At 41.0% G+C, this 144,179-nt stretch overlaps 3 protein-coding genes across 10 annotated transcripts in view; all 3 read left to right on the top strand.

The window, feature by feature from the left end:
* The first annotated feature begins 450 nt into the window (after positions 1–450).
* On the top strand, positions 451–55,696 carry ZNF143 (zinc finger protein 143). Of its 5 annotated transcripts, none has more exons than XM_007083202.3 (17): positions 460–537; positions 13,458–13,634; positions 16,826–16,944; positions 17,259–17,351; positions 18,219–18,302; positions 19,056–19,139; positions 20,641–20,837; positions 21,406–21,480; positions 32,227–32,346; positions 34,131–34,206; positions 34,879–35,004; positions 37,716–37,895; positions 41,011–41,238; positions 44,687–44,835; positions 47,947–48,108; positions 53,367–53,513; positions 54,698–55,696. In XM_007083202.3, exons 3-17 carry the CDS (start codon positions 16,833–16,835, stop codon positions 54,779–54,781), a joined length of 1,917 nt encoding a protein of 638 aa, XP_007083264.1. In that variant the 5' UTR covers positions 460–537; positions 13,458–13,634; positions 16,826–16,832; the 3' UTR covers positions 54,782–55,696. The 5 variants fall into 5 exon arrangements, with proteins under 5 accessions (XP_007083263.1, XP_015393447.1, XP_015393448.1 ...); XM_042957793.1 differs by having other exon boundaries at positions 16,830–16,944; XM_007083201.3 differs by lacking the exon at positions 13,458–13,634 and having other exon boundaries at positions 451–537.
* Positions 55,697–78,011: 22,315 nt separating this feature from the next.
* Positions 78,012–95,890, top strand: WEE1 (WEE1 G2 checkpoint kinase). Of its 3 annotated transcripts, none has more exons than XM_042958605.1 (12): positions 78,012–79,035; positions 80,496–80,701; positions 81,199–81,262; positions 81,450–81,622; positions 82,115–82,236; positions 85,856–86,002; positions 89,146–89,241; positions 89,329–89,414; positions 90,256–90,426; positions 90,526–90,671; positions 91,783–91,871; positions 95,744–95,890. In XM_042958605.1, exons 1-12 carry the CDS (start codon positions 78,460–78,462, stop codon positions 95,818–95,820), a joined length of 1,953 nt encoding a protein of 650 aa, XP_042814539.1. In that variant the 5' UTR covers positions 78,012–78,459; the 3' UTR covers positions 95,821–95,890. The 3 variants fall into 3 exon arrangements, with proteins under 3 accessions (XP_042814539.1, XP_042814538.1, XP_042814540.1); XM_042958604.1 differs by lacking the exon at positions 95,744–95,890 and adding an exon at positions 95,466–95,697 and having other exon boundaries at positions 78,014–79,035; XM_042958606.1 differs by lacking the exon at positions 95,744–95,890 and having other exon boundaries at positions 78,015–79,035; positions 91,783–93,125.
* A 44,489-nt stretch (positions 95,891–140,379) lies between these two features.
* SWAP70 (switching B cell complex subunit SWAP70) overlaps positions 140,380–144,179 on the top strand; it is a 77,410-nt gene continuing 73,610 nt past the window's right edge. For both annotated transcript variants that reach the window (XM_042957621.1, XM_042957622.1), the window contains exon 1: positions 140,380–140,567. In XM_042957621.1, coding sequence (XP_042813555.1) covers positions 140,469–140,567 — 99 coding nt within the window. In that variant the 5' untranslated portion in view covers positions 140,380–140,468. The remainder of the gene's footprint in view (positions 140,568–144,179) is intronic.

The raw sequence follows: 144,179 nt of genomic DNA on the forward strand, positions 1-144,179 counted from the left end.
AAAGCCCAACCAGTCTCCAGAACGCACTCCAGCAAGCCCACCGGGAGAGCCAAGGCCACCTCCTAGCCCCTGTGGGGAAAATGGCGCCTGTCACCCCTTCTCCCTCCCGGCTAGTCACAAGGACCATCCTCCCTCCCTCGCTACAAAATGGCGCCTCCCGCTGAGGCCCCAGAATCGGCATAAATCACTTGTCAACGAGGCGGTGTCGGTCTAGGATGAGCGGTTCTGCCAACCAGTCAGACACAGGAACTTTGATTCCGCACTTTGCACAAGCCACTCAGGCGCTAGCTGCAAGGCCAGACGAAACTGACGTCAAGAAAAGGAGGCGTGAATAAGGCGGTCTTCTTTCGCGTCGCCTTAATTTGAGCCAATGGCAAGCAGCAAGCGTCTTGTGAGCGACGTAATGCCAGCCCAATGGAGGCTGGGGGCGGGCCTCAGACTGGCTATGCGGGTTACGGGGCCTGGGGGCCGGGCGGCTGTTTCCTGTCCTGGTGCATGGTGGTCGGACGAAGGAATTGTTGGAAAATTTTCTCGGAGGTTCGTATATAAATGTGTTTTTACCCAGTGTGCATTATTCTCCGCCCGGCCGCCGCCCTCAGCGCGGCGGCGCGGGCCCGCTCGGGCCCGGGCTCTGACTCCGGCTGCTCAGCCTTCGCCGCAGGCCCTGCCGATCCTACGGCCGGCCTCGGTAGCGGCGCCTGGGCAGAAGCGGAGTTTATTAATAACCCGCGGCCGCCACTCTAGGGCGGCGGAGCTTTTCTCGCTGAGAACGCAACCTCCCCCCCCCCCCCAACCTAGTGTCTGCGCGGTGCGCCCCGCCTGTTCCCCTCAGGGGACCGCCGAGGGGGAGGGAGTGAAGGAGGGGAGGGTGGAGCCCTCGGGAGCCTGGAGGCGCTTCTCGGCTTGACCTCCGCGCGGGGCGAGTCCCCAGACGCCGCCTAGGCGAAGCTCCTCCGGCTGGGACGCCGAGGCACGGTCAGCTCCAGGCCCCAGCCCAGCCTGGCGCCGGCGGCAGGACTGGCCAAGGGCCCTCTCGGGATCCTGCCTGCGGATCGCACCCAGAATTTTGTCCCGCCCAGATCGTGCACAGATTTCTTGTTTTCTCACTTTTTTTTTTTTTTCTTCCACTTTTAGATTACTGAGGCCTAACATGGAATATTGGAAATTGTCAGTTTTCCTTGCCCTTTTTTCTCGGTTTTGGCCAGAGTTAACGAATCTTTCAGTTGCTTTGTACTATGTTACCGTGGAACGGGAACCAATTTTTATTCCCTCCGCTTTTGCTATTTTGAACATTTTAAGTGTTTTAACCGCATTAACGAAGTTAAGCAAAAAATAGGAAAGAATACCATTGCTAACCCCATTATATTTGTTTAAAATCGACTTCAGCCGTTGCTTTTAGAAGTGTCTAATCAGCTGGTATAATAATGAAGTGGGGATGTGGTGAAAAATTGTAGGTTCAAAGTTGTCCTTTGGGTGATACGTGTTTGCTGAACTAAGAAAAATCTGCAGTTAACAGAAATCTGCAGTATTTAATACTTGCTCTTAGTGCCTAGTTTAAGTTCATTGTTAAAGTGTCTAGTAAGAATAGATGATCAGATCACTAAATACGATGCATAACTAATTTCTCCAGGCGTATTTTGACTACTTAGGAAATTAATTATTTGGCCATCTACAAATACTTGGTCGGCTGTTTTTTCTATAGCCCCCTTTTATTTTTTTTAAATAATATCTTTATTGATATAACTTACATATCTTACACTTCACCCATTTGAAGTATGTAATTAGGTAGGTTTAATAAATTTACAGTTGTGCTACCATCACCACAATCCATTTTAAAACACGTTCATCACTTCAAAATGAAACTGTACCGGTTAAGTTACTCCTCATTTACCCATAAACCTTCCCCAACCACTAATCTACAGATTTGCTTACTCTGAACATTTTATATAAATGGAATCACATAGTATGTGGGCTGTTGTGACTTTTTTTCACAGCATAATGTTTGCAAAGTTCATTGATGTTTTAACTTGTGTCAGTACTTCATTGCTCTTTATTGCCAAGTATTATTTCATTGCATGGACATAAGTTTTATTCATCCATTCATCTGTTGGTGGACATTTGGGTTTTCACTTTTTGTGATGCATAATGCTGCTGTGAACATTTGTGTACAAGTGTTTGCGTGAACATGTGTTTTCTATTCTCTGGTATAAGTACCAAGGAGTAGAATTTCTTGGTTGTATGGTAACTCTGCTCAACCTTTTGAGGAACTGTCAAACTCTTCCAAATTGTCTGCACCATTTTATATTCCTCTCAGCAGTGTTTGAGTGTTCCCATTATTCCATATCTTGCCAACCCTTGCTATTCTCAGTCTTTCTGATGGTAGCCTGGGTATGAAGTGGTATCTCTTATTGACTTGCATTTCCCAGTGGCTAATGGTGTTAAGCATTTTTTCATGTGTTGATTGGCCATTGTGTATTTTCTTTGGAAAAATGTCTATTTGGATCTTTTGTCCATTTTTAAATTGGATTGTTTATTATTGAGTTGTAAGACTTCTTTACATAAAAGTCTTTATCAAATAGATGGTTTGCAAACTGTCCATAGCCCTTTGCTATAAGTTGGGATATTGTTGTGAAGTGAACATTCATCACATTCTTCATGGAAAGATGACCTAGCTGGATTGCAGAATTATGCCTCCAGTATTACTTTAGCTTATATTTATAAAACGTATGCAGTTTATGATCATGTAAGGAGAACTTTCTGAGGCCTGAGGTCTTCATTACTTAATTTTGAAATTTTTATATAGGTTTTTTTATGTTTATTTTTGTTTTTTAAAGTTTTTATTTGTTTTGAGAGAGCAAACAAGAGTGGAGGAAGGGCAGAGAGAGAGGTTGAGAGAGAGAATTCCTAGCAGGCTCTGCACTGTCAGCATAGAGCCTGATGTGGTGCTCAAACTCACCATGAGATCACGACCTGAGCCGAAATCAAGAGTCAGATGCTTGACTGACTGAGCCACCCAGGTGCCCCAAGTTGTTTTTTTTTTTTTTTTTTTAAATCTGAGGTTTTACTTAGTTCTGAGTCTTTTTGCTCCTGCTTGGTTTCAGGACATAATGATTTCTTAAAGACTTGGGTTGTGTTCTGTCCTTGCTCCTTCCTATGCTTAATTTGCATTTATTTTATTTTATTATTTTTAAAAATTTATTTACTTAGAGAGAGAGTGCAAGCAGCATAGGGGCAGAGAGACAGTGAGAGAGAGAATCCGAAGCAGGCTCTGCACTGCAAGCACAGAGCCCAACACGGAATTGGATCTCAGAAATGTGAGATCATGACCTGAGCTGAAATCAAGAGTCAGACGCTGAACCAACTGAGCCACCCAGGTGCCCCTAGGATAGTGTTTTAAACTTTATTGTACTACCAAAATGATTTTGCTTTTAAGATGGATTTAGACTGAGAAAGCTCCCTCTCCCTCATAAAAAAAAAAAAAACAAAAAACAGAAAACGATAAAACACTTTTATCCACAGTTTTCCATAAATCTAATCCCAATTTAAAACTATGCTGCAGTGGGAACTCTGTAGCCTGTGGGAATAACTTGTCCATTAATGTGTAGACATAGGCATTTAACTCCAAACTACTTTTGTGTGGGTGTGTACCTAAAATTCCACTTTACTTAGCACTTAATTTCAGCTAGGCACTGAGTTAAATGGTTTGTTGAGTGGCTTACATATATACATAAAACTATTCATTATGAACCTAAGGCAAATACTAGAGTTCTCCCTGTTTTGCAGGTGAGTCAACTGAAGTTTGGAGTAACTTGTCCAATTATTACACAACAAAGTTAGGACTTGAATCAATGATTGGCTCAAGCCTAGTCTCTCAGCTGAGTTATTCAGTAACATACCAAGTACCTACCTCTTTAACTTCTTTACATTTTAAAATATAAGATGTCTGGGGGAAAAAATAAGGTGTCTGTAGCTCTAGAAGGATAAAATATTTTGAGTGCTGTACATAACCTGGCATAGCAGGGATATTATTGTGTTATTTATGCACATCTTTATTTTTTAAAAATTGTTTAATGTTTATCTTTAAGAGAGAGAGTGTGAATGGGTGAGAGGCAGAGAGAGAGGGAGACACAGAATCTGAAGCAGACTCTAGGCTCTGAGCTGTCAGCACAGAGCCTGATGGAGGACTCCCAACTCATGAACTGTGAGATCATGACCTGAGCCGAAGTCAGACACTCAACCGACTGAGCCACCCAGGTGTCCCGATTTTTGCACAACTTTAACGATGGATGCCTTTGCCCATGTATTGAAAAATAGAGATCTTATATATAGTGTGGATGTAATGGTCACAAGAAGTCGGAATTATTAAAATTAATTGCAGTTTACATATGCTATATACACACCCAATACAGTAGCATATGATAAAAAGTGTGGCACCATGAAAAGAGCATTGGAATAAAAGACGATGTAGTCTTTAGTCCTGTCTCAGTTAACTAGCCATGTCCTTATACAAATTGTATTCATTTGGTCAACAAATATTTAGTAAGTGTATACTATGTGCCAGGCATTCTTATAGGCACTGAGAGTTCAGAGGTGAACAACATAGATGGAGGCCCAGCCATGATGGAACTTAGAGTTCACTTAGAAATTCTGTTAAGTACTATTGAAGGAGCTAGAGTTCTGTGGTAAAGAATAAGGGGATGGTGGTAGAATGGATATTTTAGATAGGTGACACAGTATGTGCTAAAGCAGGAAGGTCAGCATGGCTGGATGTATACAATGGAGGACGTTTGTAAAGCACTGTGCAACATGAATTATGTTAAACTCATTAGATATGTATTGAATATGTAACTTTTTTTTTAAGTAGGCTTCATGCTCAGCCCAGAACCCAGTGCAGATCCTGAACTCACCACCCTGAGATCAAGACCTGACCTAAGATTGAGTTCAATTCTTAACAGACTGAGCCACCCAGGTGCCCTGAACATATAATCTTAGGTGTCAAGATTTTAAAGACCCATAGGACACAGTACCTACCTTAGAAGGCTTGTAGTCTAATTGGGCAGACTGGATGTGGAGATTAAAGTTTTGGACTTTAAAAACTTTAAAGTTTTTAAACTTTAAAGGAGGGGTGACTCTGCGGCTCAGTCGGTTTAAGCATCCAATTCTTGGTTTCGGCTCTGGTCATGATCTCAGGGTTTGTGAGTTTGAGCCCCTCTGAGCTGACAGTGCAGAGCCTGCTTCGGATTCTCTTTCTCACTCTCTTTCTGCCCCTCCCTTGCTCACTGTCTCTGTCTCTCTCAAAAAAAAAAAAAAAAAAAAAAAAAAGAAGGAAAATAAAGACTGTAAGAGGAGAGAGGAGCAGTAGATAACGAAACAAGCCTTACAGTCACAAACAAGGTTCATAGACCTCACTTTCCTCACCTGTAGAAAGAAAACTGGCATGTTTTGGGGTGCCTGGGTGGCTCAGTTGGTTAAGCATCCAGCTTCAGCTCAGGTCATGACCTTGTGGCTTGTGAGTTGAAGTCCTGCATCAGGCTCTGTGTCGACAGTCAGAACCCGGAGCCTGCTTCGGATTCTGTGTCTCCTCTGCCCCGCCCCTGCTTGTGCTCTGTCTCTCTCAAAAATAAAACGTTAAAGGGGCGCCTGGGTGGCTCAGTCGGTTAAGCGGCCGACTTCGGCTCAGGTCATGATCTAGCGGTCCGTGAGTTCCAGCCCCGCGTCGGGCTCTGTGCTGACAGCCTGGAGCCTGTTTCAGATTCTGTGTCTCCCTCTCTCTGACCCTCCCCAGTTCATGCTCTGTCTCTCCCTGTCTCAAAAATAAATAAACGTTAAAAAATAAATAAATAAAAAATAAATAAAAAATAAAACGTTAAAAAAAAAAACCACACACACACACACAAACTGGCATATTTTGAGTACATCTGAAGTGCTAAGGGCTTTATATACATTGTTTCACTTTTTTTTTTAACATTATTTTACTTCTGACAACAGTCCTATCAGACGGGTATTCTCCCATTTTTTCAAAAGAGAAAATGGGAATTCAGCAGCAGGTTAATTGCCTAGGAGCTGAGCAAGGAGTCAGATGTTAGAATACCAGCAAATTATTAAGCCATATACAGTTGGAATCTATGATAATAAAAATGTGACTAGTATCCATAGTGACCTGGGCTCCAAGCCAAATAACAGCAAATACTATAGGATTCAAATGATGACTGAGATCTGGCTAGTTGGGTACAGAGGCACCATGGAAGAGCTGGTGACAATTAAAAGCTCTTCCCTGTGCCTAGACTGCTCTTTCTACTCTTCCTATTCCTAGGAAATGTTTACTTATCTTTTTATGCCCAAATTTCCATGTCATCATCTTTGCATCCCTGAGGAAAAGTTAGGTGCTCCTTACTCTGTTAATGCCTCTGTTTATAATAACTTTTTTAAAAGTAGTTTTATTTTTTAAAGCCATGAGAGTCATACATGGTAAATATTTTTTTTAACTTATAGAATGTGTACAGTAAAAATTAAAAGTCCCTTACCCACTCCACCATATCTCCTAATCCCATTTCTGGGAGGTAACCACTTGAATTTTCAAATGTATATACAAGCATATGCAGATGTTTATATACATTTAAAAAAATTTTTTTTAACATTTATTCATTTTTGAGAGAGAGGGAGAGCGTGAGCAGAGGAGGGGCAGAGAGAGAGGGCGACACAGAATCCGAAGCAGGCTCCAGGCTCCGAGCTGTCAGCACAGAGCCCGACACAGGGCTCGAACTCACAATCTGTGAGATCATGACCTGAGCTGAAGCCGGACGCTCAACTGACTGAGCCAGCCAGGCGCCCCTACATACATTCTTAAAAACCTGAACGCAGTCATACCATACATAAATACCTTCTGCAATTTGCTTCCCCCCCCCCCACTTACAATATATCTTGGACATATTTCTTATTATTTCATATCCCATTCTTTTTCATGTCTGCATGTTTCATTTGTGAATGTCCTATAGTTTATTTAATTTGTCCTTTGGGTGCACTTTTAGATTGTTGACTAATTTTTGCTATTATAAATAATACTACAATGAACTTTGCACACTTAAGAGAGTGTCTATCTAATAAGTCCCAAGAAGAATTACTTTGTTGAAAATTGCATTTAAAATATTGATAAGTAGGGATGCCTGGCTGGCTCAGTCAGGAGCTCGTGACTTTTGATCTCGAGGTCATGAGTTGAACACCACATTGGGTATAGAGATTACTTAAATAAACTTAAAAAATAAAAAATAAAATATTGGTAAGTGGTACCAAGTTGTTCTAATTATTGTGGTCCCTCCCCTAACATTGTGTTTAATTACCTGTTTTCACTTGTCTCCTACCATGGAATGAGTTTCTTAAAGACAAGAACTTCTTTTTTACTTCTCTGTGTCTCTAAAGGGTTGTGTGCACACACACACGTATACACATATATGTGTGCATACACACACACACATGTACATGTATACATATACTACTCAAAATATCAGTCCTGGGTATTTATCCAACAAATGTATATATATTTTTAGTAGTTGATCATGGTAAAGGTAAAGACCTATAGGAGAATAATAGGAGATGAAATTTGAAAAATGGATAGAACCCAGACTGGAGAGTAGCCTGAATGTCAGACTAAGGAACTGGAGTTTAGTTCTATAAGTAGTACAACTATAAAAGATCATGGGGGAGGGGCGCCAGGGTGGTTTAGCCTCCAACTGGTGATTTCACAGTTCATGGGATGGAGCCCCACATCGGGCTCTGTGCTGACAGCATGGAGCCTGCTTGAGATTCTCTCTCTCCCTCTCTGCCCCTACCCCACTTGCACTTGCTCTTTCTCTCAAAATAAGAAATAAACATTAAAAAAAATTTATTTAATTAAAAAAATAAAGTAACCCAAATTGGAATTCATCATGCTAGTGATTTTTGTAAAAAAGTTGATGCTGAATAGAGAAATCCATACACGCAATTTTCAGAGACAAAGGCCTTGCTTGGCCTTCTATCAAGACTTGGTGAATAAATATATGTTTATATATTTTAAAAGTACATATAAAGCCTTGGGCTTTTCTGAGAGTGTCAAATAATCCAGTAGCTCATGTAAGAGTTGCTGGGCCAAATGGTTAGAAGATTGACTTTGCTACTTATGTTGTGAAGTTAAGGATACTGTTTATTTTTATTTTTTTAAGTTTATTTATTTTTGAGAGAGAGTGAGCAGCGGAGGGGCAGAGAGAGCAGAGGAGAGAAGAGAGAATTGGAGCCGGATGCAGGGCTTGGATTCATGAACTATGAGATCATGACCTGAGCTTTGGCTCAGGGGTCAGATGCTTAACCAACTGAGCCACCCAGGCACCTCTAAGGATACCATTTAACTTTTCTTGAGTTTCATTTTCTTCATCTGCAAAACTGGGATAAAATGGTTCTTTATTCATAGGATTGCTAGAAGAATTAAATGAATTAGTAATGTCTGGCATATAGTAAGTTTTATGGAAGGGTTATTATCTTTATCATTTGATATTTAATATATTAGTATTATTAATACTTATTAATCTATTATTAAATAATATTAGTATCATTAAATACTAGAATTTTCGTCAATATTGGTGGGACATCATAAGGGTGCCTGGATGCCTCAGTCTGGTTAAGTGGCCAACTTCAGCTCAGATAATGATCTCAAGGTTTGTGGGTTCGAGCCCTGCATTGGGCTCTGTGCTGAAAACTCAGAGCCTGGAGCCTGCTTTGGATTCTGTCTCTCTCTCGTGCTCTGTCTTTCAAAAATAAGTAAACATTAAAAAATTAAAAAAAATATATTGGTGGGATGTAGAATGTGAGGAGGTTATGGCTAGAACAAGACCAGAGGATAGAAAGACCAACTTGTCTTGATTTGCTCAAGACTATTCCAGTTTTAAAACCAAGTCCCCCACTTAAAGCGGAAAGTCCCATATTCGGGGAAACTCCTCAGTCTTGGGCCAGTTGGAATGGCTGTCCAACCTGCTGGAGAAGTTACTAGAGTCTAGATTGTGATGTTTGCACTCTGTGGCAATGGGAGAGTACTAAAGGTTTTGAGACAGAGAACTGCTATGATTGGATTTAAAAGCACTTGGACTGCTATGGAGATTACACTGAAGGAAGGTAGGAGTGGACTTTAGGAGGCTGATGTAATAATCCAAGTGGGTAATGGTAGCCTCAATTAAGACAGCCTAATAGAAGTGAATGAATTTGACAGGTATTTAGGAAACAGAGTGATAGTTCTTAGTGATTGGCTGGAGAATAAGGGAGATTTCAGCTACTGGGTTGGTGACTGCATTTGTTAGAGGTAGAAATGCAACAGGAAAATTTCATGGGAAAACCTGTTGGGATGGAGGTGACTATGGACCACGGAGGTCATTGAGGCCAGTAAGCAATGAGACATATAGATAGATCAACAGCTCTTTAAGAGAAAGGACTAGATAGATTTTAGAGAGCTTGCAAGTTTCAGAGATCTTTGAAGCCATGCGAATGGATGCGATTGTTCAAGAGGAAAAGTGCATAAAATGAAAAAACAAACTAGGACAGAAACTTGAGGATCCTACATATTTAGGACCCCATAGGAGAATCTGGAAAGGGTTAGCTTAGGAAGTTGGAGAAAACCAGAAGCATGTGGATGCCACAGAAGCCAAAGCAAGAGAATGTTCCAAGGAGATAAAGGTCAGTGGTGTTGAATCAAGTATGATACAACTGAAAAATAGCCATTACATTTTTTTAATGTTTAACTGTTGTCATATTAGGTCCTTTTTTAAACTTCTTAAAAATCTGAGGTATAATCTTCAGTATGCATTTGATGAGTTTTAGCAGTTGTATTCACCCAGATGGTCATCACTCAAAAGAAAATCCCCCAATCTTCCAACCACAGTTTGGTTTCTATCACTGTAGATTAATTTTGTCTGTTCTTGGATATTATATTAATAGAATAATACAATATGTATTGTATCTGGCTTTTTTCCCTCAACACAATACTTTTGAGATTTATCAGTGTTATTGTATGTATAGTAATTTGTTCCTCTTTATTGCTAAGTAATATTCCACTGTATAAATTTATCACAACTTCTTTATCCATTCTTTAGTTGATGGACACTTAGGTTCTTTTTAGTTTGGAACTGTTATGAATAAAACTGCCACAGACAATTCTTGTACAAGTTTTTCTGCAAGATACACATACATTTTCATTGGGTGAAAGCCTAGGAAATGGCCAGTGAACTTTATGTTAAATTGGAGATTCATGACAGCCAGGGCAATTTCCTTAGAGTTAGGGACAGAAACCAGATAGATGATAATGAGAAATCAGGAGGTATTCTTAGTAACGACTGTTAAGGAAATCTAGCTAAAGTAATCTAGTCTAGATAAGAAGGAAAGAGACTGGTAGCTAAGTCAGATGTGAGATTGTTTATTTGATTTTATTTTTGTGCTTTTTAAGTTCTTGATGGGAAGGAATTAGAAGAGAGAGGGATTGTTTTCAGAAGAGGTCCCTGTGATCCCTAAGGAGGAAAGACAAATGAAATGTAGGTTGGAGGGATTAGTTTTACCTTGTAGGAAGGTAATCTGGCAGGAGAGAAGGAGGAAGCATGTGGAAATGCAGTCAAGTGATAGATTTGTTGGCAAAGAATTCCTCTATGATGATGTCTATATTTTCTGTGAAGTTGGGGACTGATTAATTTGTTGAAAATGAGGTGTCAGGGATAAGGAATGGGGGATAACAGGAAAGGGAGTGAGGGATAGAGAGGTTTGAGGCAAATGGAAAATATTTTAGAGGGACCTGGTTGGCTCAGTCAGAACATGTGACTCTTGATCTCAGGGTTGTGAGTTCGAGCCCCATCTTGAGTATAGAGATGACTTAAAAAATCTTTGGGGCACATGGGTGGCCTAGTCTGCTAAGTATTCGACTTCAGCTCAGGTCATGATCTTGTGGTTTGTGAGTGTGAGCCCCATGTCGGGGATGACAGCTCAGAGCCTGGAGCCTGCTTCGGATTCTGTGTCTCCCTCACTCTCTGCACCTCTGCCCTCCCTCTCTTTCTCTCTCAAAAATATATAAAAACTTAAAACATTTTTTTAAACCTTAAAACGTATTTTAAATAGTTACCATGAAGAAACAAACAGTTTGCTGGACAACTTTGGAAGTTCAGAGAAGGTTGGAAGAGCTCAAGAACTCTTATGGCGCTGAAGGACTGTTTCATTTATTTTTATTTTTATTTTTTTTAAGATTTATTAATCTCTACACCCAGTGTGGAGCTCAAACCTACAACCCTGAGATCAAGAGTCGTATGCTCCCCCGACTGAACCAGCCAGGCGCCCCAGGACTGTTCCATTTAACTATCAATAAGTTATTAGATCTGAAAAGTGCTTTGTAAATGTGATGCCTACAGAAATAGTTATTTCTAGTTATTTCTGTCTAGAGGTGTGTGTTTAAACTATCCACATTTAGTGTCCTATTCAACGCCTTTTTGGACAGAGGATCTATTTTGTTTAGGAGTTGTGTGTCAGGAATGCCCTTTGTAATTTTCATAATTGTCTAACAATTATGCTTTGCTTCCCTTACCCATGTAAAAATAGCAATTTGAATAATAAAATATTAACATATACAATGTTTATCTTAGAGAAGTAAAGTGCAATTTAGCATAGTAGTTTTCAAATGACTTTCTTATGCCTTTTTTTAATGGAGCAGTGCCAGAAGTGGCTTCTGAATATGCCAGAATCTTTCTCCTGCTGCTTCTATTCCTCAAACTCCCTAGTCTCAGTAAAAGCAAACCGGGGCATGCTTAGCAACCTGCTGCCTGCAGGTGTGCCCTTACCAACCCATGTTGTCGGTGCTACTCTATTGAGGTTTAAGAGACATATTTTTTAAAGCTCTTTTTTATATCAATGGTTCAGTTAAGATCAAACCATCACCAAAATTGGCATTCCTGATGATTAGACCTAGCTGTTCATTTCTAAATTCTTATCTCTGCTCTCACCTCTTTTTCTCATAAGTATTTTTAGCTTTAGGCCTGGTAGACCTTATCTCAGCTACCTGCCAGTCAGTATCAAACACTCAGTTTCTGAATGGTCCTGGACTTTGGCAAAGCCTTCAAGTTTCAGCATTTCACCCATCCACTAGAATATTCTTCCCAGTTAAAATTGGTAGTATAAGGAGGGAGGGGAGGGTGGGTGATGGGTATTGAGGAGGGCACCTTTTGGGATGAGCATTGGGTGTTGTATGGAAACCAGTTTGACAATAAACTTCATATATTGAAAAAAATCAAAAAAATAAAATTGGTAGTATAAATTCTATCACTATATTTTACCCTCCTATGGAGCCTGTGAAAACTCGACCTCATTTGCCAGCACATTCTAACTGCCCTGTATTTAACTGAATTACATTTCATCAGTGGAACGTACTTAGTCCCTGTGTATATTTAAATAAAACTGAAGAGACTTGAAAGACAGTTTTCTACAAATGCTAACCAAAGCAGTATAACTAATTCTGTAAACATCAAATGTACAGGATAGCCCACTATTTTCATGTTGCTGTATACTAAGGAACTTCCTCATTCCAGGTTAGGAGATGTCCTACAATGTAGCACAAATGACCAGCGTTAAATGAAATAGCACTTCCTTTTTTTAAAGTTTATTTATTTTGAGAGAAAGAGAGATAGTGTGAATAGAGGAGGGACAGAGAGAGAGAGAGAGAGAGAGAGAGAGAGAGGGAATCCCAAGCAGGCTCCTAGCTGTCAGCTCAGAGCCCCATGAGAGGCTCTGTCCCACGAACCATGAGATCACCATCTGAGGTGAAATTAAGAGTCAGATGTTTAACCAACTGGGCCACCCAAGTGGCCCGCAGAGCACTTTTTATAGTAGGAAATTTTGGAATTGAGAGCAGGTAATAGAAAGACCTAGCTTCTCTGTTATGGTTAGGTGAAATTGACCTGAAGTTAGGGCCTGAGTTTGACAATTTCTGAAGGCCTGGTTTGTGTGGCTCCATGCAAAGAAACATCTAAGATTTGTTAATCTAGATTTCTTTTTGTATCATTTTTTATTGTGATAAGATTACTTTCAGTTAGAGTTCTTGCTTTTATACCTGGACCATTAGATTTATGTCTTCATAATAATTTGTGGTAATAATGGTCTCTAACAAATTAAGCTAACCTTGAAATATATAAGGGCTTCACATTTTATTTTATTTTTTAAGATTTTATTTTATTTTAACTTTATTTTGAGAGAGAGAGAGAAGGGGAGGGGCAGAGAGAGAGAATCCCAAGCAGGTTCTGCGGTGTCAGCACAGAACCTGATGTGGGGCTCAAACACACGAACCTTGGGATCATGACCTGAGCTGAAGTCAGACCGTTAACTGCTTGAGCCACCCAGCTGCCCCTAAAATTTCTTTATATATTCTGTATATAACATTTGCTACATTTCTATAGTATGTTTGTTTTTCTTAGGCTGACATGCATCATCATCATCTTCCAGAAAGGCAGAAAGTTTATATATTACACACTGTCTTCATGGAGATTCCTGTAGTGCTTCAGGACAGCCTCCTCTGTGTCTGATTTTGGCCCATGATTCATGACTAAAGCACATGAAATTGACTACCTTTCATAAGGTGGCCCTTTCTAAAGGTATCGTGTCTGTCTTACATGTTCATTTCCACACAACCTGAAAATGTCAATGACAGAAATGATCAAGACATGATGATGGATATGTGAGCAACTATGGGGTGTTTGATCTCTGGCTTGTTTACTTCTTTTCTTCACTATCATTTTTCCCCCATGTGATCTTTTTCTAACAAAGGGCTTTGTATCCCAGAGTCTTTCTGAGAACTTTAAAAATAAGAGGGACCTGCCATCACTTATTATCTCTGGTAATTGTAGTGCCATTTGAACTCCCCTGAATGTTTTTTCCCATCACTACTTCATGTATTTGCCAGCAGTTCATGTCCAGGGAATAGTTGTCTATTCATCTTTCTATTAATGTCGTTTTTTTCTTTTTTTTCCATTAGGAATGAAACTGTAGGTGTTGAAATCTTCCTAAAGAAATTTAACAGTTGAGGCGCCTGGGTGGCTCAGTCGGTTAAGCGTCTGACTTCGGCTCGGGTCATGATCTCACAGTTCTTGAGTTCGAGCCCCGCATCGGGCTCTGTGCTGACAGCTCGGAGCCTGGAGCCTGCTTCACATTCTGTGTCTCCCTCTCTCTCTGCCCCTTCCCTGCTCATGCTCTGTCTCTCTCTGTCTCAAAAATAAGTAAACATTAAAAAAAAAAAAAGAAATTTAACAGTTGACCAGCTTTCAGACAAGAAATAACTTTTTTTTATTACAGATATTGTCAGTTACCTTTTGATGTTATATATGGTAGTTATTTGGAGATTATATATAATTGAGTGAAAATGACAACTTTAGACATTTCTTAACATCACGACCCAAAGTACCTTGTAATCTGCCTTTTAAAAATTCATTTCCTAGGTGAATACTATAAAAATCACAATGCTTACTACATCTTTATAGGTGTTTTTCTTTCCATTTCCTTATCTAAATTTGTTTCTGTTATATAGTGACAGAAGTTTTTTTAAAAATTTATCTGTCCCAGTCCTATTCTCATCAGGGGTCTTTTTTTTTTTTTTTTAATATCTATTTATTTTTGAGACAGAAAGCACGCACAAGCAGAGGAGGGGCAGAGAACAAGGGAGAGAAAGAATTCCAAGCAGGCTTCTCGCTGTCAGCACATAACCTGACACGGGGCTCAATCCCACGACCCTGGGATTGTGACCTGAGCCGAAATCAGGAGTTGGAAGCTTAACCGACTCATCACCCAGGTGCCCCCTCATCAGGGGTCTTAACAGCAGTATACCAGCATACACTTTGAGGCTTCTCTGATAGTTCTTAGAGGTAGCAAGGAAGTGTTGAAGTTTCAGCCTGCTCTATGAACAGTTATAGATAGGACTCTTTCAGGACTCCCTAAAAAGTCAGCCTTTGATTGACTTTCACCATAGCTGTGATGCTTTTCTATGAGCCTAAACCACAGTTCCCGGCTCTAATTCAAAGAAGATACAGTTGGGGCATCTGGGTGGCTCAGTCAGTTTAGCGTCTGACTTTGGCTCAGGTCACAATCTCGTGGTTTGTGAGTTCGAGCTCCATATCAGGCTGTGTGCTGACAACTCAGAGCCTGGAGCCTGCTTCAGATTCTGTGTCTCCCTCTCTCTCTGTCCCTCCCCCACTCATGCTCTGTCTCTCTCTCAAAAATAAATAAACATTAAAAAAAATTATTTTTAATAAAAGGATACAGTTTATAGGGGTTTTTTTTTGTTTTGGTTTATTTTGAGAGAGAGAGATTTAGAGTGCAAGCTGGGGGAGGGGCAAAGAGAGAAGGAGAGAGAATTTTAAGCAGGTTCTGTACTGTCAGCACAGAGCCAAATGCGGGGCTCAACCTCATGAACTGTGAGATCATGACCTGAGCCAAAAGAGTTGGACACTTAACTGACTGAGCCACCCAGCTGCCCCAGTTCATAGTGTTTCTAAAACAAAAATGCTTTAAGTAGTCATAAACATAAATATAATTGCAAATTATTACAATCTGCACATTTTTCTTTTAAATATTGACACTGAAATAAAATCTTTAGACTTGGAAAGTCCTTGAGAGATCCTCTGGTCCAGTTCCTTGGCTCAATGCAGCTAAGTTATCCCAGCTCCTATTTGAGACAACCCAAGGCACACAGAGATGATGGGACCAGGAAGTGAGAGAAGGGAAGAAGGGGGTTGTGGTGGTAATTGGTAAAAGAGCTATCATTCATCCATTTATTCAGCACCAATTGTGTGTCTACTGTGTGTCAAGTACTTTTTAGACCTGTGAGTCAGCAGTGAGCAAGCAGATAAAAATCCTGGTGTATTGTAGGTGGGTGGGTGGGGTGGGGAGGATAGATAAGAAACAAACAAAATAAGTAAATACATGTAATATGTTATAGTGCTATGCAGAAATATGAAAGAGGGAAGAGGGTTAGGGTGTATCATGGTTTGGAGGTGGGAGGTGCAGTTTGAGATGAGGTGAACAAGGAAGCTCCCATTGGGGTGACTTAAGCAAAGACTTGAAGAAGATCAGGGAATACCAATGAAGATACGGAGAAGTATGTTTCAGGCAGAAGGACCATCAAATGTAAAGGTCCTGAGGCAACACAACACCCACTATTGGGCAAAGCAAGGACACCAATGTGGCTGAAATGCAATGAATGAGGTAGAGAGTAGTAGGAAATGAGGGACAAGATTATTGGCCTCATAGGGCAGCATAAGGACTTTTGGTTTTACTCTAAGTTACTAGAAGGTTTTGACCAGAAAAGGGCACTCTGACTGTTGTGTTGAGAGGAGACTGGAGAGGTCACAATGGAGGCAGGAAGACCAGTTAGGATGCTGTTGCAGTAACATGGGCAAGAGGTGGTAGTAGCTGGAATCAGGGAAGTAATGGCAAACTGAGAAGTGGCCAGATTCAGGATAGATTTCTGAAGACTGACCCAACAGGACTGTGGGAATAAGTGGGGATCTTCAACTATGTTAAACCCAAAGAACTCTGATTATGGAAACTTTAGATATGTTACAAAACTGATAGGCAAGACTTGTCAGTGTGCTCAGTAGTTTACTGATGAATATGAAAGGCGTGCTCTGGACTTTGGGTTAATACTCTTAACCCTGCATATTAAGTGAAATTTCAGCCAATTTTGAATTCTGTTTACTTCTGTAGCAAATTTTTGTGGTTGATAAATATTCTTTGTAGCTTTTATTTCATATGCATTGTTCTTTGTTCTCAAGTGCCTATATTTTTCTTCAAGGTAGAAAATGTTGTTAGCCCAAATAAATCGAGATTCTCAGGGAATGACAGAGTTTCCTGGAGGAGGAATGGAGGCTCAACATGTTACCCTGTGCTTGACAGAGGCAGTAACGGTGGCAGGTGAGCAGTTTTGTGTGAAGGGATCACGTGGGTTTGGAAATATCATTTATCTTAAGGGAGAATGAAAACTCACAACACTGTGTTTACTTCCCTCTTCCTTGTTTAGCAAACGTGACCAAAACTAAGCCTTTCTTTTCTTGCTGTGGATACTGGGTGCAATAGGGCAGGGAAATCTTTTTTATAAATGCTAGAATAAATCCCATTTGAGTCTTAAGCAATCTGCCTTATGCCTAATTTTCATTAAAAATTTTTTAACTTAAACAGCACATACATGTGATAGTTATCTAAAGAAAATAACTATTTTTTTATAATAGATGGTGACAATTTAGAAAATATGGAAGGTGTAAGCTTGCAAGCAGTAACACTTGCAGATGGTTCTACCGCTTATATACAACACAATTCTAAAGGTATGTGCCTCATATACAGCCCGTGGGTTAATACCAGCAATTCATAACCTCAGAGTTCGAACACCTGGCAGCTTACCCCCCTTCCCAGTCCATCCTAAAGATGCCTCGTTGCATATTACCATTGCATATGGTAATTTTTAAATAGTTTCAGGTTAACTTAAATTTGTTTTGATAATTTGGGGACTCCCTTTGAGATTTTTGGAATACACTCTGGGGTGTGAAAATTAAAGGGAGAGTGGGGGAGTGTCCCCAACCTATTTCTAGTAAGACCTTTCTTGCTTTTTTACTTGAGGTTATTATTTATTTAATGTTTTTACAAAACATGCATAGAAGTATAGACGTTTGGTTTTGTTTATTTAACATCAACTGTAAATCAGTGTCTCCTTCGCTCCAAGAAATAGCCCAATTCTCAAACTCCTTGTTTTTATGGACACCTACTGAGCACATGCATACATAGTCAAGGGACTTACAGCACCCAGGAATGAGAATGACAACTGGCCTCACATACACTGACATATCTGCCAGTATTCCCAGGTTCAGCTTCTCTGTAGTCAGGGTCACTGTTCCTAAGTGGCTCCAAAAGGTAAATAGAGATTCAGCTCACGTAGCTTGCTGTGATGAGCCACTCTTCCTCTTGAACTTATTTAACTGAAAGTTGGAGGGGAGGAAGAATGGCTGAGGGAGGATTTTCTGCTTTCTATAGGATCACTGGATGTGTTTTTGAATTGCTTCAGAACATTGAGGGAAGAATCAAGATGAACATGATCTTAAGTAGTGTATGTTTTTATAGTTGATATCATTTTGAAATTGTATAAAGTTAAAAGTTTTTGCTTGTGCTAATTTATTGGCTTAAATCTTTTGTTCCAGATGGAAAACTCATAGATGGCCAGGTCATTCAGTTGGAGGATGGTTCTGCTGCCTATGTTCAACATGTACCCATACCTAAAAGTAGTAAGTATTTGATACTTACTTACCGTCTTGATTCTCATGCTTCACGATTTGTTACCTCCAGCTGCCTCTTACTGCCTAAACTTGGTTCAGGTCTCTAGTCTTCCTTTTGAAAGGGGAGATCCGCATGTGTCAAAGAGAGGATCTAAAGACCATTTTGACTTCATTGAGACATTCTCTCAAAAATGATACGAAAGACTGGGACCCCTGGCTCAGTCGGTTGAGCGGCCAACTTCAGCTCAGGTCATGATCTCACAGCTTGTGGGTTCGAGCCCCGCGTCGGGCTCTGTGCTGACAGCTCAGAGCCTGGAGCCTGGTTTGGATTCTGTGTCTCCTTCTCTGTCTGCCCCTAACCCACTCATATTCTGTCTCTGTCTCTCTCAGAAATAAATAAACGTTAAAAAAAAAAAATGATACGAAAGAAGTTACTGGACTACGCTCCAGAGATAAATGGACAACAGTCCTAAGTGAATCTTTCTGTCACTTGAACTAATTCCTACATGTCTCTCATTTTCTTCTTTTTTTCCCTTCTTTCAACTCTCCTAATTCTCTAGTATATTTTCCAAAACAAGTGTTCTAATATCTTTTTACTAAGCACTTACTTAGAGCAGCTTTACTGAAAATACTAAACGTTCAAGGACTCATAAAGCACGTATAGGTCTTTATAATGTGTTTAATGGTTTATTGACTCTTGCTGCTGAGTTATCAGAATGTACTTAGAAGACATGAGATCTAAATGTAAGCATTGTTCTTGAGCAGGGGACAGTTTGCGTTTAGAGGATGGTCAAGCAGTGCAGCTAGAAGATGGAACTACAGCATTTATTCACCACACCTCCAAAGGTAAAATAACTTTGGAAATAGGAAGAGAGAAATGGGAGTGTGGGAAAAATAAGACCTGCCTTTACATGCTGAAGTGCTTTCATGTAAAAGAAGATTTGTGTTTGTTCTCTGAAATATGGCAGATTTTGGCACAGTCCAAGGAAAAACTTTCTAGCAATTTGAACTGTCAAGTAACAGGTTGGAATAGAAAACTTTAAATAGAGGCTGCTTTTTGAATATGAAATTAAGCATTTGAAAGTTATTGATTTTTTTCCTCTTAAATGTTTTTTTTTTTTTTTTAAAGCAAAGTCCTTTGCCTGTCGTGTTGGTCTTTAAAACTAAAGAGCACCATTTGTGTGCACCTGGGTGGCTCAGTCGGTTGAGCATTCCAACTCTTGATTTTGGTGCAGGAGGTCATGATCCCAGCGTCATGGGATTGAGCCCTCGTTGGGCTCTGTGCTGAGCATGGAGCCTCCTTAAGGTTCTCTTTCTCCCTCTCTGCCCCTCTCCCATGCTTGCATGCTCTTTCTCTAAAAATAAATAAATAAATAAATAAATAAATAAATAAATAAATAAATCTAAATAAAATCTTAAACTTTATTTGAAGCAAATAGGACAGAAGTGTTCATGCTTTATATTAATTTCGTGTAGGGAGGACCAGGGTTTTGAGGTGGAATGCATAGGAGTAATGAACACCGCTCTGCAACCAGACTATCCGGGTTCAAATCTGGGTCAGCCGTCTTTTAGCTATGTGACCTTGTTCAGATTATTTAACCTCCCTGTGCTTTAATTTCATCATCTGTAGAATGAGTATTATTATAAGTATCCACATCATAGGGTAGTTGTGAGGACAAAATGTGTGCAAGCATTTGTAAAGCACATAGAACAATATTTGTCACATAGTAAATGCTCAATAAATGTTAGCTGTTATTACCTTATAAAATATTTTATAGAATGATATAACATGTTTTAGAAAGACTGTAGTTGTGAAACCAAAGGGAGAAATTTTTTAAAATTTAGGATACTTAAACTTATAAGTAAATTTGTTTAATTAAAGTTGAGAACAAGTAAACCCTGAATTTTTTTCTTTAGCAGTGGGACTTAATCACAGGTTCATTGTAATTGTCTAGATTCATTATTTCACAATGCTGTATATATCTTGGTGTGACTATTTAGAAGGAAAAAAAGCTCATGGATCTTGGAGTCATACTGACATGAGTTTAAATCCTGGTTCCTCTACATACTGATTTTGACTGTTAATTGTTAGTTTTTGAAATTTTCTGGTTCCTAAGAAAAGTGGCTTTACTTCCCCAAACCTCCAGTTTCCCTTTTATGGAATGAGAGTGGTGAATATACCCACCTCTCACAGAACTGTTGTGAGGATTAAACGAAGTCACACATGTTAGGCACGTGGACCGGTGCTCATAGAACTACTCAGTGAAAGTTCATTCCCTTCTTCCTTTAAACATATAACTCTGTCAGACTTCCTTTAATTTAATGCCATTCTCTTCCACTCCCCCAGATAGTTATGACCAGAGCGCATTACAGGCAGTTCAGCTGGAAGACGGCACCACAGCATACATCCACCACGCAGTGCAAGTCCCGCAGTCTGATACCATCTTGGCAATTCAGGCTGACGGCACAGTAGCAGGTCTGCACACCGGGGATGCCACCATTGACCCCGACACCATCAGTGCTTTGGAACAGTATGCAGCAAAGGTACAGCATTTTACAATGTCAAGAACATCCCAGATATGGCTTCTTTATTTTTCATTAAAATAAAATTAAAAAGCATACTTGATCAAATAAGAAACTAGCAATTCAAAGTCAAAATCAGATAAGCCTCTAGGAGAAGATCAGCATTTATCTTAAAAGAAGTGAAGTGTAGAAAAAACTATTTGAATAAAGATAAAAGGAATGAAATAAGAATTTCTAGAAAAGAAATGGTGAGAGATAACTCACAAAAAGATGTATATTCAAGGATGAGTGCCGCGAAAGAAAAAATAAGGTATAGATGGAACAGCTTATGAATTAAGAAACAGAAATTAGAGATTGGAAAACATGAAGGAAAGTCTCAATTACATTTTACATCAGAAGGGCTGGGTTTTTTTCCCTATATTGAACATATATCTTTCATATGACTAAAAGGGTTTCCCCCCCACTTTTTATAGTAGAAAATTTCAAGCATACACAAAAATAAATGATAATGAATCCCTGTGTACTTGTCACCCAACCTAAAGAAATACCAAAATGTAAAACTTTGTTAAGCTTTATTTTATTCCTACAGGTGTCCATTGATGGAAGTGAAAGTGTAGCAGGTACTGGAATAATTGGAGAGAATGAGCAAGAGAAGAAAATGCAGGTGTGGAAAGCTACTTTTTTATATAAGAATCTCTTTCCCTTAGCATTTCCAGGCCCTTCTGTGGATGAAAGCAATAGCTAAATCATTGCCTCTCTAGGAAAATCTTTCCGGAGAAAGAGTGTATGTATTAGGCAGTAGCTTTCTTGAACTACCCCAGGTTTCAGGATTCATTATGTGTGGTTGCAGAGTGGCACTAAAGCAATAGAAATATCACAGAAATCCAAATGAAGTTTATGCTCTGGAATCCAAGGCAGTTTTGGAGACCAGATGGTCTTCTGACTGCCCCCACCCATGGTTGTTTGTGGATTCTTTTTCTAGGGCTCCACCTTTTTGGGGACTCACTCACCCTCACTACTTTCTTCTTTGTGTCTTTTTGTTTCTTCCGCTCCCATCTGATTCCCTGCATACCCTATTTTTCAACTTCTGAAGAGAAGGTCCAGCCTAGCTAGTCATCATTGTTCCTACTGAGTAAAACTGTTTATGGTTTTTGTACCAGACTGCTTCCTGGGCCACGGGTTGGCTGACTTTGCTTTAGATGCTCACCCTGGGTCCAGTCATTGGTCATCTCTTATCCAGACAACAGCCCAGAGCAGCAGTGTCTCTAAAAGTTTTGTGGAAAGGTTTTTGTAGGAAGTACAAAGCAGTCACAGATGCTTCCTGGGACATCTACAAGTCAAAAATCCAAAACTTAGATTAATTAAAGCTTCTGTTTTGAATTTTGTGTTTGTGGGGGACATGTTTGGGTGGGTGTCTTGGAGCTTGTATATAATTAGTGTAGCACATTCTTGCTTTAATTCTGCTCCTTGAGAAAATATCAGCAGTTATCTCTAATATTTTGCTGATTCCTCCCCTATGGTAGTTGTTTGCATTCTTTGAGAGTTTTATCATACTTAACTCCTATTCTAAAATTATTGCTTCAGGGCCACGATTTTAACTTGAGCATTAGCATCACACTTAATAACATGGAGTGATACTTTTAGGGGTTATCAAGAAGATTTTACATTTATAATAATAGTAAATGGTAAAATAACTGAAATCACTGGTAGAAATTTCATGCTTCTAAACATTGCTGAATAGCTAGTATTTCTGTTTATTCTCTGAGATGGTATCATGAAGCGGCAGTAGTATAAATACAGTTTGCAATTCACCAAGCCCATCAGCTTTGCAACTGTGTGATTCTTGGCAAATTTTTCAAGTGTTTGAATTCATAAAATGAGAACTATTTTTTGAACTGCAGGATGTCAAATCCACCTAAGACATACTCTACTAAAATGCAAGCGTAGTGTAAATACATTCAAGAGATGTAGGTCAGTGCCTTAGAGTCTATCTCCTATTAGTGACTAACAATTAAGTTTTTAAATAATGGAACATTTTTTTTTTCAACGTTTTTTATTTATTTTTGGGACAGAGAGAGACAGAGCATGAACGGGGGAGGGGCAGAGAGAGAGGGAGACACAGAATCGGAAACAGGCTCCAGGCTCCGAGCCATCAGCCCAGAGCCTGACGCGGGGCTCGAACTCACGGACCGCGAGATCGTGACCTGGCTGAAGTCGGACACTTAACTGACTGTGCCACCCAGGCGCCCCAAATAATGGAACATTTTTAAGGAGAGACAGAGTTACACTTGTAGTAAACTAATACAGAATGGGTCTTGTAAAAAATGAGTGAATTTACCACTGGGTTGTGTAACATTATAATATACTATTATCATTAAAGTCTATCTGTTGCCAGCAGTAATTAATTTCTGGATCCAAAAACATAACTAGGAATTCAGTATTGCTAAAGCAAAATGTCATAAAAAGCCCTGTTACCGCAGACATATAACCGTTTGGTGTTGGTGGTAATAGACAAAGAAACAGAAGCAAGTTGACTAGGATTTTTTGCAACTGTAGCCTTTTCTCCTTTGCTCTTTGTACCCCTCCTTTACCGACTAGATGTAGGCTGTCCAATATGGTAACCACATGTGGCTGTTGAGCACTTGAAATATGGCCACTCAGAATTAAGATGTGCTGTGAGTGTAAAATACATATACAGCACTTGAAAACTTATTATGAAAAAAAGAATATAAAATATCTCAATAATTTCTCATATTGATTACACGTTGAAATGATAATATTTTAGACATACTGGGTTAAATAAAAGAATTGCTAAAATTAATTTCCCCTGTTTCTTGTTACTTTTTAAAAAATGTTTGTTTATTCATTTTGAGAGAGCAAGAGAGAGTGAGCAAGGGAGGTGCAGAGAGGGAGAGAAAGAAAGTATCCTATGCAGGCTCTGCACTGCCAGCACAGAGCCTGATGCGGGGCTCAAACTCATGTATTGTGAGGTCGTGACCTGAGCCAAAATCAGGGGTCAGACACTTAGCCGGCTGAGCCACCCAGGTGCCCCTCTTTTTGTTTTTTAAATGTGGCTGCTAGAAAAAAAAATTAAAAAAAAAAAAAGTGTTTAATTTTGAGAAAGAGAGACAGAGCGTAGTGGGGAAGGGGCAGAGAGAGTGGGAGACACAGAATCCAAAGCAGGCTCTAGGTCCCGAGCTGGCAGTACAGAGCCTGACGTGGGGCTTGAACCCACAAACTATGAGATCATGACCCGAGCCAAAGCCAGAAGCTCAACTGGCTGGGCCACCCAGATGCCCCAAGAACATTTTTAATTATATATGTGGTTTGCACTTGTGATTCATAATTTCTTTTCATCATTTTAGTGCTGGACCAGAAATTCACGAATCCTTCATCCTTTATTTTTTTTAACGTTTATTTATTTTTGAGAGAGAGTGCACAAGCAAGAGGAGAGGCAGAGAAAGGGGGGTAGAGGATCTGAAGTGGGCTCCATGCTGACAGCAGTGAGTCCAGTGTGGGGCTTGAACTCATGAACCTTGAGATCATGACTTGAGCTGAAGTCAGACACTCAACGGACTGAGCCACCCAAGTGCCCCAAACCTCCCTCCTTTGATATAGTTTAGTATCATATTTGAGGTTGAGAGCCCAGTACATAGTATTAAAGGGTCAAAATATCCCAAAAGAACCCCTGCAAATAAACAGCACCTGTAACTTCTTGGCTTATCTCTTGGTACTCCTACTTGTGCTAGAATGCTTAAGAACTGTAACTCTGTGCCTGGCTGAACTTTAAAATAAATAATGAACAATAAAAAGTCTGTAGCTAAAGCAGATTTTTTGTAAATAGTCTTGTTTCAAAGCTCTAGACTTTTTTCATTTTGATGCTTATAGTTGAGAACTTTTTCTTCCATCTGTAATATAAACATACTAGTTGTGCTGCTGAGCTGATCTCTTACATGAAACCAAATTTCTTGTCATAAGAAAGACCTAGAGTTTGAGGTGCTGGGTGGCTCAGTCAGTTATACTTCTGACTCTTGATTTCAGCTCAGGTCATGATCTCATGGTTCACGGGATTGAGCCCCAGGTTGGGGCTGTCAGCAGAGAGCTCACTCGAGATTCTCTGTCTCTGCCCCTTTCCTTATCAGGCTCTCTCTCAACATAAATAAACTTTAAAAAAAAAAAAAAAAAAAAAAAAAAGACCTAGAGTATGTAAAGCAGCTGTGCTCATATGGAGGTAGTTTTGCCGCCCCCACCAGGAGACATTTGGCAATGTCTGGAGACAATTTGGGTTGTCACAATTGGGGGAGTATTTTTTTTTTTAATTTTTTTTTTAACGTTTATTTATTTTTGAGACAGAGAGAGACAGAGCATGAACAGGGGAGGAGCAGAGAGAGAGGGAGACACAGAATCTGAAACAGGCTCCAGGCTCTGAGCTGTCAGCACAGAGCCCGATGCGGGGCTCGAACTCATGGACCATGAGATCATGACCTGAGCCGAAGTTGGACGCTTAACCAACCAAGCCACCCAGGCGCCCCCACAATTGGGGGAGTATTACTGGCATCTAGTGGGTATATGTCCTGCAAGACATAAAGACAGCCCCCCCAGAAAGAATTACCCTGTTCAAAATATCAGTGGTGCCCAATTTGAAAACGTTGATCCAAAGTACTCTACTTAAGAATGCCAATGTGTTCATTTGTGAGAACTGTAAGGCTGATGGGGTTCAAGTAGCACACATGTATAATAAAAAATTCAAGTAGAGTTTCTATTTTGCCATGTAGTAGGTGTGTGACTGAGCAAATTACATGACTTCTCTAGATCTGAGGTTTTTGGGGTTTTTTTGGATCTGAGATTTCTTATCCGCTAAATGAAAATAACAATAATCTTGCCTTACCCATTTTATGAGATTATGAAGACCAAATAAGATTTTCATTTGATTAAGATTCTAGCTAATATATGAGAACATAATTTGTCAGCGTTATATAGCATTGTTGATGCTTTATGTATTAGAATACTAAGACTTTTTTCATGAGTGCCATTAGTTTTGACTTCATTTGAAACTAATTTTATTTATATTGGAGATCAAAGTTCTTTGGCTTGGTACTTTTAATCAGAGCTCTAATAGTTGGAAAACACAGAAAGCCAGTCAAGCCAGTTTAGGAAAAAAGAGATATATTATGAGGATACAGCAGAGCTTGTAAGAAGCAGAGAACAGGAACTGCTGAACAACTGTGGGGCTTCACAGGAACCAGAATTGCAAAGAAGTCAGGACCGGAGGTTAATCCCACTCCTTTCTCTTCCTCCTCGCCTCCTCCGTGGCATCTCTGCTCCCTTCTTTTCTCTGCAGACAGGCTTCCTTTTTGTATCATTGAGTTTACATGTAGCTCATCACAGCCTTGTTGTCTCAGGCTTCCCACCCAAAGCCAACTCAAGATTTTCCCTTATTTCCTAGGTCATGTTCCAGGGAGGGAAAATTTGTGGGTTTGACTTATCAAAATTAGCTTGACTTTATAAGCTAGGCCACATAGGGCATAGACCACTGGCCAGCCTTACATACACCATCTTTTCTGGTTATCAGGGTCTATGGGTGGGGTGGCAGATTCTCCCAGAAAGTAGGCTGGAGAATTACCCCCAAACCTGCCTGTGGATATAGGCAGTTTGAATGTGGATCATATTTCATATGTATTTTCTATGCTTTTATCTAACTATGTGATCTTGAGGAAATGAACCTTGCTTTTCTGAGCCTCTTCATCTCTAAAAGAAAGGTATTTAATCAGTAGTTATTAATCAGGGACAAAAATGAGATTGAGCTACAGAACTTTTAAAAAATAACTCATTACTGGGGCGCCTGGGTGGCTCAGTCCGTTGAGCATCCAGCTTCAGCTCAGGTCATGGTCTCGTGGTCCGTGGGTTCAAGCCCCACATTAGGCTCTGTGCTAATGGCTCAGAGCCTGGAGCCTGCTTCGGATTCTGTGTCTCCCTCTCTCTCTGCCCCTCCTGAACTCACGCTCTGTCTCTGTCTCTCTCTCAAAAATAAATAAACATTAAAAAAAATTTTTTTTTTCTTAAATTTTTTTTACGTTTATTTATTTTTGAGACAGAGAGAGACAGAGCATGAATGGGGGTAGGGTCAGAGAGAGGGAGACACAGAATCTGACATAGGCTCCAGGCTCTGAGCTGTCAGCACAGAGCCCGACGTGGGGCTCGAACTCACAGACCGCGAGATCATGACCTGAGCCGAAGTCGGCCGCTTAACCGACTGAGCCACCCAGGTGCCCCCCAAAAAATTTTTTTAATAATAAAATAATAACTCATGGCTGAGATCAGTTTCCAGAGATTTGATCAGTAGGTCTGAGATAGAACCTAGGAATTTTTTTTTTTAATAATATTTTTAGAGGTTGTTTTTTTTTTTTTAATTCAGAAAAATACAAAGAAAAACCCCAAAATGACCAATGAACTTACTATATAGATAGCTGCTGTATACTTGGTTTTTTAAAAAAAGGTAATCATGTTTGCTTTTAGAAAATCCATTTGTGTATTGTCTTCAGTTTATTTCATCAGCGTTCTATAGTTTTCAGAGTATCGGTCTTTTACCTCCTTGGTTAGGTTTATTCCAGTATTTTATTCTTTTTGGTGCAATTCTAAATGTACCTGTTTTCTTAATTTCTCTTTGTGCTTCTTTGTTATTAATGTATATAGAAACACAACCAATCTGCATATTCATTTTGTATCCTGCTACTTTACTGAATTCACTTATTCTAATAGTTTATTGTGGAATCTTTAGGGTTTTCTGTGTATGGTATCATGTCATCTGCAAAAAGTGAAAGTTTAACTTCTTTCTAATATGGATGCCTTTTATTTCTTTGCTTGTCTGTTACCATACACAAAAGTAAACTCAAAGTGGATTAAAGACTTAAATGTGAGGCCTAAAACCATAAAATTCCTAGAAGAGAACATAGGCAGTGATTTCCTTGACTTTGGCCACAGCAACATTTTTTGTAGACGTGTCTCCTAAGGCCAGGGAAACAAAATAAAAAATAAACTGTTGGGACTACATTAAAATGAAAAGCTTGTGCACAGCAAAGGAAGCCATCAATAAAACAAAAAAGCAACTTACTGAATGGGAGAAGAATATGCAAATGATATATCCAATCAAGGGTTAATATCCAAAATATATAAAAAACTTACACAACTCAACACCAGAAAAACAAATAATCTGATTAAAAATGGTCAGAGGGAGGCGCCTGGGTGGCTCAGTCGGTTAAGCGTCCGGCTTCGGCTCAGGTCATGATCTCGTGGTCTGTGGGTTCGAGCCCCACGTCAGGCTCTGTGCTGACAGCTCAGAGCCTGGAGCCTGTTTCAGATTCTATGTGTCCCTCTTCCTCTGACCCTCCCCTGTTCATGCTCTCTCTCTCTCTCTCTCTCTGTCTCAAAAATAAATAAATGTTAAAAAAAAAATTAAAAAAAAAATGGTCAGAGGACTTGAAAACACTAATTTGAAAACATATATGCACCCCTGCGTTTATTACAGCATTATTTACAGTAGCCAAGATATGGAAGCAGCCCAAGTGTCCATTGATAGATGAATAAGGAAATTGTGAGATACATAAAATGGAATATTTTGCAGCCATAAAATAATGATTTCTTGCCACTTGTGACCACATGGATGGACCTAGAGGGGATTATGCCAAGTGGAATAAGTCAGAGAAAGACAAATACCATATGGTTTCACTTATATGTGGAATCTAAAAAACAAAACAAATAAATTAACAAACCAAAAGGAGAATCAGACTTATAAATGCAGAGAATAAACAGATGGTTGCCAGAGGAGAAAGGTGTGTGGAGGGATGGGCAAAATGGGTGGAAGAGAGGGGAAGATACAGGCTTCTAGTTATGGAAATGAATACATTGAGGGAATAAAAGGCATAGCACGGGGAATATAGTCAGTGGTATTATCATAGTGTTACATGGTGACAGATGGTAGCTACGCTGTGGTAAGCATGGCATAACATATAGAGATGTTCAGTCACTGTGATGTACACCTAAAACTAATGTAACATTGTGTGTCAACTATACTCAAGTAAAAAAAATATTACATTAAAAAAACGAGTCAAATTGTATGTATACTTGAAAAAAAAATCCAAATGGTGTAGAGGTAAAAATAAAAAGTGAAGGGACCACTACCCAATAGTAATCATTGGTAGAAATCTCTGGAGGTTTTTTGTTTGTGTTTTAAATCTTCCTGGCAATTCTGAGGTGTCTCATGGTTCCCTAAAGATCCCTCTGTTGCCATACTTTTTTGATTAATTCCTTTCTTGAAAGAGAACATACTTTAAAAAATTCTTCAAGTTGCTTTCATTTTATCCTTCCTCAAGAGTATAAATTATTTACATCCTAAGAGAGAAATTTACCCACATCAAATAACAAAAGTTCTGTCTGCTGTGTGCATCAGGACTTTATAATAAATGGAATTTTAAGTCCTGAACTAGGCAGTAAAATGACCAGTTATTCTCAAACCTGCCAGGTCTCTCCCTCTCTGACTACAGAGCTCTGCCAGTTCGTTACTGCTGGGTTACTGCATCCTGAACACTGGGGGATTAGTAGAGTGAACTCTAGAGCTAATCTGCTTCAAGTCCTATTTCCCAGCCTTGGACCTTGGGCAAGTTACATTACTTAACTACCCTGAGCCTCATTTTTCTTATTTGTAAATCACAGGAAATATTTAATTCATTGGATAGTCTTGGAGGACCAGTAAGACAGCTCATGCAAAACACCCACCACAGCGCATCACATAAAGCACCTCCTCAATAAATGGTAGTTAACCTCTTGTATTATCGAAGTCACTTTGGAATTCAGTCTCAGATCCAGCCCTTTATTTACCAGTGGGATTTGCACCTTCTCAGAACTCTAAGATGCTAAAGCTAGAAGGGACTTAGCACTGTCTTCTTGTACAGCAGTTTTCAAGCTCTGATTTTTGCAGGGGTGGGATCCTAGGGTTTCTTTGAGGTCCCTCAGGGACTAGCAGAGCTACCCATGCCTGCCTGGGCCAGCAGAAGCAGGAATGTCTTTATCTTTTTGCACAGTAGACTGCTGTGTAAGATTTCATCTGGTAAAGGAATTTTTAAAATGTTTAAAAAAAAAAATCACTGATTTAGTACAATGTGTTCTCTATACAGACAGGCAAACAAGCCATACATGACTTGCTCCAGGTCACACAGTGAATTTATGGCAGAGCTAAGGTTATCTCTTAATTCTCAGAACGTACATTAAGCAAGATAGTAATAAAGTCATTTTCTGTAGATGGTTTTAGAAGATGGTTAGTATTTCACTGGTGTTAGCTTCTCTGTTGCCTTTGAGACATTTCCCTCATGGTAATATATCAGGTTTGTTTTTTTTTTCACAAAGACTATATACATCCTTTACTGAAATAACCAATAGAGCCCTGAAATACCTGTTATAGCATTAGCCTATTAATTTAGCTTTTGAAATTTGGATTCTGTCCGTCTTCACCGTTAAAATAGCTGCAGAATCATCTATTGCTTTGAATTCCATGGTCATTGTCCTAGGCTGGTTTTCATCACTTTTTCCTTCCATATTCATGATCATACAAGCTTCTTTTACTCTCCTTGCCTCTTTTGTCTTTCACTGTTTCACACCATTACCAGAGTTCTCTTTCTAAAACACAGAGCTGATCTTGGTCAATCCTTTACTTTAAAAATGTTAATGCCTGGGGCAACTGGCTGGCTCAGTCAGAGAAATGCGTCGCTCCTGATCTCTGGGTCATGGGTTTTGGGTTCAGGCCCTGCACTGGGTGTGAGAGTACTTAAATAAGTAAACTTAAAGAAAACTTTTTGTTTTTCTTTTTTTTTTAACTTGTTTTATTTTTTATTTTTTTAAATTTATATCCAAATTAGTTAGCATATAGTGCAACAATGATTTCAGGAGTAGATTCCTTAATGCTCCTTACCCATTTAACCCATCCCCCCTCCCACAACCCCTCCTGTAACCCTCAGTTTGTTCTCCATATTTATGAGTCTCTTCTGTTTTTCCCCTCCCTGTTTTTATATTATTTTTGTTTCCCTTCCCTTATGTTCATCTGTTTTGTCTCTTAAAGTCCTCATATGAGTGAAGTCATATGATTTTGTCTTTCTCTGACTGCCTAATTTCACTTAGCATAATACCCTCCAGTTCCATGCACGTAGTTGCAAATGGCAAGGTTTCATTCTTTTTGATTGCCAAGGAGTACTCCATTGTATATATATACCACATCTTCTTTATCCATTCATCCATCGATGGACATTTGGGCTCTTTCCATACTTTGGCTATTGTTGATAGTTCTGCTATAAACATGGGGGTGCATGTGTCCCTTCGAAACAGCACACCTGTATCCCTTGCATAAATGCCTAGTAGTGCAATTGCTGGGTTGTATGGTAGTTCTATTTTTAGTTTTTTGAGGAACCTCCATACTGTTTTCCAGAATGGCTGCACCAGCTTGCATTCCCATTAAAGAAAACTCTTAATGCCTGCCTTTGCTTTCATTATCGAGGTTTACTCTTCAGAATGGCATCTAAAGCTCTTCCCAAATGTGGTCCTAATCTTCCCTTTTTCCTGTTATTCATTCTGTCATATAGACATGACAGTCTCATAGTAAGTTTCCGCTTCCTCCAGGCACCCTTCCATACTTTTGGTCATACTCTCCCTTCTGTCTGGACTGCTCACCTCCACCCCTTGTTTTCACTTCGAGACAGCTCGCCCTAACCTACAGCTCTGTCACCCCAGGGCCTGCAGAGTAGAAAGTCAGTCTTCCATTTTTATGGTATCTTAATTTCTAAAATAGGTGGCTGTCTTTAAAAAGCTTCTAAAATCAGTACAATTGTTTGAAGTCTCGTGGTGTTGAGTCCCAGAAAAATGATCTTCTACTGAATAAAGGTTACGGAGTAGGATCATATGGATTGTAATGTCTCCCGCAGGGGACCCCAATGTCATAAGCCTCTCTTTTTCATTGCTTTGAAATGCTTTTGAAATTGAAAGTGCTCTTTACATTGTTTTTAGGGCACATGTCCTAAATAATATATAATATATCTATCTAGATAGATAGATAGATCCCTTGAGCACATCATGGAATACCTGCATACAATGGAGATGCTACTTGGGTTGATTTTTCTAGAATGGGAATAGATCTGTGAGCTCTAGCTATGCCCCCTTGTGGATCTCCTTTTGATTTCTTCCACAGCCGCTGACTTCAGTCACAGAACAGAATTAACCTATCTGGCTCAACATGATAGAATCTTTGTAAAATGATGATCTGAATCTGGAAACGCACATTGCAGTTTTATCTTTTTTATTCTGAAAATAATAATTTCATCTATTTTATTTCCATGTAAATAATTTCAGTCGTACTTTTTGTTTCATCTAGATTGTCTTACAAGGACATGCAACAAGAGTAACTGCTAAGTCTCAGCAGAGTGGAGAGAAGGCATTTCGATGTGAATATGATGGATGTGGGAAATTATATACAACGGCTCATCATCTTAAGGTATATATAAAGGAAATGCTGTATTTAGTTATGACAGTACCTAGGACATTAAATGCCAACATGATATAGTTGTAGTATTCAAATGCCATTGTTTTCCCTCACTTACCAAGATATAGACACACACTCATGCTCTTACACAGATCACGTGAAGCCATACGCAGATTTCAGAAACTCTCAACTCTGAGCGCTTGGATTATGTGTTCTTCATCTCTGTCTCCCTAATGTCCAAAATACCACCAGGCACATGGTAGATACTCTATATATTTGAATATATTTTTGTCAAATGGGAAATTTATATAATTTTATGAGAGATGTATGTGTAATCATTCTGTTAACAGTGATTTGCTGAAATCTAGCAGAAGTTGGTGTTAATGTGTTTCATGTTTCAAATATATAGGCCAGGTATTTTGCTTGCAGCTAAACACAACATACCACAACTCCATAGCTAACATTTATTGAATAACTTAGTGTGTCAGGAAGCAGAAGTCTTGCTTTTAGCAAGGCTAAAAACATTTAGCATATTTGGAGTCGCAGCCCTAGAGCCCATCTCCATTACTTATTGCTGTGTCACCATGACATGTTACTTAGCATCTGAGTACCTTTTTCCTTATGGTAAAAGTACCTTCCTCACACAGTGCTTGTGAGAAATAAATAAGTAGATACTGTATACGTACCAGTACTGAAAAGAATGACCTGGTGCATGGTAAAGATTCAGTAGATGTTGGCCATTGTCATGATCATTCGTCACAGCAGCCCTCTACACTAGATATAGTTATGTCTTGGCTTTACAGAAAGGACTTTGAGGCTTAGAGAAGGCAAACACCTCATGGTGAAGCCTTGCCTCCTGGCAAGGCCCCTGTAGCAGCAGCCGCCACACTCTTAACCTTACATTGCGTGGCCTCTGTCTATGCTCTGATCCTAGCTCTCGCTATGTATATGTTCCATACAGACACCTTTGACCACTGTAGGAAAACTCAGACCTCTAATGCTCCTGTTCCTTATTTAAAATGAGTACTTCTTGGGGTGCCTGAGTGGCTCAGTCGGTTACGTGTCCGACTTCAGCTCAGGTCATGATCTCATGGTTCGTGGGTTCGGGTCCCACGTTGGACTTTGTGCTGACAGCTCAGAGCCTGGAGCCTGCTTTGGATTCTGTGTCTCCCTCTGTCTCTGCTCCTCCCCGGCTCATGCTTGCTTGCTCGCTCTCTCTCTCTCTCTCTCTCTCTCAAAAATAAACATTAAAAAAAAATTACAATGCATCCTTCATAACATATAGCATTTAGCATATTGAGAACTGTTGGGCTACAGTTCTTGAGAAAGGTTGTCTTTTGTTTTTCCAAAAAAACCCATACAAACAACAAAATACAGTTCACCCTTGAACAACACAGTTTTGAACTGTGCATATCCACTTATATGTGAATTTTTTTAATAAATACAGTACAGCACTGTAAATGTATTTTCTTTTATTATCTTAACGTTTTCTGTAGTTTACTATATTGTAAGAATATAACATACGAAATAATGTGTTAATCGACTTTCTGTTATCAGCTTCTGCTCAATAGTAGGCTGTTGGTAGTTAAGTTTTTTTTGGGGGGGTCAGGAGTTCTATGCTGGTTTTTCACTGCACAGGAGGTCAGCGGTGGGGGGTGGTCAGCATCCCTAACCCCTGCATGTTCAAAGGTCAGCTGTAATTCAACAGAGGGAAAAAAAAACCGGGTCTATGTTGAGACCATCTACCTGAGGAATTGCCTAAAGGAAGTAGAATCATGCCTGTATTTTCATGACAGGTCCATGAGAGGTCACACACAGGAGACCGGCCTTATCAGTGTGAGCACCTAGGCTGTGGGAAAGCATTTGCAACAGGTAAAAACATGAATTTTCTTTGTTTCCTGGTCTTTCTTAGGGGGCAAACAGAGACAGGCCAGCTGTAGGAACTGATCCCTTGCCTTTGTCTGAATCTGTGGATGCACAGTGACCAGTTTTTCAGTCTCTCCCTTAACTTCCTCTTCTCCTGCTTGTTCTATTCTCTCTCTCTGTTCTCACTTTTCTCCTCAGGCCTATTTCTGCCTACTGCATTTGGTGTTTCACTCCACACTCAGCTTTCTTTTAGCAAAAAAGTAAAAGCTGAGCATTAGAAGCTGACACAGACTTTAACGTTAGGATAGACCTGAGGGAACCATGGGCAACTAGGACTTAGCAGGGGTTGGGGCCTGGCCTCCTGACTTCTACCTTAGTCCTCATTTAATGTCTTGATTCCATTTCAAGCTTTTGGGGTATGAGTTGTGAACGTCTAATAAGATTGGAGCCGTTTAAAAAAAGAAACATATAGAACCTCTTCTAGACAGAGATGAAAGTATTGCATTTCCAGCAGGACAGTCCTTAGCTGTTACACTCTTACACGTTGTTAATGGTTGTTCTGTTGTGTTTGCCTAGTATTATATCCTTGGTGTTTACTATATTTTTCAATAGTTTAATCTCAGTGGGCATGCTTAGAGGGGTCTCATATAATTAAATTTCTTTACGTTTTTCTTAAAGGTTATGGATTAAAAAGTCATGTCAGAACTCATACAGGAGAAAAGCCATATCGGTGTTCAGAAGATAATTGTACTAAGTCCTTCAAAACTTCAGGAGATCTACAGAAACATATAAGAACTCATACAGGTACTGGTATAAACAAATAACTGTATGTAGGCCAGGACTTTTTTTTTTTTTTTTTTTTTTTTTTCAGGTCAGGAATTAATCTGCAGGGAGGGGACTTGGGGAAGGAGTCTCTGGACATTTCAGAGTTAGCTTCAAGGACTTCTCTTAAACTCCAGAAATTCTTTCCAGGAAGAGGGCTCATATTTTTTTTTAGAATCTCAAAGGGGTCCATATCCCTAAAAAAGGTGAACAATGGTCATAGACAACCAGCCCATTCAGTTTGCAGGTATTATCTGAGCAGCAGGCTTATTTACCTAGGATTGCATGTCTGTGTACTAGCCCAACTGAGACCAGAACCTAAGGCACCCAGTTCCTTCTCAATTCAGCGTTGTTTCTCCTATATTAAGCTATTGCTTAAGAAAATGAACTCCTAACAGCCCCACAGAAAGAAAGGCTTGTTACTTCCTTGTGATCATATCTCGTTCCCTTTAAACTTCCTTCTCTCCTTTTCCTAAAGGGTACTTTGTTTATATTTCCCCTTCCCTCCCTTTCTTGTACTTGATTATTTGTAGAATTGGAAAACCAATTATAAAGGTAATTATTTGCTTTGGATGAGAGCTGGAAAGATTCCAGAAACTGTTGATAAGAGGTACTGTTACAAGCTATTGATTAAGCATATTATATATAGCTTAATAATTTAGTTTGAAATTTTACTACAGATGGTTTAAACATAGTGTGATAACTTTGTCCCCAGGTGCTACTAAGTATTCTGAAATAGTTTAGCAAATTTCCATGGAGGATTTGTCCATTCATTAAAGTTTAACTTTTAGCTCAAATTTGATCCCAGATACGCTTTGCTTTTTAATGTTCAGGGGGCACCCAGATGGCTCAGTCACTTAAGCATCCAACTCTTGATTTCAGCTCAAGTCATGATCTCACAGTTTGTGAGTTCGAACCCCACATCAGGCTCTGTGCTGACAGTGTGGAGCCTGCTTGGGATTCATATTCTCTCTCTCTCTCTCTCTCTCTCTCTCTCTGCTCTTTCCCTGCTCACAGGCTTGCTTGTGCTCTCTCTCTCTCTCAAAATAAATAAATAAACTTAAAAAAAAATACATGACTATACAGTGTTTACAAACAAAGCTGTAGGTCTCTGCTTCTATTTCATTCATGTACTTATTTTTATCCATTGTATCAGAAGCATGTTTTTCCAAATTCCTGCAAATTCTATTTGGATTTACCGTATAATGCCAACTTGTTATGTAATAGTTATATAAAACCATAATCTAGTTCTATTAATATTTGGTCAAAACATTGAAATTGTGATTCCTTTGATAGTATGCATTTAGCAAACTACATATTTGTGTATCAGTTTTTAAATCGTAAGTATTTTCATTGGTAAAAAGTTGGGTTGTGTAAGGGGGCTTTAGGGATGACTTTTACAAACAAGTGATTTCAGTGCAAAAATAAAGCAAGGTCCTATAGAGTCAGAGGAGTAGTGTAGTAGTGTATATATCACCATGGGAATTGTTAGAACTCTTGATTCCTTATCATCCCAACACGGCAGAGCCGGGAAAAGGTTAAGGTTGTCTAGATCCAGACAGGAGAAGGGACTTACCCAAGACAAAGTACTTACTTCAAGTTAACATATTGAAAGAAAACTTTCTCTAAAGAAAGGATCAGAGATTCCTGCTCCTTTTTAAATGATTTCATATTTGAGGGCAGAAATCTTTTGGAGTGTTTTTTTTACCAGCAGGAAAATCTTAATTTTACTGACCAAAAGAAAAATAACACACTTTTATATGTGCGGGTAAATATCTATATCTATTTATCTATCTATACACAGAGATTTTTATATATCACAAGAGTTGTTGCTTAATTCGAACTCATTCTAAAAAAGCATCAAAAGCAAAGGCTATTATTTCATGCTTGACAGTTTAGAGGCCCTTTGGGTTCTGAGGTTGTATAAAGCAGGTATGAAGAAAAGAAATATAATTGGCAGGATAGACTTTTTCATAAGCTTAGTTTATGAGAATAGTAATAGTAATATATTCAGCAAGTATATGTGATGCATATTATGTGCTAGACACTGGATTTTTAAAAAACATACATTTTTCTTTGAAGTATTACATAATAAATAAAATAGGAGATAAGCTTTTGGGGATTCTGGTGTTTTTCTAACATAATTCTTATTCCTAACTTTTTTTTTTCTTTAAATTTTTTTTATGTTTATTTGTTTTTGACACGGAGAGAAACAGAGCATGAATGGGGGGAGGGGAAAAGAGAGAGGGAGACCCAGAATCTGAAGGAGGATCCAGGCTCTGAGCTGTCAGCACAGAGCCCGAGACAGGGCTCGAACCCACAAACCGTGAGATCATGACCTGAGCCGAGTCGGACACTTAACCAACTGAGCCACCCAGGCACCCCTAACTCTGTTTTTCTTTTGTATTTCTTTATGATATTTCTTTCTCTGCTTTTCTCAGCTCATTTTTAATATGCCCATCTGGATGATTCCTTCTTGGAAAGTTGTGCAATGATAAGTTTTGAATAATATTCAGATTCTCCTATATAAATTTAAGCTGGGAGTAGAAGACGCTATTCATAGGGGAAAAAAACCTGAAAGGGAAGTGCAGAAGGACTCTATGAGTATGATCCTAGGCAGAATTGAAGGATAAGACATTTCAATTTTCTATGTATTTTTGCACTATTTAATTTATTCCTTTTTGTATTTTCAGGAGAAAGGCCCTTTAAATGTCCCTTTGAAGGCTGCGGTCGGTCTTTTACAACATCAAATATCAGAAAAGTGCATATTAGGACACACACAGGAGAAAGACCTTATTATTGCACAGAACCAGGATGTGGGAGGGCATTTGCCAGTGCAACCAATTATAAAAATCATGTGAGGATACACACAGGTAACAGTTTTTGATTTCTTTGCCTTCCATCTTTCTTCCATAAACCCATTTCCAAGTAATTCCTTCCTTCTCTCCTTCCTACCACTTGGCATGGTGGGGAGGGATTAAGCAACTTAAAAAAACTTCACATTAGCATGTATACTTTCATTTAGTCAGCAGACTGAGCATCTGTTGTGTGTTCCCCTGCCAGGCATCAGAGGTACAGAGACAGATAAGACATAGTCCAGAGCAGTAGAACTGGGGAGAGATGGCAGATAGTTAATTGCTACAGAGTGCAGTTTCTCCCATTGCGTGGACAAGATGTTACGGGAGTAGAGAGGGGGAGCAGCCGTCTCTGTGGGAATGGAGAAGTATTCAAGGAAGGCTTTCCCAGGGGAAATGGACTTTTAGACTGAGTCCATCACCATGTTTCCTACATTATTAAAGTGTTCTCTAAGAAAACGGAAAAGACTGTGAAAACCCAGAGGCCTGGAAAAGAAAACCATAGATTAGAAGAAAAATGATATTTTGCTACTATAATTTGTATTCCTTTTATGTCTTTAAGAGATTTGATTTTTACATGTTTGTGGTGTAGAAGGAAAACAGAATTCCTGTCTGATACTTACTGTATCATTGTGTGTTACACACAGACATATACCCACTACTGAGTTCATTGACTGTTAAATAATTAGATAATTGGGGTTTAAGTTTATTTTTTTATTTTAGAGAGAGAGAGAGAGAGCACGAGTGAGGGAGAGCCAGAGAGAGACAGAGAGAATCCCAAACAAGCTACGCACTGTCAGCAAAGAGCCTGACAAAGGGCCCGAACCCACAAACCATGAGATCATGACCTGAGCCAAAATCAAATCACTTAACCAACTGAGCCACCCAGGCACCCCTAGATAATTGGTATTTTATCTATATTATCTTAATATTATGTAAACATTCCTAGTGGATTATAACACAGGTGCTTAAGGGCCTTTTTATGATATTTGGGGAAATTGGCTGGGATTTTTAGATGGGCTGAGAAAACATTATTTTACCCATTTAAAGCAAATGGAATATAGACTCATTACCTGAAAGTTTGCTGTTCACCTGTTTAATGGGCAAATTAGATTCCAATAAGAGGGATGCTCACATTAAGTTTAGCTATACTGATCTTTGGGACATTTAAGAAGAGCAGTGCTTTTATTTTTAATTAATTTTTTTTTAATGTTTATTTTTGAGAGAGAGAGAGAGCATGCATACAAGAGCAGAGGAAGGGCAGAGAGTGAGGGGGACAGAGAATCTGAAACAGGCTCCATACTGACAGCAGAGAGCCCAGTGTGGGGCTTGAACTCATGAACTGTGCCAAAGTCTAATGCTTAACTGACTGGCTCCCCGAGCAGTGTTCTTAAATGTGGCTGCCTGTTGAATTCGCTTTCTAAAAATAGAATTCTCCATATTCTATCTGCACAGTTCTGACATAATTTTACTGGGATGAGGCCCAGGCATCAGTTTATATTTTTAAAAACCCAGGTCTTTCATATGTGTACATGATTGAGAATTGTTGAAGTAGAGAGGTGCAGTAGGCAGTTAGAAATGTTGGTCTGACCCAAGAGGTAGAAAAGATTGACTAGTGATCATCAGGTAGATGATAATAGTAAATGCCCGCATTATGCAGTAAGTGGAGTACAAAGATTCAGCCATGTAAAATTCAATCCACTCTTGCAAGGTTGGTTAGATGACCCAGTTGAGGCTATGCAGATAACCAGTAGGGAGCTCCAAAGTGCAATTCAAATCATTTACATCTTGACTGTGGTTTGGTGCCACCTAGTGGCGGTTTCTGCTCCAGCCTAAATATCAATGGGACTGGTTTTCTGTTGGAATTGCCTGCCCTTTCCGTGCCTGGGCTTGCCCTCAACACATGTCTCCCATGATCATCTACCAAGATAAGAACTTAACCTTGCCCTAGTTTGAGACTATAGACTGGGCAGAGGACAGGAAGCAATTTCCCATTACTTTATATTCAAGATTTATGTTACAGATTATATTAGTGTGAGATTTTTTTACTATTTATGGGTGGTTTTACTGTGTTTAGAACCATACAAGAAAATGCAGTTATCCAAGGAAGGTATAAAATGAGAATAAAGTAAGACATGCACTTGTATGCACACATGTGTATGCACATTTTAGAAATTATATGAATATGTCCTTTTAGATTTACTGAAGTGTTCAGACTATGTCTAGTAGACTTTCTAGACCTTTTTTATTATCCTTATAAAACCCTTAGGGAAAGCTGCATTTGTTATAGTAATCATTGCATTTATTATTGTCATTTTTAATACAGCATTAATGTTACTGACTTGTCTAGTTATAGGTAACAATAAATTAGTTTTATCAAAGCTTAGAGTTACCCTGGGCAACATCTCTATCCTTACTTTTCTCATCCCTTGAAATGAAGGGAAGAGTGGTATTCGGGCATGAGATACGACTTAGAATGTAGACAGCCTTTTGAACAAAGACAAAATCATAGGGAGTCTTTTTTTGTGTTCTGCCTCGTAGCAGTATAGAAAGAGATTGGACAGTTCATTGGGGCACCTGGGTGCTCATTTGGTTAAGTGTCTGACTCTTGGTTTAGACTCCAGTCATGATCTCACAGTTCGTGGATTCGATCCCCAGGTATGGCTCCATGCTGCTGGTGCAGAGCCTGCTTGGGTTCCCTCTCTCTCTCTCTCTCTCTCTCTCTCTCTCTCTCTCTCTCTCTCTCTCTCTCTCCTCCACTTGGACTCTCCCAAAATAAATAGATAATAAAACTTAAAAGGGGGGGCGCCTGGGTGGCTCAGTCAGTTGAGCGTCCGACTTTGGCTCAGGTTCATGATCTCGTGGTTTGTGAGTTTGAGCCCCGCTTCAGGCTCTGTGCTGGCAGCTCAGAGCCTGGAGCCTGCTTCGGATTCTGTGTCTCCCTCTCTCTCTGCCCCTACCCCACTTGTGCTCTGTCTCTCTCTATCAAAAATAAATTGTAAAAAAAAAAAAGAGATTTGATAGACATCTATTTTTGCCATTAGAGGCTTTTTTTCCCCATGGGAGGAATGGATTGATTATGCCTTCATATATGTAAAAGTTGATTTTTGTGTGTATGTGTGTATGTTCTTAGGTGAAAAGCCATATGTTTGTACAGTCCCTGGATGTGACAAAAGGTTTACAGAATATTCCAGTTTGTACAAACATCATGTTGTTCACACTCATTCCAAACCATACAACTGTAATCACTGTGGGAAGACCTACAAGCAGATCTCCACACTGGCCATGCACAAACGGACGGCCCACAATGACACTGAGCCCATCGAGGAGGAGCAGGAAGCCTTCTTTGAGCCTCCCCCAGGTAAGTGTTCTTTCCAATAAATCTCTCTCTCTGGGAATCAACAGCTACCATAATTTATGATGCATAGCATTTTCTCAGATCATAAAGTTTCATTCAAATAATCACACAAATATATAATTTACAACTGTAATAAGTGGTAGCAAAAAATGGTACTTGGTGCTGTGGGATGTATAAGAAGGGAAGTTAATCTAGCCTGGGAGGTTCTTTTTCTTTTTACCCCTGTTTAGTTCTCCTCTTGTTAAAGAAACAGAAAGATGGGAGTAAAATGGATTTAGGATACCCAGCTTGAATTGCTATTTTTCTTCTGAGAAATGGCCAGGCTGTGGTGCCAGACCTCGGTCATGCTTACATACATGATGAAGGGTTTTTTGCCTCTTGAATGTGGCTTCCGTTTGGCAAGAAAAGCTGTAATTATCCCTAAAGAAGCCCTGGAACCTTCCAACTTTGAGATCACATGTGTTTCAAGTGACAGTGGCCTGAGCTGCAGGAGCAGAGGACCCTGGCACACCTGGAGGCAGAGCAGGGCACGTGTTACCCACTGCCCCCCTGTTGTCTAGAGCAGTCTAGGCTTTGGTTTGAGTTGAAGTTGAGTGATGTGAGTTATTTTGCTGCTTAATAAAGTGACCCCTACATATAATTGGATGTGAATGCAAATAGTTGCAATACATCCCCTGCAAAAGCAGTGTGAGCCTTCTGGTATTTTTAAATTCAGTACAGGTTAGCTAGACACACTTCTTACATAGGTTAAAGTAACAGCTACTACGAGAGATCTAGAGAGTGGATAGGGGTTAATTAGGTGGAGACACAGGGATTTCGCAGGGAGGGGAAATAAGGAGCAAAGGTAAGAGAACATTCTGAATAGAGGGAATGGCAAATACAAAAAGCCCTGAGGTTGGGGAGAGCAAAGTAAATTGGAGAGACTAAAAGAAGCCTGGCCAGTGTGGCACTTCTGCCTGGGAAGGCAGTATGAAATGAGGCTGGAGAGCAAGGTAGGGGCAGCTAGGCTATTCGGGTGCCCTAAGGATGTTGATCTTAAGCATGAGAATGGCAGAGCACTCCCAAATAACTTTTAGTTGATTCATGTGCTATTCAGTATTGTTGTAAGGAGACAAAAACATTCATTTCATAAGAATAAACTCTTGGGGAAAAAATATTTTAGAGGATCACATTCTATGATATCACGTAAGTAACTTAGCATAGGTAAATAGGTAAACTAAGTGAGTAGGTTTTCTTAAAACAACACACACACCCAATAAAACAAAGCCTGGGCCATCCTCCTATTTCACTGAGTACCTCCTAAACAAAGTAGACTTAAAAATTAAAATAAATCATATTTTCTCCTTCTTATATTGAAGTGTTGGAGAGTAAGGGAAAGAACAGATCATTCACTCCCTGCTGAAATGATTCCCTGTAGTTCTAATTTGTTTTTTCAGATATCTGTCATGTGATGGTGAGAAAATAACAATTCCTTCAGTCCTGAATGCTATAGTACTTTCTAGCCAAAACACTGTAAGTGGGCATGGTTAGAAAACCCAACAACTGCTGAATCCTTGCAGTTAGAAAGTAGGCTTTTTTTTTTTTTTTTTAAATAGGCTGGACAAGCTTAGGTTTTGAAATTCTTCCTTTCTAAAGCTTCTTCAGTCTTTTCCTTTAGTGCTGATTTTTCAGATTGTCTGAATTTCTTGTATTTTAGAAAGTAGTCTGTAATATAATGATACAGATTTTATTTCAAAAATAATAAACAAAGATTATTTTTCCAAGAATAGGGATGGATTTGTACTCCTTTTCTCTCATACAATTCTCTAGGTATGGTAGCCCATTGGAATAATGGTATATAAATAGCTGTGAAACAGAACAAAAAGACATGAAATAATGACTGGAGATTTTACCATGATGACCATAGCCATAGGAGTGCATGCATCAGCCACTAACTTTTGAGAAGTAGTGTTAAATTAGCATAAGTCCTTCTTTGAAGGAAGAAAAAAACATATTTACCCTCCTTCTGGCTTCCTGGGAGGTGAAAAGTGATGAAAAAATAGATCAGCAGACTTCCTGGTTGCCAAGTATAGCACTAATGGACTGTTGAAATTGCTGTCTACTTGCTGGTTCTTCATGACCTAAGGAAGTGGATGGGTGCTCCTGTTCTGTCCCTTATTAAATGATTAACCTCTCCCCAGATAATGTGCCATTACATTGTCTTTACACAATGTGGTCATTGTGTACTGATGACTTGTGGTCAATCACTTGTGTTAAAGAGTAAGTAATTTAGTATTAGTAGGTTCTGTTTACACACCGTTCTGGTTTTGCGGCTAATGTTTATGAAGATTGTGTTATCATATTTAAAAGCTTCTTAAGTGACTGCAAGAACTTAGCATACTTGCCATGTTGGAAGGGTATTTGCCAGGCAGTCTTCCTGTTCAGTACTCCCCCTGCCCCCCAGCACACATGCACAGTATCACATAATTACTCCAATTAAGAATAAGAGTGGTCTCCCAAAATTAGAATATTTAAATTTGATGTGGAAAGGTTTGGTTTGGTCTGCTTTGATTTGGCTTGGCTTTACAAAAGTAAAGGTAGAGGAATTCAAAGGAGGTGCTAGAAGCCATATGATTTGGACTATAACATGTATACACTTTAATTTGTATAAATGTCTGTCATATTTACAGTATTCTCTGTTTTTGAAATGCAAATCAAAACTATGATGTGATATCACCTCACACCTGTCAGAATGGCTAAAATCAACAACACAAGAAACAACAGGTGTTGGTGAAGATATGGAGGAAAAGGAATCCTTGTGCACTGTTGGTGGGAATGCAAACTGGTGCAGCCACTCTGAAAACAATATGGAGGTTCCTCAAAAAGTTAAAAATAGAGCTATTTTTAATCCAGCAATGACACTACTGGCTATTTACCTAAAGAATACAAAAACACTAATTCAGAGTGTTATACCAGCACAGTGAAATATTATTCAGCCATAAAAAAGAATGAAATCTTGCCATGTGCAATGACATGGATGGAGCTAGAGAGTATTATGCTAAGTGAAATAAGTCAGAGAAAGAGAAATACCATACGATTTTACTCATATGTGAAATTTAAGAAACAAAACAAGCAAAGAGAAAGAGAGACAAATCAAGAAACAGGATCTTAACTCTGGAGACCAAACTGATGGTTACCAGAGGACAGGTGGATGGGGGATTACATAGGTGATAGAGATTAAGGAGAGCATTTGTCATGATGAGCACCAGATGATGTATGGAATTGTTGAGTCACTGTATTGTACACCTGAAACAAATACAACACTGTGTGTTAACTGGAATTAAAGTAAAAACTTGGGGAAAAAGTAAATATTCAAAGTGATAAAAAAAAAGAAAGAAAGAAAGAAAATATCCTCTGTTTTCTAAACAGCTTGCTTGGTTGGTCAAATAAATGATTCATTTGTTTTAAATAGGTCAAAATGAAGATGTTCTTAAAGGGTCCCAGATCACATATGTTACAGGTGTAGAAGGGGATGATGTTGTGTCTACACAAGTAGCCACAGTAACCCAGTCTGGGTTGAGTCAACAAGTTACACTCATATCCCAGGATGGGACTCAGCATGTAAGTATCCACCAAAAGCCAAACAAGTTAAATATTGTTTCTCTGAACATGGGCATGAAAGGCAGGTTGGGCCTTAATCGAGGAAAGCTTTGAATATCAGCTTGCAAGCAATGCTAGATCTCCCGAAGGCTTTCTGGTAGTCTGCTGAAAGAGGCTACATACAGGAACATTAGGAGAGACAGCATGGTTGTGAGTCCAGCATTCCCATGGTGTTATTGGCATAGCTCAAAGGTGAGGTGGTAGAGGTCAGAACCACAGTGAAATGGAGGGCTTGAAAAGTAAAGGATCTGTGTGAAAATATAATTCAGAGAAAGGATAGGATTTAGTAGCTGATTAGATCCAGGAGGTGAGATTGAGAAACCAACAGAGCCTTGGCTGAGGGGTTGATCATTAAAAGATCCTGGGAAGTCAGTGATGGGCAAAACTTATAAAATTTCCAAAGTGTGTCTGTCTCCCTCCCTGGAGTCATGGAAGTTCACTTATCTCCCAGAATTCATAGAAAGGTATCTTGATTTCCCCAGGAAAAGCAGTATAATGGTTATTCTCTGAACGTTTCTAGATGCCACTAGCCTAAAATAATCCAGACTTGATTTTATTTTTATTTTATTTTTTTTTTTTTTAATTTTTTTTTCAACGTTTTTTTATTTATTTTTGGGACAGAGAGAGACAGAGCATGAACGGGGGAGGGGCAGAGAGAGAGGGAGACACAGAATCGGAAACAGGCTCCAGGCTCCGAGCCATCAGCCCAGAGCCTGACGCGGGGCTCGAACTCACGGACCGCGAGATCGTGACCTGGCTGAAGTCGGACGCTTAACCGACTGCGCCACCCAGGCGCCCCTTGATTTTATTTTTAGGCTCCAACTAAGGTTGTCTTAGTACCTGGTAGAAATGAGCATATGGGGTTCTTTATCCTCCTATAACTGTCTTTTCCATGGAGAACTCTCTCCTTACTTGTCTCTCTCAGAGCTTACCTCCCATGATGAATCTGCCCTTTGTGTTGATAACTGTTACCATGCTGATGCTAACTAGGAAGCAGCACATATTCAGGATTGGAAAATTAAAAGTGCTTGTACCATCCCATTCATTCCCTTTCCCCTCACTTTTGATGGCACTAATTCCTCACCCTCACAGTATTCTTTGTCCACTGATTGCTGTGCAAGATTAAACATATTTACTAACCCGGTTTTAATTTAGCATCAATCCTAAGACTTTTTCTTGAATTAGATCATCACAGACAGAGGCCCTCTGGAAGTAATGTGATGTAACCTCCCTCCCTCCCTCCCTCCCAAGAGAATTCCCCTCTCCAGGAGCCCCCAAACAGATAAGGCAGTTTCAAAAGAAGCAGCCTGTTCCATTGTTGGGTAATTCTAATGTTTATCAGACTGGAACCTCCTGCTATGTCAGCCACTCCTGGTTTCTCTCTGACCACATAAAGTGAGCCTCATCCCCCTTCATGTGTTCCAGAGCAGCTATTTTCCTTATCCTGATGTATTTTCTCCAGATGTAACCTTCCCATTTCCTTCAGGGATTAGATTTCTCTTCCATTCCTTTAGTCAGTTAAATAGCAAACATTTATGGAATGTCTACCCAATGCCAGATACTTTGGTAGGCTGAATGTGGGGAATATAGGAAGGGGGGGTATCATAGTCGAGGAGAGAGATATTTCTAAATGAACAATAACCTCTTATGATGGGTATGTAATTGAGGAATGTGTAAAGTGCAGTGGCAGCCTGGAGGAAGGAGTAAATGATTATTCCTGAAGGAACCTTGGAGACCCTTTTAGAGAATGGCCATTTAGTTGGATCTTTTTTTTTTTTTTTAACATTTATTCATTTTTTCGAGACAGAGAGAGACCGAGCACGAGTGGGGGAGGGGCAGAGAGAGAGGGAGTCACAGAATCTGAAGCAGGCTCCAGGCTCCAAGCTGTGAGCACAGAGCCCAATGCAGGGCTTGAACTCACGGACAGCGAGATCATGACCTGAGCTGTAGTTGGATGCTTAACTGACTGAGCCACCCGGGTGCCCCCCATTTAGTTGGATCTTGAGGAGTTTTCATGTGTTTGGCAGGCAGAGTGAAGGGAAGGGAAAAGCCAGGAAAATAGAAGAGAATATGACACTCTGGGACTGCAAATGATTAGTTGTGGCTGGAATGCCAGATGCTGGTTTAGAAGTAGTGGAAGATGAGTCTACAGATGCTGTTAAAGGCCAGATTGCAAAAGGTCATGAATACCATGTAAAAAGTCTAAACTCTAGTGATGGGGGGCCCTGGGGATTTGAACAGGGAGCATAATGAAATTTGTTCTTTTAAAAAGGTGTCAAGGTAGAGGATGGCTTAAGAAAGGGTTAGACTGGATACCTAAAAAGAAGTTGTATTATTGTGGAAAGTCAGACAAGGAAAAAGTAAGGGTGTAAATTGGCAGTAGAGATGGAGAGGAGGAAGTGCATTTAAGAAATAGCTTGGGGCGCCTGGGTGACTCAATCGGTTAAGCGTCCAACTCTTTTTTTTTTTTTAAGTTTATTTATTTATTTTGAGAGAGATAGCCTGAGCAGGGGAAGAGCAGAGAGAGAAGGAGACAGAGAATCCCAAGCAGGCTCCATGCAAGTAGCACAAAGAGCCCCACACGGGGTTCGAATCCACGAAACCATGAGATCACGACCTGAGCCAAAATCAAGAGTCAGATGCTTAACCAACTGAGCCATCCAGGTGCCCCAGGCATCCAACTCTTGATCTCAGCTAGGTCTTGATCTCAGGGCCATGAGTTCAAGCCCTGTGTTAGGCTCTGAACTGGGCGTGAAGTCTACTTTAAATAAATAAAGAAAGAATCAGTTTGGGGATACCTAACTGGCTCAGTCAGTAGGACATGCAACCCCTGATCTCTTGATCTTGGGGTTATTAGTTGGAACCCCATGTTGGACATAAAGATGACTTAAAAATAAAATCTTTAAAAAATAAAAAGTTTTTCTGACGATCTCTTTCTAAAGAGTTTATTCCATTATAGAATTCTTATTTGCTCCACAGAGTAGACTTATTTAAGGACTAGGCCTAGTCCTTACTAAAAATTGCCAAATAGAACAAGAAACAGACTGATATGTAAAATGCATTGTGTTGCAGGTCAACATATCTCAAGCTGACATGCAAGCCATTGGCAATACCATCACGATGGTAACGCAGGATGGCACACCTATCACGGTCCCAGCTCACGACGCAGTCATCTCCTCGGCAGGAACGCACTCTGTTGCTATGGTTACTGCTGAGGGCACAGAAGGGCAGCAGGTGATTGCTATTTTTTTATATTAATCAATACATATATCATTATCAAAACTATTTCATAGATATACAGGGTGGTGTGGTGGTTAATCTCACACACTTTGGATTGAATTCCAGTTTTACGGCTTATTAGCCACATGACCTTCTGAGTCTGAGGTTTTCCTGCTCTGTAAAACAGGAGTGATTGTAGCATCTACACCATGAGGTTGATATAAGGATTGAATGAGATAATACGTACATAGTACTTAATATAAAGCCTAGGTATATATTAAGGGTTCATTAATGGTTCATAAAGTGTTCACCAGATACTTAGGAAAAATTCATCAGCAAAGTTTATTTAATATTTTGAATAATATAGTCACCTGGTTCAAAAATCAAAAAGTATATACAGGTATGCAGTGAAAAGTCTCCCTCCTACCCCTGCCTCCATCAACCTCGTTCTTGCCTCCATAGAGATAATCCACTGTTATTAGTTTCTTGTGTAGTCTTCCAGCCATTCATTAGGCATATACAAATAAATAGAAACAGTCCTCTTCTCCACTTTTGTTTTTCTTATGGTAGTAAACTATACTGTTCTTCACCTTGGGTTTTTTTTTTTTAACTTAATGATACATCTAGAAAATGTTTCTATTTCATTATGTAGAGAGCTTCCTCATTCTTTTTTAAAGCTGTCTCATATTTTACTCTATGAACACCCTAATCGAAGTCTTGTGCTGTTTCAAACATGTAACTTTGTGTGCTCATGTGATTTTGCATATGGGTGAGTATGTCTGCCAGGTAAATCCTAGAGAGGAGTTGCTGGGTGAAAAGATACATGCATTTGTAATTGGGGTAAGTAGTGCCAAGCTTCCCTTCTAGTGTTGTACAGTCCACAGTACCACCAGCAGCATTCGAGAGCGCCTCTTCCCTTCTGTATAGTCAATACAGAGGTACCAAACTTTTGGATTTTTGCCAATCTCATGTATCTCTCTGTAGTTTTAGTTTTTCATTTCCCTTAAAATCCATGATATTAATACATTTTACATCTTCTTGTACTATGCTGACAGCAATGTTGAGATTCACTGCAGGTACCTTACCATGTTCAATGAAAGAGTCTGTCAAAATTAGTAGCTCTCATTCATTTATAAATTCAATACCATCACAATCAAAATTCCAGAGGCTTTTTTGAAGATATTAAATAATCTCACTTTAAAATATACATGAAAATGGAAAGGACCTATGATAAACAAAACAAGAAAAAAGAACAAGGTTGAAAGAAAGTCTTCTATACCTTGAAATACAAAACTCAGAATCATAAAGATTCTAGAAGAGAAGTGAATACTTTTGCAAACTTGGCTAAAGATTTCCTAAAAATGCACTACCAAGGAAAGAAAAAAACATAAATTGAACTTCGTCAAAATTAACTCTGCTCACCAAAAGACACCATTAAGAAAAGCCTCAAACTGGGAAAAAGGTAAGATAAGCCTCTTAAGAAGAAGATAAGCCTCAAACTGAGAAAAACATTCACGCTATATATATCTAACAGTGGAATTGAGAATAGGTAACAAACTTCTACAAATCAACAATAAAAAGATGAATAATAGGCCATAAAAAATGAGCAAAATTAATTAAAAATGTATGTTTTGAGGCGGGTGGGTGCACAAGTGAGCAAGGGGCAGAGAGAGAATCCCAGGAGGTGCAGAGCGGGAGAGAGAGAGTGTGAGAGAGAGTGAAGTGGGGCTCACCCGAAGCGGGGCATGGGCTCCTGAGCTGTGAGATCATGACCTAAGCTAAAGTCAGATGCTTAATGACTGAGCCACCCAGGCACCCTAAATAAAAAAATTTTTAATGAGCAGATCATTTGACCACTCACTTGAACAGACCTCTCATAAAAGAAGACTCAAGAACGGCCAATGACACAAAAAAGTGCTCAAAATGACTAAAATAAAAAAGACTTGACTAACATTTGGTAAAGATACGAAGCAGCTAAAATATTTGTACATGCTAGTGGGAGTGTAAAATGATACAACCACTTTGGAGAACTGTTTGGTGGTTTCTTATACTCCACGACCCAGCAATTCCACTGGAATACATATTATACGATTTCACTTACATGAAATCCAAGAACAGACCAAACAAATCCATGGTGATAGAAATCAGAAAATGCTGCTTGACTGGGGGAAGGAAATTGATGGAATGGAATATGAAGGAACTGTTCTCTATTTTGTTTTAGGTGGTGGTTCCACAGATGTATCTAACTGTCAAAACTCAACAGAACACCTAAAGATTCATGCATTTTTATTGTTTGCTAATTATACCCGATGCAAAAACAGAAACTAACTCGAAACCCAGCCACTAGCTTTCAGGCTGTCTTATGGAATGGTCCCAGTCATTTCCATGGCTCTAGGATTCCTGGATTGGGTGTATGACACAGCCTGGGTAAATACACCTTGTACCAGTTATAGTTGCAGGTCTGTAAGAATAGTGGCCCTAAACCAAGCATTCTTTTGTAGCTTATCTGTAGCCTGGGGACTAGGAAAATTTTAGGAGAGGCGGTTTTGAGGGCTGGAATGAAGGCAGGCAGCTTTCAGCAAGCAGGGATATCACAACAGGAGCGGGGGTTTCCCTTGAGGACCAGCTGCTGCCACATCTCCTTCTGCTGCAACTGTAGGCCATTGGGCAGCTGATGACTATCCACTTGGGGTGTCCAGACACCACCTTTGAATTATCTGTAACCCTTAAATTACCTATTTCTTTACATGCACAGGAAGAAAGCAGGTGGTCTTTCCCTGCCTTTTTTTTTTTTTTTTTTTTTTAAATTAAGGTCATTGGATTTCTTAGCCTCAGTTTTCCAGGTGCCTTGAAAACCTAGTTCGCAGGTACAGACAGTATCTATTTTTTGTTAATTTTTTTTGTTAATTTCAGATTATAAAAGTAATATATATTCTTAATGTAATAGAATAAAGAGTCTAGAAGTAAACCATCAAATATATAGTCCATTAAATCTCAACAATTAAAATTTGACTAGTGGGAAAGGATGGTCTTTTAAACAAATGGTGCTGGTAAAAAAAAATATCCACGTGAGAAGGAATGATGTTGGACCCTTACCTTATATCATATATAAAGATTAACTTTTTGGAAGAAAACATAGATGAAAATCTTCATGATATTGGATTGGGAAATTATTTCTTATGTATGACAGTTATTTCTTATGTATCACAGCAGAGGCAATGAAAGAAGAATAGATAAATTAAACTTGTTAAAAATGAAAAACTTTGTGCATTAAAGGCTACTACCAGGAGAGTGAAAAGACATCCTACATAATGAGAGAAAATATTTGCAAATTATGTATCTGATAAGGATTAATATTTAGAATAAAGACTTCCTATAACTCAGCAACAAAAAAACAAGCAATCCAATTTAAACATGAGCAAAGGACTTGAATAGACATTTCTCCAAGGAGTTTTACAGATGGCCAATTAGCATATGAAAAGATGCTCAACATCATTAGTTATTAGGGAAACACAAATCAAAACCACAGTGAGATACCACTTCACCCCCATTAGTTTAGGCTGTTATCCAGAAAACAGTACCAAGTGTTGACGAAGATGCAGAGACATCTTGTGGATTGCTCACAGGAATGTAAAACGGTGCCAGTACTGTGGAAAACAGTATAGCAGTTCCTCAAAGAGTTGAACATAGTGAGCATCTGGCTGGCTCAGTTGGTACAGTATGCAACTCTTGATCTTGGGGTCATGAGTTCAAGCCCCACATCGGTCTTAGAGCCAACATAAAAAAAAAAAAAAAAAGTTGACATAGAACTACATATGATCCACTAATACCACTTGCAGATATATTTCCAGAAGAATTAAAAATAGAGATGCAAACTAAAAATCAGCTATAATCTTTTGTTGTAAAATAACTAGTCTCAACATTTAGGACTACTTACTTCGTGTGTGTGTGTGTGTGTATGTATACAGAATTAGGATTATAATTTTGTATGCCTGTCATCCATCTAACACTACATTCTGAGCACTTTCTCATACCAATTAAATGTTCTTGTAAAAGGATTCTTATCATTTGTAAAATAATCTATCAAATGGAACTCATTAACTCATTCCACAAACATAAATTGTTGTATAAGCCTTTGATTATCTTCATAGGAACAAACTCTAGCATGGAATTACTGGATTAATGATATAAAGTATTTTAAGCTGTTTGCTACATACTGCCAATTTTTCTTCCAAAAAGTTTTAACAATTGCACCATGGATCTAAAAGCTTTCTTGGTTCACTGTACTCTTCTTGCTAGCATTGAAGATTTTTAACATACTTGTGTAATTTACAAGCAGAAGTTGAATTCTGTTTTTATTTTCATTTGTCTGATCATTAACGAGGTTGAACATGTTTTTCAGATCGACTCACGATCTATTTTTTCTTAATTGAGGTAAAATTTACAGTGAAATATACAAATTTTAAATTTACAATTCAGTGAGTTGTTACACATACACACGCATATAACACCATCCCCAACATTTTCATCACCCCCAGAAAGTTCCCTTGTCATCCCTTCCAGTCAATCCCTAGTCTTTTCAGTTTTCCTAGTTAAATGGAAATCTAATTTTAAGTCCCAACAGGTAGGGGTGCCTGGGTGGCTGAGTTGGTTAAGCGTCTGACTCCTGATTTCATCTCAGGTCACGATCCCAGGGTTGTGGGATTGACCCCCACCTTAGGCTCTGTGCTGAGCATGGAGCCTGTTTAAGATTCTCTCTCTCCCTCTACCCCTCTCTCCTGCTCATTCTCTCTATATATAAAATTTTTAAAAAGTTTTTTTTTAATAAAAAAAAATGCATCAGGTAAACAAGAGAAAATAGTATATATTATGTTTCACTGATCCCAACTCAGGAATAAATAGACATTTGAGATATGAATTACTCTACATGTGTAACATACCAAGCAGCCACTTAGGGTAGGAGATCCTAAGCATGGTCACGTCTGTCCTGGTTAATGAAGCCTGGTGTAGCAGACCTACCTGCCAAGTGTCCTCTACCCTGTTATGTCATTGGTTCACATAAGCTTAGATAAATGCCTTCTTTTTGAGCCTCAACTTCTTCAAACAAAAAAGAGTCTAAGATAGACAATATAGAAGTTCTCTTCCAACTTTAGGCTTCTACAAGTCTGTGGTCAGAAGGGAGTTTTTCCTTTCAAATTTCAAGACAGTCCCTTGCATTAAATGGAGTTTAATGTATTTAATCATAGCTTTATTTTGTGTATTTTTTGTTTAAGGTTGCAATTGTGGCTCAGGACTTGGCAGCATTCCATACTGCCTCATCAGAAATGGGGCATCAACAGCACAGCCATCATTTAGTAACCACAGAAACCAGACCTCTGACCTTAGTGGCAACATCCAATGGCACCCAGATTGCAGTTCAGGTGAGTTCTGTAGCAGCTGTCCTCAGTCAACAGGAAGGAGAGCTACTTCCTAGCTCTCAACCTTGCACATTGTGCTTTATTCAGAACCTTTAGGGGAGGCTGGGGACAGACTAATCTGTGTCACTTAGCCACTAGAAGGAAATTGCTGTGTTTGAGATGGTTTCAAAGAGGCTGGCACTTTGTTCGCTATTATCTTTACATTTTTTAGGGGGATTTATAGTAAGAAAAACAAAGCTTCTGGTATACATCCCAGTATGTACCCAGCCAGCTATCTTTACTTTCAAAATAAGTCTAATTAGGCAGGATTCTGTAAAGCACTTGGAAATGAACCTAGTATAAACGTAGACCCAAATTAGTCCTCTGAGAATCACTGCACAGCCCTATTTTATGTTGGGGGAACATCAGAAGACAGAAGAAACTATTCTTGGGGAAGTCACTGGATTCAGGCAGACAGTCTAGAATACAGATTACCCTTCCTTGGGAAGAGTTGTTTTTCATGTATTTACTTGGAAAAGAGTTAGAACACACTCAGGAAAATGCCAACCATTGTTTTTAATTTAGTTTATGGTATAGAAGCTAAAGACTCAGGAAGCTCTCTGAATACCTCCATTGGAAAAGATGAGCATCTTTTGTCCATTGCATGAGTGAAGGTTTATCAGAGTCCTAAAGGAAGAGGTGCCTGGTGGCTCAGTTGGTTAAGCATCTGACTCTTGATTTCGGCTCAGGTCATGGTCTCACAGTTTGTGAGTTCGCGCCCACGTCGGGACTCTGGGCCGATGGTACGGAGCTTGTTTGGGATTCTCTCTCTCCCCTCTTCTCTGCCCCTCCCTTGCTGTCTCTCTCTCTCTCTCTCAAAATAAATATATAAGCTTAAAAGAAAATCCTAAAGAAAGATGGAGCGCCTGGCTGACTCAGTAGGTAAAGCATGCAATTCTCAGTCTCAGGGTCATGAGGTTCAAGCTGCAGGTTGGGCACGGAGCCTACTTAAACAAAACAAAACTGCAAAATCCTAAAGTAAGAAACTACATTATTCTCCTGCAAGAATTTTTTGTGTGCTCTTATGATTGGATCAGCAGTCGTATCTTAACGAGTCCAGGTGTCAGAATTACAGAGATTTTACTTCGGGCATATACTGTTTCTTCGGTATTATCTTGCCTGTGGCTTTGTGTCTGTTCCTGTTTCAGCTTGGAGAACAGCCATCTCTGGAAGAAGCCATCAGAATAGCATCTAGGATCCAACAAGGAGAAACACCAGGGTTGGATGATTAATCCTCAGAACAGTGGAGCATCGCAGCAGGAGGAGCCTTTCGTCTTCGGGCAGCAGACACCCAGGAACCCGGGCCCAGGAAAATTAGAATTTTTCCATTCCTGAAATACTGTACACGTTTTTATGCAAGAGTGGAGAACATTTTATTCTTGACACTTTTGTGTATATAACCCTTGGAATAGATTCCCAAACTGATTCATTGTGTACAAGGATGTATGAAATTAGGGCAATACAGTAAATTTTCATGTTACTCTTTTATCAGTTCACAAACTCCTAGAGTCCACATGCAAGATCAGCAAAGTCTTATGGAGTCTTATGATGGATTTTTAACTTACTGTGACAAATAAAATAAAGGCTGTATCTAAAATGTTAAAGGTTCTATACTTCAAACAATCAATTCCAGAAGCCATCATGGATAATAAAGGATGTAAAGCCTTCAAATATTTCCCCAAGTTAATAGAGTGTCTGCAGTTTTTGTTCTACTGTATACGTGTCTGGTTTTTTTTTTGTACCTCACGGTTTGAAAACTATTCATTATAGTTTTCCATCCCTGTTAAAATACCAACTCTTCAAGCTGAAATGCTAATTATATTGAATTGGATCCATTACATTGGATTATGTATAAAATGAGAAAGTTTGGTTATTTAAAATTAAAAAGTTAAATCCAGTGCTTTGGTTTTGTTAAAGATTTTACTTAGCGTTCAGTTTTTTTTGTTACTGTTTTTTAAAAATAATGAACTATCAAAGTTTGACCATAGGCTGGAGCCCGGGATAGTAGTGCTGTAACTGGACATGGCTTTCCTCTGAAAATTAGGTTAGTGGGTCCGTGTAAATTATTTATTTTTGCTTATGTACTTTTGTTTTAAAGCTTATTTACCCTAAAGTTTATTATTAATTTTGAATACAGCAATTTTTAAAATGTTACCTTTATATTTGTTTTATTAACGTGGTATGGGTGTGGGAGAGAGTGTGGTAGAAAAGAGCACAAATGCCATCAGTTATAACCCAACACACATATATTGAGAGTATATTGAGAGTATATTGTTTATCAAGCACAGAATAAGTATTTTTTCATACATTGTTATGCTCTTCTAACAATTTTGTGAGATATACGGGATTTATTATCCCCATTATCCCCATTTATACAAGGAGAAACAGAGGGTCCAAAGAAGTTGTGTCTCCACCCAGGCCCTCTGACTGTGAAGAGGCAAGGCAAAGACTTGAGAACCCAGACTTTTTTTTTTTTTTTTTTTTTTTTTTTTTTGCTTATTTTGAGAGAGAAAGAGTGCCCACAGGCATGAGTGGGGGAGGAGCAGAGAGGGACAAAGAATCCCAAGCAGGCTCCCCACTGTCAGCATGGAGCCCAATGCAGGGCTCCAACTCATGACACTGGGAGATCACGACTTGAGCCAAAAGCAAGAGTCAAGAGTCGGATGTTCAACCAACTGAGCCACCCAGTTACCCCAGAGAACCCAGACAGTCTGACCCCCATGTCCAGTGTGCTTTCACCACACCACAACTGCCTTCTCAGATGATGCTTGCGGCAAAGATTATCAAGATGAGCTCTGGTATTTTCTGATTGCCCAATGACCAGAGCACTCGAAAAACCATGTCTAATGTCAGAAATTTAGCTTAGGGTCCACCAAGTTCCAAAAAAGAAAGGAGGGGGAGGCTTACCCAGCAGTAATCCCTCCTTCACCGTGTTCACTGTGCTTTGTTTGCCAGAGAGCTGAAATGCCGCTCTCATGTTTCATTTCAAGCTTTATGGTAAAAAGGGAAAAAATGTACTGTTGTATTTAATACAAATGTTATCTTTGATGAGGTTCTTTGAAGTCTTGCTAAAAAAGGGTCATGACTTACTTATCTGAAATGGGAAACCCTTCAGGGTTGGGCAGGCGACTGGTTGCTTTCCCTTCAAAGCTCTTCACAGATATTTAACATTAGAAAGGGTCTTAGTCACACACAGATCCGGTCTTCTCTCTTGCCTGAGACCTTAAAGCACACAAAGAACTCACAGCTAAGGCCTGCTAAGGCTCAGAAAGGGGCTGATATGGGGAGGCAGAGGAAGAAGAGGATCTGCAAAGTCAAAGGGTGGTGCTCTGGCCTCCCAGCCCCAGTCCTGGCTGCTGACGGGGCTCCTCTGCCGGGCCCAGCTAGGCCTGCTGTGCTTCCCAGGACCAAGCCCACGCTATCAGCCTCCCTGGGCCCCTTACTGCCTGTGCTCAGATTCCAGGCTTTCTCCCTCACCCCAGCTCCTTTGCCAGCTAGACTGGACAGGGCTGAGCTGGACTCTGCTGGCAGGCCTGTTTATCCCTCAGCTCCAAAGAAAATGCCTTCCTACCGGCACCAGAGAAAAGGGCAGAGGGACGCTGCTGGTTTGTCCCCTACCTGCCTTCCTGGGGATGGGTGGTGGCACATTTCCCCCAAGGGAAGACTCCAGCTGATGTGCAGACAGTTGCTAGTTAAGCTGGTGCAGGGTTTCTTCAGAGTGTAGGATGCATAAAGGAGCCCTCCAAAGTTGGAAAGTCCCCAAAGACCCTTGATGAAACACAAGTACTTTACAAATGAAGCCTGTTGGAGCGTAACTGCAATGGGATCCAGGCAGTTGCTCAAGGCAAAACTGAGTCCAAGAAAACCCCTCACTCTCCCAGATACAACTTGAGGCCACTACAGAGAAAAAGAACATTGCCTACAGTCTGCAGTCATTAAGAATTTAGGAAATAGAGTAAGAGAAGAACTTGGCTTCCTCAACTCTCCAAAGGTGGCAGCTGCCCCAAAGGCCGGACAGCTCTCTGTGCCCCTCCACCTCGGGGTGGTCATTTGGGTGATATCCCATGCTGCCTTTCCTGCACGGCAGCTCCAGGACTAGGTAAGTAATGGGAAACCATGCATTCAGCACTAAAATGGACTGGACTCCGAGGAATTTGTGTTCCAGTGTTTCCTAGCTCACATAAGACTGTAGACCAGTTGGGGTACGTGCGTGGCTCAGTCGGTTACGCATCCAACTTCGGCTCAGGTCATGATCTCACAGTTCATGAGTTCGGGCCCCACATCAGGCTCTGTGCTGACAGCTCAGAACCTGGAGCCTGCTTCGGATTCTGTGTCTCCTTCTCTCTCTGCTCTTCCCCCAGTCACGCTCTCTCTCTCAAAAATAAATAAATATAAAAAGATATATATATATATATATATATATATATATATATAAAAGACTATAGACCAGTCAACTATCAGTAGATCCCAACAGTAAGAAAGCAGAGGGCAAAAAGGAAAGGGGCACAGCTGGAGTCTGTTGCCAAGGAGGGAAAGGGAGCATGTGGGAAGTGCAAAAAGGCTGCCTCAGCCCCTTCCACTTAAGCACTCTCTATACTTAGGTTTCCTCAGAGATCTTACGAAGAATACTCCAGCCAAATACCCTCTTCTCTTTTGACTGAGGAACAAGGCTGCCTCATGGACTTGTGACCAGTACAGTTGACCAGACTCTGCACTTGGGATTTAATGCACTGTGGTTGCAGTCTTGGAATTCTTTTTTTTTTTTTATTTTGTTTTTACCGTTTACTTATTTTTGAGACAGAGAGAGCGTGAATGGGGGAGGGGCAGAGAGAGAGAGGGAGACACAGGATCTGAAGCAGGCTCCAGGCTCTGAGCTGTTAGCACAAAGCCTGACATGGGGCTTGAACCCACACACCATGAGATCATGACCCGAGCCAAAGTCAGACGCTTAATCGACTGAGCCATCCAGGCGCCCCTGCAATCTTGGAATTCTTAATAGTTTTATCTTTGTGCGTTCTTTCTTTTTTAGGTTTATTTATTTTTGAGAGAGAGAGAGAGAGAGAGAGAGAGAATGCAAGCAGGGGAGGGGCAGAGAGGGAGACAGAGGAACGGAACGAAAGAGGGCTCTGGGCTGACAGCAGTGAGCCCATTATGGGGCTTGAACTCACAAACCTCAAGACCATAACCCGAGCTGAAGTCAGTTGCCTAACCTAACCGACTGAGCCACACAGGTGCCCCTGAATGTGTGTTCTGCAGGTGAAGTCTCATGGAGCAATGGGACACAGTCTCACCTGCAGCCTCTGTGGATGGGTTCTCTGTCACTCCCTTACCTGACCTGGTCTCTCCCTCAACTTGCAATTGCCCTCTGCTTTCAACAGGTCAGTGTCAGGCACATGCCCCTGTGGAGTCAGGCGTGGTGGCGGCCATCCTCACTCCAGGCAGGCAGCAGCACAGAGCTGAGGTGGGCAGCTGACGTTAGCCAAGTCCTGACAGGGATGAGGCCTCGTGCACACCCTGTACTGAGTGTGTCCCAGTTCTGAATTTTGAAGATCCCTGGGAGTAGCCTGTTTCTCATGGGCTGGAGGAGTAGGCCGTGGGAAGGGGGACCTGATAGCTGTCAGGCCCAGACCGGCACCACCTCAGGCACCTGTGAAGTCCCATGACCCAGAGGACTCTTTCTATAGGCTCTGCACCTGGGGGTCCTCACTTCCTCCTTCCACCTTTCCTGAGCCTGGCTGGTGTTTGATCCTTCTAGCCAGCTTGAGGTGCCCTCTAGGAAGAGCCACAAAATTTGAATCATGTAATTTCAGTGATTTCAAATACAAGTTCAACACTATGATATTTTTATTTAAAACTGGCATTACAGGGGCATCTGGGTGGTTCAGCCGTTAAGGGTCTGACTTTGGCTCAGGTCATGATCTCATGGTTCGTGAGTTCGAGCCCCACATGGGGCTCTCTGCTATCAGCACAGACTATCTTCCTCTCTCTCTGCCCCTGCCCCGCTCTCTCTCCCTCTCAAAAACAAACAAAATAAAGCAAAACAAAACAAAACAAAACCCTGGCATTGCATAATATAAAGATGAAAGGTAAAATTCATGCTAAAAATTTAAGATTAATTTTTCTTTACCTAGAATGATGCTAGATAGCAAATAAAAAACACCATCACAAGTCAAGAGAGAGAGACCTCAAAATAAGGAAAAAGCTCATGCATTCCTTCAGGGGGGCGGTGGTTGTAAAATACATATAACATAAAATTTACCATTTCAACCATTTTTGAGTGTGCAGTTCAGTGTTATTACGCACATCCACATCATTGTGCAAACATCCCCACCATCCATCACCAGAACTTTCTCATCTTCCCAAACTGAAACAAGAACTCCCACCTCCCCCCCACCCCCAGCCCCCGGCAACCACCCTTCTACTTTCACTTTCTATGAATTTGACTATTCTCAGTATGTCATATAAGTGGCATCACTATTTGTCTTTTTGTGTCTGGCTTTATACATAACTTTAACAGAACTTTTTTCCTGTTTTTTGACCAAGAGGCTCATATTTTCTTTTTGCACTGAGTCCCACAGATTATGTAGCCTGCCCTACTGGGGAAAGCTCTTCCATCAATCCTTCTCTTTTCACTGTCACACAAGAGGTATGACTTGTGTTTTGGAAATATATTATCTGTTTCTCCTTTTAGAGTATGGGCTCCGTTAGTATAACCTGGAACTTCGGCTCCCCCATAACTCCTGGAGGCCTTGCAGAGCAGTGGGTGACCTGTAGCTGCTCCCTCCAGCTCTAAACTCACCTGGCTTGAGAGGCACAGAGAACCCTCCAGTCCCCAAGCAGGGGTTTCATTTTGCTTCATTAGGTACAACCCTGCCTAACAAAGCGTTGTGAAAAACAGCTCTAACCTGGGTTACAGACTCAGTCCCCATGGCAGCCAGACAATTCTATGGAGAAAGCAGGGGTAAAATCTCTGCTGTGGCAAGGAGGTTGTCTTATCTTTTTAAATAGGAAAGTTTTGCTCCAAGCCAGTGGCAGGCTTTAAGCGATAAGCGTCCTGAGAGCAGCTCTTAACATTCACCAGATCTTTTACCCAGATAAACTGATCAAGCAAGCAGCCTCTCAGCTGTTTTAGGGCTTTCCTAACATCCAGAAATTGCTTAATGTTCTTTTCAACAGAAAATCAGGAACAGTAGAAAAGTGGACCATTTTTTTTTTTTATGCAAAAATGATCTTCGCTATTGTGAAGCTGGCTTTGCTATTGTGAAGCTGGCTTTGCTATTGTGGGTATTTCAGAGTCAAAAAGAAAGCAACTAGTTAATGAATTAAAGGCACTATGATAAGCCTTGAAGTCAGTCTCCAGCAGGAGGTGCTATGTAGGTCCAGGGAGCAATCCACAACTATACACTACTTGCTTCACCACCTCCTTCTGACTCAACCAGCTGTGCCTGGGCTGGAGGTAGAGGGCGAGGTGCTCTTTTCTCTACCTGGAAGGAAATTATTTCATGCTGGGAGAAAACAGGGTGAGTGATGGGAAGAGAACGACCCTGACTGCCTCCCTCAGATCGCTGGGATGATACTGAGAAGGACATGCCCACATCAGATCTGGGAGACGAGTTTTATCTCCTTGCCCAATCTGACAGCCACTTTTGGCTTTATAATCATATTGACCAAATAAATTTTTTTTCATTTTTTTAATGTTTATTTTTGAGAGAGAGAGAGACACAGACAGAGGCAGAGACAGAGCATGAGTTGGGGAGGAGCAGAGAAAGAGGGAGACACAGAACCCAAAGCAGGCTCCAGGCTCTGAACTATCAGCACAGAGCCCGACAAGAGGCTCAAACTCACAAACGGCGAAATCATGACCTGAGCTAAGTCATACACTTAACCGACTGAGACATTAAGGTACCCCATATATTAAAAAGTTGATTTATTATTGGTAAGGATATAGGGAAATAGGTTTAAAGTGCACATGTCCTTTGACCCAACAATTCTACTCCTAATAATGTACCCTAAGGATATATTCACGTGTGGAGAAGTGATGTCAAGTGATGTCAAGAATACTTGAAGCAACATTGCTCATAATAGCAAAAGTTTCAAAATAGCTTAATGGAGGACCACTTAGATAAATTATGGGAGAGTCTTGTATCAGGCTCCTCCAAGCCTCAGCACTGAGCGGGAGGCTTCTGAGTGGGGTGCTCTGGGAGTTCCTGGGGTGGACTGGTCGTAAGATTTGGTAGGCTAAATAATGCCCCCCCATGTCCTAATCCCCAGAATCTGTGAGTGTTATTGTTTATGGCTAAAGGGACTTTGCATATGTGATTAAGGATCTTGAGATGGGGAGGCAATCTTGGATTATCTGAGTGAACCCGATGTGGTCCTTATAAGAGGAATATGGGAAGAGACAGAGGAGAAAGTCCTGTGGTGACAGAAGCAGAGATTGGAGTGATGTGACTCAAAGATGGAGAAAGAGGCCATAAGCCATGGAATACAGGTGGCTACTAGAAGCTGAAAAAGGCAAGGAAAATGGATTTTTCCCTCAGAACTTCCAAAAGGAACCAGCCCTGATGTACCCTGACTTTAACCCTGGCAGCTAATTTCTGACTTCTGACCTCCAGAAACATGATAGAATAAATTTGTGTCTTTGTGAGTGTGTGTGTGTGTGTGTGTGTGTGTGTGTGTGTGTGTGATTTTAAACCAGAAGCTTGTGGCAATTTGTTACAGCAGCAACAGGAAACTAATTACACAGGGTATTTTAGCCTTGAGAGTTCAAAGCCACTGGTCCAGCCAAACCCGGCCCAGGGACCAGGAGGGTTTCTAAGAGAAGTGCCCACTAGAGGTGAAACTCCATCCCTGTTCTGGTTCTCCATGTCCCATTCATTCTCATCTATTCATTGGCATTGGCGTTGGAGCTCCTTCAGGAGCAAGGGAGTCAACAGAGAAGTCATACCACAGATGTCCAGGCTGTGAGGAAACAGCAACCAGGATCTTCTACTCAGGATTAGTTCATAAAAAGGCATGGAAAGGCCCCCACCCACACTGGCAGCTCTCACAAGTGCAACACTATCAAATGGCCCACTGGCATTTGTACCTTCTACAGAGATTTCCTCGGACTCCTGTTGTTTCTGGTCACTGAGTTTAGAGTTCTAAAGCACATAGGTGCTCTGGCTTGATGGTCTTCCTCTCTTTGCAAGTTGAGGCACGAGAGTCCTTCCCAGCAAGAGGGAGGCCACCCTCCCAGCTGGGGGACTCTGAGGATGGTCAGGTAGTGACTTCCTCCTGCAGATGTACTTTCTCCCTTGACGGTCCGGGAGTGCTGATGCCCTGGTAGGAGCCAGCACAGTGGAAAAGGCACAAAAGACCTTCCTCTGTCCTCCACTAGTGCTCTATTTTGATCATGTCATATATCTGCTCTTCTCTCTTCCCTGTCAGAGATGAAGAGAACAGGATCTATCTACCCTGTTCTCTATTTTTTGACTGGAAAACTATTGATTTTGAAAATAAAATATAAATGAGACTGTATATTAACAGTAACAGAAAGGTACATAACTCTTAATTTAAAAAAAATGCTTTATTTATTTTTGACAGACAGAGAGAGCGCAGGGGAATGATGAGAGAGGGAGACACAGGATCCGAAGAGGCTCTGTGCCAACAGCAGACAAGCCAGAGTGGTGCTTAAACTCATGACCTGTGAGATCATGACCTGAGCCGAAGTCACACACTCGACCAACTGAGCCACCCAGGCGCCCCGGATTTTTTTTTAAGTTTGTTTATTTTGAGAGAGAGAGCATGTACAAGTGGGGGAGGAGTAGAGAGAGAATTTGAAGCAGGCTCTGCATCAGTGCAGAGCCCAGTGTGGGGCTCGAACCCACAAACCCATGAGATCATAATCTGAGCCAAAATCAAGAGTTGGACACAACCAACTGAACCACCCAGGAGCACCATAACTCTAATTTTAAAACCAAGGAGGAAAAAAAGGCCAGAGAAAAACAAAAAAATGCTCTAATTTTGGAAGAACAGGATCATAAAATAGAAGTTTTATTTGCACCGTGTAGTTCAGTGTGATATTTCCCATTCTGGAGCACTAGCTATGGACAGCCTTATGTCTGAGGCAAGAGAGTAGTGAGTAGAACTGAGGATAGATGCAGAACTACAGCCACAGACCATCTGATGACATTCTCATTTTCTGAACCATGTGATTAACACTGCTACCACTTGTTCTCTTGCAGGTATGTATCCTCCTGCTTCCATCTTTGTATATCTGCTGCCATCTTCCACTGAAGGTATGTATGTTTACCCTGGGTTAGGAGTAGAACAAGACACACACACTCTCTGGTCCGCCCTGGTGACAATCCGCTAAATGAAGGGTGCCTGTCCAGGACAGAGTGTTAGTAAATATGGGGAGGCCATCTGCCTTGAACTGTGCACTTCTCTCGGGGCATTCTGTAGCCATTGTAACTTAGCCGCTGTTTATCACGACCAGCCATCTTCTGTTGGGAGTGAGTAGATGCTTGCCCGTTGCCTCCCACCTATCTATTGTTCTAAGACTACCCATTTTGGGGGCACCTGGGTGGCTCAGTTGGTTAAGCATTCGACTTCGGCTCAGGTCATGTCTTGCAGTTCATGGGTTCAAGCCCCATGTTGGGTTCTGTGCTGACAGCTCAGAGCCTGGAGCCTGCTTGGTATTCTGTGTCTCCCTCTTTCTCTGACCCTCCCCCATTTATACTCTGTCTCTCTCTCTCAAAAATAAATAAACATTAAAAATTAATGTTTAATTAATAAAAACTTTTTTAAAGAAAGAAAAATAAAAAGACTACCCATTTTGGGGACACCTGGCTGGCTCAGCTGGAAGAGCTTATGACTCTTGATCTTGGGGTTGGGAGTTCGAACCTCATGCTGGGTGTAAAAATTACTTAAAAATAAATAATCTTTAAAAAAAGGCGGGGAGGGGTGCCTGGGTGGCTCAGTCAGTTAAGCGGCTGACTTCGGCTCAGGTCATGATCTCGTGGTCCATGAGTTCAAACCCCGCGTCGGGCTCTGTGCTGACAGCTCGGAGCCTGGAGCCTGTTTCAGAGTCTGCGTCTCCTTCTCTCTGACCCTCCCCCCGTTCATGCTTTGTCTCTCTCTGTCTCAAAAATAAATAAACGTTAAAAAAAATTTTTTTTTTAAATAAAAATAAAAAATAAAAAAATAAAAAAAGGGGGGGAAAAACTACTCATTTTGTTGAAGAGAAGAGTGAAAGCAAGCAGCTCACTGGCAAAATGTTCAGGATCTCCTACATCTCACTCTCCAAATTCATGGCAGCCTTGAACGAAAAGGAGAATGGCTACTCTTTAAAAGAGAGAGAGGACCAATACCACATAAGGTTTGAAATGCTCTCCTAACACACCTTCACCATTCCAAATCCTCTCCAGTGTTGTAAAAGATCATGACGCCAGTAAATGTTAAAATGAATTCAGCTAACTTCTTCTTTCTTTCTCACTGTGTATCAGAAGAACATGAGGAGGGAATAAAGCTCACTGTTTCTTATTCATACTATACATTCTATGAGTAAGGAAGGACCCACTCATTCAGAGGAAAAGAGCCTAAAACTAGGAAGTTGGTCCATGGCCTAGTGTGCTCAGAGTAGAAAAGTTTTCAAGTTGTCTTAAACAATTCTTCAGTCAGTGAGAAACCAAAACTGAATTACAAAACTGAATTACATAGTTGTAACCATACACCAATGAGGATGTATAAACTTCAACTACATGTGAAAGTACGGATGATCCTCACAAACATAATACTAGGCAATAGGAGTTAGACACAGAAGACTACAGGCAGAGCTATTCTTGCTATCTGAAGTCAGGCGGGTGGGTACCTTCGGTGGGGAGGTGAGTTAGGGATAGGAACAGAGCCCAGAGGCATGCTGGCAGGGCCAGCTTCATGAGTGTGTACACAGGGCCCTGCACTTAAAAAGATCCCACGGTGGTTGCCTCCTGGGTGGCTCAGTCAGCTAAGCGTCTGACTTCAGCTCAGGTGATGATCTCATGGTTCGTGGATTTGAGCCCCGCATTGGGCTCTGTGCTGACAGCTGAGAGCCTGGAACCTGCTTCAGATTCTGTTGTCTCCCTCTCTCTCTGCCCCTCCCCTGCTCACACTCTGTCTCTCTTTCTCTCCCTCTCAAAAATGAATAAACGTTAAAAAAGTTTTCAAAAACAAAGCAAAATTAATTATTTCAAAATCAGGAAAACAACATAATTGATGAATAAATCTAAGATCTATTCTTTGGGATGGGAGGAAGCAAACAAAACTGATAAGCCACTAGCTAACATAATAAAAAAGAAAGGCAAAACATAAATATAAATATACAAATTAGGAATGAGAAAGGGTTTACAGATGGGTACAGAAGAAATGATGAGAAATACAAAGGAGGGGATTCAATCAACATTTGCCCAATCCTATGCTAATACTATTTAAAATCTGAATGAAATGGACAATACTGAAGGAAATATAAATGGCCAATAGAGACTCAAAGTAAGTAGAAAATCTAAACAGATAAATAATCTTGGACAAAAGTGGTCAAAAGCTATATACCAAAAAAGAAAGAAAGAAAGAAGAAAAAAAAGCAGAACTTAGATATGTTTATGAGCAACTTCTTTCAGATTTTCAGGAAATCAATCATTTTCTTACTATTAAAGCTATCCTAAAGCACAGAGAAAGAAGTAAAACATCCCAATGTTTCACGAAGCCAAAATCTTATAAAGATTGTACAGCAATCTTCATGGACCAGTCCGATTTAAAACTACAGATGCAAAATGTCTAAATGAAATATACTAACATTATTTTGCAGGATTTGAAAACAACTTGACTAAGCACATTTATGTCAGGAAGGATAGAGTGGCATAAGGAAATCCATTAATCTAATTCGCCATATAGATAAATCAAAAGAGGAAAAAGAATAAATAAGAGAAACATTAAAAATATGATATCATTTAATATTCATTCCTCATAAATATTCTGATAAAAGGAAAAGACCTTTTTAACATAACACAGGTGTAAATCCTGTGCGTGTGCACTCACACACACATATACATTCATCAACCAGTATTACTCTTGTCTTTACTTTTTTAAATTTTAATTTTAATTATTTTCAGAGCACGAAAGCGGGGGAGAAGGGCAGAGAGAGAGACAGAAAGAGAAAGAATCTCAAGCAGACTCCACACTTGGTGCAGAGCCTGACACAGGGCTCTATTCCAAAACTGGAGCCAAAATCAAGAGTCTGATGCTCAACTGACTGAGTCACCCAGGTACCCCATGTTTATTTATTTATTTATTTTTGAGTAAGCTCTACACTTAGCATGGGACTTGAACTCACATCCTAAGATCAAGAGTTGCAAGCTCTATCTACTGAGCCAGCCTGACACCTAACCTACTCCGGTATTACTCTTAATATTCCCATTAGAGTCAGGAGCAAGACAAGGCTGCTCACCACCTCTCCTATTACTAGCACCATGCTCTAACCAGCTGAGCTAACTGGCCATTGAACACCTCTCTTATTATTTAATATTGTTCTGAAAGTGCTAGTTAATGCAATTGGACAATAAAAAATAAGTCTAAATACTGGAAGAAAATTATTATAAATTACATGATTATCTACCTAGAAATCCAAGATAATTAACTGAAAAAATATCAGAAACTATGTAAGACCACAGAACACATGCACGTGAGAGTGCACGTGAGAGCAAGGGGCAGAGACAGAGAAAGAGAATCCTGAGCAGGCTTCATACTGCCAGTGCAGAGCCTGAATTAGGACTCGAACCCAGGAACTGATCATGAGTTCATGACCTGAGCTGAGATCATGACCTGAGCTGAAGTTGGACATTTAACTGAGCCACCCAGGCACCCTGACTTCTTGAGTATTTATTTTTTACTGGGCATTTCTCTGTGCTCTTGTGTTGTTTCTAACAACTGATTGACAAGCATACAGATACACAGGGCCCCGAAGTCAGCAGAGTTTGGTAGTGGTGGATGGGAGTAGGGGTGGGCATCAAACACTTACAGCTTAGCTGCTTCAAAAACCTTGATGGTAAGGCAGGTGGTTCGGTCAACACTGGTGGGAGTGTGTGTGAGCAATCCTATCCCCCGACCTGAGCCCCTGGCTCAGTTAATATTCTGAAGCTGGTAACCAAGGATGAAGCCTTTTTATTCTGCACTTAGAAGTGAGCCTATAATAAATCAGAGGGGTTCTGGAAGCCCTCTTCCTTATCAGCACCTCATCAGACTGCAGCCAGAGCATAAAGTTGCTTGTCTGGAAGGGGCAGGAAAACCAGTCCAGATGGAGTACCAGGCTAAGAAAACAGAATCGAAGGCTCCTTTCTCAAAAGCAAAACTAGAGGAGGGGGATAGGGATGTGGGGAAGCAAGGAAAAAGGAGGGTTCAGACATCAGGGACCTGAGAGGAGAGCTCCAAGTACATCAGAAAAAGCAAAGGTATGGGACTTCAGGACTTGTGTCATAATTCTGTCCACCCTATCCTGTTTCAGAGGCTTTCCTCCTGACTCTCTCTTCAGTTGGCACCTAGGCACTTTGATTCGTTCTCTCACTCAATCCATGCAATCACTCGTAACAGGTTTTAAAAAAAAAAAATTTTTTTAATTTTTTTGTTTAATGTTTATTTGTCCTTGAGAGAGACAGTGAGACAGAGCGTGAGAGTGGGAGGGCCAGAGAGAGGGAGACACAGAATCTGAAACAGGCTCCAGGGTCTGAGCTGTCAGCACAGAGCCTGACGCGGGGCTCGAACAAAGAACTGTGAGAACATGACCTGAGCCAAAGTCGGATGCCCAACCGACTGAGCCACCCAGGCTCCCCTAAAAATTTTTTTTAATGTTTATTTATTTTTGACAGAGAGAGAGAGAGAGAGAGAGAGAGAGAGCAAGCAGGGGAGGGGAAGACAGAGAGGGAGACACAGAATCTGAAGCTGGCTCCAGGCTCTGAGCTGTCAGCACAGAGCCTGATGTGGGGATCGAACCGTGAGATCATGACCTGAGCTGAAGTCAGACACTTAACCCACTGAGCCACCCAGGTGTCCCTCAGCAAATTATCATCATCCATCCCCTTCCTTCTCCAGATCCATCTCAGTGTCTGTAAAACAGGGCTAAGCAGGCTCTTTGTTTTGCTCACTCTATATTCCCCCAACTTTTGCAGAGACAACCCTACGTGTCTCGCTCCCAAGGTAATGATGACTGAGATGGACAGGTGCTCTGACCTCACTGTGCTTATTGTTTTATGAGTTTTCCGGAAGAAGGTTGCTAAGGAGCTAATAAGGATGCTTGCTGTCTGGTCTGATGGTTGTCCTGCATAGGTTGTGACCCTGTGACTCCGTGGGGACAAGAGGGAGGTCACAGAAATTGGATGGCATTCCAAAGACAGTGTGGAGTGTGGTTGTGCAGTGTTCCCCCTCCAGTGGTGTGACTCCAGCACCATCTAATCCCACTGGTTCCCTCAGGCCCAAGGCCCGAGGTCCCAGGTTGCCATACCCCCCAGTACACCTCTGCTGGCATCAGCCTGGGAAGATGCATTACACACACACACACACACACACACACACACACCTTCTAGTAGCTTCTATTTTTAAGTTTATTTATTTTCAGAGAGAAAGATCACATGCAAGCTTGGGGGCAGGGGGTGGGACAGAGAAAGAGAGAGAAAGAATCCCAAGCAGGCTCCCCACTGTCAGCACAGAGCCCAATACAGGGCTTGAACTCATGAGGCGAGCCATGAGATCATGACCTGAGCTGAAGTCGGAAGCTTAACTGACTGAGCCATCCAGGCACCCCTCGTAACAGGTTTTTTGGCATTTTGTGTGTTTCTCTAGATGTCTTCCCTCTGATAGATATATTTGCTTAGGCTACTTTCTTAAAAATGGAATTATTATGCAGTTTTTGCGACATTTTCTTCATTATATCTTAAATATCTTTTCATTCTGTACATATAGCTCTCTTATTATTTTTCAGACTGTGATTACTTAGTATTTAACAGACATTTGGATGGCCTCCAATTTTTGTTATTATAAACAATGCTTAGAATACACTTCCTCCAGATCTCCATTTGGCTGATTCCTTCACTTCATTCAGGTTCCTGCTCAAATGTTGCCTCCTCAGAAAGGTCTTCCCAGATGACACTACTTAAAATAGCACTTCCCTCCAACCCTCTACCACTTCATAATCCCTTACCCTCTCCCCTTTTAACAGCACTTATCACTACTTGATATTTTTTTGTACATTTGTTTATTTATATGCCTTGTCTGTCTCCACCAGAGGCCTCAAAAGTTTTCTGAAAGGACTTTGTTTTGTTTCACTGTTTTGTTTCACACAGTGCCCAGAGGAGTGCCAAGCCCATAGAGGACTCTCCCTAAGTATTCACTGAATGAACTGATACAGTGATAAATATTCTTTTACATATTTTTTGCAGATCTATATAAACATTTCAGTAGAACTGCTAGGTCAAAGAGTATAAATACTTAAATTATAACAGAAAACATCAAACTAATCTTTTAAAAATGGTACCAATTTACACCCACCCCCATAGTAGACAAGAATGCATTTCCCCATATCCTCTACAACATACAACAGTATCAATTTTTGTAATATTTCTTCTTGATTTTAGAATTTAAAATACATGTGGGTTTTCTATGTTAAAACAAAAAAGTAAAGGCACAAGTCTAACTCTCTTTGGATCCCACTTCCCTCATTCCCACCAGACAAGATAATGTGCCCTGCTGTCCAGACTCTAGCATCACACTACATAACTGTCTGGCCCATCAGCTGGGTCCAGCAACCTTGCTTCAACAAGTCTTCCAATTAGTTATCACTCTCACCTTACCCCATTCTTGCTGGGGTAGAAAGAGCTAATCTTTAAGCCAGTAGTAATACAGTCTCAGGAATATTAGCCCTATGGCTGTATGTGCAGACATTGAACCTATCTGGGTTTCATTTTGTTCTATAAAATGTGAGTAAAAACACCTCTCTCAAAGGGTTCCTTTAAAGATTAAATAAGTTAGAGGCACCTGGGTGACTCAGTTGGTTAAGCACCCAACTTTGGCTGAGATCTTGGGTGGGTGACTGTGGGTGACTCACAGATCTTGCAGTCTGTGAGTTTGAACTCTGCATCAGGCTCTCTGCTGTCAGCACAGAGCCAGCTTTGGATCCTGTCTCCCCCTCTCTCTGCCCTTCCCCTGCTCACACTTTCTCAAAAATAAATATTTTTTAAAAAGAGTACATAAGATAAATATGTAAAGCATCTGGCTCAGTGCCTACCATATAGCTGGCAGTATCCCTTTCCCAGCTCCTTCAAGTACCCCAGATCTTTGTAGCACTGAAGACATTTATCATATTCTGACCTTTATAAAGGTAATGGGGAGTGGGTGCTTGAACCATGGATGGTGCTTGAACACAGCAGGCATTGAAAAGATGACTGCCAAGTACAGTTGATTTCTGCATTTAGGAACTAGTTCATCTTTGCTGGTATGATTTTTCCACATTCATATTTACACCACCAATCACCTGATGGTATCACACACTACTGGGTACTCTTTACCCAATGAGCTCATCTTAATCCTGTCTGAGCTGAACATGGCCTTTTACAGAACTTTAAAAGTGACTCACTACTGAGTCATCAAAACAGCAATACCCAAACACTTCTGTTGCTACACAAAAGAGCAGCATGGGATGTCTGCCTTATCTCCTCCTTTCCCTCTCCTAATGAGACAGAACCCCTTGACTCACTGAAGAAGAGTCATCACATCTTTTGTGATGCAGTAATAAGAAGAAAGCTGGTTTAAATAATCACAGTGTGGTCAGCAAACAACTGGCAGTCCTTGTGGTCATCCAGGTCATTTCCTGAGTATGTCACTAACCCAAGAGGCAATTAATCAATTGCTCAAATGTGTACTGAGCACCAGCATTCTGTTGGGCACTCATGATTTCTCCTTTTTATAACATTTCTGTGAAGTGACCTTTTCAGTTATTGAAACTCACTAAGAGCATAGAGAAAAGCAGTGCTTTGTGCCTCTGTAAAGGAAAAACAAAGCATTATTGGAGAAAATGCTGCTACTCAGTTCCATCCCAGTAGAAAGGAGTTTTAAAAATATCAAAGAGGAAGCATGATGTTTTGGCTAACTGCTTTACAGAACTATAGTTTTAAATATGTTAACTGAGAACTCCTTTCTTATCTAGGGATGATACTGTCAGTGGTCAGTATTTTCTCTGGGGAAAAGTCTTGAAGTTAGTATCATTGCCACAGGCCTGACTGATTGCAGTGGACTATCAATTCTTTCAAGATTAGGAAGCCTGTGTAAGGGCTAAAATAACTGGGAGTAGGCCTGAGGGCTGCTTTCACTAAGAAGGCTGGTTATAGGCAAGGTATTGTATACATGCAGATACAGCTTTTGAGTGCCCCAGCGTGGTCTCTCACAGCTGAAGACCCTAAGCAAAAACTGAATGAAAATCTTAGGTCCTCAAACTTTTTGTATGCAGCCGATATAATTAATATAATCCACACCTAAAGGATATAATGAAATTTGCACTTGATCTACCTTATATAAATGTTAAAAGCATAAACAGAAATAGTATGTTAGTAGTCATTAAGGATTAATTAGGCAGGACAAGAAATAATGTTTATTTCATTAAAATATAAGCTTTCAACTGGCCACTGTTCCTGAGCCATACTTCTCAAGTTCTTATTATATCAATACAGCTGACCCTTGAACCACATGGATTTGAACTCTGCAGGTCTACTAATATATGGATTTTTTCTATTGATACAATATAGTACTGAAAATGTATTCTCCCTTACAATCTTTTTTTTTTTTTAAGTTTATTTACTTATTTATTTTGAGAGAGGGAGAGAGAGCACAGGAGGGGCAGAGAGAGAGGGAGAAAGAATCCCAAGCAGGCTCTGCACTTCAGCACATAGCCTGAGGTGGGGCTCAAACCCACAAACTGTGAGAGCATGACCTGAGCCAAAATCAAGTGTTGGATACTTAACCAACTGAGCCACCTAGGCGCCCCTTCCCTTACAATTTTCTTAACATTTTCTTTACTCTAGCTCACTTATTGTAAGAATGTAATATATAATACATATAGCATACAAAATATGTGTTAATCAACTGTTTATGTTATCAGTAAGGCTTGTGGTCAACAGTAGGCTATTAGTTACGTTTTGGAGGAGTCAAAAGTTATATACTGATTTTTGACTGCAAGGGGTCAGCACCCCTAGCCTCCATGTTCTTCAAGGATCAACTGTACTATATCTGTCCTGACTTGATTTGTATACAATCTCAACTGTTTATCCATATTAAGCAAACTTATTTTGGGGACATCAGGAGTTATATGTTCCATTTACTGACCATTTATAAAGCCATTAACAAGTATGGATTAGTCTCAAACAACATTGGTATAATTAAAAGCAACACATAACATTTATTGAACACTCTTTGTATGAACATTCTTTGTAAGGGACAGCACTAGTCTCACACTTAACCCATTGAACTAAAGAGAAATTAAATTAGATTATACTGTATTCTCAGGGTGAGCTAATGAACACGTGGTAAAACGTTCAAACAATGTTATCCATCAGAGGTAGGAAGGCAAGTGACAAGAGTACAGAAAGCTAACCTAGACCTGAGAAGTCAAATAGGAGCAGGGATAGGAGTACCACATTCTAGCCTGAGATCTGGACTGCCAGGGCCAACAGGCAGTTAGAGCTGGGTGGAAGTAAGGTGAAGTTTGCTGAGAGAAGCAGTGGAAGGGAAAAAGCAAAGATAACAAGGAAGATGAAGAAAAGACAGTTGGACTTTACTAGCATAGTATTTGTTCTTGTTTTGTTTTTTAAAGATTTGGTCTGGGGAGCGCCTGGTTGACTCTTTTTTTTTTTTTTAGTTGACTCCACACCCAATGTGGGGCTCAAACTCATGACCCCAAGATCAAGAGTCACATGCTCTACCAAATGAGTCAGCCAGACACGTCCCTAATATGTAATTTTAAAATTTTATTTATTTACTTTGAGAGATAGATGTAGGGGGAGGGGGGAAGGGGCAGAGAGAAAGGGAGGGAGAATCCCAGAGCCCCCAGTACAGGGCTCAAACTCACAAACCTAGAGATTGCAACCTGAGCTGAAATCAAGTGTCAGATACTTAACTGACTGAGCCACCCAGGCACCTCTCGCAACCCCCCTCCCCCTCCACTGCCCCTGCTAGTATTTGTTAAGTGAAAAACACATTTGACCAACATGGCTTCTTTTTCAAAAAAATTAGAAATTTATCAGAATAGGCTCCTATTTAGAGAGAGTTATTATTTCTCCAGAATCAAAAGCATAAACTAGAAAAGATTCAGCTTTGGGTAAAGCCTAGCTATTCTCATGAAACACGTCTGCAGACTGTGAAAAATTAGTCTCTAAGAACTAAAAGATATTTCATTCAAAGTGCAAGACTTATGTTAATAAGAATATGAACATATATTTATGTACTTGCATATATTAAAAGAATTTGAGAGGCAACTGGGTGGCTCAGTAGGTTAAGCATCCGACTTCGGCTCAGGTCATGATCTCATGGTTGGTGGATTCGAGCCCCAAACTGTGCTGACAGTGCAGAGCCTTCTTGGCTCTCTCTCTGCCCTCCAGGATTTGAGCTTTCTCTCTCAAAATAAATAAATAAACTTAAAAAAAAAAAAAGTATTTGAGAGGGTGATTTAGAATCTCAATTATAAATCTTCAAGGCAGGAATCTTGCTTATCTTGGTGCTAAGGGAGGTGAATGGGCTGACAATAGTGGCATTAAAGCCTTATACTTGCTAAGTCATCTGTCTAAAGGGGATAAACAGGTTGTTTGTTCTCCCAACACCTAGAGGCAAGATTTTTACTCAGTTATTACAACATTACCACAAACTTGTGGATTCTGCAAAGGTTGCCTAGCAACATTACAGTTAGGAACATCGGGCGGTGAAAGAACAGGAAATTTGAATTAGATATGCCCCGGGCAGGTGGGCATAACTCCATCCCTCCAGTACAGTGAGTGCTGTACTCAGAGAAGCATGAAATTTAAAAAATCAGGACAATCATTTAGAATTTCAGTTAGGGCATTGCTGCAGTTAAACCATAACATTGTGCCATGTTCTCAGCTAGAGGAGGTAGGGCCTTGGTTTCATACTCATTTTGGCACTTTTGTTTTAAAGAACACCAGCTTTTTTTCAATTATTCCAGAAACATTTATTAAGTACCTTCTCAGGGGCCAAGGCACATTGCTGGTCGCTGGTGCTCTAAAGACAAATAAAACTTGATCTCAGCCCTGGGTGGAAGGAAGGGAAGCCAGACCAGTAAACAAAGACTGTTACAGAGTCCATGCCAAGTGTGGTTAGAAAACCTGGTTCCCGGAGTGTCTCTTTTACCTAGAAGTGGAGAAACTTAAGAAAAGGCTTTATAGAAGAAATGGTTCTCCCACTGAATCTTGTTTCCAACTTTTAAAGAAATTCTTTCTTTCCTTCAGTCATTCTATGGAAATTTACCTCTCCCATTCTGTGGGCAGAACTTGGTGCCAAGAATTCAAAGTACTGGCTCTGTGGACCAAGAACTCTTCCCTCCCCGTTTGGAAGCCTGGCCCTTTTGCTCTAATCTACTTCAAGGACCTCCCAGTTTAAGGAAGCAGACAGGTGGCATGGTTAAGAGTCGAAAAAAAAAATGTTAAAAGAGTATTTACCTCCAAGAAGAGGTAGCTGGGGTACTTCTGTACCATTTGAATTTATATTGGGATAGAAAAGTAAGCCAATCAACAAATATTTAAATAAGGGCTCTATTATCACTCAGAAGATATTGAGCATGTAAGCCATGTTAGAATACTGCAATAAACAAAATGGAAAAGGTTCCTATATTCAGGGAACTCATTTTCTAGAAGGGGATAGTAATAAATAAACAACCAACACACTTTGAGATAGATATAAGCCTGTTAAGGAAATAACAGGGTGTTGTGAAAGAGTGAGGGGGGAGGGGAAGTGAGCTTGCATGGATAGCCTCAGAGGATACAGAATTCCTACATAGAACAGGCTTAGAAGCAACATTCTAGTTGGGGAGAAGTTATCTACTGGGCTTTAAAGTTTGTTTTTTTTTTTAAAGTTTTTTTTTTTAATATTTATTTATTTTTGAGACAGAGAGAGACAGAGCATGAATGGGGGAGGGTCAGAGAGAGAGGGAGACACAGAATCTGAAACAGACTCCGGGCTCCGAGCGGTCAGCACAGAGCCTGACGTGGGGCTCGAACTCATGGACCGAGAGATCATGACCTGAGCCGAAGTCGGACGCTTAACCGACCGAGCCACCCAGGTGCCCCTTAAAGTTCTTAGGAAACACACTAGTTTTACATACAACTCATGCTAATGATCAATAAAGAGTAGTTTTCTGAAGTTACTTTTTAAATTTTTTAAAATGTTTTATTTTTGAGAAAGTACAAGCATGTGAGGTGCAGAGAGAGGGGAACAGAAGATCTGAAGCAGGCTCTGTGCTGACAGTAGAGAACCCGCTGTGGGGCTTGAACTCATGAACTGTGAGATCATGACCTGAGCCAAAGTCAGACGTTCAACCAACTGAGCCACCCAGGTGCCCCTAAAGTTATTTTTATTTACACTTACATGAAATTAAGAAAAGCAATTCAATATGGTCAACTATCCACATCAAAGGCTTATATTGCCATCAGGAGTGAAGAAGAGGAGGTATTGTAGGAAGAGTGCTAAAAATCATTCCTTGGGTTTGGCCACCAGGGATCAGAGAATGCCTCCCCTTGAAACATAACAAAAGGGTAGAGTTCCAGTCTTTCAAGAGCTTAACACTAAATTTGGATTAACCTACAAAAAAGACACAAAAGCAAATGTCTGGAGAAGACAGCTGTTTTCCCCTCACTGCATCTTCAAGTATGTGATATCAGGGAATTTCCCATGTGGTATTTTTTTTAAATACAATTTATTGTCAAATTGGCTAACATACAATGTATATACACTGTGCTCTTGGTCCATGTGGTAAGTACTAAAATGTGTTTCCATTATTAAAAATTCAGCTTGAGTTCAGTCTTTGAAAAGTGTTAGAACAACATATATGGTCAAGTGTTAATATTCATAAAGTGCTACAATAAGAAAACAGACAATAGAAATAAACATAAGTGGCCACTGGCACATGAAAACTGTCCAACCATATGAGTCAAAGCAACAAAATTAGGGGGCTTGGATGGCTGAGTCAGTTAAACCATGGACTTCGCTTAGGTCATGATATTACGTTTGTGAGCTCCAGTCCAGAGTCAGGCTCTCTGCCGTCAGCACAAAGCCCACTTCAGATCCTGTCTCCCCCTTCTCTCCCCCTCCCCTGCTCTCTCTCTCTCAAAAAACAAACAACACCACATTTAAAAAAATTACATTAACAAACATTAAATATCCACTTATGTCCAGAATTCATGAGCAGCGTACACTAATCCACTGCTAGTGAGAAAGTAAATTGTTTTCTTTTGGAGGTCAGTCTGGCAGCTTATATCCTTTGACCTAGTAATTCTCACTTCTATGAATCTATCTTTAAAAAAAAACAAAAAACCTCAAACAACACAGAAAAAAAAAACCACGCGAGGAGTCAGAATATTCATCACGGGGTTATTTACATCTGAAAAATTCCAGAAACTTTCCTGTGCGACTCTAAAGGGCAGATGAGATCACAGTTTGACTGGGCACTAGAGTGATTTCTTCTCAAGGTGCATTTAAGTTTGCTGTGAGGTGGGCCAATCCGTTTTGCCAACACTTGCCCACGTGCTGGCAAACAAATATAAACACCGTGGCCGCGTGGTGAGCACTTGGTTTCGTGCTGGGGCCGACTGTTGGTGCCGCTGGTATTTACTCTGGACAAGTCTCGGGTGGACTGCCACAGTTTGGGGGAACTCACCTCGCTGGGGACACACCCGACCCTAACAGCCACCCTGGGGGGAAACTGAGGCTCCACAGGCCTTCCCCACAGCCCTTCCCCCGCCTCCGACTCTCGTCTGTGGGCCTTCCTGCTGATTTCTGGGTCCGGCCTAAGCAACGCGCTCAGTTCGCAAAGCTCCAGAGGCCCGAGTCACCATTTCCGGCTCAAACCTCTACCGGGGAACGTGACTGCCTACAGCCACGCCTACAACGCCCCCAGCGGCTCGCACCGAAAGGACACGGGACTGGCAGGAGAGCCACGGTGGTTTCCTGCTCGCCCCGACCCGGAGGAACCCAGAAGTGTTCCCTGGCCCCCACCTCAGACCCGAGAGCGCTGAGGTACCACGAGCAAGCCGCCTCCAGGGTGGCGTTCGGCTGGGCCTAGTCGAGCCTAGCACCCTTCGCTCCTCCCAGAGGGCCGCCTCGGCTGCCCCGTCCGGCCCCGACCGGGCGGTGCCCGGCTGGGTTCCCGGAGGTCGGACTCCCTCATAGGCCCGTGGCGCCCCGCCCGCCCAGGCCGGGCCGCCGAGGGCGGGCGGAGCCAGCGGGTTCGCGCCAAAATCGCGTAGCTGATCCCTCCCCCGCGGGCTACGTCGCGCCCTCCTTTTTTTTCAAACCCCGGGCTGGGCGGGGATTGGTGGGCTGGGCACTCACGTGGTTAACGGTCGCGGGAAGCCGCGGAGCCCGAACCTGCGGCTGGACCTGCGGGGATACCAGCCTCGGCGCTCGGGCCGCCCCGCCTCCGCTGGACAGTCCGCGCCGCCGCTGCCGACCCCCGCCACCGCCGCCCGCAGTCCCGAGCGCTCCGGAGCCGCAGCCCGCCGCCGCGCAAGTCCGCCACCGCGGCGACCAGGCGCGCCCAGTCGCACGTGGCGGACCCGCCCCCTAGGCCGTCCCGAGTCCTCGACTCCGCGGGCTTCGGCTCTCCGGTCCTCGGCCCCGACCCCAGGGCGAGATGAGCTTCCTAAGCCGGCAGCAGCCGCCGCCGCCCCGCCGTCCCGGGGCTTCTTGCACTTTGCGGCAGAAGCTGATCTTCTCGCCCTGTAGCGACTGTGAGGAGGAGGAGGAGGAGGAAGAGGAGGAGGGCAGCGGCCACAGCACGGGGGAGGACTCGGCCTTTCAAGAGCCTGACTCTCCACTGCCGCCCGCGCGGAGCCCCACAGAGCCCGGGCCCGAGCGCCGCCGCTCGCCCGGCCCGGCCCCCGGCAGCCCCGGGGAGCTGGAGGAGGACATGTTGCTGCGAGGCGCCTGTCCGGGCGCGGACGCGGCGGGCGGCGGGGCCGAGGGCGACTCATGGGAGGAGGAGGGCTTCGGCTCCTCATCGCCGGTCAAGTCGCCGGCAGCCGCCTACTTCCTGGGCAGCTCGTTCTCGCCGGTGCGCTGCGGCGGCTCGGGGGACGCGTCCCCGCGCGGTTGCGGGGCGCGCCGGGCTAGCGAGGGCCCCTGCTCGCCGCCGCCGGACCACCCCGGCACCCCGCCGCACAAGACCTTCCGCAAGCTGCGGCTCTTCGACACGCCGCACACGCCCAAGGTGAGAGGACGCGGGGCCCGGGCGCCCCGAGCCCGCGCCCGCCCAGCCTTTTAAAAAGGCCGCGGCGCCAGGAGCCGAGCGCGGCGCTCCCCGGATTCGGTTACATAACCGCCCGGCCGCACCCCCACTCGCTCCCCTGAGCCGCAACAAAAAGTTGGCAGCCCCTCTTTTTGGCCCTGCCCAGAAGTTGTCCGTTAAGATTATGTAACTGAACAATGGGCCTCTTCTGGAACTTCTTCATCTTTCAAGATCGGCGCCGTCCAGGTGGCTGACGATTTCACGCCGGTCGAGTCGGGGCCGTGCCGAGCGTGTCAGCCCGGAGTGTGGCACTGATATAACGTGGTTTGGAAAGATGTTGGAGTGGTGCTGGCGCGGCCACCTGACACTCCCGAGGGCGGCAGCCATATGGTGCCTTTTAAACGCAGTGAGGTGCCCTGTAATTTGGGCGGCACACGCAGGAGTTCGGTTAAAAATTTTTTTCATGCGCTTACCGTTTCGTGTCATGTGGCCTTAAGGGGTTAAGTTGGAGGTATGCAGGGTGACTGCGCTTCGACTTGGGAGGAAAGGCTGGCCTTCCAAGCATTTCCAGTCGTAAAGATTCCTTAATTCAGGGTAGCTTTTAAGAATCTATTCGTGCATATTTATCGGGTAAGCGTTTGTTTACACCCTTGGGTTTGCAGTGCCTATGTGTGGTCAGCCTGACTAATGATTGGGGACAACCCAACTGTTAAAGCCAGCAGTGGTGGTGTTGTTTGGACCCTTGTGCTTTCAAACTGCTGATAACGTATCACAATGAAGGAGGTGTTCAGCACCTGTTTTTGAGTGGCAAGTGAGTATGCAGATTGCCACTTGTGGAACTTGAGAAGTAACAGATTTTGAAATGAACCCTACCTGAACTGAAGACAAGTATCATGTTTATAAGAGTAATATAGAAAATGGACCTTGTAAGTGAGTCGGGTTCAGTGCGGTTAATCATAGACCTTGGGAAGAAGTGTGGGTTTTTTTGGTTTTTTGTTTTTTGAGTGTTCTTGTGTATTAAGGACATGCCCAAGACAAGATCCCTTTGGAAGCGTGGGGAGGAGTCCAGGGAAGTTGGTTTTGAAAGCCCTATTTGGATGGGGGGGGGCGGGAGGGAGCTTTTATGGGGCTCCGTGACTGCTTTGTATTTTTAGATGGATTGAAAGAGTTTAACTTTTAGACTCTAGAATAAACTTAATTTTAGTCTGCATTTCTATTCTTTTTAGTGTTAGAGACCTATTTTATGTGGCTGTCTTTTTCAGAAAAGGTGATTGGTATCCACCTTTTACTGTTCAAGTTAAGCACTGTTTATTTTGCTTGAGATGCGGTGGATTGTGTTGCTTTGACCTACACTATCAGCCATGAGAAAGGCTTGTTGAAGGTTGGGTTGAGAAAGCGGTCTATAGAATTTAGATACTAAAATTTTACTTTTCCTGCCCTAGAGTTTGCTCTCCAAAGCTCGAGGAATTGATTCCAGCTCTGTTAAACTCCGAGGTGGTTCTTTGTTCATGGATACAGAAAAATCAGGAAAAAGGGAATTTGACATGAGACAGACTCCTCAAGTGAATATTAATCCTTTTACCCCAGATTCTGTGTTACTTCATTCCTCAGGACAGTGTCGTAGAAGAAAGCGAACACATTGGAATGAGTAAGTTATTTAGTTTGGTTCCCTAACCATCCAAGGTTGATTTGTGGTACTTATCAAAATTTAATTTCATCTGAATGACATGGAAATTTATACTCTGAAATTTTTCTGTTACTAGCACTTGCTTCCCAGGAGAGGCAGGTGGGAAGTAATCAGCTGTGGAGAAGAAGTGGTGTAAGAAAGGAAGGAATAAAAAGCCTAGATGGCTTGTAGGAAATCTGGTGTCAAAATGAAGCAGGCAGAGAGAGTTATTTATTATTTAGAAAGACTTAAATTTTGATATGTGCAGTGGTATTGGCTTGTAGTTAATCTGCATTTTTTTTCAGTAGGGACAGCATTTTAATCAGCTGAGGTATATCTTATGATTACAAAATTAAGTGCTTTCTTGTCTGTTTTTATTCATTAAAATGCATTTTCACTGTACATCTATCAGATAAAGTTTTGGATCTCTAGTTGATGTGTCTGTCAGATCTGATAGAAACATACATAATGTTTTCCAGTTCTTGTGGTGAAGATATGGAAGCCAGTGATTATGAGTTTGAAGATGAAACAAGACCTGCTAAAGTAAATAGCTTTTTATTTTTTTATTGTTTCTGAAATTTCATTTTCGACTTCTTACTTAACAAGTAACCATATATACATGTTAAATACGCATTCAAACATAAAACGTAATGATTTTTAAATTTCACACATAGGGCTATTATAGCAAAAAATCATTTTCGTGTCTTTGTGAATATACCCCTTATTGCAGAGAATCACAATTACTGAAAGCAATATGAAGTCACGGTATACAACAGAATTTCATGAGCTAGAGAAAATTGGCTCTGGAGAATTTGGTTCTGTGTTTAAGTGTGTGAAGAGGCTGGATGGATGCGTTTATGCCATTAAGCGATCAAAAAAGCCATTGGCTGGCTCCGTCGATGAGTACGTATTAAAATTTTTGTCTTTTACTCTTATTCCCTATGGTGTTGCAAATGTTAAGATTTTACATAACCAAGTAGTGAAATTAATTCTCTCACTTTTGAGAAGCCATAATAATTTAATCAGATCCTTTTCATTTTGTGCCATTAATTCTTACTGAACTTGGTAAAATAATATGAGTAGTCTGATTTTGAAGGCTAACTTAAATTTCTTTTTTCTGGGAGCATCCATGAATTCACAGTAAAATGGAGTTTTGTTTTTCCCGAGTCCTAGGGCCAGCAAGGTTCCTTCTTTGTAACTAGCATTTTTCTTTAATGGAAGCCTTTAGAAAAATCTGGTACAGAGTCTTAACACCCTCCCTCTCAAGGAAGTTATTTTTTCAGCATAATGATAGATAACAAGTCAAGTTTCTTTTATGAAGTTTCAGATAAATTAATTCAGTTTAGGCTTGAATAAAAATGATGTACCATTCTATCAATCTCAAATTTCTCCTAGGCAGAACGCTTTGAGGGAAGTATATGCCCACGCAGTGCTTGGACAACATTCTCATGTAGTTCGATATTTCTCTGCATGGGCAGAAGATGATCATATGCTTATACAGAATGAGTATTGTAATGGTGAGTAATACATTGTTCTGTTTGAAACTTGTGAGCTCAGAAAAATGAACACCGAGGAAATACTTATTTTTATCTGAAATCCTACTTTAATTCTGTGTTTCTTTTATTTCTTTTTTTATAAATTTTTTTAAATTAAATTTTATTTAAAAATTTTTTTAACGTTTATTTTTGAGAGAGAGAGAGAGAGTGCAAGCAGGGGAGAGACAGAGAGAGAGAGAGAGAGAGAGAGAGAGAGAGAGAGAGAATCCGAAGCAGGCTCTAGGCTCTGAGCTGTCAGTACAGAGCCCGATGCGGGGCTTGAACCCACAAACCGTGAGATCATGACCTGAGCTGAAGTCGGCCACCCACCCAACTGAGCCACCCAGGCGCTCCCCCCTTTTATTTCTTAAAATACAAAGATCAAGGAGCCTAACATGAATTTCAAGTTCATTGCCTACCTTGATGTTAAGTAAAAATTGTAAACGTCCCTTTTACCTCAGTAGTAGAATTGTGCATATTGTGTGCTGTTAGTCACACTGATTTGGAGAGGACAGTGGACTTGCCATATGTATTTTAGCATCCATAGCATGTAGCATAGTGTATGTGGGATATAGTAGTTAATAATGCAGGTTCAATGCATCTAGTCTTCCTTTTCCATTTCATTTTATGTGCTATTAAAACTGATACTGGTTTAAACCAGTGACAGTGACTCTCCATTGTTCTAACTTCAGCCATTTGTCCAAAGTATTCTATAATCTTGCCCCCATTCCCGTTTATCCAGCCTAGTGTACCACTAGAATCCACTCAGACTTTTTTTATTATGTTACACTCTTTTAGTTCTCTAGCTTTGCCTCTCTCCCTCATTTCCCCTCCAAACCAACAAAACAAGCATCTATAGAAGTTCAGTTTTGGACTTCTGGAGAGCTTTCGATTTCAGCAAGTCTTTTAAGGACCAACTTGGTTCCCCCCTTTTTTCATTAAACCTTAGTCAAAACCCTGGTCTCAATTCTGGTTCTTGTAAATACCTGTTATTAAATAGGTAAATCATTATATACACTGGATTTCCATTTCTGTGTATTTGAATAGTAGAGAATTTAGAATTTAGTGAATAGTTGAGAGGTGATTAACAATGATTTATGTTTGTGTTACTTATTTTTGTTGACTTTCATTATTTTTTCCTTAAATAAGACCAGCCATCTCATAGCTTGTGAATAAATAAGTGGTGTAGGTAGTGGATTCAGATTTTCAGTATTTAAAAACATTGAACAAAACAGAGGTAAAAGAGCCTTTTCTCATGCCTAATTTCTTACTGAACTGTCATTTTATTCTCTACACTTGAAAGAATTAAGTGCTCAGTATACAGCATTGCTGCTAATTTGTTTCACACATCTCTTGAAATGTTTCTATTCATATCAAAATATGTGTGTAGCTGTCTCTCATGGCCTTGTGGACTCTTCCCGTTTTTAACCTTCATTTTTCAGTTACTGTACTTAATATAGGACCGTCTGACCATGTCTTCTCTACTCCGTGTTTGCTAGATGCCATCTTCTAGTTTCTTTCTCTCTCTCACTTTGATGTGGCTGGTCCTCTTAACAAGGATTTCCGTAGCAGTCCGGGATCACAAATTTGTAACAATCTACCAAATAAATATGTGGTGGTGTAATTCAAATAATTTTGAGAAAACTCTTGGTCCTGGGGGGATAGGGAGAGGTGAGTTGTCTTGCTAACCTCTCATTATGAAGACTTTGTCCTAACAAAAACAAAACCTTGTCCTGGTATAAAGTTAAATTATAAAATAATCTTCTGAAGCAGTTTATTATTTTGGAACAGTATAAAACAAAGAATATACAGATCTTTAAAAAATAAATAGACCTGTGTGAAACAGGATTGCCTCAGTATAGTTCATTCTATGTAAATGAAAGCAAATAAGGCGATCTAGATACATTTGTGAACTCTTTTTTTGTGTCCTTTTGCCACCATTCTTCTCTCCACATAAAACTTTGAATGTCCTAACAATAGACCTGATCTTCAAATCCTTTTCCATAGTTTCACAGGGAAATGATTCTGTTATTTCATTTGTACATGGTGATTAATTGATATCCTTTACCATGACTAAGTTTCTTTATTATCTCAAACACTCATTTGCATTTTAAGTCTTTTGTCTTGGTTTGGTGAGAGACTGAAATTTTTACCCATGGTAAACAAGTGTGGAAAAATATTGATGGATAGGGGAAGAGAACCTGAAATATCAGTTGAGTGTCTTGCTCTTCTCTCACCTCTCTCTTTCTTTCAGCAATGAGATAGAAGGAACTGGCCTAGCTATAGGTGCTGGACCCACTAAAAAGCAACTGTATTCTATCTTATTAAACTTGGTCTAGGACTTCAAGCCCACTTGTCTGACAAGCTTATTGACCTCTCTTCTAAGCCCTCTTTTTCCTGAAGTTCAAAATTTGTACAAGTATGGAGAATATACTTAAGCCTAAAATATCGAGGTGTGTGATTTATTTTTATTTTTAAAACACATTGGACATTTTGCTATATTTAGCCTTTCCTGACTAACAACATGTATCAGTATACCTCCCTGATTTTATTACCCTGGCTCTGATTTTATTATTCCTAACTAAGCTTTAAACAGATGTGGTTTGTTTTTGGTTTTTGTTTTGTTTTGCTTTGTATAACTCCTCTTTTCCTTTAAGATAAGTTATAAACTTACAATGTTTTTAATAAAACTTGTATAAACTTACAAAGTTTTTTAAAAGTATAAACAAATTAGCTGGTTGGTTTGATTCTATAAAAGCAAGTTAAAACTATATTAAGACACTGGTTTTTACCTATAAAATTTATAGACTACTGTCAAGGGTGTGGGAAAACAAGTATTCTCATATATTAATGATGGGAGTATACATTAGTACAGACTTCTCTATGGGGGATTGTGTGTGTGTAAGTAAAACTGCCCCAGATTTGTCTTCCAAAACCCTCTTAGCTATAAAAATTTATCCTGTATATAAGATTAGTATCACACACACACACACACACACACACACACACACACACACACACACTTGAGCCACATACTAGTATTGTTTTATGATTATACATACTCTAAAAGCCAGTAGTTTTTTTTTCTATGAGATAAATTAAATGTATGTTGTATGACCAATGTACAAAGTTATTTCTTAGACTGTAGTATATAGTAGCAAAGGAAATTATTTTAAAATGTTCCTCAGGAGATTGGTTAGTTCCTTACCATTCACTTATACAGTGGAATTCTATAGAGACTTAGGAGAGAACAAGGTAGTCTTTGTGTATTAGTAAAGAATGATCTTCAAGATCATGAAAATGTTACCATTTGTATAAAAAGGAATTGAAAAAGATATATAAGAAACAAATAACATTGGTTTATTCTGGGAAAAAGAACCAGGTATGATGCTGGGGTATCTGGATGACACAGAGACTTTATATTTTATACCTATGTGAGTATATTACCTATTGAAAGAGTAAGATTTTGATATCACAAACAAGGAGGAGGGAATAGGTCCTATAAAATGTCACTTTCTTTGTTGAGTTTGTGAACATTCAGTAAAGATGGAGAAAAATATTTCAGAAAGAAGAAATTGCTAATTTTTTCCATGTTCGTTAGGTGGAAGTTTAGCTGATGCCATAAGTGAAAACTATAGAAGCATGAGTTACTTTACAGAAGCAGAGTTGAAGGATCTCCTTTTGCAAGTTGGCCGGGGCTTGAGGTATATTCATTCAATGTCTTTGGTTCACATGGATATAAAGCCTAGTAAGTATTACAAATTCTCTGACCTGTGTTCTTTAGTGTTATAGAGAATAAATGATTTCATTAAAACAACATGAAAACATACACGTCCATGGGGCACCTGAGTGGCTCAGTTGGTTAAGTATCTGACTCTTGATTCTGGCTCAGGTCATGATCTCATGGTTTGTCAGTTTGAGCCCCACAGTCAGACTCTGCGCTGTCATCACAGAGCTTGCTTGGGATTCTCTCCCCCTCTGTGTCTTTCCCAGCTCGCGCTCTCTCTCTCTCGCTCAAAATAAATAAACTTTATATGTATGTATGTGTATATATACATACATCTTACTGTGTTTTTTCATTGTTAGTTTTAAAAGAACTTTGAGCCACATGTAAGTATTGTTTTATGATTTCCAGACACCTTTTCCCTTGTTTTCCCAAAATATTTGAGACAATAAACTAATTTTTATTAAAAGTTGGAAAAATTTGCCACGTCTTATGGGAACTGTATAGTCATGAACTACGTAGTACTCTGATGGGGAGACTGAGAATCTGTTGTTTAAAGCCCTGCTCTTCTAGGGTGCCTGGGTGGCTCAGTCGGTTGAGCGTCCGACTTCGGCTCAGGTCATGATCTCGCGGTCTGTGAGTTCACGCCCTGTGTTGGCCTCTGTGCTGACAGCTCAGAGCCTGGAGCCTGTTTCGGATTCTGTGTCTTCCTCTCTCTCTGCCCCTCTCCTGCTCATGCTCTGTCTCTCTCTGTCAAAAATAAATAAACATTAAAAAAAAAAAAATTAAAGACCTTCTCTTCTGCTAGGCTATGAACCATAATCCTAAAGTAATGCTGGTACTGGTAATGGGGTTGTTAGAATCAAATGAGATATGTGAACATGTTTTTGGAAACTTAAGTCCTATACAAACGTGGTATTTCTAGCCTATATACCACGAAAGTGTTACTGTATTATGCAGAAAACAAATGGCACATGCAGTATGATTATCTTATATTAAAAAGATGCAAGTGCATGCTACAATGGCATTTTAGTGCAAATCCCTCTCATTTTGTTAAAATAACCTCATAATGTACATACTGTTTTAAAACTTGTCATCTGTCACCTCTACCTTTTTGTTTCAGTAAATTTTCATCTCCTTTAATACCCAGATCATGCTTAAATTTTCCCCAGGTGTCCCAGGTTCTTGATGGCTGATTTGTCCATACTAGTATCCATTTCAGGACTATGTTTTGCATCTGCTTCTATCCTTTTTTTTTTTTTTTTATGTTTATTTTTGAGAGAGAGAGAGCATGTGGATGAGGGAAGGCAGAGAGAGAGGGAGACACAGAATCAGAAGCCGACTCCAGGCTCTGACCTGTCAGCACAGAGCCAGATGCAGGGCTCGAACCCACAAACTGAAATCATGACCTGCGCTGAAGTCAGATGCCCAACCAGCTGAGCCACCCAGGCGCCGTAATTTTTTATAATTTTTTAAAGCTTATTTATTTTTGAGAGAGAGCGACAGCATGAGCGGAGGAGGGGCAGAGAGAGAGAGAGAATATCCCACGAAGACTCCACACTGTCAGCACAGAGCCAGTGCAGGGTTTGAACTCCCAAAACCATGAGATCATGACCTGAGCCAAAACCAAAAGCCAGACGCTTAACCGACTGAGCCACCCAGGTGCCCCTCCCTTGCATCATTTAGCTTATTCCTCTTTCCTCTGTATTTCCTACAAAGTGGAAGTTAAAGCTAAAAGGTTGATGAATTCAAGTATGAATTTTAGGCTAGGGGTGTGTGTGTGTGTGTGTGTGTGTGTGTGTGTGTGTGTGTGTGTGTGGTTTTTTTTTTAATGTTTGTTTATTTAAAGTTTTTTTAATGTTTTTATTTTTGAGAGAGAGAGACAGAGCAGGGGAGGGGCAGAGAGAGAGGGAGACACAGAATCCAAAGCAGGCTCTAGGCTCTGAGCTGTTAGCACAGAGCCCAATGCAGGGCTTGAACTCACAGACTGTGAGATCGTGTCCTGAGCCAAAGTCGGACACTTAGCCGACTGAGCCACCTGGGCACCCCCAGTGTTTATTTATTTTTGAGAGACAGAGCACAAGTGGGAGAGAGGCAGAGAGAGAGGGAGACACAGAATCCAAGGAAGGCTCCAAGCTGTCAGCACAGAACTCATGAGCCCATGACCTGAGCTAAAGTCTGATGCTTCACCGACTGAGCCACCCAGGCACCCCATAGCTAGGTGTTTTTAAGTTGACTTTAATGAAGTTTTTGGTTTTTGTTTTTTTGTCTGTGGAAATGTGTGATTTATGAGAAATTAAATCATTTTACACAACCTACTTTAATTCTGTAAGTTACATGAAGAATTTCTTACCTATGTGTAAACAACTCAGATTTTTATTTTCAAAAGGGAAAATATAATATTTGGACTGAAGGCAGTAAATATGAATTAGTAAGATTTAAATCACTCACACCTTGTATTAAGTGTCAGACGAACACAGTGGACCCTTATAAGTACCAAAAGTTGAAAATATTAAGGCATGTGAATTTTAAAATTTCAAATTCACAAATACCATCGTAAAGTAAGTTGTCCTATAAATAAAGTGAAGTTGGAAAGATGACTTCAGTAAATATAACATTTATGAACTCAGTATTACATTGGTAGAACTGTTAAAGTGAAAACTGTCACTGAAACTTACGTCAATCATAAACTTACTAGAATTTAAAGAAAAAAAGTATGTGTACAGCAGAAATGAACCACAGAGCTACATTGGGATGTAGATGCTGTATGGTTAGCCAAACTCAAGTTCTATTATTTGTATGTTTTGCACCAGCCTGTAGCATTAGGTTAAAATTTATAATTTTGTAGCATCACAAATTACTACATTATTACTTTTTGTATTGTTTCTAAGTAGTTAAAGCCGAAGATCAATGTGTAGATGACAAGGGTCTAATGCAGTAGTTTCCAAGTGTTCAAAGATCAGTACTAGGCAAGAAAATATGTTCCTAGAAAATATAACCCCAGTTCCTATCCCCTGAGATTCTTACTCTCATTGGCTTTTGGGGTAGAACATATGAGAATCTGTATTTGAAAGCTTTTGTGATGATTCTGTTGCACGGCCTTGTTTTTTGAGCTTTGGTTATAGTATTAATTGTTAGTGCAGCTTACATAATTAATTGTTTGACAGGCAATATTTTCATATCTCGAACCTCAATCCCAAATGCTGCCTCTGAAGAAGGAGATGAAGATGACTGGGCATCAAACAAAGTAATGTTTAAAATAGGTAAGAAAAAAAGATGACCAGATTATTACCTTAAAATAAAGTAAGAGGTTGTTTAACTCTTGACTCTATTTTTTTTAATACTTATAGGTGATCTTGGTCATGTAACAAGGATCTCTAGTCCACAAGTTGAAGAGGGTGATAGCCGTTTTCTTGCTAATGAAGTTTTGCAGGAGGTAGTTTTTTTTCTTTAATAATCCTGTTTGCTTTATAACAATGCAGACATTAAATTTTTAAGCTAATAATAGGTAAAATGGTCAAAAAAAAAAAAAAAAAGCCTAAACCATTAGCTGGGGTATTTAATTTAGCAAAATTCAGTAGAGGCAGAGATTTACAATATTCAACAATGGTGGAGTTGTGGTAGAAGACAATTTCTCATACATTACTATTGGAACTATAAAATGCCAAAACCTTTTTGGAGATCAAAGAGTTTGTGTCTATCAATGTTTTAAAATCCTGTACCCTTTGATCCAGAATTCCCATTTGAGAACAATGTAAGTGTTTAGCAGTAAGGGAACAAAAATAAGTAATGACATATAGTTAATAGTACTGTTTCAAAAAGAGTGTGACCAAAAAAAAAAAAAAGTGACAAAATATTTCGTGGTAAGAGTTTTGAATGCAAGTGGAACATGTAGAACAAATAAATTGTATGATCCCATTGTTCTTTTTATACGTGTATGTATATTTGTAACCTGTCCATATATACGTGTTTTGTGTTTTCATATGAATGCCCCCAGAAGGATAGGAGTTTCTAAGAGTTGAATCAAACCACTGAAAAAGAGAAGGCATTTACTTTTAGAAATGTATTTACCACTCCCCTCCCAAAGTATGTATTACTTTGTAATTTAAAAAAAACTCCTCAAATTTAGTTTTTTCTCTGAATAGGTCTTAAAAGTTAAATGTGGCATTGGATATTTCAATTTAGTTCTATTTCTCACTTAAGCCATCACTGTAATTTTACCTTATTTTGGGTGTTTTTATATTCCCTTAAAAAAAATTTTTTTTTTAATTTTACAGAACTATACCCATCTACCAAAAGCGGATATTTTTGCCCTTGCCCTCACAGTGGTGTGTGCTGCTGGTGCTGAACCTCTTCCTAGAAATGGAGATCAATGGCATGAAATCAGACAGGGTAGATTACCTCGGATTCCACAAGTGCTTTCCCAAGAGTTTACAGAGTTGCTAAAAGTGAGCTTTTTTTTTTGTATATAAAGTACTTTTTATTGAAATGGTTTAATGTTTTATTAAATTGCCTGTCTTTACCTTAATTTTACTTATCTTTTTAAGGTTATGATTCATCCAGACCCAGAGAAAAGACCTTCAGCAATGGCACTGGTAAAACATTCAGTATTGCTATCTGCTTCTAGAAAAAGTGCAGAACAATTACGAATAGAATTGAATGCTGAAAAATTCAAAAATTCACTTTTGCAGAAGTAAGTGAGGGTTTTTGGAATGTTTTAACTTTCATTTTCAAATTTTAATGAGATGACTTAGGCTTTTTGTCAGTGAAGGCTCTGGTGGTCTGGTATGCTATACAGTTAAAATTTGGGGATTTCTGCCTTAAATTAGTGTTTGTGATCTATTAATTTGTATTGTTCCTCAACTTTGAAATTATGGACTTAAGAAATGTTTTAAATTTTGATTATTTTATTTTATTTTATTTTTTGAGAGAGAGAGACAGAGTGTGAGTGGGGGAGAGGCAGAGAGAGAGGGAGACCGAATCCAAAGCAGGCTCCAGGCTCTGAGCCCGACATGGGGCTCAAACTCACGAACTGTGAGATCATGACCTGAGCTGAAGTCAGATGCTTAACTGAGCCACCCAGGCACCCCTAGACTTAAAAAAAATTTTAAGACTAGCAAGTATTTGCAAGTGGTAATAATCCCCAATCCCTTTGGCAAAAGCTAAGTGAGCCTGTACAGGTTTTTTCCCCCCTAAACGCTCACTATAAATTAACATTTTCCTTCATTTTTTGTTTATTTTTATGAAAGGATTAAATTCATGTCAATTAGGTTAGTAAATGAGTCTCATATTTGATCTGAATGACCTTTGATATTTTCACTAAAATGATTGGAATGTTAATTCTAATTCATTTGCTTTATTGCTGATTTTAATCTAATAAAACTGTCTTGAAATATTAAAAGGTTTATTTGCCACTAGTTTGATAGCCATCATAGTTCATACAAATAGGAAGTAGAATTTTCCTTTTATCTCTATTATATAGAGATAGTTTCACAATATAAATTAGTAGTGTTGTTTGAAATTATGTAAGATTTAGTGTCCTCTTTATTAGCATCTTTATTACTTGTGTTCAAGTGTATATGATATTTTAATTTTGAGAGCACAAAATAAAATCATAAATTTAAGTTGTTTGAGCAAAAGCAAAGTTAATATTGTAGTTTTTTCCTCAGTTATATCTTTAGAATAATGATGACATGCTAAGATCTCCCAACTGACAATATAGTTATATGTTTGGCCTCCTATGATCCCTTCCTGGGATTAAAACAATAGGTGAAAAGTCTTGTTTCCTATTTTTATGTTCTTAGAGAACTCAAGAAAGCCCAGATGGCAAAAGCTGCAGCTGAGGAAAGAGCACTCTTCACTGATCGGATGACCACTAGGTCCACCACCCAGAGTAATAGAACATCTCGACTTATTGGAAAGAAAATGAACCGCTCTGTCAGCCTTACCATATACTGAACTACTCATTTCCCACCTCCCCCAAAAAACTGTGACAAGAGGAAGCTAGGTTGAAATCACTGCTAGAATCCAGTTTGCAAATTACTTTCTCAATCGGTGTCAGTAGTTTTACTGAAATACCTTTAGGACTTTTACTTGTGAATTACAGTTGAAAGCTGTATTTTGACCATTGCTATATCAGGCTTTCGTCTAGTCTTACTAGTCTGTCTTCTGTAGGATGTCAGTCACTGTTGGATGTTACACCAGCCTTTCCAGGGTTAACCACTGTGGTGGTGTGCTGCTTATGGTTTGCTGTTGCATTGTAATAAAAGGTGACTTTCCCTGTAGTGACCTGTAAAAAGGACTCAAGGGCTTTATTACAAACATATTCTCCCTTTGAAAAGGGAAATGCTAAGAGACTCAGTACTACTCAGCCTTCAGTGTACCTGTGTGTCAATCTTCTATTTCTTTTTTTTTTTTTAATTGTGAATTATACTTGTATATCCAACTGGGAGCACTTTGTAGGCACTGCATGAACCATGGAATGATAATTCTGTGGAAGTATTGCCTTGTGAATTTGCTGCTATTTTAGTTTTGTCCTTGCTGTAAAATTGTAGCATTAAACAATCATTGTTGTTAATAGGCTTTTTTGGAAAACAATTATGTGAAATATGTAGCTGCTCTTGATGACAAGCAGCTATTTGCCTTTTTTTCCTTTGAACTTTGAAGCTAGTGCATTGGAGTAATGCACCTTTTTTTTCCCTTTTGGATTGCTGTATTAATGTAGTATAATTATTACTGGTTTTGTAATTTTTCCTGATAATGCCCTTCCCTGACCCTTTTTAAAAATGTTCTCTCCCTCCACCCAAGTTTTGTACTTGATTGTATTGTTAGTCTGTTTTTAAATGTTTTCCCCGGTTTCTCTTCAATATTTGTGTATATAAACTAATCTTGGCGATAGTGTACATAGCTGTTTGTAATGCCAGAATGACTTCTGACTATTCCAAGCTTTTCACAAAATATATTTTATCAATGATTAGCCATTTGACTAATAATACTGGCTAACCAGACATTGCAGAAGCAAAAACAATATAGAATTTGTCTGTCGTATGTTTGCCTATTAATTTTGGTTTGAAACATGTTTGCACATGTCTGCTTGACTTGTGTTTTACTAACATTGATTGGCATATTAAAAGTCACTCTGAGCTTACCATAATTGTCTAAATCTTGTGATGCCTGTTTTCTACTATTTTATGTCTACTATCACATTTTAACATTTAGAGTATAATGTATATAAAGTACTAAAAGCAGAGGACACATTTTTGATAGAATATGAAACATTTATTGTTTAATGATGAGCTTTAGTCTACATCAGTTACATTTTGTGATTGAAGAAAAATTTGTCCATCAATCATAAATGTTTTTCATTTGTCATATTTAATATTTGTTCATCACATTGTATATTATACATTTGATCTGCTAGAAATGTAATATAATGTAGGTTAAAATAGCTTTAGATTATTAAGTGGATGTAATGACTCATAATTTTCTAATTTGAGCTGAGTCACAGAAGAGAGCTTTAAAATGAGGTTGTAACTCAGTTGAACTAGGCTGGATTTTTTAAGAATTAAGAGTGCAGATTCAAGTGATAAACAGTGCTAATTCTACGTGACATCTTTTTCTGATGTAGATTAGAACCAGAGTAAGGTCACACACACACAAAAAAAGATGTTACAAGATCCTTGTGCTTTCTGATCATGGGTAAACGATTTGTTTGATTAGGGTCTATTTCTCCCACTATAAACATTTCTAATAACTTTATTCAGCTTTTAAGCCTATGGCATGCTAAAATGCACATTTTAGAGGTGTGAAAGGAATTAGTGTAGGCAGGAACAGTAGAGAAGAAAGCTGATCAGTGTGGGTGACAGCCTAAAAAGCTGCAAAGACTGGAGTAGGTAACACATTTCAGTAGTCACTGATGACAAAGCTATAAAAAGTATAATTGGTGTATATTGGGATCACTCAAAGTCAAGGTGCATTTTTCAAGTGCACTAGCTTCAAAGAAAAAAAATCAGGTGTTTTTCATCAAGTTGATATTTGCAGTAAAATTTTCACATATTGTTTAAAAATATTAGATTAAGTAGGAAAAAATTGGTTTTCTAAGAAGGAATTCTTAAACCATTTGAAAGCTGAGGAGAGTTGGGCTTATATTCATTCACCACAGGATACTTACATTGAGTGCCTTCTATGTGCTAATTAGTAGCCCAAAGACCAGTAAAAAATAGTCTTTGCCCCTTGGTACTCAGGATAAAATAGGGGAGACCCAGGTAAACATAAAATGACAAAATGTAGTAAGTGCTATGTTGGAGGGATTCTACAGTTAGAGTGGTAGCTCAAAGGACAATTACATAGTTTGGGAAGATGCTGGTGGTAGAGCAGTGAGTAGATGCAGGGGATTACATGTAGACTGGTTTCACAGCTATTGTTCTGACTCAGGGTAAGAGTAAAGAGGGCCTGAACTAGGACACATGGGATGGACATGTGGATGGACACATGGGAATAGGGTTTTCATTAGCTGGGAACACTGCACACTGAACAGGTTTTGTTTGTTTTTATAACAGAATGAGAACTTGTTAGCATAACACCAGGAGGAAGCTACAACTGCTACTATTGAAGCATTGAAGAATTTTCCAGAAAAAACTGGAATGCAAAGTTAAATGCCTGTTATTTTTTGAGACATATGTAACAGATAAAACTGTTTTGGAAAGCTTACTTTAGTAAGGAAGAAGCATTTTAAATATTGACTATGCAGTTGGGTAGGAGGAATCCTACATTGCAGTTGAGTGCAAATGGAATTGTTGCCTTACGTTAACTTGTCACGAATCCAAGGCAGTCCCCTTTAATTAGTGAGCTAATGTCTTGAAGGGCCAATTCTGAAGCTTTGGTTTTCATTTTCACTCTGTTCCAGAGGTCAAGAAATAATGGCATTTAAAATATTGCTAACAGCTTAATGCTTTAAGCTGTCTTCTAATTCTTAAAGCAGAAGCAGCATCCTGACATTAGAGTAGTTTTCCTTCCCAGTTCATCTCCACAAAGCATCTCCCTGACTTTAGCCAACAGATCAAATAAGTCATTGCATCCTTAAGGTATATTTATTTGTGAAATTTTTAAAGGCCAATGAAAGCGGTCGACAAGGAGGATAGATCAAAAAAGAATTTTGAAAGTGTTTTGGATATTGTGAAAATCCTAAGTGAAGCCTGAAACTAGGAATTTGGAGGAACCTGCCTCATTCAGTATTTTGAAGGCATTTGTAGAACCGTAAAAAGCATCAATGAACTGATTTGACATTGCAGAGTGAGTGGATCTAGAAGTTTCTCCTGCAAACCTGGTTGTATTGTTAGAAATCTCTCAGAAGCTCAGCAAGGTAGATTTTTGTAAAACTGGAGGAGTAAGACATCATTGAAACTTACCCTTTCCCAACATTAAGCTTTTAAAAACTTTGAGAAGCATTCATCTGAACATCATTGAACTTTTTTTTTCTTTGTGGCAGATGACCCTAATTTTCAATGCAGTTCAAAGGTCTGTGGAGTAAGGAAAAATATCTATGTATGCTCTAGGAAGATTTACCAGGAAAAGATGACATGTTCTGTCCAAACTTCATTAAACTAAGAGTCTAAGAATCCTCGGCCAGTCCAGCCTATGAAGAAAAATACCTCAAGGAACATTTATATCATAGTTCATATTGTTTAGTTTTATATGGTTAATAAATATTTTGAAGAGCATTATATTTGTTTTGAGTTTTGACATTCTTATGAAACGGGTTTCCAGGTCTGGAATTCCAATTTATGCCTACCAATCCATTGTGCCAATGGGAAATTCAGTGTACAATGCCTCCATTAGGATGATTATCCAGAGAGGGGTCACCTTTTTGCAGATGAAGAGGCTGAGGTAAGTTAAATAACTTAGGAACTCAGTTTGGTAAGTAGAAAAGACGGAATTCTGACTCAGATGTTATAGCAAAGAAGCCTGCTTTTTTCAAGACATGTGGAAGTTGATAAATACTATTTAAAAGAAAGAATGCAGGCAACAAAGAGAAAAGAAGGGGCAGTCTGAATATTGGGAAAATTGGGAAGTCTGGTGTCATGGAAACTAAAAGAGAAGTTTGAAGGAGAAATTAAGTGTGACTATATACAGAAAAGATGAAGAAGTGACTCAAAGCTCCCTGAAGGCATCTAGAGTGGAGATCTTTTGTGAGCAGTTTCACTAGAGGGGTAAACAAAAGCCAGATTACAGTGAATTGGGATATAAATGGGAGATGAGCAAATAGAGACAACAAGTATAAATCATTTTCAAGGAACATGGCTTGAGAGAGAAGGGCAAGGGAGGAGAGGACTATAGTTAGAGGAGAACTGGGTTTTGCTGTTTTCACTACCACTTGTTGATCATCTATTATGTGCTAAGTGTTTTACAAACATATAATTTAATCCTCATAAAAACTATGACAAAATCCCCATTTTGCATATGAGATTTAGATAGGTAAAAGGAATTTCCCACATGATATTGCTACAAAGTTTCAGGATTCAAATTTAAAGTGTTTGCCTTGGGGGGCACCTGGGTGGCTCAGTTGGTTGAGCCTCTGACTCTTGATTTCAGCTCAGGTCATGATTTCATGGTTCGTGGGATCAAGCCCCACATTGGGCTCTGTGCTAACAGCTCAGAGCCTGCTTGAGATTCTCTCTCCCTCTCTCTGCCCTCCCCTGCTCACACTCTTTCCCTCAAAATAAATAAACATTAAAAAAATATAAAGCATCATAAACATTAAAAAAATATAAAGCATCATAAAGAAAAAAATTAAGGGGCGCCTAGGTGGCCCAGTCAGTTAAGCATCTGACTGTCTCAGGTCACAATCTCATGATCTGTGAATTTGAGCTCTGGGTCGAGCTCTGTGCTGACAGTGCAGAGCCTTCTTTGGATTCTGTCTCCCTCTCTCTCTCTCTCAAAAATAAATAAACATTAAAAAAAATAAAAAAGTGTTTGTCTAGGGGCACCTGGTGGCTCAGTTGGTTAAGCGTCTGACTTGATTTCAGCTCATGTCATAATCTCACAGTTCCTGAGATGGAGCCTTGTGTCAGGCCGTGTGCTGACAGCTCAGAGCCTGCATGGGATTCTCTATCTCTGTCCCTCCCCCACTCTCGCACACGCACACTCTCTTTCTCAAAATAAACATTAAAGAAAAAGAAAGTAAATAAAGTGTTTGAACCACTAACCAAGTTCATAGGAAATCCTTTAAGCCTAGAGCAGATGGATGTGGATGAGACAAGTTTGAAAGTGTTTAGAGGAATGCAGGAAATGGGGGAGGGGAATTCCAGTATGATGGCTCCTTTTCTGAAAGAACTGAATCCTATGAACTGAAGTGCCTGAGGACAGAGCTCATGTATGGGAGGAATGCTGACTCACTCCGCTGCCTTCTTTCCTTCTGAATGAGGTGGTTAAAAAGTTTTCAGAGTATAGGATATGGCTCTTTAAAGCAATGTTTCAAGGAATTTTTATGATTTGGGGAAATGCATGTTAAAGTGAAAAATCAGGAAGCAAAATTATATATAAGCGATATTTTTTAAAGCATTAAACCAAAGAACAGAAGGCTAACATTGGCTGTCATTTAAGTGGTGGAATTATGGGATATTTCCCACCCCTTTTTCCTTTCTGAACTTTTGTATTAAAAAATTTTTTTTAATATTTATTTTTGAGAGAGAGAGAGAGAGAGAGAGACAGAGTGTGAGTGGTGGAGAGGCAGAGAGAGAGAGAGAAACACAGAATCAGAAGCAGGCTCCTGGCTCAGAGATGTCAGGACAGAACCTGACGCGGGGCTTGAACTCACAAACTGCGAGATCATGATCTGAACTGAAATCGGAAGCTTAACCATCTGAGCCACCCAGGTGCCCCAGAACTTTACGGATTTTAAACACTGAGCCTTTATTTTATAATCAGAAAAAAATAAACCTAAAAATATCTGATAATAGGCAGTCAACACAAATTGAAAAGTCACCTACCTGGCAAAGATTCATCCAGTGATCATCCCTGTACATTTCTGGTAATGAAGACCTCTCCCTTGAATACAGGGGCATTTATATGATCTGGGCTGGGCCAAATGCAGTTTTCCCTGGAACCTTGCAGATGCTCCAATTGCTATGTTGGTCAAGCTTTCCACTGCTTAGAAAAGGCCTATCTATAGGAGAAGAGAGTGAATCAACATGGAAATAGAACTGAGAAAGGAGGACAGTATGATCTGACAGTGTATCAATCCCTGAAGCCAATCCTGGTTTGGTTCCAAGGTATTCTGAAGTGAGTTTGCAATTTTACAAAATAGTAAGTTATTTTGAGGTGAGTTTGAGGTATTGGTTGCAATTAAGTGTTTAACTGGTGCAACGTTTTTCTCTAAACTGGCAGCCATAAATATTCTAGGTGTTGTGTGATTGGAAAATGTATGCCAAAGATCCTAGGGTCCCTGGATTAATCCCTTTGTGAGGTTCCTGGTGTGTCAAGACTGACATATGACAGCAGCAGCAGACTTCCAGCATTTCCTCCTGACCTGCTTCATTTTCCTGGTTCCTTATGGTGAGAACATCAACTTTCTAATAACTACTTTGTGCAAAGTAACACCACAGCAGTTCCAGAAAGAATTCTACTGATAGAACTTGACCTCTACTGAACAGGATTACATCACATGGTTCCATTAAGAGCTAAAGGGGCGTATGCAGCCAGGTGATTTGGGCAATAATTATAATGTACAGCTTGTTTGCCTGTCTGCCACACAATACTGCTCTGTCAAAGATGCTATTCTCTCTCTCTATTTTAAGTTTATTTATTTATTTGAGAGAGAGAGCAAGCAGGGGAGGGGCAGAGAGAGAGGGAGAAAGAATCCCAAGCAGGCTCTGCCAGGCAGAATCCTTCCTCAGAGCAAAGAGAGAATAGTCTAGTCCCTGTCTGCTGGGGACAGGTGGGATGTGAGAGAGGCCTGGGAGCTATTGGCAGTCAGTCACACCAAGGAATCCAATCTGTAGTGAGGAAAGTTGAACCTAGGGTGTGAAGAGAACCAGATGTTGAATCTTCAGTGCCAGTTGTATCTGACCAAGGTCAAACTCCCATTCCTCTAGTTTAGTTGATGCTTGAAACACTCAATGATCCTGTCCTTTCTTTCTTAAAGCAGTTGGTTAGATTTTAGTTTCTTGCATCATGCACCAAGAGTTCTCACACAGATGACAAATTAAATAGGTTAAATTAATGTTGTCCAAAACTTTGTTCATCCTCAGACCTCAGATTACACTGCATCTGTCAGAGGAACCGCGTCAATAGGGATTGTTTTGCCCTCCAGCCATTTTTGGGAGCTCCATTACCAGAGCTGGCATCCACCTTTCTAGGAAACTTCACTTATGTAAAAGCTGGTCCCTTACTCTGAGAATCCACAGTTCAGGAGAGGCTATGAAACCCAGAAACCTAGGCACCTTCCTGGAGTGTCCATCTATTTTTAGCTTTATGTGTGACTCAGTCTCTTCTCATAGAAAGCTTAATATTTGCTATAAAGCAAAACTCATTTGTGAACATGCAAACAATTGCACTGGACCTGCTCACCTAGGTCCTCTTCCACAGTTCATGACTTGGGTCAACTGCCGACCCAAGATGGGTAGCTGGCCACGGCAGAACATTTCCTCCTGAAATCATTCGTGGGAGAAGAATTCACAGTTGAGCAACTCAGGATTATGCATGTTTTATATTTACCGACCTCCTGACTAAAAAGAATGTTTGGGACATTTTAATGCATCTTAAATTCATAATAATGAATATGGTTCAAGTTTCCTTTTCTGTCCAGGAGAGAGGCAGCACCTGCTGGTCTTAATGTAGACTCTGCTATTTCACACAGGGTCTGATGTTTTAGTGAAGAGAATGGAGAATTGAGGTTACAGAATAGAAAGTTCAGTTTTGGACATGTGGAGTTTAAGGTTCTTTGAGGGGCACACTGGTAGCAATATCCAAAGGACAATCAGCTATGGAGCAAGGCCAAAGGTGTAGACTTGGGCATCATTGGTATTTGAGTGAGTGGTTATTGAAACCTTTGTGAGATAAGCTGACAAAGATTTGTAAAATGAGAGAAGTAAACCCAGGGCAACACCCTGGAACAGCGATATTTATGGGATTGATGGAGGAAAAGGAATTAGTGAGGAAGATGGAGAAAGAGCCTCTAAGAAGATAAAAGAAAATGAGGAGTGACTGGTGTCTCAGTAGTGCAGGAGAGGAGAATTTCAAGAATGAGGAGGAACTGGTCAACGTAGAGAAGAAGACTAATATGACAAGGCTTGAAGTGTCCCTTTATCTTAACAATATGAAGTTTCTGGTGACATTGGAAAGAGCAGCTTCATGGATATAGTAAAGAGAGAATCCAAATGTGAGTGGGCTGAAACTGGAGACCCTGGCCCCAGTCCAGAGGTGGATGAAATTTTCCCCACTATTGCTCAGTGTTGTGTGATGACAAGAAGTTGGAAGGAAAGGAGACAAATGATGCAGTGAAGTAAGGAAAGAAGAGCTGCAAGAGCAACTATGTTTGGAGAATGGGATTTTGGCAGAGAGCGTAGCACTTCTAAATGATGACAAGGCTCAGAGTGTGGCCAAGGGGATAAGTGCCCCAAATGGAAAGAAGGGCAAAGGTCGTTGAAGACAAGGGAGTCAGAGACTTTAAAATTAAGATGTAGAATGTGTTATCCTCAGAGACACTAAGTCATCTAAGATGGTGGCAACATTTCCCCCGAGAACTCTGAGAGCCAGGGGCTCAAGTCCTCAGTGAATATCTGGAGGTAGGTAGGTGGCGGTGCCAAGGGAGAGATGGCAGTCTCAAAGAAGAGTGGTGATCCAGGAGAGGCAGTGAGGGGTGGAAGGATGCTGATCACTGTCCTCCTTGTACCATGGAAAGTGGGCTATTGGAATGAGTTGGGATGTCTCAAGAGGTCAGCAAGGGAAGCCATATCTTCAGCCAGATTTCAGTTAAGGCAGAAAGTAGAAGGAGCTCCTTTCTGTAGGTGAACAAAGGTTCCAGGTGATAGGCTCAGGAGGCTGGGGGTAGTCAGGCAGGGCAGGGAGCGGCATCAGCCCAAGAGTGCAGGAGAAGCTAGGTTACTGAACTCACTTGCATTTGGAGAGTTAGCCTGGGATGACAGGGAGGGAAGGGGCACAGTGCGCCTGATTGACCAGGAACAAAAGGAGACCATGATTGAAATGACCTCCATATTGTGCTATTTAGGGATTTGTACCAGGTTCCCAGAAGAAATTTAGTGACGTTATTTGGGAGCCTTTGCAGGGCTTGGCCCTGGTGAAGGGATGGGTAATTAGACCCCAGTAAGAATAGAAATAGACAGTGGTATCCAGCACCTCCAGCCCTGAATGGATATGCCTTTGTTGTGGATCTTGTGGCAGGTCCCTCATCCATGCCACCTTCTCCCCTCTATAGAAGAGCCATGCTTTTTAGGTAAGATTGACTTCACCTCCAGCCCCAACAGTATGTCCTTAACCAGTTAGAGAGACCTCATTCTCCTCGCCCAGTTGACTGGTGCAGGGAAGGACCTACGCCAGCTCTGCCCTCCTCTGCCTGTTGGCTTTTCTCTGGCCACAGCAGTTGCTTTGGGATGGGCACATGACAGACATTGGCCCAAATAGATTGAAGCCCAGTAATCTGTATGGATGGTGTGGTATAAGGATGTACCACCTGAAAGAACTGCAGCCATTTCTGTACCCATAGGAAAAATAGAGTAAAACAAGGCCACCACGCAGCAGAGGGCAGAACTGAGGGAGTCTCAAGAGAGTCCAAGCTCCTGAAGATGTTGGGAATTTCTGGATCAAACCATTAGTCAAGTACTCATTGCTTCTGAGACAATAAAGGCCTTTTAGGATTTAAACTAATTTGAGTTGAATTTTCTGTTACAAATCTTGGGCATCCCTTTGTCCCATCAGCTCTGCCACATGACCTTTCAGGGCCAATGTGTGTCTGTGGGGCAGGGCATGGTGTAGATTCTGGGTGTTCTTATCCCTCAGAAGACCGTGATTCTGACGATGGAGCTGGATGTAAATAAACTAGGAGCCAGGGAGGGAGCCGATCTTTGTCAGAGAATATATGGCTCATAGTTTTTATCTTGGTGACCCAGGCATTCATTTATATTTTGCAGAATCTTTTGCACTATCAACCTGTATTCTTAAGCAGTATCCCTAAGTTACTTTTCTGTTAATGTTTCTCCTTGTCTCTTATCTTTACCACACTGTTATCTTCTTTCCCTTCCCCCTCTCATTTATTCAGTGAATATTTATCAAGCACCTATCATGTGGCAGGCACTGTTCTGGGCACTGGGGATATGTCAGTGAAAAAACAGATATAGATACAGATATAGATATAGATATAGATATAGATATAGATATAGATATAGATAGATATATAGATATAGATATAGATAGATAGATTTTTAGATTCTGATAAACTGGAAGATCCAAAGCAGGGTGTTTTTTGTATGTTTGCCTCACTGAGAAAGTTGCTTTGACTTCTGAGTAAAGATCTGAAGGAAGTGAGGCACTGACCACACAAGAGTCTGGAGGGGAAAAGCATTCCTGGTAGAGGGAACAAGTCCAAAGGGCTTGAGGTAGGCATGCGCCTGGTGTGTTTGAGGAGCAGCAAGGAGGCTGGTCTGACAGATGGGAGTGATGGAAAGGCTAGTGAGTATAAGGTGAAAAGTTCAGAAAGGTGACTGGGCCTTTAGGGCATGGTGAGCACTTCAGCTTTTACATCTGATGGAGACAAGAACAGGTTTAAATAGAGGACTGACATGGCCTGACTTGATTTTAAAGGAAAGAAGAGTCAAGGATGACTCCATGTTTTTGGTCTGAGCAAATGAATGAATTAACTTACTATTAACTGAGATGAAGACTTGAAGACTGTTAGAGTCTTCTTTGTCGTGTGTGTGGGGGAAGTATGTGTGATGGGGGGATGGAGAACAGGTGGTCAGTTTTGGACATTTCAGTGTGGCATCCATTTGGAGAGGTCAAGTGGACAGACAGATGTTTGAGTATGGAATTCAGGGCAGAGGATAAACCCATTAAAAAAAAAAAACCAACACTTGTTTTGTTTTTACTTTGAAGAGCTTTTCCATGAACTGTGGCAATACTCATATCTTTGGATACTTCATTTAGAAAAGTGCTGAGTGTACTGAAAATGAAGGAGTAGTATCTTATGGAAGAGGATGGGGGTGAGGCAATCTTTTTGTAATGTCAGCTTCCATGGAGGCTAAGGTTTTGTTGGTTACTATATATATCATTTCAGTGTAATGAATTCATCATTGCCGTAATATGCATATAAAGTAAACCAATTTTTAAAATATTTCAAGTATTTCTGCATGATTGAAAAGGAATCAAATGGTGTTCTACCAGTCATATGCTCTTGCCTCAGGGGCTTTGTACTTTCTGTTCCCTCTTACCTGGAGCACTCTTCCCACAAATATGAACGAGATTTGTTCTTTTGCTTTGTTCACGTCTCTGTTCAAGTGCTATCTTATCAGAGAAGTCTACCCTCACCAGATTCAAACAGCATGTCCCATCACTAGCAGTTTTTCTTCTTAAAGTGATCACCACCTCATGCAGTGTATGTTTCTTGTCTGTTCTCCATTACTCCTCAATAGCTATTTGCTGGATGAATGAAGATCATCATATTGCTGTTCAAAAGAACTGTATGAAGCTATCATGACTTTGTTTAATTTTACCACTTTGCTAATATTATGCATTATAGTCTTAAACATCTTTGCTACTTTAGTAAATGTAAGGTACTATGTCAAGGTTGTTTTAAGTTTAAAATTTAAACTTAAAATTAAAAAAAAATTTAATGTTTATTTATTTTTGAGAGAGAGAGAGACAGAGAGAGAGAGAGAGACAATGTGAGTGGGGGAGGCACAGAGAGAGAGGGTGAAACAGAACCTGAACTAGGCTCCAGGCTCTGAGCTGTCAGCACAGAGCCCAACGTGGGGCTGGCTTGAACCCATGAACTGGGGGATCATGACCTGAGCAGAAGTCGGGTGCTTAACCGACTGAGCCACCCAGGGACCCCTTAAATGTACAATTTTTGATTGTCAAGAACCATAAACATTTTCCCATGTTCTTGGGTACTAATTCTATTTCTCCTTGTGAATTGCATTATTTACCTTCTTTGTCTATTTATTGTTAATTGTTTCTACATTCAAACAAGCTTTTATACATTTTTGGCATTTTCTGATTATTATTTGGCCAAACATTTTTTTCTCAAGCTTTTGTCTTTTTAAAATCCAGTTTTAAGTTTGTAAACGTTAGTCTTCTTTTGAAGTTTCTTCTATTGTTACAAAGCCTCGAGAACGCTGACGTTTAGCCACAAACTTAACTGTTTTATCCCACTTAATGTAGTGTTTTCTATGTTCTTTAAAATATTTCGCATTTTAATCCTCTTGGAGTTTATTTTGATGCATAATGTGGAGCTTAGGTCCTCCCCCCCTCCAATTTTCATTCCTTACTAAGTAATCCTTCCTTACTGCCGTGTTTGGTGGTACTGCTTTATTCTTTGTCCCATCAGGATTATGTATATACACGTTTTGTTGGCTCAGTCTCATTCTTTTCCGTTGAGCTCAGCTTCTAACTTAGATCTCAACCCCTGCGCGGAAGAAAGGAAGGAAAATTTCGCCCCCTGGAGGCGGACGTTGTCCTCCAGGACCAGGGAAGCCGGAGACGGGGCAGCAAGGGCGCTCACCACTGTGGTATCTGCCTTTCCAGCCAAGTGGAAGTGTCGCTCTGCACCCCGCGGGAAGATTTGGGGCTTCCTTCTGTCCAGGACTCCTGGCCTTGAGCTTCTCCGATCCCACGTCTTTAGTACCCAGTAGAGCCGGACCTGTACCCTGCTGTCGAGTGAGGAGTGTCACCCCTGGGCCTCTCTTCTGTGCATCTTTCCACCCCCCTGACCCCAGGATAGGCGGCCTGCTGTTCTGACCTTCCGCGCGGAAATCTGCCGCACCGAGGCGCAACGCCCGGACAGGTTGTGGAAGCTGACTTTCGGGCGCGCTGAGAAGCTGCTCTCTGGGCCCGCACATTTCCCTCCACGTCCCCAGCTGTTTCCTCACCCTTCTTCGCACATCGCTGACTATACCCACTCCTAACAGGGGGCTCGCTGTTGGAAGTGCTGTTGAAGCAGACACGGTTCACACGTGAAAAATAAAATAATTGATTTATTCAACAGATGCACACACTTAACTGTGTGCCAGATACTGTTGTCAGATGAGCCCCGTACTGAGCCAGCCCCAGGCGCCTAGAACCAGCCCTGTTTGGTTGCCAGTGTCGAAATCACTGAACAGGGTCTTTGAACGTCTCCGGAAATGAGTGCAGAGCTGGGAGGGGTGATGGTCCTGGAGCTGGCAGCAATGGGGAATGGGCTGCGCTATGCACCCTTCTCCTGCCTCTTCCCATTAATCCGCCAGCCGCGGAGATCGAGGATGTTCAGGGAGTGCATAGCCTCGGGCCCCGCGCGGTCCAGCGCAAGGTCACGGCGAGTCTGGAGCCAGAGCTCCCAGCGCCATTGCTGCCCCGCATTGCGCGCCCCTCCTGCAAGAAGCCGGTGAACTCCCCGGGTCAGGGCCCGGCGCCCCGGTGCGCCCAGGGGAGGGAGCTCGCGGGCAGGACATGCCGCCCACGCCAGGGCCCCTAGCGGCTCACCCCGGGGTGCTCGCCCGCAGCGACCTCAGTGGCTGCACCTCGAGCGCAGGCCCACGCCCGTAACTCTTTGGATTCGGGCTGACAGTCCACGTCCGGAAAACCCGGTCATAATTGGAGAATAAAACTTAAACACATGTGAACCAGCCAGCAGCTGCAGCATTTCGGTGGGACAAAAACAAAAAAATCCCGAAAAGCCAGGGTCTGCTTTAGCAGATCCTCCAAGGTTGAGATCCGGAGTCCCACGCCCTCCAATGCCTGGGTCCTGGGGCAGAGGACCCGCTAGCAAGAGACAGTCTTTCTGCAGGATGAGGGACACCTGGGATAGGAGAACACTTTCAACATGCTCCAGGACTTACCCACTTACTGTCTCTCTGGAAAACATAACAACAACAACAACTCTCTGAATCCAGTATTTCTTTTAAATGAATTTGTATTTATTCATTACAGTCCTATTAACAGGCTTGAAAAATAGCGCTCATGTTAGATACTTGTGAGACATTGTATTTACCTCGGGCCCAGTAGGAGTTCTTAATCTGGGGGATAAGTAGGATTGTTTAGGATTTGGGAGAGTGGGATCAATGAAAACCCTGAAATTGTTTCAAATTTTTGGGCTGATGTACACTTTTCTGGAAGAAGTTCTGTAGCTTTTATGATTACCAAAGTTCACAAACTTAGCTTGGTTAAGCAGGGCTGGTCTAAAGTGAAGGCTCAGTGGGTTTATGAACTCAGAACCGTTTGCACTAACTTAGGAATCTAGACCCCCCCTTGAAAGAGTTTGGTTCTCTGGTGAAGGTCGCTGGAGCCTGAACTTGACTCTCCCTCTTTACAAAAGGTCTTCCCACCCCCCACCTAGCAAAAACTTCAGGGGCAAGTTTGGTTTCCTTTTAAAGTCAAGTTAAGTTCAAGGAGATTTACTTCTGCATTTTTCTGTGCTTAAATAGAAATAACTCTCTGGTGGGTTTTTTCCCTGGGTTAGTCATGCAAATACCACATGTCTCATTTACACTTGGTTTCGGCCTCTGGGGCAGCCCTCTGCACATGCTTAGCCCAGGACCTCTCCCTTCAGGCATTGGAGTCTCTGGGGGAACTTAGGTGCTGACTTCACTGGGCTGGGATTTTCCTCAGCCGATGTGCCCAGGAAGTTAAAACGTGTTCCTTTTAAGGAAAAAAAGAATGCAAATTGTGTGTGTGTGTGTGTGTGTGTCTGTGTGTGTGTGAAGAAAAAAACCTGCAAAACCACTCATAATCCCACTAATAGGCCTAACAACAATAACTAATTTTGTTTTTAATATCAGCTCTCTTATGTGTACACATAGGATTATGTGATTGTAGCAGTATAGTAATTACAGTAATTGTATATTAAGAACTGTTCTTACAATTCACTACTTTTCCTTAGCATACCATAAACATTTTACTGCCTTCATAATCGGCGTTTTTAATTTTTTTTAATTTTTTGTTGTTGTTGTTGTTATTTTTGAGAAAGACAGAGTGCGACGTGGGGAGGGGCAGAGATAGAGGGAGACACAGAATCCGAAGCAGGCTCCAGGCTCTGAGCTGTCAGCAAATGGCCGACATGGGATTCGAACTCATGAACTGGGAGATCATGACCTGAGCCAAAGCTGGCTGCTTAACCGACTGAGCCACCCAGGCGCTTCCACAATCTGTGTTTTTAATGGCTGCACGTTTTTCCACTCTATAGGCACACTTTATCATCTGCCTTTGTTGTATGAACTGCCAAACATCTCAGAAGTGAGAAAAGTGAAAAAAGAGTGAAGTGAATGGCTGGTGCTCCCCTGGCCAATACAGCTTGCTCTCTTCCTGCCCAGGAGGGCAGCAGATGTGGGCTCCGAGCTTCAAAGCTTCCCAAACAGCTCTGTAGTGCAGCTGTGTAGACTGAGAGCCTACTCATCCTTCCCTTCCCTCCCTCACCTCCTGTGAACTGAGGTCTGTCAAGTTCTGAGACAGGACGTGCTGGCCCCTGGAGGGGGTGCTGGGAAGACCTACTAATTAGACCATTTAGAGATTCAACTGGGTTAACCAGCAGGGTTTTCAAACATGCAAGTTTCAGAAAGGGGTGAGACGAATTGGAACTAGGGTTAGCACTGCCCCAGGAAAAAAAAATCTGCCTGCAGGGGTTATGCACAAAGCTCACTGGGCCCCGGAATCCAGAAGCAACTGGACACACAAAGGGTATAGCAGTTTCATCCTTAACCTACACTGAGCATGTGCCTGTGTGCATAACTTACTCCACATCCTTTCCTACTTGGGGTGTGGTATCATAAAAATCATCCCGTTATGTAACTGTGGTTGGAGAAGAAGGATGGTGTGGGACAAAGATGACCTTTCACTTTTTATATTTGGTGTTATTTGAATTCTTAAAATGAGCAGGACTTATTTTTGTTTTTAAAAAATTGGTGGTTGGGGCACCTGGGTGGCTAAGTTGGACTCTTGATTTCAGCTCAGGTCACGATCTAAGAGCTCCACATCAGGCTCTGTGCTGACAGCTGGGAAGCTGCTGTGGTTCTCTCTCTCTCTCTCTCTCTCTCTCTCTCTCTTTCTTTCTCTCTGCACTGCTTGCATGCATTCTCTTTCTCTCTCTTTCAAAAATAAATAAACTTAAGAAAAAGGAAAATATGGGTAAAAACACAGACATTGACACCTGTCTGCTGAACTCCACCCTCGATATTCCTGCCGTGTTTAGCCCTCATTCTCTTTCTCCAGGCCTGTGAACTCCTGAAGGCAAGGCCATGGTTATTATTTGATGTCAGGAGCATAGTACAGCTCCCAGCACAGACTGGCCAGTCAGGCCATCAATTAATATTCAGAGTGAATGGATTATGGTAACAATTTCCTATTGGTCTCCTGCCTCTAGTCTTACCTTTGCTGCTAATTAAATTCAGCAAAGATACATTGATGCACCTATAGGCCAGATATTTCCTGCTATTGTCTTCAGCCAGCAGTCTTTGAACTTTCGAGTTTCTGTGTTCTCCAAAATCAGTTTTAGAATTTGTATCATAAGCTTGAATAATTTCAAAGGATATAATAATTTCTGGCTTATTTCATATACTGACATTTAAAATTGCTATTACAGGGGTGCCTGGGTGTCTCAGTTTGTTGGACATCCTACTTTGACTCAGGTCATGATCTCACGGCTCTTGAGTTTGAGCCCTGCATCAGGCTCTGTGCTGACAGCTCAGACCCTGGAGTCTGCTTCAGATTCTGTGTCTACCTCTCTCTCTGCCCCTCCCCCACTTGCATTCTGTGACTCTCTCAAAAATAAACATTAAAAAAATTTTTTTAAATAAAATAAAATTGGTATAAAACCTTTAAAAAATGTATCTAACAGAGGAGCACCTGGGTGGCTCAGTTGGTTAAGTGTCCAATTTTGGCTCAGGTCATGATCTCACAGTTCGTGGGTTCAAGCCCCATGTCGGGCTCTGTGCTGAGAGCTCAGAGCCTGGAGCCTGCTTCTGATTCTGTGTCTCCTTCTCTCTCTCTGCCCCTCCCCTGCTCATGCTCTGTCTCTCAAAAATAAATAAATATATAAAAAAAATTTTTTTAATAAAAAATGTATCTAATAGAAACTAAATACCATCGTAGGGGTGCCTGGTAGGCTCAGTTGGTAGAGCATGTGACTCTTGATCTCAGGGTCCTGAGTTGGAGCCTTATGTTGAGCATGGAGCCTACTTAAAAAAAAAAAAAAAAAAGACTCTAAATACCATGGCAGCTCAGTGCCTACCATTATCCATTTTTAAAAAATTTTTTTCCATTATCCATTTTTTTAAAATAATTTTTTTAATGTTTATTTTGGGAGACAGACAGAGTGGGGAAGCAGAGAGAGGGAGACACAGAATCTGAAGCAGGATCCAGGCTCTGAGCTGTCAGCACAGAGCCCAACACATGGCTCAAACTCACGAAGGGTGGGATCATGACCTGGGCCAAAGTCGGATGCTCAACCGACTGAGCCGCCCAGTCACCCCTACCATTATCCATTTTTTAAAAAAACGGACAAACAAGTTCTTCTTTAAAGTTGGAATTTTATCTTGTGCCATTTTTTTCTTGAGTTTGTAAAATCCATTGCCCTTCTCCCCACAATATTTTATCTTGATGTAACATATTCTTATCCTTGAAAGTCTTTTACTGATTACCTTATTATTCTTGTTTGTAATAACAAAATATATAAGATTTGAAATAAAAAAATTTCCTATGATCATTAGGTTACAGGTGCTAAATTTCTTTTGGACTGAATAGCATTACAATTATTATTAGTACACAATTGATCAAAGCAATATATTATAAATTATAAATAATTATTAACAAGAAAAAAAATTTTAGTGAAAATGTCTCTCTTGGGCCTGTGTTTTTATTAGCCCATGTATTGGTGGTTAAATATTACCTTGTTTACATAAATAAGTAAATGAGTGGTCCCTGGGTGGCTCAGTTGGTTGAGAGCATCCTACTTCAGCTCAGGTCATGATCTTGTGGTTAGTGAGTTCAAGCCCCACATCAGGCTCTGTACTGACAGCTCAGAGCCTGGAGCCTGCTTCAGATTCATTGTCTCCCTCTCTCCCTGCCCCTCCCCTGCTTGCCCTGTCTCTCTCTCTCAAAATAAATAAAATAATAAGTAAATGAGAATGGAAAGGGTTTTATTATTGCAGTCTTTCTCGATTATTTGTGCCCCTTCTGAGTTATGTGCCAAAAATCACATGGCAACCTATTATCAAAAATTAATTTTAATAACCTATCAGCTGATAACTCAATTTTCAGTTTTGTTGAAAGCTAAGGAATTGGAAACCACCTGACTTTCAAAAGGATTTGTTACCCAGTTAAACTCATTCACTTTTCAATTTCTGGGAAACATACCAAGAAAGGCTTTACCAAGACTTAACAAATTAATGTTACTTGTATCTTTTTCTTTCATAGAGGCATCTTATTTAACCCAATATACTCAGAATTTGGAACATAAAAATATTAATTTTAATATGCCTTGCCAATATAACTTGTTTTAAGTTTATTTTTATTTTGATACAGAGAGAGAGAGAGCACAGTGGGGAAGAGGCAGAGAGAGAGAGGGAGAGAGAGAATTCCAAGCAGGCTATGTTAGTACAGAGCCCGACGTGGGGCTCGATCTCATAACCCATGAGATCATGACCTGAAGTTGGCCACTTAACCCACTGAGCCACCCAGGTGCCCTGCCAATATAATTAAAAAAAAAAAAAATGCTCTGGGGCCCCTGGGTCGGTTAAGCATCCAACTTTGGCTCAGGTCATGATCTCCCAATTCAGGAATTTGAGCCCCATGTCAGGCTCAGTGCTGACAGCTCAGAGCCTGGAGCCTGCTTTGGATTCTGTGTCTCCCTCTCTCTCGTCCCTCCCCTTGCTGGCGCTCTGTCTCTTTGTCTCTCAGAAATAAACATTAAAAAAATAAAAAATAAACTGTATCTTTTTTTTTTTTTTTTTTTTGAGAAAGAGAGAGTTTGTGCAAGCAGGGCAAAGGGGCAGAGGGAGAGAGGGAGAGAGGGAGAGAGGGGGAGAATTCCAAGCAGGCTCCACACGAAGCAAAGAGCCCAACTCGGGGCTTGATCTCATAACTCTGGGATCATGACTTGAGCCAAAATCAAGAGTCCAACGCTCAACCGAATGAGCCACTCAGGCACCCCAATGTTTATTTATTTTTGAGAGAGAGAGAGACAGAGTACAAGTTGGGGAGGTGCAGAGAGAAAAGGATACCCAGAATCCAAAGCAGGCTCTGGGCTCTACACTTCCAGCACAGAGCTCAATGTGGGGCTGGAACCCATGAACTGTGAGACCATGACCTGAGCTGAAGTTGGATGCTTACCTGATTGAGTCACCCAAGTGTCCCCAGGATTTATTTTTTTGATTTCAATAAACATGTGTTTCCATCAAACACATGTCACCTGAATTCTAGATCTAAATTGACTGGCTAGGTAAGGCAAGAGAGCCTTGCCCTGAGTTTGTACCCCGATGATAGAAGATGCTTCCACTCTTAGTATTTCCTACCAAACTTCTCTTTGCTTTGCTATCACAGGATTCTGCCTCTGAAGCAGCCCATTCTTTAACAGCAGTCTGGAACGGAAAGAAGTAATAAAGTTTGTGATTATTCCTTGGACCCATTCTACATATATCTAAATTGGAACACCTCAACATGTGCCAAGTTATCCCATTTCCAATGTGGTGCTTCAAACCTAACAGAAATATGTATAGAGCAGGGGGAGACACAAAGTCTTACTATAGGTTTCCTGTTTAAAGAGATGATTTTTAAAAAATGTTTATTTTTATTTATTTTTGAGAGAGAGAGACAGAGCACTAGCAGGGGAGGGGCAGAGAGGGAGGGAGACACAGAATCAGAAGCAGGTTCCAGGCTCTGAGCTCTCAGCACAGAACCTGATACGGGGGTTTAACCCATGAACTGTGAGATCATGACCTGAGCCAAAATCAAGAGTCAAATGTTTAACCAACTGAGCCACCCAGGTGTCCCACCATGGCTGTTGTTTTGAGCCACTTAATTTGTGGTAATTTGCTATGGCAGCAATAGAACATAAATCCACCGTATTATAATTATTTATCTTATTATATTTTAAGACATTGATGTCACCACTTTATCATTATTGATCAGCCCCCTCATGGCTTATTTTCTTTTACAATTTAGACTCTATAGCCTGCCATTATAATTATTCCCTTATAAGAATCCTTAGCTCTCTCATTCTTCTTTCCTTTTATTGCAGTGCTGATCAACCTTGACTGGGCATAGCATTAGAATCATCTGAAGGGCTTCTAAAAGCACAGATTGCTGAGCCCTATTGCAGAGTTTCTGAATCAGGAGGTCTGGGGTGAGGTCTGGGAATATGCATTTCTTACCAGCTTTTAATGATTCTGACACTGCTGGTCTGGGGACCATGCACTGAGAATCACTGCTTTGCTGCAGTCACCCTGACTGAACCTAACTCTGTCTTCTCTGTACCTGCAACCAAGTAGCTGGATGCAGCTTAAGAAAAATTACAAATGGGGTGACTGCTTTTGTTGAAATTCATTATTATTGACCCCAGATGAGCCCTCGATGACTGCCTGGCTGTCCCTTCACATTTCCCTAGGAAGGTCTGTGTCTCCACACTCTTCTGCCTTCTCTTCTCAAATCTCCAATCTCCCGCCCACCCCTTAATTTCACCCCCCACATGTCAGTTCAAGGGAAGGAAAGATCTCTGCCCATTAGGAGCCAACCTCTCCTCCTAGGCTCTGCATCCTGTTGCTTACCTCTTCAAGAACTGTTTCCCTAATCCTCTTCGTTTTCCTATGCTAATAATGTATGTGTCAATCTGGATTATTCCTTTTATCCCCATTTGTAACCCTCCCTTGACCCTATATCCTTTTCCAGTCACCATTCCATTTCTCCACTTCCATTCACAGCAAAATTCTTGAAAAAGTTGTTGACTTCGGATGCCTGGATGGCTCAGTTGGTTGAGCGACTGACTTTTGATTTTGGCTCAGGTCATGGTCTCACGGTTTGTGAGGTTGAGCCCTACATAGGACTCTGTACTGACAGTGTGGAGCCTGCTTTGGGGTTCTCTCTCTGTCTCTCTCTCTGCACCTGCCCCTGTCTCTCCCCCACATGCTCTGTCTCTCAAAATAAATAAATAAATTTTAAAAAAAGTAAAAAAAAAAAGTTGTTAACTTACTATGTTTCTACCTCCTTACTTCCCAGTCACTCTTTTTTTTTAATTTTTTTTTTAACGTTTATTTATTTTTGAGACAGAGAGAGACAGAGCATGAATGGGGGAGGGTCAGAGAGAGAGGGAGACACAGAATCTGAAACAGGCTCCAGGCTCTGAGCTGTCAGCACAGAGCCCGACGCAGGGCTTGAACGCACGGATCTCGAGATCATGACCTGAGCCGAAGTGAGACTCTTAACCGACTGAGCCACCCAGGCACCCCTCCCATTCACTCTTTTAAAAGATGTGTGGGATGGGGTTCCTGGGTAGCTTTGTCAGTTAAGTGTCAGACTCTTCATTTTGGCTCAGGTCACAATCTCACAGTTCCTGGGATTAAGCCCTGCGTCGGGCTCCATGCTGGCAGCGCAGAAGCCTGCTTGGGATTCTTTCTCCTTCCCTTTCTGCCCCTCCCCTGGAGCCTGCTTTGGGGTTCTCTCTCTCTCTCTCTCAAAATAAATAAACTTTAAAAAAAAGTTGTAAAGAAAAGTTGTGTGGGATGTGTATTTATTTATGGAATAAATACTACATTGGACACTTGATATTTGTTGAGCACTGCTTTGCATTTCCCACCTTTCATGGAGTTCATGGACAGACCACGACATATGGCATTTGCAGCTGGTGACAAGTGCTATGCAGAAAACAGAGGGATGTGATTGTTTTTATGACTCATAAGGACATGCAAGAAATACACATGGAGTACCCACAATGCACCAGGAACAGCTCTAGTCACTGAGAATACGTCAGTGAAGAAAGCAAAGATTCCTGTCTACACATTTACATTTTAGTGGGAGAATATAGAAAATAAGCAATGCGACAAAAAGTAAAAGATACATATTCAACAGTGACCTGATATAGAGAAAAATAAAGCAGAGAGAGTTAGGGATTCAGGGGGATAGTAATTTTCAATAAGGTGGTCAGATAAGGCCTCACTGAGAAGGTGCACTCAAATAAAGACCTGAGGGAAGAGGAGTTGGACAGCTAACTGGGGGAAGAACATTCCAGACAGAGAAAAAGGCAGAACAAAGACCTCAGGACAAGGGCGTGCCTTGCTGTTTGGAGTAACTGCAAGAAACTGCAAGGAATGACCAGGTGGCCAGTCTGCCTGGAGCTAGGTGAGTGCCAGGGATGGGCGAGCAAGGGGAGGAGATGAACCCAGAGTCATCAAGGGGCCAGACTGTGCTGGGCAGAGGTTGGCAAACATTTTCTGTAACATGCCAGATAGTAAATATTTTAGGCATTGCAGGTCACACATGGTCTCTGTCGTGTATTCTTCCTCTCATTTTTTGTTTTTTAACAGTCTGTTAAAAATGTAAAAGTCTGGGGGTGCCCAGGTGGCCAGGTGGCTCATCTGACTTCAGCTCAGGTCATGATCTGAGCCAAAATCAAGAGTGGGACACTTATCAGACTGAGCCACCCAGGCGCCCCCACATTCTCTTATTTAATGCAGGGTTCAGGGCCAGCCCAGATTTGAGGGGAGGGGCCCCTTAAGAACATGAATACAGCAGCTGTAATTTACTGGGGGCAACCACAGTGACAGTCTAATACCACTGAATTGAAAACTAATAATTGAGGCAAGATGCAATGCTGGTTTGGACCAGGTGTTGGCAATGGAGATGGTGAGAATTCACTGGTTTCTGGGTATGTTTTGAAGGTAGGATTGAGAGGATTTGCCGATAGCACTGAATGTGGGTGTGCCACAACAGAGAGTTGAGGGTAACTCTGAGGTTTTCAGATTCAGCATGTGGAAAAATGACATTTATTGAGAAGCGAAGGCTGAGGGAGAGGCAGGTTTAGGGGGAATATTAGGAGTTCAGATTTGAAATGATAAGTTTGAGGTTTCTATTGGACATACCCAGGAAGATGTCAAAGAGCAGCTAACTATGCAGGTTTGGAGAGGTCTGGTGTGGATATAGAACTTGCTAGTTGTCATTATAGATGGTATTTAAAGCCCCGAGACAGGACGATATCAGCAAGGCAGCTTGGGAGCAAGAAAGGGAAATCCCCAGGTGCCAGAAATCAATGAATAAAAATTGGTACTCCATGGAGAAATTCTAGAACAGTGTGGGCAAGGAGATGTTTCCAAAACCTTTTTAGACAGAAAGAACAGTTTTCCACAAAGGCTCATGGCTCAGGATGCCTCTGAATTGTCAGTTTTCTCATGGAAAACTATGATGCAATGGGAAAATGCCTTCAAAATGCTGAGGAAAAAATAATTTCCAACTTAGATTTCTAACCCTACCAAGCTATCAAGTGAGGGTAGGAAAAAAATATTTTCAGATGTGCAAAGTCTCAAAAAATGTTATTTCCAGTGCACTGTTGGGACATAACAGGAGAATTAGCTACACCAAAACAAGGAGATAAACCAAGAGGGAGGAATAATGGGAACCAGAAGAACTGGTCTTCATCACAAGAGAGAAGAGAAGGAAACCTCAAAAATGATGTTGAGTGGAAAATCTAAGGTGATGATGATGACACAGGCTTTGAGAACAGCCGGTACGTTCTGGAGCAAGTCAGAAGCCTCCAGGGGAGACTTCTTCAAGTAGATGGAACAGATAGAGGAGGGGAATAAATTCCCTAAGGGGAATAAATACCCTGGAGAGGAGATTTGCACAGCTGATCAAATGTCCAATGGCACATTAGGATAAGTACATTGAAAACTAAGCAAATAAAAATGTAGACATTTTAAAGAGAAAACAAAACTAAGAATAAAAGTTGCCGGTTGATTGTAATACACATTATGATTTTGGAGATGCTAACATATGAACAGATGTATGTGTTAGAATAAAAATCTAGTAGTTCATCTAGTAAAGGCCCTGTGAGTAGCAAACATTTCTTGTTTTATTTTTTTAATTTTTTAAAATGTTTTATGTATTTTTGACAAAGAGAGAGACAGAGCATGAGCAGGGGAGGGGCAGAGAGAGAGGGAGACACAGAATCTGAAGCAGGCTCCAGCCTCCGAGCTGTCAGCACAGAGCCCGACGCAGGGCTCGAACTCACAGACCACAAGATCATGACCTGAGCCGAAGTCGGATGCTCAACCGACTGAGCCACCCAGGCGCCCCAACATTTCTTAGTTTTTATATGATGAGATTCCCCCTCCCTCAACACGTGTGAATAATAATTTGGCTGAGTGTAAATTTCTTTCATTCCTAGGGCTTTTTCTTCAATTCTGGAAAAAAAAAAACTCAGTAATTTTCTCTTCAAATATTGGTTTTTTTCTGTCATTCCTCTCAATTCTCTTTCTCTGGAATTCCTATTATATACATATTTAAACCTTTAAACCATATTTAATATATTCTCCATATTTTGAGAGAGAGAGAGAGAGAGAGAGAGAGAGAGAGACAGGTAGAAGGAGAGAGACAATCTCAAGCAGGCTACACACCCAGTGCAGAGCCTGATGCAGAAGCTCGGTCTTATGACCCTGAGATCATGACCTGAGCAGAAATTGAGAGTCAGATGCTTAATCCAGGTGCTCCTATACTCCATTAAAGAAAAAAAAAAAAAAAGGTTTATTTATTTATTTTGCGGGGTGGGGGGACAGAGAGAGAGGGATAAAGAGAATCCCAAGAAGGCTCCGTGCTGTCAGCACAGAGCCCAACTCAGGACCTGATCCTGTGAACCATGAGATATGACCTGAGTCAAAATCAAGAGTCAGACTCTTAACTGACTGAGGCACCCAGGCACTCCCTTCATATTTTTAACTGTTGTTTCTTTTTGTTTATCTCAAGCTACATTCTGAGTGAGTCCCTCAGTTCTCTCTTCCAATTTTCTAATATACTCTTTGAGAGTAGATGACTCTACAATTTCTTCCATTTATGGCCTCTTAGATTTCAATTAGGGTATTTTTCTCTTCTTTTCTTATTTTATTTTTTAAGTAATCTCTACCCCCAGCGTGGGGCTCTAACTCACAACCCCAAGATCAAGAGTCACACGCTCCACTGACTGAGACAGCCAGGCACTCCTAGGGTATTTTTCATTTCAAGGATTTCTAATTGGTTATCATTTATATTTGTTTCATTTCTGCTTATTTTTGCTTCACACTTTCCTTTTTGAAATGGTGTACATTCATCTCTGAACATTTTCAACATACTATTTTAAAGTCTTTTTATACTCTTTTCCAAATTTCCAGAGAAAATTTGAGAAAATGTGTGATTGGATTGTTAATTTCAAAGTCTAGCTTCCTCACCATTAGTTCTTTCATATGTTTTGGAACTACGATTTGTAAGCTTTTGAGTGAGAAAGTATTTGTTTTTGTTTGATTTTTCTGTTTCTCTTACTTTCTCTCCTCCCTTCCCAGGATGCCTCCATCTGACTGTCTGGTCATCAGTCCAGAGCCAGGGCCCCTAATCATGATTTTCCACCCCTGGATATTAGGGATATGGCAGATCTAGTTATGGAGCCAGTAGACAAGACGACTTGACAATTTCTCTTTGTTTCTTACCTCCTTGGGCTCAAATAAAGTCAGCACCCACAAATTGACAGCTATTTTCTTCAGCTTTTTTTTTTTTTTTTTTTTTTTTTTTTAAATAAGCTGTGGAGCCTACATCAGCCTCTGGTCTCAAGCTGTGAGCATCAGTCTCCTACACTGAGGGGAGCACTTTATCCCCACAGAAGCTGAACTCTTGCCCAGCTGCCACTGTCCAATTTCTAGACCTAGAATCCCTAAGCCTGAGACTTCACCCCACTCGTTGTACTGTGTTTCTATTCCATTTTTGGTTCATGGAGATATGTAAGAGTTAGCTATGTCTTTTTAAAAAATAATTTTTATTTTTAATTTAAAAATTTTTTTTTACATTTTAAATGTCATTGCTATGTGAAGCAAAGGGGTTTGAAGCAAAGGGGTTTTGGAGATATAAATATACTTCCTTGTATTGACGTCAACCTCCTCACACCTGCTTTCTGTCCTCTACCCCTCTATTGAAACCATTAAGTCAGATTCACTCATGATCTCTATGTTGCCAACCCTAATGGACATTTCTCTGTCCTAATGTTCTTGACTATTTGGCTGGTTTTGACATAAGTTACTGCCTTTTTTTTTTTAATAGTGATATAATTGATGTATAACATCATGTAAGTTTTAGGTGTGCAACATAATGATTTGACATATGTATATATTGCAAATGATTACCACAATAGTTTTGGTTAACATCCATTTCCACATATATTTACAATATTTTCCTTGTAATTAGAACCTATAAAATCTATTATGTTAGCAACTTTCAAATATATGATGCAGTATTGTTAATTAGTTATCATGCTCTATGTTGTATCGGCATGGCTTATTTATCTTCTAACTGGAAGTTTGTACCTTTTTAAAAAAATTTTTTTTAAACATTCATTTATTTTTGAGAGACAGAGAGAAACAGAGCACAAGCCAGGGAGGGGCAGACAAAGAGGGAGACACAGAATCCAAAGCAGGCTCCAGACTCTGGGCTGTCAGCACTGAGCCCAACACAGGGCTCTAACTCATGGACTGTGAGGTCATGACTTTAGCTGAAGTCAGATGCTCAACCAGCTGAGCCACCCAGATGCTCCTGGAAGTTTGTACCTTTTGACTACTTTCACCTGCTTTGCCCACTCCTCTAACCCTCACCTTTGGTAGCCACTCTGTTCTCTGTATCTATGAGTTTTTTATTTATTTATCTTTTAGACTCTACATATAAGTGAAATTACACAGTATTTGTCTTTCTCTGCCTTATTTTACTTAGCACAATGTCCTTAAGGTCTATCCATGTTGTCACAAATGACAGATTTCCTTTTATGTGGCTGAATAATATTCCATTGTGTGTCTGTGAATCACATTTTCTTTATCTATTTATTCACTGATGGACACTTAGGTTGTTTCCATGTCTTGGTTATGGTAAATAATGCTGCCTTACTGCCTGGTTCTTAAAACATCACTCTGCTTGATTACCTGGCACTCTTCTGATTCTCATTCTTGTCCTTTGTAGCTCAATAGATTAGCAGTTTTAAGATCCCTCTTTGTCTTCTGGCAATAACTGTCGCTGATAAGTAGCTTACTACATTCAGTTTGCTAGTCTTTTGTAGGTACTCTTGTCTTTTTTCATAGATGACAGATTTTTGTTTCTTGTAATTGATGTTCTCCAATTTTATTATGCTATCTAGGTATGAATTTGTTTGTATATTGCTCAACATCTTGTGACCTGCACCTGATGGATAATGCACAGGACCTGATATACCTGTGAGTTCAGGTCCCATGCTAGTGCAGAAACAGCCCTGGGGTTCCAATTTATCACAGATGATTGTTTTTCTCCCTGTGACCCAGGCCAATGGCAAGTTTTCTTGCTCCTTCCCCTGGCTGGTAAACAGGTTTTTTCTATCTTCCTATGGAGAGCATGTAGGACCTTTGTTACAAGTCTAGGACTTGCCAGGGCACAAGGCCCCATCTTCTGTTGCCACACCAATGTTAAAATCTCATCCTTAATCTGTAAGGCCTATTCTGTTCCAGCTTCACATTCTGCTCACCATGCTAGCTTTGACTCTGATTTCTGCTTCCTGAGAATTTCCCTTTCTTGCTTTCAGTCTCAGAGAGATCTTGTCCTGGTTTCAAGCTACCATTTTGGAACTCAAAGCAAAGAGTTTGATGCTTTCTCCTCACTGGGTTCTTTTGAGTCTTCTTTCCTGGGCCAATAAGCCTCATCCTCAAGATCTTGTACAACTAAGCTAGCCAAAATTGAGTTCTGGTCACTTGAAGTCAATCTTTAATACAGTGGAATTTGGAGGGGTGCCTGGGTGGCTCAATCAGTTAAGCGTACAACTTCAGCTCAGGTCATGATCTCCAAGTTCATGAGTTGGAGCTCCACGTAAGGCTCTGTGCTGAAAGTTCGGAGCCTGGAACCTGCTTCCGATTCTGTGTTTCCCTTTCTCTCTGCCCCTTCCCCACTCATTCTCTCTCTCTCTCTCTGGTCATTTGGAAATTATTGAGCTTCAGAATAAATTACAAGTTCCCCAAACATTCTATTCATAAATATATGTTCTGTTATCTTTTCTTATACACCCCATGCATTTGAGAAATCGAAGTACTTGCGATTGTCCAGCTACCCCTGAGTTTCTCATATCCACAATCTTGCATGTAAGGCTCCTTTTACCCATAGTACCTTTGCCATCAGCTCTGGTGAAATCCAACCTTTCTTTCTTTCTTTCTTTCTTTCTTTCTTTCTTTCTTTCTTTCTTTCTTTCTTTCTTTCTTCTTCTCTTTCTGTTTTATTTATTTTTGAGAAAGAGAACATGAGCAAGTTAGGGAGCAGAGAGAGAGGGTGACAGAGGATCTGAAGCAGGTTCTAGGCTCTGAGCTGTTAGCACAGAGCCCGATGTGGGGCTGGAACTCACTGACTGCGAGATCATGACCTGAACCGAAGTCAGATGTTTAACAGATCAAGCCACCCAGGCGCCCCCACCCTGTCTTTCAAAGTCCTGCAAATTGATATCAGGACTTGTGGGCTCCAGACAAGGCTCTGCTACTTCTCAGCTGTCCCTTTTTTACATATGTGACCTTCGGCTTTTCTTTTATAACATGGAGATGGAAATATTTATCTCACAGAGTTAGAACCTTTTTATGACTCTTTGTTTGGAGTGACAGAAAACCCAAACCAAATTGCTTCTAACAAAAGTGCACTTATTGGTTTACATAGGTCTAGGGACAGAGATGGCTTCAGGCAAGGGTGAATTCAAAGCTCAAATGATATCATCAGGACATTTACATTCTTGTTCTGTCAGCTCTGCCTTTTACTGCCTCCTTCAGGCTCAAGTTCAAAGAGTGACAAAACGGCTGGCAGTAGTCCCAGAATCCAGAGTCTTTTTCTTCAACTGCAGGGGACAAGCCTGAGAACTTCTTTTGCAGAAGTTCCAACTAAATTCTCGTTGCTTTCCTTAGGTCATGTTCCTGTCTCTGAGGTGGTCACTACAGCCAGGAGAATTGGATGCTCAGATTGGCTGTGACCCAGGAGATTTGTCCTACCTCAGATACTGGGGGTTGTCCTGGCAGCAGCACACGGGATGACAGTGGGTAGATGGAGATTCTCCAGTGAGAAGTCGGGTTACATTTATCAGGACAGTGAGAGGATGCTGAAGAAGAATCACTGTAGATGTCCTCCACGGGTGTGCTGAGGAACAAATGAGTTGATAGAAGGAAATGGACTTCAGAAAGTTCCATTCAAATATAAATAATGATTATTATGTGGTTCTCGCTCTCTTGAGGCACTTAGCGTTTTCTCCCTTCTATCTACACTCATCTAAGTCGTGCTTTGTCTCCCCCCACACTCTGAGCAGCTAGAGAGCAGGGTCTGTGCTGTAGTCATCTCTGGAGTACTCACCTCTCCTAACTCAGCACCTAGAAAATAGGTGCTACCCAATAAATGATTGTGTGATAACTGAATGAACCTAAATCCAAAGCATTCCCCAGAATTCTGTTAATCCATAGGTCAAACTCTGAGAAGTCTTTGGAGAGCTTTAGCCTTCCACTGGAGTCATAGATAAGACAGCTCTGGTTTTCTCCATAGTGAGTGGAGAGTGGGGTGAGAGAAATAATTTCAGGCAGATGTGTCCTTGCATTGATTTATTGACCTGGCCAAGCTAAGACCAGTCAGAAAAAAGAAAAGTTTGTTTGTTTGTTTGTTTTCTTCTTTATTTTTCTCTCCCTGACCTTATTACAGAGGAATGTGCTTCAGGAAAGCACAGACTGAATGAAGAAACTTCCCAAAGGCACTGACCAAAGGGTAGGTTTGAGCCTGCCTCCTGATCCCGGAGGCCTGAGTTTCCAGGAAGTTTTGAGTTTGATGAAAGGAAGTGGCTATGAGTTCTAGTCGAACAGCTGGAAGCTCAGCCCAGTGAGTCTGTTCTCCTGTGTCTCTGTGGTTAAGCTCATTTCCTTAGATTTCCTATTTGAGCACAGAGTCTGGAGCTGCTAAGGCCAACTGGAGTTTGGGAAAACAAGCTCTTAAGAGGTACAAACTTCCAGGGGCGCCTGGGTGGCTCAGTCAGTTGAGCATCTGACTTCAGCTCAGGTAATGGTCTCCCAGTTTGTGAGTTCCAGCCCTGCCTCGGGCTCTGGGCTGACAGCTCAGAGCCTGCAGCCTGCTTCGAATTCTGTGTCTCCCTTTCTCTCTGCCCCTTCCACCACTCGTGCTCTGTCTCTCTCTTTCTCAAAAATAAATAAACATTAAAAAAAAAAAAGAGGTACAAACTTCCAGTTATAAAATAAATAAGTCACGGAGATGAAAAGTACAGCATGGGAAACACAGTCAAGAAGATTGTAATAACATTGTATGGTGACAGATGGTAGCCACACTGGTGATGAGCACTGAGGAATGTACAGAATTGTCAAATCACTATGTTGTACATCTGAAACTAATGTAACACTGTATGTTCATTATACTTCAATAGAACAAAAAAGGGACCCAGATTATCTCTTGAAAACTCTCCAGAGTTTTCTTGGAGCTGCTCTTTGGCTGATTCTACGATGGAGAAACTCTTTTCAGCCACAAGTGTTAAGTAGGAAAGGCAGTGTGGCTTAACGTGTCATATATCGGGGTTGTAGGGGCCCACTAATTTTCAGCCTGCCCTCTCTTATGTTGTAGCAATGATGCTATTCAGGGAACCCGGGCCCTAGCAGGGCAGAAACAAAAGGGACAATGTTTTAGAGAAGGGAAGTTTCACCGTTACAGGTATTCTGAACCTGAACATAAACACCTGACTACCTTGCAGAGTCGTTGTTGGAAACAGTGTTTCAGCTCCTGTACATCAAAGACAATTGCTGGTGGGTGGGACGGTGGGAATGGGAATTGTCTAAGGGCATTGTTAGCAAGTCAGGAGTCACCAAAGGAAAATTTGAGCTGGGCGGGTCAGCAGCACCCAGCCTGGTGCTTGACAGGCTTGGCAACACAAGCTGGGTGTTGCTTAAAAGGAACTCCCTGTTCACTAATTCACTTCCTGGACTGTCCAAGTCAGTGCAAACTCATTTCTAGAAGGATATCCCTTGACTTCCAGGATCTGACCTTGCCTCCCCTTTGTGTCTCTGTCTCCTCCTTGGTTGGCATCTTATCTTTATTCCTGACACTGGCTTCTTCTTTGGACCTCAGCAGTGCTCTCATAACTGTTTTGGATAATATTTTCTTTGCCTGAACCTGCCTTTGGTCTCTTTTCCCCTCAGGTAGTCATAGGTGCTCTGCCAAAGGACCTGCAGCAACATGGCCTTACAGAAAGGGCCTGGGCTTGGAAGTCATGCCACAGAATTAGGTTCTAATTCTAGCCCTGCCAGGGTGAACTTCAGCAAGTTATTTCATCTCTCGAGGTTCAGCTTCCTTATCTGTAAAATGGGGATGATTTATCTTACTGGATTTCCTTGAGGACTTAGGAAGATAAGGGACTTACAACAGTGAGTATGTTGACCCTTTATAAATGGCAGCTCTTATTAAGAGTGAAGAGCAGGGGGGCGCCTGGGTGGCTCAGTCGGTTAAGCATCTGACTTCAGCTCAGGTCATGATCTCATGGTTGATGGGTTTGAGCCCTGCATTGGGCTTTCTGCTGATAGCTCAGAGCCTGGAGCTTGCTTCAGAGTCTGTGTCTCCCTCTCTCTCTGCCCCTCCCCTGCTGGCTCTCTCTCTCTCTCAAAAATAAGTAAACATTAAAAAAAAAAAAAAAAAGAGTTAAGAGCCGGGCGTGCCTCAGTCAGTAGAACATGTGAGTCTTGATCTCAGGGTTGTGAGTTTGAACCCCAAGTTGGGTATAGAGATTACTTAAAAATAAAATCTTTACCAAAAAAAGAGTGAAGAGCAGACTAGAGAAGACATATCACACAAACACCACTGACTTCAGTGATAACATCTGACCAACAGAATTAGGCGTTTACCCTAGCGGAAATGTCCAGCAGAGATGGAGCCTCTACTTCCTCATTCGTAACCTGCTCTAATGTTTCAGAACCTGTTAGTCAGGAAATTGTTCTTAATATCTAACCTAAGTTCCTCCTGCTATAATGTGTCATATCACACGTATTTTAAAATAATACACAAATAGACCCATGAAAATGAGCACACTTTTCTGTGAGTCAGAGGCATTCACAGGCCTTGGGTTTATTCTAATCTTCAAGAAACCAGAGAATATTTGTTGTGTGATCCCTGCAGACCACCGACTGTGCCGGATGATGCTGGGAATCTCCAGAGCCCTGTGATGAGACTCCAGCTCTCCTAAGACTCCTATCTCACTGGGGCTAGCAGTCTCAGTCTCTCTCGGTTTTTCATTTGCAAGTGAATGGTTGCTCCTAGTTTAGAAAGTCTAGGAACACAGCAAAGGAGTTCAGCAGGACTGATCACATTGGTGGCTAATCCCTGTTACCCAACTTGGCTCTGGCAAGGATTGAAATGCAAATTGTGTGTCCTGTCGGTCTTCAAAATTTAAGCAGAGGACAACATTTAAACAGCCCCAAGTAAACAGATCACTCCGTAGGTGCCTTGTGTTTTGCAGGTAATCCTTCTTGCTGGGCTGTTGGTAGGAATCACATCTTTCCAGCTATGCGGCCCTGAATGTAAATGTCTAAAAAGCACCTGTGGGAGGGAAATGTTTGCTCTCCCTGGCAACACAGGGCAGATGTCTCAACTTTTTCACTTGTCTACTCTATGGACATGCTGCAAACGTATGGGGTGAGTTTGCAAACTGGCAGCCCATGGATAGCCTATAGATGTGTTCTGTTTGGCCACACAATGTCTTGTTTTTGTTTTTGAACTTGAATTGGTTACCCTGGTCTAAAAATTCACATGATCCAGGTTTCTGGCTTTTCTTGGAAAAGGGAAGATCTGGCAACACTGAAGCTGTAGGTTTTTCTCATATTAGCATCATCAGTCTGAGTGGGGAGGTGCTCCCTGCAGATGGGACCACCATTTCCTTCTGCCTCACTTCCACTCAATTTCAGTCACGGAAATTGCCTGAACCCTAAAGGCATTTGAGTTGGGGACTCTTGGCCTGTGAAATCCTCTTTGGTCATTGATGGAGAGCATGGCTACTAGTGTTTTGTTCCTTTGGGTTTCCTATAACCTCTCTTCCTCCACCAGAAATGATACCAGAAGAAGTCAGTATCTGTGACTCCTGCTGATTATGCCTTTTCTGAGTTTATACTTAATGCTACTGTTGAATACATGTGTCATGTTACCAGCAGGTCTTCATATGAGGATCAAGGGGATGAATCCCTTTCTTAAAAAATTTTTTTAAAATGTTTATTTTACTTATTTTGGGAGAGAAAAAGCACAAGCAGGGGAGGAGCAGAGAGAGAGGGAGAGAGAGAATCCCAAGTAGGTTCTGTGCTCAGCATGGAGCTCCACAGAGGGCTCAATTCCACAACTGTGAGACCATGACCTGAGCCGAAATCAAGAGTAAGACGCTTAACCAACTGAGCCACCCAGGTGCCCCCAGGGGATGAATCCATATTTGAAATTTATCTCTTGGCACTATTTCTAGGTTCTTTAAAGTCCAAGGGCTTCTGTGTGTGCAGAGGAACACTGCAACTTCCAGTATCAAGATGACAGATGCACAATTTATCAAATTTACAAGCTTAATAAAACATAGAAAATAAAAATTTCTTAAATTATGTTTTTACATTTAAATCCTGATTATAACATTTATTTATTTATTTATTTATTTATTTATTTATTTATCAAGGAACTTTCTTTCTTGTTTACGTCTAGGAGTTTTATGCTTTCAGGTGTTTTATTTAAGTCATTGATTTTTTTTTTTTTTTTTAATTTATTGTCAAGTTAGCTAACATATAGTGTATATAGTGTGCTCTTGGTTTGGGGGGTAGATTCCCATGATTCATCATTTATATACAACAGCCAGTGCTCATCCCAACAAGTCCCTCCTCAATGCCTATCACCCATTTCCCCCTTCCCTGCCCCCCATCAATCCTCAGTTTATTCTCCACATTCAAGGGTCTCTTATGGTTTGCCTTCCTCTCTGTTTGAAACTATTTTTCCCCGTCCCTCCCCGCCACGGTCCTCTGCTAAGTTTCTCAGGTTCCACATACCAGTGAAAACATATGATATCTGTCTTCCTCTGACTGACTTATTTCACTCAGCCTAATACCCTCCAGTTCCATCCCCATGTTGTTGCAAATGGCAGGATTTCTTTCTTTCTCATTGCCAAGTAGTATTCCATTGTATATATAAACCACATCTTCTTTATCCATTCATCAGTTGATGGACATTTGGGCTCTTTCCATAATTTGGCTATTGTTAAAAGTGCTGCGGGTTGCCTGGGTGGCTCAGTCGGTTAAGCATCTGACTTCAGCTCAGGTCATGATCTCACAGTTTGTGGGTTTGAGCCCGCATTGGGTCCTGTGCTGACAGCTCAGAGCCTGTAGCCAGCTTCAGATTCTGTGTCTCCCTCTCTCTCTGCCCCTCCCCCACTCATGCTCTATCTCTCTCTGTCTCTCAAAAATAAATAAACATTAAAAAAAATTAAAAAAAAAAGAAAAAAAGAAAGTGCTGCTATAAACATTGGGGTACATGTGCCCCTATGAATCAGCACTCCTGTATCCTTTGGATAAATTGCTAGTAGCACTATCTCTGGGTTGCAACTTATATTTATGTGGGGTGACAATAACAGAAAACCCTAGCTCAAAGTGGCTTAAATAACAAGGAAATGTATTATCTCATACAACGTGAAGCTCTGAGGTGGGGTGGGCTGTGGATGTGGTACAGCTGGGCTCCAGCTCCATTTTGTTGTGGCTCTCTTGGGTTCTGCCCTTCTCCGTGTATTGGCAGCACCCTCAGGCTTGTCACAATGTGGCTGCTGCCATGACATTATCATATCCAGACACAACAATTCAGAGAAGGAGGTGAGACTCTTTTATTTCCTCTTAGGGAGATGTGGGGGGGCAGGGCACAAAACTGTGGAAACCTCTCCCAGAAATTCCTAGGTGAACTTTGACTTACAACTCGTTGATCAAAGCTGTGCCACATGCCTATTCCTAGACCAATCGCTGGCAAGGAGAATGGGACTGCCATTTGGCTTTTACTAATTATCCCAGAGTGAATGAGTGCTGGGGAGTTTATCTTCATGATCACTGCAAAAACGTAATTAAATTCCCTTAAACAACTCAAATTACATTCATAAATCCAATATGATCACCTCTCTGAACATTTCAAACATCCTAACACACCAAAGGACCAACAGAAACACAAAAGTCAAATAATCACAAAGGCTAGAGCTACATTTAAATTGAATTTGAAAATTTTAAAACCATAGTTTTATTTTTTCATTATTTCTATATTTATAAGTAATATTTATTTTGATACTTTTCTAGGGTTACAGATTTTACTAGATCCCAAATTAAAATAATACCACTAGATCCCAAAGTAAAATAATACCACCTCATACTGGCCAAGGTTATAGGTTATTTGTGTTTGGCTATTTTAATAGGTTGGAGTTATTTATAGTTGATTCTTGACCATAGCAGGGGGCTAGTGGCACCTTCTAAATCTGAACTGGCAAACATCAGGCTGCTCCCACCTTCATAACAGCTTTATTGAGATAAAATTCACATACCATACAATTCACCATTTAAAGTGTACAATTCAATGGTTTTCAATATCTTGAGAGCTGTGCCACCATTACCACAATCAATGTTAGAACGTTTTCATCACTCCCATAAGAAATCCATCAGCAGTCATTCTCCATTTCCCCCTCTTCCAAGCTCTACTCAACCACCAATCAACTTTCTGTCTGTATGATTTGGCCTATTCTGGACATTTCATACAAATGGAACACTATGTAGAAGCTTGACTCCTTTAAATCATTAACCTTTGGGACACCTGGGTGACTCAGTCAGTTAAGTATCTGACTCGTGATTTTGGCTCAGATCATGATCTCCTGCTTGTGAGACAGAGCCCAGCGTTGGGCTTCATGCTGAGCACGAAGCCTGGTTAAGATTCTCTCTCTATCTCTCTGTTTCCCCCCCTCTGACCCTCTTCTCCATTCTGTCTCTCTCTCTCTAAAATAAAATAAAATTAAAAGTTAAAACTTAAAAACTTTACTTGCTCTATCAGTGTTACTTGTCATGCCTACACCTTTCACAGAGAATTTCCTGAAATTATGTATTTTTAAAGTTTTACTTAGTATTACATAATTGGTTGTATTGCTTTTTGTTATGTATTGGCCCAATTGTTTGGAATGATTGGAAATATAAACATGCCATATTTATTAGTCACTCCCTCCCTTCCTTCCTTTCTCCATGTCTTCCTTCTTATTTTAAAATTTATTTTCATTTTTTTCATAGTGATTTTTGAGAGAGAGACAGAGTACAAGTGGAGGAGGGGCAGAGGGAGAGGGAGACATAGAATAAGAGGTAGGCTCAAGGCTCTGAGCTATTAGCACAGAGCCCAACGCCAGGCTCAAACTCACGAACCATGAGATGGTGACATGAGCCGAAGGTGGACGCTTAACTGACTGAGCCACCCAGACACCCCTCCCCGTCCCTTCCTTCTTTCCCTCCTTCCACAAGTATGTGTTGAATATTTTCTCTGTATCAGATACTGTGCCAGGCACAGGGGACCTAACAATGAGCATGCAGGTAGGCCTTTCCCTCCTGGACTTCTAGTTGGGAGGAGGCCCTGGCCCTTCTGCGGATGACTTGAAGGGCACTATGTTGGTATTGCTGAGTTACCATTCCAGAATTTTCAGTGGGCCCTCAGAGTAACTTGCTCCTTCCCGTATTTCTAATTTTTCTCCATCTCTTCTACCATCTGAACCTTAACATACCATCTTCATGTGTAATTATCATCATTTATATAAACTTTTCCATACATGCTGGATTATCTTATTAGCACAATAACAAATCATGAAATATGTGTCAGTTGCTTTGTTATCAAGTTTTACTTGATTACAATACTAAACTATTCATTTATTTTATATTTATATCAAGATTCTTGCAAAAAAGGTTATTTGTTATTGTTATCATTATTATGTTTAGAGCGAGAAAGAGAGAGAGGGAGCACAAGCAGGGGAGACGGGCAGAGGGAGAGACAGAGAATCTTAGGCTCCATGCTCAGCACAGAGCCTGAGGCAGGGCTCAATCCCAAACCCCTGGAATTATGACTTGAGCTGAAATCAAGAGTCAGATGCTCAACTGCCTGAGCCATCCAGGTGCTTCCAAAAAGGATTAGAATTGAGGCAGAACATAGGTCATTTATAAGTAACCAGGGTATAGATAATAACAGTTAACTGGAAAACCTTTCTTACTAAATTTACTCTGGACCAAAAAAAGAATGCAAACAAATTTGCACTAATCAAGAGACTTCTGAATAGTGATAGGTGATTCAAATAAAAATTATAAAGAAGAAGAGGTTATAATTATAGATTTGGCTAGAGGTTAAAAAAGGAAGTATATGGTAAATTAAGGAAGTATATTTTTATGTTAGAACAAAAGTAATTTCCAGCTGGATAAAAATGGAAAGTTTTATTTGATTTTATTTTTTAAATGTTTTATCTTTGAGAGAGACAGAGGGAGAGAGAGAGACAGAGGGAGAGAGAGAGACAGAGACAGAGACAGAGTCAGAGACAGAGAGACAGCGGGGAAGGAGCAGAGAGAGAGGGTGACAGAGTTTCCAAAGTAGGTTTTGCACTGACAGCAGAGAGCCCAATGCGGGGCTAGAACTCATAACCTGTGAGATTGTGACCTGAACCGAAGTCAGATGCTTAACCAACTGAGCCACCCCGGTGCCCCAAAAATGGAAAGTTTTAATGCAAACTGATGGATTTAAAAAGAAAAATCTTTGGGTCTGTCACCTGGAAACAACTTTACTCACTACCAAATTGATTTACACACCCAATATCCAGATTTTGGATTCTGTTCTGCTCCTAAGAAGAAACCAAGGTTTTTTGAAGCATTGTCAATTCCATGTCTTGGAGCAGGGGAAAATCAAGAGGGGCTTATAACATCCAAGAAAAGGATGCTTCCAAAATTTTTTGAAATCATGCTGATTGGGCATTAAAGCCAATATAAGAGGGTTCCCACTGGCCACGTTGTGATTCTTTTGAGCATCAAAAAGAATAGTTAGTTAATGATACATTTGTAAAAGTTCGTGAGTCAAAGTGAAAAGTTTAAAATAACTATTTAAAAAGTAACTATAATACAAAAGGATACATATAATAAAATGCATCAAAATTTGTATTAATTTTGAAAGTAGATGTTAATATTTTTGGCCATTTTGTTTCTTCTGTTGTGTATATTTTGCATATAAAGTATAAATATGTATTTCTCTGTGTGTAACGAGGGAGGAGTGTATGCAGCGGACTGTGAGTAAGCCAAAATTTATGTAAAAAGCAGGGATTGTACTAAGAACAGGAAAAAAAATGATTAACCTCATGGTCATATAATTACCAGGTTAAAAAAAAAAAAAGAGTCTTTGGGTGCCTGGGTAGCTCAGTTGGTTAAACGTCCGATTCTTGATTTTGGCTCAGGTCATGATCTCACGGTTGTGAGCATGGAGACTGTTTGGGATTCTTTCTCTCTGCCTCTCCCCTGCTTGTGCTCTCACTCACTCTCGCTCTCACTCTCTCTCTCTCTCTCTCTCAAAAAAAAAAAAAAAAGGTGTCTGATAATGTGTTACAAGATGGCATATTAATTAAATGTCATAAGAAAGAAAGTTGACTCTGCAAAATCAATCCTTTCCTTCCTGGGAGGTAAAACTTTTGGATAACTCTACTAATATATCGAAAGTTAGGTGATGGAGATATGGGGAAAGATTGGAAATATGGGAAGGAGCAGGAGTGCCTACAGAGCAGTTCTGGAATGGTAACTAAGTGGCAGTGGCACCCACATAGGGCCCTTCAAGTCACCAGCCAAAGGGACAGAACTTCCTCCCAACTGTGAGTCTATGAGGGGAGAGGCTATATGCATGCTCACTGTTGGATTCCCAGTGCCTGGCACAATACCTGATACAGAGAAGATGCTCAATGCTTATTTGTGGAAGGAAGAAAGAAAGAAGGAAAGGAACGCAGGCATGGAGGAAGAAAGGAAAGGAGTGAAGAATGGAAGAAAAGATGATTTGTTTGTTTTCTTTGTTCTTTTGGATATTGCTGGTTTTCTCCATATCTTTATTGAGGTATAATTGACAAATAAAATTTGTATATATATAATGTCTATGATTTATTGTCAGGGCTGCCTGGCTGGCTCAGTCAGAAAAGTATGTAACTCTTGATCTTGGGGTCAAGGGTTCAAGCCCCACATTGAGGGTAGAGATTACTTAAATAAATAAAAATGCACTTAAAAATAATTGCCACATGGGGCGCCTGGGTGGCTCAGTCGGTTGAGCGTCTGACTTTGGCTCAGGTCATGATCTTGCGGTTTGTGAGTTCAAGCCCCACGTTGGGCTCTGTGCTGACAGCTCAGAGCCTGGAGCCTGCTTCTGATTCTGTGTCTCCCTCTCTCTCTCTGCCCCTCCCTGACTCATGCTCTCTCTCTGTCTCAGAAATAAATAAGCATTAAAAAAAATTAAAAAAAAATAATTGCCACAATCAAAGCTAATTAACATATACATCATCTCACCTTGCCACCTTTGTGTGTGTGTGTGTGTGTGTGTGTGTGTGTGTGTGTGTTGAGAGAATTTAAGATCTATTCTTTTATCAAATTTCAAGTGTTCAATACAGTATTGTAAACTATATTCACAATGCTATACATTTGATCTCCAGAATTCTTTCATCTTGTAAAACTTTGTACCCCTTGACCAGCATCTCCCTATTTTTCTCTCCCCCTTTCCATCTTTCTCTCTCCCTAACCACCATTCTACTCTCTGCTTTTATGAGTTTGACTATATTAAATTCACATATAAGTGAGATCATGCAGTATTTATCTTTCTGTGTCTGGCTTATTTTACTTCATAAAATGTCTTCCAGGTTCACCCATATCGTCACAAATGTCAAGATTTCCTTCTTTGCAAAGGCTGAATAATTCATTATATATGTATTACATTTCCTTTATCCATCACCTGTCAATGGACTTTTAGGTTGTTTCTGTATTGTGGCTGCTGTCACCAATGCTGTAGTGAACATGGATATGCAGATATCTCTCCAAGATACTGATTTCATTTCCTTTGGATATATACCCAGAGTGAGATTTATGGATCATGAGATTTCATTCTATTTTTAATTTTTTGAGGAAACTCCCAACTGTTTTTCATAATGGCTATATCAGAAGAAAAGATGTTCGATGGTATTCCCAGAGGGAGAAGATGGGCAGAGAGATATCCTCTTCTCTACTACTCTCTCCATCAGTTTTCTGTGTGGCGTCTGAGGGCCTAAGTTGTTTTGTCCTTGCTGAGAGGCAATAAAAGGGAAGAAGCAAGAAGGATATTCAATCTGAAACTGAACCACACCTAGGGAACCTGTGTTTCGCTTGTCTGAGTTCCCAGAATTTCTAGGTATGCCTGCCTGTCAGTTAGAGGTTTCCACCAGATTCGAAACATGGATGCTCCCCATTATGAATGGGGCATGACCATATGAGTGTCACTAAATTAAGACTTCCTTCAGAGGGGCTTCATAGCTGCTTTCAACTCTCTCCTCTGCTTCTCTCCCCCAAGCTGAAGTAAATAGCCAGTATGGCCTCAGCCAAAGTTTTCTTTGCCATTTCCAAGTAGGCTGAAAGTTTACCTATTGGAGATTAATTTACATTTAGAGGTTAACACTCAAGGACTGGCTGAAGGTAAGGAATAAATGGTCATTGGAACCCAAATGTGGATTGCTTTAATTTAGATTGCTTTCCTATACTCAGAAGAAGAGGAGTTTTGATGGAGAGGGTGGAAGGGAAAGATCAAGAATTAACTCAAGAACAAGGAGCACTATGAAGGGAGAGTGGAGCTGAGAGAAGTTGTAGAGGCTAGGGAGGTTTTGGACCTCTCTGGCTGAACTTTCTTAGGCCTTTTCATTAACTCCTCTTCAAACCACTCCTTAAAATTTGGTGTTCCCTGGGCCCTAGATCCTTATCTCATCTTCTGCTTTCTCTAGCTGTTCTTGCCCACTCATCTACTTGTATGTCACACCTAGGCTGGACATTACCCATAAGCCCTCAGGTCACACTCTTGTCTTTGAGCACTGAAACCATGTACAAATCAAGCACTTCTTCAGGCTCTGCCTCCCACCCTTGGGTTTGGAGTTTTGGTTTGGCTGCTCTCCCTGATTTCTGCACCACTCCTTTATCTTTTTTAATTTTATTTTTTAAAATTTCCATCCAAATTAGTTAGCATACAGTGCAACAGTGATTTCAGGAGTAGATTCCTTAGTGCCCTTTACCCATTTAGCCCATCCCCCCTCCCACAACCCCTCCAGTAACCCTCTGTTTGTTCTCCATATTTATGAGTCTCTTATGTTTTGTCCCCCTCCCTGTTTTTATATCATTTTTGTTTCCCTTCCCTTAGGTTCATCTGTTTTGTCTCTTAAAGTCCTCATATGAGTGAAGTCATATGATATTTGTCTTTCTCTGACTAATTTCACTTAGCATAATACCCTCCAGTTCCATCCACATAGTTGCAAATGGCAAGATTTCATTCTTTTTGATTGCTGAGTAAGACTCCATTGTATGTATATACCACGTCTTCTTTACCCATTCATCCATCGATGGACATTTGGGCTCTTTCCATACTTTGGCTATTGTTGACAGTGCTGCTATAAACATTGGGGTGCATATGTCCCTTTGAAACAGCACACCTGTATCCTTTGGATAAATACCTAGTAGTCTGCACCACTGCTTTTGCACCAAATTCTCCTCCTCTCTGTCTAGTCTTTACCAGTAGTGAAATCTAGTAGATTTCAGCCAGGCTCTGCCTGGCTTTTGGATTTAGTGCTACCTAAACAAAACCCATGTCTTGGTCATCCTTCTGACTGCAAAGACCAAGGTGTCTTAGCCTATGATTCTGACACCAGTTCTGATGCATGGGTTTTTTTCCCTACACCAAGCAATTCTCCAACACCAGCCGGTATCAATTCTGACATGATATACCTGGAGATAGAATCAGATGCCATAGGCTAAGGGCTAAGTCCCACAAATCAGATGCCAATCACCAGTGCAAGCATGGGTTATTACCAGTGTTTCTGACAGACTAGTTAGAAATCAGAGGTTCCTATACCCCTCCTCCTTGGGTCAAATTGATTTGCTAGAGTGGCTCACAGAACTCAAGAAACCAGTTTACTTACTAGATTACTAGTATATTACAAAAGATTAAAAAAAATTTTTTTAACGTTTTATTTATTTTTAAGACAGAGAGAGACAGAGCATGAACAGGGGAGGGGCAGAGAGAGAGGGAGACACAGAATCGGAAGCAGGCTCTAGGCTCTGAGCCATCAGCCCAGAGCCCGACGCGGGGCTCGAACTCAGGGACTGCGAGATCGTGACCCGAGCCAAAGTCGGACGTTTAACCGACTGAGCCACCCAGGCACCCCATTACAAAAGATTTTAAAGAATGTCAATGAATAGCCAGATGAAGAGATACATAGGGTGAGGTCTTGCACACTGAAGCTTCTGTTTCTGTGGAGTTTGGGGCCTGGCACATGGGTGTGTTCTGGTTTACAAACCCAGAAGCTCTCTAAACCTTGTTTTTTGGGGCTTTTATGGAGGTTTCACTACATACACATGAATGATTAAATGACTGGTCATTGGTGATTGGTTATACCTCCAACCCCTCTCCCCTCCTCAGTCAAGGAGTGGGACTGAAAGTTGCAACTTTCTAATAATATGGATGGCTCCAATGGAAACCAGCCCTCATCCTTAGGTGTTTTCCAAAAGTTGTTCATTAATGACAACAAAAGACAATTTAATCACTCTTATCACTTAGGATATTCATGGGTTTTAGGAGTTCTGTGCCAGATATTGGATAAAGGCCAAATGCAGCTTACCTTTAAACAACACAGGCCATAGTGAGTACTTATGATTTTATTAATAACATTTTCTTTTCTCTAGCTTACTTTATTGTAAGAAAACAGTATCTAATACATATACACAATGTAGGTTGACTGCTTATGTTATCCAGTCAACAGTAGGCTGTTAGCAGTTAAGTTTTGAGGAAATCAAAAGTTATATGCAGATTTTCAGCTGTGAGGTGGTTGGTGCCCCTAATCTTTACATTGTTTAAGGGTCAACTGTATATATTTCTTATTGTGAATCACAATATCATGTAGTCAAAATACCATTTTTTTTTTAAAGTTTACTTATTTATTTTGAGAGATAGAAATCACATGTGCAAGAATAGGGGAGGGGCAGAAAGAGAAGGAGAGAGAAAATCCCGTGGGGCCAGATCTCATGAACTGTGAGATCATGACCTGAGACGAAAGAAATCAAGAGTTGGACGCTTAACTGACTGAGCCACCCAGGCGCCCCAAGCCAAAATACCATTCTACATTCCTCTTTCTCCCTCATCCCTTCATCTCCCGTGTGCTTTTTTTCTTTTTTTGGGGGGGAGGATTTTATATTTCTGCACATTCAGCTACCTCTTTCTAGAATACCCTTCCTTCTCCTCTACAGCTGTTTGTAAACTTTTACTAATTTTTGTACTTTTTTTATATTTGAAAAAAATATTTATTTTGAGAGAGAGAGAGAGAGAGAACATGCACACGTGCATGTGAGCAGGGGAGGAAGAGAGAGAGGGGGAGGGAGAGAATCCTGAGCAGGCTCTGCACTGTCAGCACAGAACCCAATGTGGGTCTTGATCCCATGAATCATGAGATCATGACCTGAGCCGAAACCGAGAGTCGGATGCTTAACTGACTGAGCCACCCAGGTGCCCCAACTAATTTTCAAGACTCAGTCTTCACCTTAGAGAAGCCTACCCTCATCCCTATCCTCAGTGGGTAAAATTGACATTGATTTTCATGCATTCTGTGAGTCAGTAGATCTGGCCTTTTTCTCAGTGGGAGATCATTAAATCAGGATATTCCATGGACTACTGGGCTCTGCTAAAACTCCAGCTAATATTGTCTGGGAAGGCTTTCAGAATTAGCCCTGTCACACAGTTATCATTAAAAGGTCACATTTTGCTGCTTTTGCGTCTTGAGCAAACCACCCAGCCCTAAAGCCTCAAGAGGCTTTTGTCCTTCTTGGCATCAGAGCTCTATTATTATTCTCTTCCTTCTTGTTCGTCACTATTGCCCCTCCCATTTGGATAGGCTTTAGTGATTATGTCTGCTTTCACAGATGGTATCTTATTTGTTCCTCACAATAACACCCTCATGAGGCAGAGAGAGCTGTTGTTTTTACCAGGTGAGGGGACTGCAATTTCACCTGGGTCTGAGGGTGTGGGGCAGGCCTGACTCCCTGAGGTGCTACTGAAATTCTGGGACTGGTTTATGAAATTTCCCATGGAACCAGAAGTTTCCCCGCATCCTCAGGAAAGCTGTGGGGTAATGGCAGTAATGAAGATGCTATCAGCAGCTGAGTGGCCAGAGGCTGGACACCACTCCCACATCTGCAACTTCAGGCACAGTTGTTCAGCATTTCTGCTTCTTGCTGCCAGATTGTGCCACTGATTTCAGGGTATTTCAGGCCCCTGGGGAAGATAAGAGCTCTACAGACCTAACTGACAGGCCTGGCGCTCCTGGCTTATTTGGCCTCAGATCCCAGCCTCTCCAATTTCTTCTTACATCTCTCCTCTCGCCTTTGTTCTCCACACCTTCTTTCACTTGGGTTTCTTGACTGAACCGTGCTTTGTCTAGGCTGTTATTTGTCTGGTGGAAGTTTCTTCTCTCTCTTTTGCCCAGTTAGCTACAACTCATCCTTCAGGACTCAGCCTCACTGTCATTCCTCATTTGCAGCCCTCCCTGTTCCCGACAGAGCAGCATATTCACCTGTGTACACCCTCATATCAACCCATACTTCCCCTTCGTAGCACTTAGCAGAAAAACACAGGATGGTCTGGAATGCAGTCCAAGGGGAGGGCATGCTATTTGTTTGTAACACTTAGAAAGCCACGAGTATTAGCCATAACTAAGCTAGTCTTAAATGAGAGAACAAAGTCTATCTAGTCAAAACTATTTGAATGGGTTTCAAATCCCTTATCTATACCTTTCAAACACTATGGAACTATGTAGTCCTCCATGAGACCTGTTAGAATCCCCTTTTTCTCACCTACTACCTTCACACACTAGAGCTGCTTTTTCTTTCTTATCAACAACTGTCCCTTCCCCCACCAAATGTCTGCATTGTGGTCTTTCTCTCTTCCTGTCTTCCTAATTCTGCATGACAAGAAACAACTCAAGAACTAGTCTGGGAAGGTAGGACTCTCTTGGAAGGCAGGGGAGGGGAGGAATGAGCAGGCCAAGGCAGAAACTTCTTTGGTGGGCAGGGGAAGGAAATATTATCTTGGGAACATATCTTTTCACCGTTGTTCAGTTATCTAATGCTACATAACAAACCACTCAAAACTTAGTGGCATGAAATAACTACCATTTCATTATGTTCATGATTCAGTGGCCAGAAGTTTGGGCAGGGTACAGAAGGAATGGTTTGTTTTTGCTTCCCAATGTCTGGGACCTAAGCTGCATTGGCTAGAAAACGGCTGGAGATGTCAGGGACAGCTTGACTGGGGTCATAAGTCTCAGGTTTGGGTTCTTTTCCATGTAGTGTCTGCTGGACTAGAATGTCTAAGATGGCTCCTTCATTCATATATCTGGTGTCTAGGCTGGTATGATTGAAACAGCTGGGATCTGGCCAGCATTGTTCTCTCTGTGGTTTTCCATGTGTCCTTAGCTTCTCACAGCATGGCAGCAAGGTTCCAAAAGGGAGCATTCCGAGAGTAAGAATTCCAAGAAATCCAGGTTAAGGTCGAAAGGCTGTTTATGACCTGGTTTACAAATCCCAGGCTGCTACTTCTGTCACATTTTGTTGGCCAAACAAGCCACTTAGTCCAGCTCATATCTGAGGGGAGAGGAATTAGATTTGCCTTTTGATATTTAGAGCAGTATGGATCCATAGAGAGGGACACAGTTAATTGCTGCCATCTTGGACATTATCCACCATAGTCCTCACCTCATTCCAGACACTACAATTCATGTCCCTTTCATGGAATTGGCTTGAAGTCTAGGACCACATCAAAGTCGGGTCCAGGTGTATGAGGGTCTTTAATTAGAGCTCCTCTTCATCCGAACAACTATGAATTAAAGAGACAAATTATGTGTCCCATCCCTGTCATTGAAAGAATATGATACAATGTTTCTTTATTTTTTGAGATAACGTTTATTATTGTTTTGAGCTAAATTTAGGGTTAATTGGTTACACAGCCATAGATAACTAATATAATCTGTTAGATTCCAAAGCACAGTTCTTTTCATGACATCATTCTGCTTTTAAAATTTGTTTGGATTATGAGAATTGAGATTGTGGAAGAAATGGGAATGTGGAAGTTCAGAATGTCCTAGTCATGTGATCATTAAAAAATGCTTTGAAATATTTATTTGGTGCTAACAGATACTGAGAGAACCATCTAGTGGTTAAGCTGAACCCTGAGAATTAGGAGAGTTTATTTATTTATTTTGTCACTACCCAGGGAAAGCTGAGTTGGCATTCAGAAATTAAAGGTTGAATCATGTGTTTTTGCTGACTGGCAGGTTTGGATTGGAATTGGGGAAGATAAATGATAAAAACAATACTGACACAGCAAGAAAAATCCTGACAAATGGTGATGAAGTAGGGTAGGGCCTCAAGAGCCCTCACAGTGAAGGACCAGCAGCCCCTTTACTTCTGCTCCTTCCCTTCACCTAGGCTACCCTTTCCTCTGCCCTGCCAACTTTCCTTTGGTCTCAAGCTCATTGAGCAATTTCTTCCTTTTCTGCTTTTTCCAAATCCCCCTCCTTTATATGAACTTTTCCTTTTTTATAAGGTACGTATATGGGCATTTAGGAACATAAAAGAGGAAAACAAAGCCAAGCCTGATTTGAGAATTATCTCTTTGAAAACTCTTGGCACTTGTTCTCTTCATAGCGTCCAGATTCAGTCTTGGATTGGAGAGGCAAGGCACTGTGCCTGGTGACTTAATCAGATTGGAGTCAGCCAGCAATCCTTATTATCCTAGGATGTGACCCTTAGAAGACCCCCTCGCCACCCCCCCCCCCCCAATATCTGGTACAACATGCTCATTTTTATGTGGAGAATTTGAAGCCCACAGAGCTCAGGTGATCATTGTTAACAGATATTAATTGAACATCTACAATGAGGAGGACGCTCTTATAGGCTTGGATGTGTACTTTTAAATGGTCCACCCATTCTGACTAGTAAAATGGGTGGAGTGATTTGCTGGGATTCTCTCATAACTCCTATTGTGCCAGCACAGAAACACCAGGAACAGCAGAATAACCAGGGTCAAACTCTTTCTAAGTTGTAAACTGACCCCGAACAACTGAGGATTAGAAAGAAAAGGTTGCCTGACTGCGCGGCTTCTAAACCAACCTTAAACCTCGTCTCTGGGCCCCCAGAGCCCACTACATAGTAGGCATCAGGAAACGTTTGAAAAATGAATACAAGCCTTCCCTCAGACGCCCTTCCCTGCCTCCCCTCCCCCTCTACATCCTCTCTGGCTAGGAACTGCGCTAGCATTGGAGCCCCAGCTCAGGGACTTTTCCGGCTCTTGTTAGTTCTCCTCAGACAGTGGCGCGTCCGCGGGACTGGTTGGGCCAGGGCTCCCTTTTTTCACTGAGCAGCGCGGACTGGAGCTGGGAGGCTGCTCTCGCCGATTCTCATATTTTAACTCGGAATGCGGGTCTTGTTTAGGGGCACGCGAGCCCCGAAGGTGGCCCGAGACGGTCTGGGGAACTCGAGAGGCATGCGGGGTAGTGCTCTGGGTCTAAGCCTGCAAGAAGGCCTGTATTCCCACCTGCAGGAGTGGGAGGTCCGGTCCACCCTAACGCTCCCACCCTAGTGCGCGAGGCTGCGGGCAAGCAGCGAGTGGGCGGGGCCTGGTGGGGGCGGGGCCTGCCACGGTCAGGTGACTGCAGGGCGGGCGGCGGCGGCGGCGGCGGTGGCGGTAGAGGGGCGTCAGACTCGCCCCAGGGTCGGCGAGGGAGGCTGGCAGTCAGGATAGACACACCGCGGCCATGGGAGGCTTGAAGGACGAGCTGCTCAAGGCCATCTGGCATGCCTTCACCGCGCTGGACCTGGACCACAGCGGCAAGGTCTCCAAGTCCCAGCTCAAGGTGGGCGCCACCCCCCCTTTCGCTTCGGTCCCCCACCCGGCCCCGACCCGGTGCGCGCTCCACTGCCCCGGCTAGTGGTAACCCCAAGGAGGGGAGGGCAGGAATACGGCCCGGCGGCCTGCTCTGGGCAGAGGGGCCAGAGACCAGAATTTTGCTGTTCTGCTTTCCTCTTGCCTTCAGGCCGTGCCCTCGGGCCGGTTGTTAGTCTCCTCAAGGCTCTTCGTGACGGTGGGGGGATGAGGGGGGTGAGGCAGCGATGGGGTCTGGGCGAGCCGGGCTCTTGTCGGCGGGGGGGCGATCCAGAAAATCTCCGACTCGGACAGGGCTGTGGTAAACTCCCTTAGACAACATACCCAGATTACTGCTGCACTCTGGAAGAGGAGGGACTTACCCAAGGTCACTGGGCTGAGCCTTCGGTGAGCGCACGCTCCACACCAGGGCAGCCCTTGAAACGGCCAGCTGCACCCCAGGCAGTCTGGCTGTTCTGGGGGAGGGAGAAGTTCCCAGAGCCCGGTCTCCATCGGCTTCAACTTTGGGAGCTTTGGTGGGGGGGACGGTTTCTGACTAGTGAGGAAGACCTCCTTGCCTAGCGTCCTCAGGTCAGTCACGCGTGTGCTGTGCCCCGCAGGGACCTTAGTTCCGGGTGAGGAGCACTGATCTTTCTGGCAGATCTTTATTGGGACTGCCAAAGACCCCATCATTGAGAGGGTAAGGTATAAATAAAGGAATGCTTGTAAGTTGAGTAACCCCAAGCAGGGAAAGTGGCACTTAGCCAGGAGAAATTGGCAGCTTCTTGGAAGTATAAAATATAGAAACAGACAAGAAGACCCATTCACAGGCATTTTCTAATATGCACATTTTGGATCTGAATGTCTGGTTTTCTTAGCCTCTTCTGGGAATGAAGTTATGAAGATTGGGTTTGCTTTGTTTATTTTGTGCAGTAATCAGGAGGTTCTTATGAGTGTGGTTTTTAGGCCAGTAGGATTTAGCATTTGCTTTCCCTCCCCCTTCCCCATCTTCCTTTCCTCTCCTTCTCATTCATAAAATCATAGTCTGGAAGGGTTCACAGAGATCATTCTCCTAATCTTTGTTTTACTTTTAAATTAACATTCAATGAAGTTGACTTTCTCGGTGTACAGTTCTATGAGTTTTAACACATGTATAAAATTTTATAACTACTACCAAAATCAGTTTTCCATCAGATCTATCATCTCAGAAAGCTTCATGTTGCCCTTTCACCCCCAGTTGGTGAGAGGTGTATGCTTAATTGCTTAAGTTTTGTCTTTTCCACAGTGTCATGTAAATGGAGTCATTCAGTATGTAACCTTTTGATACTGGCTTCTTTTACTCAGGGTAATGCCTTAGAGATTCATCCATGTTATTCTGTGTATTAATAGTCTTTTTTATTAAGTAATCCATTGTATTGTTGTACCCAAGTTAATCCATTCACCCTTGAACATTTGTGTTATTTCCGCTTTTTGGTGATTATGTATAGAACTGTGTTTTGCTTTTTTTTTTTTTTTTTAAGTTCATTTATTTGGGGGGGGGGCACGAGCAGGGGAGGAGCAGAGAGAGAAAGAGAGAGAGAGGGAGAGAGAGAAGGGAGGGAGGGGGGGAATCCCAAGCAGGCTCCATGCTGCATTAGTGCAGAGCCCAATGCTGGGCTCAGTCTCACAAGCTGTGAGATCATGACCTGAGCCGAAACCAGGAGTCAGAATCTTAACCTACTGGGCCACCCAGGTGCCCCTATTGTTTTTACTTTTAATTTACCTATACCACTATATTTAAAGTGGATTTCTTCTAGATAGCATGTAGTTGGGTCTTGTGTTTTAATCCATACTGACAGTCTCTATCTTTTAATTGTGTTTAGACCATTTACATTTAATGTAATTATTGATATGGTTAGATTTAGGGCTAACCTAAATTTTATTTTTATTATTTTATTATTTGGTTTCTGTTTTCCAATTTTTTGTTTCACTGTTTCTTCTTTCCTTCTTTCTTTTAGATTACTTGAATATATATATATATATATATATATATATATATATATATTTTAATTTTTTTTTTTAACATTTATTTATTTTTGAGACAGAGAGAGAGCATGAACAGGGGAGGGTCAGAGAAAGAGGGAGACACAGAATCTGAAACAGTTTCCAGGCTCTGAGCTCTCAGCACAGAGTCTGATGCAGGACTCGAACCCACGGACTGAGAGATCATGACCTGAGCTGAAGTCGGACGCTTAACTGACTGAGCCACTCAGGCGCCCCACTTGAATATATTTTAATATTTCATTTTAATAATACTGAATTTTTGACTATATTTCTTTCTGTAGTTTTTAAAATGATTACTCTAGAGATTATAATATATACCTGACTTTTCAGTCTCCTTAAAATTAATATTTTACAACTTTAAGAGGAATGTGGAAACTAAATATCACTATTTAGGTCCCTTTACTCTCCCTGTTTTATGTTGCAGTTGTCATATTTATTAACTTACACACATTGAAAATATTAACAATATTAAAATTTTTTGCTTTGAAACATCAATAAATTATTTAATTTAACTTTAATTTAATTTTATGTATTTTTTAATGTTTATTTATTTATTTTGAGAGAGAGAGAGAGAGTGAGAGCAAGCATGTGCAGGGGAGAGGCAGAGAGAGGAGAGAGAGGATCCCAAGCAGGCTGACTGTGCTGACTGTGCAGAGCCTCACCTGGGGCTTGAACCCATGAACCATGAGATAGTGACCTGAGCCAAAACCAAGAGTCGGATGCTTAATCGACTGAACTATCCAGGCGCCCTATTTATTTATTTTTAAATTTTTTTTTTTTTTAATTTTTTAATTTTTGAGAGAATGAGGGTGCATGAGTGTGTGAGCAGGGGTGGGGCAGAGAAAGGGAGACAAGGATCCGAAGTGAGCTCTGAGCTGACAGCATAGAGCCCAGTGTGGGGCTCGAACTCTTGAACCATGAGACCATGACCTGAGCCGAAGTCAGATGCTTAGCTGACCAAGCCACTTAGGCACACCTAAAGTTTTATTTATTTAAGTAATCTCTACACCCAACATGGGGCTTGAACTCATGATCCTGAGACCAAGAGTCACATGCTTCTCTGACTGAGCCATCCAGGTGCCCTCATTTTTCCTCTTTTAATTGATGACATAAATGAGATGTTTTCTGTTACTTTTGTTGCACTCCATTCAAACTTGTCCTTATGGCTGCTTATAGAAAAAGAGGATTCTTGACTGAAAGGCTTGGCAAGAAGCATTAAATCCCAGTACATACCTTTCACCCATAAGATGTTGATAATGCAACTATGCAATTGTATTTTGTTTGTCCCTTGTCTACTTAATTGAGAGACTTTGGAATTGATTTAGTTCTGTCCATCTTGCCAGTGTTTCTGGAATGGAAAATATTAAAAAAAATTCTATTTAGGTCTTTCCTTTTTGTTTTGACTTTGAAGTTTGATGTTCGCTGATTTATTGGCTAGGAGTAGAGTTTTTGCCTTAATTTATTCATTCATTTGTTCAATACAATACATTCATTCATACAATAACCTTTTGTGTGTTTACCATGTTAATTTCCTAACAAGATTAGAATTTTTAGGCTCTTA

The sequence above is a fragment of the Panthera tigris genome, chromosome D1 (assembly GCF_018350195.1).
Source record: "Panthera tigris isolate Pti1 chromosome D1, P.tigris_Pti1_mat1.1, whole genome shotgun sequence".
Taxonomy (NCBI): domain Eukaryota; kingdom Metazoa; phylum Chordata; class Mammalia; order Carnivora; family Felidae; genus Panthera; species Panthera tigris.

Excerpts from the sequence above, each read along its gene's own strand:
- WEE1 (XM_042958604.1), top strand. The coding sequence starts at position 78,460 with ATGAGCTTCCTAAGCCGGCAGCAGCCGCCGCCGCCCCGCCGTCCCGGG. Across the intron at positions 80,702-81,198 it reads AAGCGAACACATTGGAATGA|TTCTTGTGGTGAAGATATGG; the intron begins GTAAGTTATTTA and ends AATGTTTTCCAG. Across the intron at positions 91,872-95,465 it reads CACTAGGTCCACCACCCAGA|ATGACCCTAATTTTCAATGC; the intron begins GTAATAGAACAT and ends TCTTTGTGGCAG.
- ZNF143 (XM_015537961.2), top strand. The coding sequence starts at position 496 with ATGGTGGTCGGACGAAGGAATTGTTGGAAAATTTTCTCGGAG. Across the intron at positions 21,481-32,226 it reads AGCAAGAGAAGAAAATGCAG|ATTGTCTTACAAGGACATGC; the intron begins GTGTGGAAAGCT and ends TGTTTCATCTAG. Across the intron at positions 34,207-34,878 it reads TGGGAAAGCATTTGCAACAG|GTTATGGATTAAAAAGTCAT; the intron begins GTAAAAACATGA and ends TTTTTCTTAAAG.